The sequence below is a fragment of the Falco cherrug genome, chromosome 1, assembly GCF_023634085.1.
Source record: "Falco cherrug isolate bFalChe1 chromosome 1, bFalChe1.pri, whole genome shotgun sequence".
Classification (NCBI taxonomy): Eukaryota; Metazoa; Chordata; class Aves; order Falconiformes; family Falconidae; genus Falco; species Falco cherrug.
In genome coordinates, this window is record NC_073697.1 from 38,487,241 (window position 1) to 38,609,990 (window position 122,750).

Sequence of the window (122,750 nt, forward strand, 5' to 3'; positions counted from 1 at the left end):
GGGGGAGGGGGGGCACTGTTCGTGTGGCCACACTCGCCGCCCCCGCCAGTCCTGTGGCTCCTCCAGCACCATGGTGTGCCAGGCAAGCCACTGGCAGCCCCATAGCACCAGGAGAAATGCCAAAGCTCGTGCAAAAGGACAAAGCCTGGGGCCACTGGGTGACCCCTGGTTCCTTGCCTGGCTGTGGGGCTGCCCCCCGGGGTCACCTTTTCCCCCTGGGGTCACCACCAGCAGGAGACCCTCGGCTGCACCCGCCAGCTGTGGTGGGTGCTTAGGTGGGTGCTGGTGGTCTGCTCCTTATGGGGGGACTCTGGCCAGAGGGAAGGGAGCCCTGGGGCGGGGAGGGTGCTGGGCATGGTGGGGCTGCCCCAGTGGCTCTGAGCATCGAGGGGCAGCCTGGGAGCGGGGTCTGGAGCCAAGGGGACACTAGCAGTGACAGAGCAGGGGACTTCCCAGGTATCAGGCAGTGGCTCCCTAAGGAAAATGGGTGCCGGTGGGCAGGTGGGTGTGTGTCCCCACCACACGTGCCATATGCACGTCCCTGCCGTGTGGGCATGTCCCCACCTGCCCATGGCCACGTGTGAGTGTGGGACCCCCAAGGCAGCTCTGTGCCCAGGGCAGAGCCCCCCAAGCAGCTGTGCCAGCCAAGGAACCCACGGCTCGGGGGTGATGCTCATTCCCCTGGGGTCTGCAGGTGGCAGGGGCTGGGGTTCTGGGGGTCCCTGCCCACCTCCCTGTGCCAGTGTCCAGCAGGGGCAGAGCCCCTTGCCCACACTGCTCTGCCCAGGGTGCCTCTAGTAGGGGCAGACCGCTGGTTTGGGTGCCCTCTGCCCCCACCCCCCCCCAGCCTGAGCCCCCCAAGCCATCCGTGCTTCTGCACACAGCAATGTTTTCGGGGGGGGGTGGTGTTTGCCCCCAGGCCCACCCTGGGTTTGGGGCCGTGGGCTGTGCTGCCCCAGGACAGCACCTCTGAGGGGGGGGCGTCCCTACCCCTGGGCTGGGGGAGAGTTTGGGGTCCACCAGCACCCACAGTCTCAGCTGGGCTACGCTGGCCGTGGCGGGGGGTCTGGGCCCCCTGTTAGCCCTGTGGCAGCGCTGGTGTGGCTGTTCGCTCCCCTGGCATGCGTCGAGCTGCAAGGCCTCAGCTGCCTTCGAGGGGGTCCCTGCATGGGTGCTGCCCACCTGGGCAGAGTTGGGCGGTGGCAGTGGGGGGCATGGAGACTCCCCCCACTCCTACCTGGTCAGGGTGCTGGGGGGTGCGGGAGGGGTGGGACGAATATCAGGTGGCTCCCGGGGCGGGTGCTGGGGGGTTGGTGGGGACAGGGACCCAGCTGAGCTGCCCTGGGGCGGGGGGACACCCTGTTCTGAGGCAGCCGCAGCCCCCACCGCTGGGTGCACCCCACGGCGAAGGGCTGGGGATCCCAATACCCTGCCCCATGGGGCCATCCCGGCTCCCACCCAGTGAGGGCCGGGGGGGTCTGACCCCGGGTGAGGGGGGCAGCTTCCCGGGGGTCCCATGGGTCTGGCGTGGGATGGAGCACCACATCTGCCTTTCCGGGACTCCAGCAACGGGAACAATGTGGGGGGCCGAGTGGGGGCTGAGTGCTTCCAGCTGGGCTGGGCTGGGACCCTGAGCTGCCTGGGGTGCGGGGGGCAGGACCCCAGGGGGCCGTGGGGTGCAGGGTGAGTGCTGGGAGTGTGTGCATGGGGGTGAAGCCCCCCATCCCCTCTCCCTGGGGCTGTACCCACAACCCCCATGCACTCCTGCTGCTGTGGGGCTGGTGTCACCATCCCTGGGGTGTCCCCACGCGCCACCCCCTCCCTGCTGACAGACCCCCAAGCCAGTGCCCTTCTGCAAGGCCTTTTATTTCCATGTCAGAAAGCACCCCTGCTCCGAGGGACCCTGGCACCTCTGTCCTGTGCCACTGCCACGGGGGGACTGGGACTCCGGCAAGGGCACCCTGTCCCCAAGGGCAGGCGGGGGGCTGCCCCAAGACCCCTGCAGTCACCCCGGGCAGGGGCCAGGGCCACCAGGCGAGGACCCAGCACCGAGGGAGTGGGCACTGGTGGGGACACACGTGCTGACACTGAGCAGGGCACAGCAGCATCACCATCACTGCAGTGGCACAACACAAGGGGGGACACATGGGCCACCTGCACGGGTGGCATGCAGGCGCGGGGGAGTGGGGTTGGTTGTTTTTTTTTTCCCTTTTTCTTTATTTACAAAAGTCCCGGCTGCTCCCTCCCAGCTGGGAGGACAGGGAAAACCCTGGCAGGAGCTGGCAGTGCCAGGGCTGGGGGTCTCCTGCCCACCCTGCCAGAGCCCCTGCCCACTGGCTCGCCTGCTGCTAAAAAGAATAATAATAATTATTATTAATAATAATAGTGATAATAATGAGAAAAGAGCTGCAGTTGTGTCCTGGGGCAGCCAGCCCTGGCGGCTGATGGGGTCGGGAACCATGCTGTCCCCATGCTGGGTTCAGCTCGGGGGCCAGGGCAGCCCAGACCCCTGCCTGGGCGGCACCGAGGCCCTGATCCTGCACGGGGGTGCGGGGCACACGCAGAGATCCGGCCTCGGTCACCTGGGAGCTGCGAGTGGGCGGCTCCAGATGTGGAGCTGCACATCTGGGGAGAGAGCGCTGGCCATGGTGGTAAGAGAGCCGGGAAGCGTGGGGGGGGAAGCTGGGTCCCACCGGAGCATCCATTCCACCCCCAAGCATCCATCCTGCCCTGGAACATCCCTCCCACCCCCGAACATCCATGTTGTCCTGAAGCATTCATCCTGCCCCAGAGCATCCATCCCACCCCACAGCATCCATACCACCCTGGAGTATCCATCCTGTCCTGGAGCATCCATCCCACCTCTGAGCACCCACCCTGCCTTGGAGTATCCATCTCACCTCCAAGCACTCATCCTGCCTCGGAGCATCCATCCCACTTCCATGCATCTATCCCGCCCCAAAGCACCTCTTCTGCCCCAGAGCATCCATCCCTCCCACCTCGGAGCATCCTGCCCATGGCTGCCACTGCCCCACACTCCCACAGGTCACTCGGTGTCTTTCTGAGGCTAAACCCAGAGCGTTTGGGTTATTCCCGGGGCTCCCCCAAGGCCCCTCGGGGGGCTGCCTGCCGAGCCGAGCCGTGCCAAGCCATGCAGGTGCTGGTCCTGGCCAGGCTCACCCCCTTGCGAGTGGGCTGAGTTCCGTGGGGCCAGGCTGGGGTGGCCACAGGGCAGTGGGGTGGTGGGTCCCACAGCCCCGCGCGCCCCAATCCCCATGGAAGTGCCCAGGAGTGGGTCGGAGGAGCCGGCACTGCCACGCTGCATGGCCACTCTCAGTCCTGCTCCGTGTCGCGGCTCCAGCGCTGTCCCAGCTCATGTGGGTGGCACGAGGCGGCCGGGCACGGCTGCAAAGGAAGGTGAGGGGTGGGCACGCTGCAGTGGGGGACTCCTGCCCACCTTGGCTCTGCTCCCCTTGCCCGTCCCAACGGGATGGGGCGGTCCAGCGCATCCCAGGACCTACTGTGCTTAGGAATAGGCCAGTCCCTGGAGCGGCCGCGCGGGCGTGTGGAACTTGTCCGAGTCCTCGAAAGCGGGGTCTGAGCAGTGGGAGGGAGGCACAGAGAGGGGGTGAGCCGAGGCAGGGGAGCGGGGGGCTCAGGGCCGAGGGTGGCATGGTGCACCCACCCCCGTGGTGCAGCCCCAGCCGTGCCCCCGCTGCAGGGAGGGGGCACGGCATCAGGCAGGGGCGCAGGCAGGCGAGCACAGGCAGCTGGTAGGGAGGGGTCTGCTCGGGCAGGGTGCTGCTGGGAACCCCCTCCGTGGGGCAGGGGGCACCCCGTCACGGGCAGGGAGGGCAGCCCTGCCTGCACTGGTCTCACCTTGCAGGCTGCTGCTGCTGGTGCTGGCGCAGGCAGGTGGCGGGGAGGTCTGCGGCCGCACCACGGGGGCGAAGGCGCTTTTCTGTTTCACCGCTGAGATCATGTTGACGGGGGAGAAGGAGAAGACCCCGGTGGGGGTGGAGGCGTTGGTGCCTGACGGGAGGGTGATGGAGGAGGCGCCCAGCGGGGGGCTGGCGGGCATGACTGTGGGGAGAGACCCACTCAGGCTGGGCAGAGCTGGGTACGGGGCATCGTGCCCCATGCGGGATGTCGGCACATCCTGGGCAACACCACGTGGGACCCAGCTTGCAAGGGACATGGCCAGGGCCAGGGCTGTCCTTGGCTCAGCTGACTGTGTCCCCACTCCCCCTTGCCCTTGCTGCCAGTTTTGGCGACACCCCAGGGCTGCTGCATGGCTTTGGGACATGCCAGGGCTGGTGCACGGTGTTAGTGACACCAGAAGCTGATACACAGTGTTGGGGACACCCCAGGTGCACCTTTGGGACACCCCAGAGCTGGTGCATGGTGCTGGGGATGCCCTGAGGCTAGCACATGGCTTTGGGACATCCCAGGGCTGGTGGGTGGCATTGGGGACACCAGAAGCTGGTGCATGGTGTTGGTGACACCCTGGAGCTGGCACATGGTGTTGGGGACACCCTAGGGGCTGGCACATGGTTTTGAGGACACCAGAAGCTGGTGCATAGTGTTGGAAACACCCCAGGGCTGGTGCATGGTGTTGGGGACACCCCAGGGCTGGTGCATGGCATTGGGGACACCCTGGGGCACTGACTCACTGGCGTAGGGGGAGTTGGCGGTGGAGCCATTGAGGAAGCTGGGGGAGCCGGGCACCCCCAGGCCAGCCATGGTGCTGCCACCGTAGCCGTTGATGCCGGTGCCACCGCTGTAGCTGCTCTGCTGTGGTGTGGAGCTGGGCACGTAGCCCCGTGGCGAGACACTGCCCGTGTTTCGGGAGTAGCCTGGGGGCGAGAGGGGGCAAGAGGGGCCGGGGATGGCACGGGGCAGGCAGGGACCCCCTCCTGCTGCCCGGCGTGGCCCCCAGCCCACCTTGCTCGGTGCCCTGTGGTGAGTCACCGAGGTTGACAGCCAGCTGGCTGCCGAAGGAGTTCACCCCCATCATGCCGGCGGGGCCATGGGTGCCAGCCAGCGAGGACAGCTGGCCGGGGTTGCGGGGAACGCTGTAGAGCGCCTCAGCGATGTCTGCCGCTCGCTTCAGGATGATGTCCTGGGGGAATGGACATGGGGGTGGCATCACCCTGTGGCACACAGAGCCTGGGGTGACCCTAGGGCTGCACGGGGCAGAGATGGGGTGGGGGCGGCCAAGACCCCCCAGCTTGTGTCACCTCCCAGGGCACCTCAGGATACAGGATGGGCAGTGATGGGGCGAGGGGTCTGAGACCCCCCAGCTTGTGCGGCTGGCTAGGAAGGACGTGGGAACAAAGGCAGCTTTGGAGGCGCCAGCCCCGCAGCCTGACCCGGCAGCTCTCCTTCCTTGCAGGTGGGGGGCTCGGGGAGGGGGGCCCACAGAGCTGACTCAGCGCCTGAGGAATCCTGATGTGAAGCAGATGTGGGGCTGGGAGCCCAGGGCCGGCTCCTGTGTCCTCGGCTCCAGTGCTGTGGGCTCAGCGTGCACACCCCACTGAGCCGGCAGGGTGGGGGGCTGGGGGCTGGAGGGTGGGAAGAGCTGGGGGGGCTCGGCAGGCCGGGGGGCCGCGGTACCTGGTTGCTGTGTGGCATCCCATAGAGAGCTTCCACCAGGTCAGCCGCCCGCTTCAGCAAGACCTCCTGGGCAGGGAGCGGGACGGGGCTCGGGGGGGGCCGCACCCCCGCCCCAGCCCCCTCTGCCCATGGGGAACATGCAGACACCCTGCCCCACCATGTCCCCATGCCGCTGACACGTCCCCACACTGGCGACATGTCCCCACGCCAGCACCTCCCTGAGTTGCCATGCAATGCCCAAAGCCCCAGCCCAGCAGGGGACTGTTGTGCTTCCCCCAGCCCCCCCTGAGCTCCACATGTACCCCCCCTCCACCCCATGTACCCCCCAGCCATCCCGGCCCTGCACTCTGCCAGACGCTCGCACACAGCGGGAGCTGAGGGTGAGAGAGCCAGGCCAGCCCACCGGCTGCACCCAGCGCTGGGGGGCACCAGGGCTCTGTGCCCCCCTTCCTGTCCCTTGGGTACTGCCAGGGAAGACCCCTGAGTATGGGTGAGGTGGTGCCCAGCACCCACGGGTGATGGCAGGTCCCATGGGTGTCACTGGGTGCAGCAGAGAGCACCGCATGGCACCCCTGCCAAACCCCGGGGGGGTCCCTACCTTGGGCAGGCGCTCAGGGTCCCCGGGGTGGCGGGGTATGACCTTCTGCAGCCGCTGAAACCCGTAGTCGATGGTGGGCTCATTCAGTGCTGCCGAGAGAGAGGGGCTCAGCCACCCCAGCCCCCCTGCCCCACCCCACGGGGAAGCTGAGGCACAGACTGTGGGGCACAGGGCTGAGCTGTGGCATAGCAAGGGGGGCAACACCCCCTGCAGGGACACCTCAGCTGTCCCCTGCCTGTGCCAACAGCCCCTGGGCCCCTTCCTCTCCCACCCCCTGTCTGGCAGCTGCGGCCCCCAGCCCCACTGCTGGGGGTCCTAGGGGGGCAGGACGGTGCCAGAGTGGGGCAGGAGCCAGGGTGATGTGCAGCATGGAGCTGGTGTGAGGACAGACCTTCCGAGCTAGCAGCAACACGCTATGGCACATGGCCACCATGGCGGGACCGATTGTCCACTGCACTGGGCACACTGCCCCGCTCACCCCACACACGTGTGCATGGCCCCGCTCACCCCACACACGTGTGCATGGCCCCACTCACATCACACACGTGTGCATGGTCCTGCTCACACCACACACAGGCACACTGCCCTGCTCGCACCACACACACCTGTATGGCCCCACTCACATCACACACGTGTGCATGGCCCTGCTCACACCACACGTGTGTGCACAGCGCCCTGCACACATGTGCAGGGCCCCTGGGCTTGCTGCCTGGGGGTTTCAATAGCAGTCTGCAGTAACCCTCACCCCCTCACCCCAGTCCTACCCCCTCCCCTTGTGCCCTGCCCAGCCCTCACCCTAACACAGCGGCAGTGCCAACTGTGGGGGGTCCCTGGGCAGGGCAGTGGGCACAGAGATCCCCTGGGCACCCTCCTGGGGGCTCTGTGCCCCCTTCCCGGCAGTCTGCGCCCCCCTCACCGGTGTAGACGAAGCGTCCTGGGGCGCCCTTGCAGAACTGCTTGGACTTGTAGGAAAGCGTGACCTCCACCACGCCGGGGATGTGCCGCGGGGGGGTCTGCACCCGGATGGCGTGAGGTGTGATGAGCTGAGGGGTGAGACGGGGCTCAGCCCATGGCCGTGGCAGGGGGTCACGCCAGCTCCCCCCCCGCACCCCCGCAGCCCCCTACCTCACTCCACACCAGCATGGTGCCAAAGACGACCTGCAACCCATCAAAGAAGTTGTCGCCGATGACGATGACGGTGGCACCTCCAGTGGTCCAGCCCTCGCTGGGGCTGATGGCTTTGATGCAGGGGGTGGCTGCTTCGGGCAGGAGGGGAGAGACAGGGCAGCAGTGAGTGTGGGGGCACGCGCGGCGGGAGCGGGGGGCGCCGGGGTCGGGGCCGGGGGCGCGAGGCTGGGGGAGAGAAGGCAGAGAGGGAGAGCAGAGGCAGAGAGTGAGAATCAGGCAGTGGCGCGGGGCTGGGGGACAGACATGGGCAGTCACAGACACACGGACACACAGACGAAGGTGGGGATGGAGCAGGAGAGCACGTGCAGGGATAGACAGGGAGGATGGAGAGTGCATTGGCATGGGCAGCTGCCCGGGAGCATGCACAGGACAGATGGACAGACAGCAGACAGGGCAGACAGATGGACAGGACACATATGCACTGGACAGGGAGATACAGACGGACGTGGTAGATGCACGGACGGATGGAGCAGCGGATGGACAGAGAGCACCTGGGAGGCCAGGACAGTCTGCACATGTAGGACAGACGGAGGGACGAAGGGACAGACAGAAAACACATGTGCATGGCAGGTGGATGCAGAGGCCATGTGTGCGTGCTGGGCAGATGGACAGGTTGTCAATAAGGGGCCGGGTGCCCACCTCCAGGGCTGCCCGGGGTGCCCAGGGCAGAGAGGTGCCAGGGGAGCTGAAGCAGTGTGGGGCACAGCTGGGCACAAGCACGCCTCGCCTCTGGGGTCCCAGCAAGGGCATGCAGTCTCTGAGGCTGCCCTGGTGCCGTGGGGTATGCACAGCTGGGGGGTTACCCTGGCATCGTGGATGGCACGTGGCCATGGGGCTGCCCCAGCACTGTGGGGTGCACATGGCCGTGGGGCTGGCTCCGGCATAGCCGGGGCAGGGGATGTGGCAGTGGGAGCAGCACCCACTGGGATGGACAAGCATCTGCCCCTCCGTGCGGCTAAGACACGTGCCGGGGCATGGCACACGTGTGTGCATTAGCGTGTGCTCTGTGTGCACTCCAGGTGCCCGTCAGGGACTCACCTTCGGAGGGGTCGAGGCGCCGTGCCCGCCGCCCATGCTTGGAGTTGTTGTGGACAAACATGTTGTCTGACACGGCCAGGACGTGGCCATCCACGTTCACTGTCGTCGACACAACCACCTGCAGGACAGCCAGCTCAGGGCCACCGTGTCCCTGCGCCCCACGGCCACACTGGTGCCCAGTCCTGGGGCCACTGCAGAGGCCAGGGGTGGCATGCTTTTCCATGGGGACCCTGTGGGGTCCTACCCCCTGCCATGGGGGTGTCACCCCACACTGGGGTCCTCAACCTCTGCTCATCTCTTGTGCCCCCCTGCACCCCTGAGCATCCCAGGGCTGTCATGGGTGCCCTCTGGACCCCCGTGCCTTGGTGGTGACACGTGTGCATATCTGCACCTGCATGGCTGTGCACGCCTGTGAGCACATGGGTGTGCATACATGTGCACGTGCCAAGGGGCATGTGTGCATCTGCACATGCATGCGTGTGCAGAAGCACTTGTGTGTACGTGTGCACACACAGGTGTGCATACCCCCGTGTGCACGCATGCGTGTGCCCCCAGAGCTGTGCAGTGCTGCAGGGTCCCAGCCCCGGCCCTGGCACTCCCATGGCATCAGCACCAGCCCGTCACCATGCCACTGGCCTGGGGGACCCCGGACCCAGGGGACATCCCAGCCCATCCTCTGAGGCTCCCCCCCGCGCACCCCGCTTCCCCCCCCCCCCCCCCCCCCGCCTCCAGCGTGGACTTGGCTGCTCTCCCGGAGCTGCTTGGCGCTATGCAAATTGGATAGGTCGTTAATCATGTAAAAATGTCACAATTATCATATCTTTACGAGAGGCCCTAATGAAGGCGCCCGTGCTGGGTGGGGGACGGGCCGGACCCCCCCCTCTGCTCTGCTCCCGAACTTCCAGATGCTGTGGGGAGAGCTGGGCTGCGGGCAGGGGCCGTGGGGAGTGTGCAGGGAGCCAGGGGAGCTGGGGGCTGCCGAGGGGGCCATGGGAGTTAGGGTTTGCGAAGAGATCGAGGGAAATTGGAGTTTGCCCGGGAGGATCTGCAAAGGGGGCGAGGGGAATCGGGGTTTGCAAAGGGGTTCAAGGAGAATTAGGGTTTGCAAAGGTAGGCAAGGGGAGCTGGGGATTTGCACAGGGGTACAAGCAGAATTAGGGTTTGCAAAGTGGTTGAGGGGAATTAGGGTTTGCAAGTTAGGGTTTGCACAGGGGGTAAAGGTGTTGGGGTTGGCAAATTAGGGCTTGCAAAGGGGTTCAAAGGGAATCAGCGTTTGCAAAGGGGTTGATGGGAACCGGGATTTGCAAGTTAGGCTTTGCAAAGGGGGCAAGGGGAACTGGGGTTTGCAAAGGGCTTCAAGGACAATTAGAGTTTGCAATTTAGGGTTTGCAAAGGGGTTCAAGGGGAATTAGGGTTTGCAAAGGGAGGCAAGGGAAACTGGGGTTCACAGGTTAGGGTTTGCAAAGAACTGGTTGAGGAGTATTTGGGTTTGCAAAGGGGTTGAGGGGAATTACAGGCTCAATTCCCCCCTAATTCCCCTTGACCCCTTCAGGAAAACATGAGGTCTCCAACACTGTTCCCTCCTGCAGTCCCAGTGCGTGGGGCAGGGTTTGGAGGGAGATGGTGTGTGCTCACCTGGAAGCGCCGCATATCCCGGGGGTTCCCCGCATTCTTCAGGCAGTTTTGGTTGCATTTGAGGAAAAACTTGAGGAAAAACCTGGGATGGAAGGAAAGAACCCAGTGGTTGGTGCCAGCAAACTGGGGGGTGGTCCCAGAGACCCTGCAATCTCCCCCCCCCCCCCCCATCCCTTCCTGGTGCTGGAGCAAAGCTGGGGTGAGTGTCCCCACTGTCCTGGTGTCCCCAGATGGAGGTAGCACTATGTGTGTCCCACCATACACTGGAGACAAGCGTGGGTGCTCCCTGTCATGCACAGCGTCCTGTGCACCCCACCATGACTGGCACATGTGCACAGCTGAAAAGACACACCACGTCTGCACCCAGGTTTGCACGCTGCCGTGCGCACACGTGTGCACTGCACAGCTGCAGGGACCCCAGGACAATCTGTGGGACCCCCCTCAATGTGCAGGGTGCTGCCTCTCCCTGCCCATGGGGGTCTGGTAGGTGCCAGGCTGCTTCCCTGGTGGAAGACGGATGGGCAGGAGGGTGAGCTGCTCCCACCACGTCCCGGCCTGATGAAATATTCAGGCTGCTTGTCCACGGCCCTGTAATCAGCCTCGGCCCCTCAATAATTAATGGGCAGCAGCAGCAGCGGCAGCAGCAGCGGCAGCACTCACGCTAGGGGCTGGGACCAGAGGAGAGCACGTGGGGACCACGGTGCACATGCGTGGGGATCATGGTGCACATGCGTGGGGACCACGGTGCACACTCCTGGGAGCACAGATACATGGGTGGGAGCATGGATCCAGGCCTGGGGCACGGCCAGATGTGCTCCCCAGGACGCCCACTCTGGGGTCCCCCTGTGCACACCAGTGTGTGCACCAGCACTCTCACCCCATGTGCTGTTGGGCACCAAGCTGAGAGAACCATCGCCCCTGCCCCTAGTTGTGGGCCACCCCATGGTGCATGGCCAAAGACATGCACAGCCATGGGCACCTTGTGTGGCCACACACGGGCACACTCACCCTGCACACGCTCGTGTGGTAAGTCGCTGAGCTGTGCCAGGGCATCTCACCGTGCCCAGCTATGGCCCTGTGCCAGCTCACCGCACTGTCCCAGCTCGCTGCACCGCACCAGGGCACTGTGCCACGCATGGCCGCTGCGCCGTGCCAGGTCACTGTGCTGTGCCAGGCCACTGTGTCCCTCTGTACCATCTCCCTCCTTTGGCCCGGCATGGGGCAGCCTATCTCCTGGCCTCCTCACCGAAGTGCCTGGGCTCTGCCCTGCCCACACAGGTGGCACTGTGGCAGGGCCTGGGCACTTCATGGCCACTGTGCCATCCTGCCCCATCCCAGTGTCCATCCTGCCCCATCCCACTGTGCCACCCTGCCCTATCCCATCTCAGCAGCCTGTCCCCGCATCTCTCTGAGGATCTGACCCTGGCACCTTATCCTGACATCACTCCACAGCACCTTGCCACAGACCCCTGCCACCGGCCCCTCCAGCCACCCCCTCAAGAGCTGCAGTGGAGCTGGGGAGGGGGACAGAAGGGTGGGGAGGGGATGCAGGTGCCCAGTGGGAAGGTTCCCATGGCCCTGTTAGCTGCTGGTGGAGGCTGGAGGGGAGGACGGGACCTCCAGAGATGATGAGGCACCTGGGGACGTGGGCACCCCTGGGCTCCCTGGGATGCAGGCACAGGGATGGGAGCAGTGGGCACAGTCCCCCTGGCCCCACATCCCTCCAATCCCATCCCTGGGGAGCATGAGTGAGGGTCACACAGCACCCGAGGCCATTGGGGTCTCTCTCATGGGATTCTGGGCACTCTGGGGGACCCCTGAACAGAGAGGGCACCCCAGAGTGTGCCCCACCAGGGGTCCTGCCCTCAGTCAGTGCCAGGGCACATGGAGAGGGGCTCCCACACTGGTGCTGCTGAGATGCTGCCCATGGGGGACGGTTTTCGCGGGCAAGGGCAGGAAGAGGGGGACCCCCCCGTGTCCCCCCATCACCCATCACCTGGCAGGTGGTAATCAGGGGAAGGAAGGAGCTGAAAAACGGCAGGAAAACACTGCCCCCCCACCAGGAAATTGACAGGGGAGGCATGGGGCTGGGGGGTGACCCCCCCCAGCCCCCCCCACCCCCCGGCCCTGGCTCTGCACTGCTGAGGGGGGGATAATCCTGAACCCCAGGTCGGCCCCGTCCCCCCCCGAGCAGCAGCCGCACATATGGGCCCGGGAGTTAAAAATACAGGCACTGTGCATGCATTAGCATCCCTAATGCACAGCGCTCCCCATTTAATATGCAAATTCCCGGCGCTGCTGCCGAACACCTTCTGTTCCGAGCGCATAAATTTGAATTTGCAATTAGAATAATCTTGTATAATTAATGAAAAGCGTCAATTTTAGCTCCTAAGTAATTTGATTAACATGTTGATAGGGCACTTATCTGGCTCTCTAAACCAGTGGGGCTGGGCGTCGGGCTGGGGCGCGGGGCTGGGGGGGCTGGGGGGAGTGGGCGGCAGGCTGGGGACCCACCTGGCCCCGGGTGACCCCCGGGGGCCCTGGGGACGGAGGAGGATGCGGGGGCACTGGGAAAGCCGCCCCCCCCGGGGCTTCCCTCAGCACAGAAGAGGGAAGGGGATGCCACCAGCCCAGGGATGTCACTTCCTTGAGGCACAGCCCCGAGGGGTCCTTGGGGAGAAGGGGGCTGGGGGGACCTTGGGGGACACTGACCCTGGGGAGGCGGGTGGGATCCTGCTGGGATCGGCCCCAGCCTTCAGCACAGGGGGGTCACAGGGCACCCCGGGACCCCCTGCGCACTCCAAAAGCACCAGCATGGGTGCAGCACCCAGGTCACCTGCAGGACAAGGTGGCTGAGGGGATGGGGGTCAGAAGGACACCGTTACTGGGAGGTTTGTCTTGGCTGGGCAACAGCAGCTGCATCCCGTGGCCGTGCTGCAGTTCCAGGGGCCATGATCCCCACAGCTGGCCAGAGCACAGCTGGCCGTGGGTGGTGGGGGTGGCACAGCTGGCTGCCGCTGGCAGGGCAGAGGGAGCCCAGAGGTCGGGGACCTGCTGCAGGGGGCTGATATCATGCTGGGGGGCCGGGAGCAGGGCCTGTTCCACCCCTTGTCCCCAGGGACCCAGCACCCTCCAGCACCCCGGGGACTGGGTGCAGGGAGAAGCTGCCCACAGGGAACGCCCTGGGACCAAGGGACCCCACTTGCAGGCAGGGTGAGGTGAGGGGGGGGCACAGTCCCCATCCTCCCTGCTTACCCCCACCACAGCCCCAGTGACAAGATGACAGAGCCCTGCAGGGCAAGCCAGAGTCCCTAAACCCCTCAGCACCCCTGGGCTTTGCTTGGTGTCACCAGAGAGGTGCCAGCCTGCCAGGAGATGCATGGGGACAGAGGGATGAGGACACAACACGCTGGCTGGAGGGACAGAGGGACAGACAGGTGGCTGCAGACAGACAGACGGATGGACAGACGGACAGACGGATGCCCACCCTAGTGCCAGGAGGATGCGGTGACCGTGCACACACCAGTGAGCGCCGTCTGTGCCAGGCTGGCCTCTCTGATTGCCCTCTGCCCTGGTCCGGTGGCTCGTCCTGCCAGGGAGGATGGCAGCATCCCTCCCCGCGGGCACACGCCTAAGGACACTGTGCAGCACTGGGGGGTCCCTGCTGCACGTGGCCCTGGCAGCGGGGCTGCCACGCGTGTTCCCTGCCACTCGCCCGAGCGGCTGGATGCCGTCTGATTTATTTATTTTGTTTGATGCACGTCGGAAGTGCCGCGCTGACGGCAAACGGCGCTTTCCCCATCTGTCACGGCTGGCTGTCACCGCGGCACAGCCGCCAGCCACCGCAGCGAGCCAGACCGGGGGGCACCGTGCGCCCTCCTGGCCTCCACATGCGGCTCCCCCAGCTCATTAGAGCTAATGAGGCAGTGCTCACACCCGGTCCCCAGCCCTGGGGACTCCCTGTGCCAGATCCCGGGGGGTCCCCCTGCTGCTGCCCCCCTCCCTCCATCCCAGTGAGGTGCAGGGGGGTCCCACGCCCAGGCCCCCGGTACCTGTCGATGATGACGGGGTCGGAGGGGGTCTCGTTGCGGTTCCCGCAGCTCTTCTTGTCGCAGCAGCGGCTGGGCATGGCCAGGGAGAGGAGCTGGTGTGAGGGGAGCTGGGGGGGCCAGGGCCAGCCCCACACATCCCAGCCCCCAGGGGAAAATCTACCAGAGCCCCACTTCCCACCCTTGGACCCCCCACCATTGCCTAGCTGCGAAGCAGGAGAGTCCTGCTCCACGGTGGGATGGGGTGGGAGGCAGAGGGGCCCAGGGGGATGGGCTGGGGTAGGGGGACGCCAGGTCAGGGACACTGGCTGTGGGGTGCCAGGGCGTGAGGGGCCCATGGCAGAGAGGGCATCCCTGGGGTACCCCTCTTACCCACCCCACTGTGGGGCTGGGCTCCGATCTGGGGCTCTGTGGGGCTCAGGGTACACCCCAGCCCCGGGAAACACTCTGTGAGCCATAGGGGGCTCTGAACCGGGGGTCACCCAGCCCCACACCATCCCTGGGGGCTCCACATCACCCACAGGGGACACGGCCAGACTGGGCTCATGCCACCACCAGCCCCCGAACACGGCAGTGCCAGCCCTGGGGAGCGCAGCGGGTAGGGCGGCCTCGGCCCTGGCATCGTTAGCACGGCTCCTGGAGATCAATTAGCCGCGCTGGCACGGAGCACTAATTTGCACAAACACCGAGCGCGAGGGTGGTAAACAAGAGCGGCGCTAATGGGGCACGGGGGACCCCGCGCTGGCAGCAGGCAGCTGGGGCTCCCCCAGTCCTGCACCCCTGGTGCTGCTGGCCCCCCACGGGATCCCCGCCGGCCCCCACCTACCTGCACATGATCTCATGGGTGAGGAGGACCCGGCACATCTCTGGGTTCTTGTCCTGCCCCTCGTAGATGATGGCCTGCGGTGGGGAGAGAGCGCGCAGGGGGGGGGTGCCACCGCCTGTCTGTCCCCGGCCACGGCTCCAGCCTGTCCCTGACCCATGGACCTTCCCTGGGTGGGCCCAGCAGGCTGGGGGACTCCTTGGGCAGCCGGCGGGGGAGAGGGGCTGAGCCAGCCACGCGCCTCTGAGGAGTCATGGGGGCGGCTGTGCACACGCGTGTGCCTGTGCACGGGTGTGTGCAGAGCTGTGCATGCCCACGCTGCGCACAGCTGCACGTGCCAGGGCACGGACACGTGTTTGTGCACGGGGCAGGGGGGTGTGCAAGCACAGGTGTGTCCGCTCTGCCCACTGGGTGTGCACACACAGCTGCGTGGCCTTACACACACACGCCTGGCTTGCACACACGTGTGCAGCAGTGCCTACTGTGCACACACAGAAGCAGGCCCACCTGGCATGCACACAAGTGCACACGCGTGTGCAGGCGGCCCCGGGGGCTCGGCGGCCGATGGGGTCAGGGGCTGTGGTGCCAGGGGTGTCAGCCTGGCCAAGCCACCAGCCCCACGCCGTTACCTGCTTGGACATGGAGTCAATGAGGCGCACGTAGAGGTCCTGCTCAGTCCGGAGCCCTGCAGCGAGAGGGGAGGGGTCAGCCCTGCCTGCGCCCCCCAGGCCCCCCGGCCCCGGCACCCACCGTTGCTGTACAGCAGCTGGAGGCGGTAGTGGATCCCGTTGTTGGTTTTCTCGCCGTTCTGCTCCTGGGGGGGAGGATGGTTGGATGGGAGGGGGGGACATGATGGTGCCCCCTTGGTGCAGCCCTCTGGCAGGCCCAGCCCCAGGCTGTGCAGCTGCTCTGGCAACTTCCCACATGTGCAATGAGTTTGGGAGAGGTCTCAGCCTCTGCAGCACAGGCTCCCGTGCCCCTCCAGGAGCAAGGAATGGCTCAGTGGAGTGACCCCATCCCCGCCACAACCCCATCCCCATGAAAACCCAGGGCTCTCACCCGTTCCTTCTCCACAAAGTCGATGAAGGAGGTGCGCTCGATCTCCACGGGCTGGCCCTGCCGGTCATACATGGCCAGGACAAAGTGGAAGAAGTTGGATTTCCGCAGGTTGGAGGGGGGCTGCTTCTCAAAGTGGGCTCGGGCCAGGCCCACCCCGCTGCCGGCAGGATGAGGAGGGGTGTGTGAGCATGGGGTGGCTGCTGGGACCGCCAACACCCCCTCTCTGGGACCCCCAACTCCCCCTCCCCAGGGCCACCCCATGGCCAGGGGACAGACTCAGTGGGAGCTGCCAAACTCCCCTGTGGCGGGCAGCAATGCTCCTTGGGGTGCTGTGGATGGGGCGACACACAGAGTGGGACACATCAGCAGCATTCCAGGGGACAGCCAGCAGCTTTTCAGCCCCCAGCTCTGCCTAAGCCCGGGGCAGCCACTGGGGACAGGAGGGGACATCCCCGAGCCCTCTTCACCCCGGTGTGTGTCCTGCTGCCAACTCGCAAACCCACCACCTGGGCTGGCCCACGGCACCGGCTGCTCGGAAGGCCACTGCTGCTGCCCCTGCACGGAGCCCCAGAGTGACAGAACGGTGACAGCACGGGGGAGGGTGGCAGAGCCATCCCCAGGGACCACGGCTCCAGCACCGACCAGTCCTCATCCCGGCCACCTCATCCCCAGCCGGGCATGTGGTCCCTGTCCCCAGCGGTGTCCCTGCCGGTGCTGCGGCAGCCAGCGCGGCGGCGGCAGTGTGGGGGGCCGCGGGAACAGACCAGCCCCAGTGCGGCAGCCAGCGGGGCAAGGGGGCCAAGATCAACACGCGGATGCGAAACGTTCCCCCCTTTCCTGATTAAAAACATATCGGGTGACAAGGGAGGCAGGAGGGTGGGTTTGGCTCCCCCCACGCTGACCTCGGGGGGCTTAAGCTACCGGGGCCAGTTCCCACACTGCGCTGGGGACAGCCCCTGCACCCCACAGGGACCCCAAGCATGGGGCAGAACCCCACAGACCTCATGCCCCACCCCCGCAGTGTGGGGCAGGAGCCCTCAGCCCCCCAGATGCTACCATGCCCTGTGGACCCCAGTGGTGTGGGGGCAGTGAGGACCTGGGCAGGGGTCAGCACCAGGGTGCACATAAGGGACACACACATATGTGCAAGAACAGACCCTACTGCCCCCACACCCCAGCACTGCTCCTGGGAGCCCACCCAGGGGCACAGTTTGGGGGGTGATGGGCTGGGGGCTGGGTGTAACACCCCTATGCCAGCCCAAGGGTCCCTCTGCCACCAGCCCTGCCCACTGAGGGACACAACTGTCACCTGATGGGTGGCTTGGGAATGGTGCAGGTTGGGTGGAGGTGTCACATCCAGACCCCTGCCTGCAGCAGCCTGTTGGGGGGCCATCAAGGAGAGCAGCCCTGGGGTGCGGGGACACAGTGCAGGGTGGCTGCAGACATGGCACAGAGAGGTGGGGGCACCTCTCTGCCTGCAGCTGGAGGATGGAGCAGATCACCGAGCACTGCCCCTGCAGGACCCCCTGCTTACAACCCACTGGGGTGGCTGCCCCAGCGATGGGGGTCCCTCTCTTCTGCATGTCAAAGCCCCCCCCACACTCCTTGCTTCTCCCAACACTGCTCCCATGGGCCCACCCTTGCACCCAGCTGCGTGGGGACATGGGGACATAGGGACACAGGGACATCTCCCAGGGTCCCACACAAGCCATAGCCACCAATATCTCCTCCAAAGATGAGAAGAAAACAGGGTTCAGCCCTTTTGCCACAACCTGCCCCTTCACTGGTCCCAGCAGCACCCCAGAGTCTGGGCAGAGCCAGCACAGGGTGGGGAGGGGACCCCACGCACCCCCATCTCCCTTAATGATGCTCCTTGGACTTCAGTTATGCCCAGACATCCCCCTCTGACCCAGCCCTGACCCAGCTGTGGGCACCAGCCAAGGCCAAGTGCGAAGCTCAGACCCTGAAAACCGTGGGGACACCTCTCAGGGGACACTTCTCTGGGGACACTTCGTCATGCTGGAGGAAGAAGCTTGTTAAGGTGATCACAGGGGAGCCAAAACATCCCCAGTCAGCAAATGCTGGGGCACGCTTACCTGGCACATGGCTACTGTGTGCATGGCCAACACATGTGTCCGGGCACATGTGTACAGACGTGTGCACACGCGTGTCCCCAGGCACTGCTCTGCTAATGGCTGTGCTGGCTGTTGCTTGTCCCCCACCCGCAGTGCCAACAGCTTTGCTCTGAGGGTCCATCCCCACGGTGAGGTGCTGACCCCACTGGGACCCCACAGTCTCACCGGGTCCCCATCCCAGTGTGCCCAGCAGGCACACCGCTCAGCTCCCCGAGGGATGGGGACCCCCAGTGCCATGGCCACCCCACCGTCCCCTGGCCCTGCCGCGCTGGCGCCCGGCCGTGGGGCTGCCAGCTGATGGGAAGGTGCTGCGGGCAGGGCAGGGCAGCTGCAGCAAGCCAGCACCCGCCCGCGCCCCCCATTCCCCTCCGCCCCCCCAAAGCTTCGGCCCTAAAGTGCTGGGGGGAGGCGATGGAGCTGTCAGCCCGGCCGGGTAATGGCTGCATCTCCGCTCCCAGCGCTGCCGAGACCCCAGCGCTCCGAGAGCCGAGCCCGGCTGCCATTAATTATTAAAGGCAATCAGAGCATTTCCTAGCAGAGGAGCCCAGCGAACGTCTCTTACAGTAAAGCAGCATCTTCCCTTGGCGGAGCCGCCAGGCACCCGGGGCACCGTGCAATTACGCAGCCACGGCTCCCCGGGTGGCTCTGCCAAACGTGGGGGGGTGGGGGGAGCGCCGGACCCCACCCAGGAAGTTGAGACCCTGCGTGGGCACTCTGCCTTGCCCCGGGACCCCGGCCCCCCTTCCCTCCCTGGGGCACACCTGAGCAGCCCCTCTGCCCGCAGGGGCTGCAGTTATGGGTGCCAGCATCGTCCGGGGACTCTGCGGTGGCCGCAGGGTCCCACTAGGGGGTCTTTGCAGGGTGGTGGTATGACACCCCCTCAGCCAGGAGTCTGAGAGGGGTGCAGGATGTGCGATGGAGGCAGCCTGGGTCTGAGGGTGACAAGCACCCACAAGCATGTCCACACATGTGTCACAGCCAGAACGCATGGCACACACCCAGCTGCTGGACACCACGGCAGGATGGGGGGGACAGGGGGGCCTGGAGGACACCACAGGCTGCAAGGGCAGCCGGCTTGGCAGAGGCGGGGGGGCAGGGGCTCTGTGACCCCCATCCTCACAGGCTGGGCACATGGCACACAGGGCCCCATCGGCACACAGAGACACACAGGCAGCCACGACCCTGCCACCGGGCAGCATCGCTGCTCGAGCCACCGTGGTGGTCCCAGCCCCGTGCACATCCCCCCTGTTCCCCCGCACTGCCAGAGCTGGGGGTGGGTGGGAGGGGGCTGGATTGCACCCCCCTTTCTTGCGGCACCTGGGCACAGGGAAGTTTCTGGGTGTGCAGCAGCAACGCCAGCACCTCCCTGCACCCCGGCTTGGACACAGCAGCCCCCTGCACCAGCACATCCCCCCCCAGCTCCCTTGGGCCGGGTGGGACCCTTACTCCAGCCAGTCCCCGGGGGCTCCAGGCTGGGCTGCAGCGGTGGCTGTCCCCCTGGCGGTGCCTACGCTGGGCTGGGGCTGGGGTGTCTCTGCCGGGGTTGGGGGGGATCGCTGCCAGTTTTCAAGCATCCCAGAGTATCTGCAAACATGGCAGGTTTGTGGGGGACGCCGGGGAGCCCCAAGGGCTTCAGCCGCTGGGTGCAGCCTCCAGCACAGCCACAGTCCCCTGTGGAGAGCCGGCAGTGGAGCCAGTGCCACAGCTGGGGACCCCAAGCTTGGGGACAGTGCACACAGCCAGGCGATCTCATCCACAGAGTGGGTCTGTGCTGGAGGTGCTGGGGACGTCCCACTCTGCCGGGGCCCCGTGCAGAGGGAAGACGCCCCCCCAGACTCCCAAACCTGCTGTCCCCAGCTGGGCAGCAGGTGTGGGGCACCTCAGGGTGGCAGTGCGCTGGCTGGCCCGGGGCCCCTCACTCCTCCGTGCCGTGGGGCACATCCTGTCATCCCTGGAGAAAGCTGCAGCACGCTCCCACTCCCCGAAGTCCCAAGTGCACACAGCGGGGACAGCAGGAGCTGGGGTGCTGGGGACAGGGGTGACGGTGTCCCCCAGCTGCATTGGGACCCCTTTGGGCACAGGGTGGGAGCAGCAAGGGACTGGGGTGCACAGAGCCCCCCAGGGAGGGCAGGAGATGGGGTGCACACAGCCCCGAGCCCCTGGCGAGGGCAAGGGATGGGGCCAGCCAGGGCACGGGAGGGCACTGGGCTGTGGCAAGCCCGGTGATGTTGGCTGCCTGAGCGGCAGCAGCAGTTGCTCATCCCAGCCGATGCCACCAGCCCTGCCTGGGAGGCACGGATGGCACCACTGCCAGCCCTGCCCTCACCCACTGTGGCTTGTCTCAGCAGAGCCAGGGCTCAGGACGCAGGTCCCGGCACCGGTGGATGTACGGCACAGTGCGGCATGGCACAGCACGAGCCCCTCGCAGCTCCAGCAGTGGCTCCTGCCCTGCTGCCAGCACCCACTGGTGTTCCCAGCCCAGGGCAACAGACCGGGCATGCACAGGGTGCCAGGATGCCCCAGGGACCGGGGGTGCTGATGCCCACAGGGGTGTGGGATAGCCAGGGTACAAGGGGCAGGGGCTACCCAGAGGCCCAAGGAGCCTGGGGCATATGGGGTGCTTGAAGTACTCAGTGGGCACAAGGCACCTGGGATGCCCCAGAGGTCCAGGCTTCCCAGGGATCCCAGGGTGCTGAGGGTGTGGGGTGCCCGTGGTCCCCAGTGTGCCCAGGGCATGCAGGGCACCAGAATGCCCATTGTGCCCAGGATGCCCACAGCACCTGGGATGCTCAGAGCACCCGGGATGCCTGCAGAGTCTGTGGTACCTGGGATGTTTGTGGTGCCCGGGATGCTCATGGTGCTCAGGATGCCTGCGGTGCCCAGGATGCCCATGGTGCCCGGGATGCCCACAGCACCTGGGATGCCCACAGTGCTTGGGATGCCTGCGGAGCCTGGGATGCTCGTGGTGACTGGCATGCCCACAGAACTTGGGATGCCTGTGGAGCCCGGGATGCCTGCAGTGCCCGGGATGCCTGCAGCATCCCTGGATGCTCTCAGAGCCCAAGACGCTTGCAGAATCCAGCATACCCACAGCACCCGAGATGCCCACTGCACCCAGGATGCCTATGGAGCCCAGGACACTGCTGGAGCCTGGAACGCCCATGGAGCCCAGGATGCCCGCAGTGCCCGGGACACCCATGGAGCCTGGGACATTGCTGGAACCTGGGATGCCATGGAGCCCGGGATGCCCGCAGTGCCAGGGATGCCCGCGAAGCCCCTTACCTCTGCGCTGCCGTGCTGGCGTCCAGGATGCCGGTACCCTGCAGCCAGCGGACGGAGGGCAGCCCGGCGGTCAGCGGCTCTTCCTTCATGGGCAGCCCCCCCCGGGGCAGAGCCTCCTGCACGGAGAACATGGCAGGGGCTCAGCGGCCGCCCCCAACTTTCCTGCCCCGGGCCCGGCAGCGGAGCTCAGCGCCGGGCAGGTGCCGGGGGCCGCCGTCCCGGCCGCCGGGGAAGCGGCATCTGCAGCGGGCGGCCAGGAGGGAGCGGGGGGAGGCTCGGAGGGAGGCTCGGGGGGGCGGGAGGCGGAGGCAGGCGGAGGCAGGGCCGGAGAAGTTGGAGATGGAGGCGACCAGCAGCCAAGTGCGGGGACCGGGAGGGGAAGGGGCGGGGGGCGGCGGGGGGGGGGGAGGGATGAGGAAGGCAGGGGAGGGGTGGAGGGAGGGATGGAGGAAGGCTTAGAGGAGCGGAGGGAGGGATGGGGAAGGCAAAGGAGGAGTGGAAGGAGGGATGGAGGGAGGCAAAGGAGGGGTGGAGGGAGGGATGGAGGGAGGCAGAGGAGGGGTGGAGGGAGGGATGGAGGGAGGCTTAGAGGGCTGGAGGGAGGGATGGATGGAGGGAGGGAGGGAGGCTGAGAGGACTGGAGGGAGGGATGGGTAAGGCAAAGGAGGAGTGGAAGGAGGGATGGAGGGAGGCAAAGCAGGGGTGGAGGGAGGGAGGCAGAGGAGGGGTGAAGGGAGGGATGGAGGGAGGCTGAGAGGAGGAGTGGAACGAAGGAGCGGGGAGGAGGCCGGAGAGGGGCGCGGGAGGGGGCAAGCGCGGCCCGGGCTGGGGCGGGGGCTCGTTACCGGGCGGGCGGCGGCGGGCGCGGCGCGGGGCGGCGGCGGCGGCGGCGGCGGCGGCGGCGGCGGCGGCAGCGGCAGCGGCAGCAGCAGCAGGAGCGGGCGGCCGGGGGGGCCGGGGGGGCGGCAGGGGGCCGGGGGGGCCGCCTCCCCTTCGCCTCCCCGCGCCCCGGCCCCGCCGCCCCGCCGCGGCCACCAGCACCATCAGCACCAGCACCCGCCGCCGCGGCCCCGCCGCCCCGCCGGCCCGGGCCATGCCGCCGCCGCCTCCCCGGGGAGGCAGGGCCGGAGCCGCCGGGGGAGGCGGGGGCCGCGGCCGGGCAGGCTGACATCATTCCGGGGAGGAGCGGTCCCTCCCCGCGCCGGCGGAGGGGCTCGGCGGCCAGCGCCGCGCCGGGGACCGGAGGGGGCACCGGGCAGCCCAGGGGCAGCCGGGGCGGGATGGACCGGGGAGCCTCCCGAGGCGCCCGGGGACAGCACCGTGCCTCCCCCCGCGAGAGACCCCGGGCAGGCCCTGGGGGTAGCCCGGAGGGGACCCTGCCGCGTCCCCCGAGGGACTCCGGGGGGAATCCCAGACAGCCCCTGCGGGGCTCTGGGGACAAGCCAGCGGGACCCCAATGCACCCCCGGGGTGTCCCGAGAGACCCCAGAAGCAGCCTGGAGGGGACCTCACTGAGTCGCCGGAGGGACCCTGGGGAGACCCCAGACGGGCCCCAGGGACGCCCTGGGAACACCCCAGATGGGCTCTGGGGGGCAAGCCAACGGGACCCCAATGTACGCCCTTGGGATGCCCTGAGAATCCCCAGAGGTAGCCTTGAGGGGACCTTGCTGCATCCCCCGAGGGACACTGGGGAGATCCCAAACAGCCCCTGCTGGACTCTGGGGACAAGCCAGTGGGACCCCAATGCACCCCCCGGGATGCTCTGAGAGACCCTCACCTGCACCTCACAAACCTACCGTGACCCAGCGGGCAGACCCTTGTGCCCCCTCTGTGCCCTGTGTGACTCCATCTGGGTCCCCCACACCCCTGGGGTCCCCTACACTGACCCTTGGTCACTGACCCTACAATGAGCCCCTTGGTGTGACCCCAAGAAGCTACCAAGCACCCCAAAACCCACACTGTGACTAACCATGACCCTTGAGATGCCCCACATGGGACCCCTGCACTCTGGAGACATCCCAGGGTGAACCCCATGCCCCTCAGCATACCCGAGGTGACCCCCAAAACCACCCCCAGTGCCCCACTTAAACCTGACTGACCCTCTCTGGGGCACAGCCAGCAGGGTCTCAGCCCCCCATGTCACTCTGCCCACAGCAGGCCCACAGCAAAGGGGGCCCGTCCCTGTCCCCTGCCTGCTGTGCAGTCCCACCAGGCAGTGTATGGGCAGGGTGGGGGCAGGGTGCAAGGCAGGGAGGGGGGTGCCAGCCCTTCACAGCTGCCTCCAGCCCCTGCATCGCCACTGGCCTGGGGACCGGGAGCCAGCCGGCAGGTACCCCAGCGTGGAGGCATCCATCCCAGCCCTTCCTGGGGCTTCCCCAACACCCAGCGGGGTGGGCTGGCAGCCCCAGGGGGGTGCGTGTTGCCCGGGAACCCTCGTCCCTGGGGAAGGGCCCCGAGGGAGGCTGAGGAGTCAAGGCTTTGCTGGGCAGCCAGCATTGCCAGCCTGGGGGGAGGCGAGGGGGTCCCGGGGCAGCAGAGGCCTCTAGCAGCTGAAGGGGCTGGGAATCCCAAACCCCAAGTGGCTCTGGCTCTCCCTTGCGGGGGGGGGGGGGGGGGGGCCAAGGGTGGCCCTAGGGGACCCCGCACAGCCCCTCACCGGGGGCAGCATCTCGCACACTGCACCCTCGCTCACATGCAGCCTGGCCCCAACATGCTGCAGCCAGCCCCCCCCCGTGGGGTTGGCAGCAGGGGCTGAGCCCACCCGGCACCCTGAGGAGACTCCCAAGGGCTGGTGGGGCCACGATGGCTCCCATAGAAACTGTGTGTCCCTTTATCTATGCCCCCACCCAGCCTGGTGTCCATCCATCCACGCCCTGTCCATCCCAGTGTCCATCTGTCCCTGCCCTGTCCATCCAGCCATGACCACCTCCATCCTAGCATCTATCTGTCCACATCCCTGCCCATCCCAGTGTCTGTCCCTGCCTTGTCCACCCCAGTGTCCATCTAACCATCCCTGTCCATGCCGGTGTCCATCCATCCGTGCCCCCATCCAGCCCGGATACCCCAGGGATGGACAGCACCGAAGGGACCCCAGCTGCCGCTGCGGGCGGGGCGGGAGGCAGCGGGGGACCTGCTCCCTGCCCCCCATCTCCCATTTCCAGGCAGCGCCGTGCCGTGCCGTGCCGTGCCGTGCTCTGCCCGGGCGGCGCGGGGCCCCGTGGGGAGCCGAGCTCCCTGCCGCGGCTCCGGTAACGCACCCTAATGCAGGCAGCGGGGGCCCGCCAGCGCCGCGGGGGACCCCCCGCTCTCGGCTGGGGAGGGGGGGGGGGCTGTTCGGGACACCAGCCTCCTGTGGGACCGAGCGGTGGGATGCGTGCTGCTGCACCCACCGCCCGGGGGCACCCGCAGGGCAGGGGGGCGCTGGGGAGGTGGCCGGGGGTGGCAGGGGGCGCTGGAGGCGGTGGCGGGGGTCTCGCCCGCCCCGCGATGGGCTTTACGGCCGGGCTCCCCCCTCCCTCCGGCTAATGGGCTGCGGCCCCGCGGGACCCACCGCCCTCAGGGTAAGTGCGGGCGGGGCCGAGCTGGAAGGGGGCCCTTTACTGCCTCCCCAGGGACCCCCCGCCCTGGGACGCCCCCGGCCCCTGTGGGCGGCGCCGGTGCTGCCGGGCGGGCTCCCCCCGCAGCGGGGAGCTGACCCCTGCGCAGCCGGGACCCTGCCCCCAGCCCCCCTCCTGTGGGGCCGGGGCTAAGTGGGGCAGGATGGAGACCCCGGGTGGGGCTGGAGCGCGGCCCCCCCATCCCCTCCTGGCACAGGGAAAGGGGGTTCGGCAGCAGAGCAGGGAAAGGCAACCCACGCCGTCCTGTGCCAGACCCACACCGAGCCCATGGCACCCTGTGCCAGACCCACATCGAGCCCAGACCATCCCCTGACCCACACCGAACCCACGCCATCCTGTGAGACCCATGCCAAGCCCACACCATCCTGTGCCAGCCCCACATCGAGTCCACGCCATCCCCTGCCAGCCCCACACTGAGCCCATGCCATCCCGTGCCAGCCCCACACTGAACCTACGCCATCCTGTGAGAACCCACGCCAAGCCCACACCATCCTGTGCCAGATCCACACCACCCACTGCCAGCCCCATGCCAGCCCACGCCACCCCCTGCCAGCCCCACACCATCCCGTGCCAGCCCCATGCTGAGCTCCTGCCACCCCCATGCTCAGCCTGTGCCACCCTGTGCCACCCCCATGCTGAGCCCACAGCAGCCTGTGCCAGACCCGTGCCAAGCCCATGCCATCCCCATGCCAAGCTCCTGCTAGAGCCACACTGAGACCACGCCACCCTGTGCCAGCCCCATGCCATCCTGCACCAGACCCATGCCATGCCCCTGCTATCCCACACCAGACCCACACCATCCCATGCAAGATCCACACCAAGCCCAGGCCATCCCCCCCCCTCAGGACCACCCCAACCCCCCCAAGCCGCCCCCCACCCACGCCAAAACACCCAGCACATGCCACCCATGCCATCTAGTGGGGTCAGGCCAGAAGGCAGCCGCGCACCCCCTCGTGCACCCAGGGGGTGCCCACCCTTCCCACGCCGCAGCAGAGCCCTGTGCCCCCCCAGGGACACGCCGAGCATGGGGCACCGTCCTGGCATGGGGGGGGCGAGGTGAGGAGCCCCGGCCCTCGGGTGCAGCCGCATCAGCTCCGGCTTTATTGCAAAAAGAGTCCGTGGGGACGCGGGGACGCAGACACTCGGGGATGCTGGTGCCACGCAGGGTCCTGGCCCCGCTCGCTGCTGGCACGGCCCCTGCAGAGGGACCCTGGCACGGGGGGCGGCAGTCTGCGGTGCTAGGAGGGGCGGTGGCCACTGTGGGTGTCCCTGCTGTCTCCTGCGCCGAGCTTGGGGCTGACAAAAGGGTCCAGGCTGGTGGGTGGGGGCGACAGGTGCTGCGTGTCCTGGACACTGGGAGGAGGGTCCCCACGGGGCTGCAGGACGGCACCCATTTCTCGATCCCATGGGGCAGAGGTGTCAGGGTGGTGGGGGCTGTGGTCCTCAGCCGCATTGTTCTGGGTCGCCTTGCTGTCCCCCTGGCCAGTGACCACACTGTCCCCACTGAGCAGCCCATCCTGCTGGGGCCGAGCCAGGGCTGGGCTCGTGGCAGCTCCTCTGTCCTCTGGCACCTCGTCCCCGCCAGACGGTGCTGGCCGAGCCGCCCTCCCAGTGCTGGGATCCTCCTCGGCAGCCACTGGCGTGACTTGCTGGTGGCACATGGGGCACGTGTCCTGCACGTAAAGCCACTTGCGGAGGCAGGCAGCGTGGAAGAAGTGATTGCAGGGAGTGACGACGGCCACCTGCATGTCCTGTAGGCAGGGAAAGGATGTCACCCGGTGGGTGGGGGACTCCCGCGGCTGCCCAGAGCAGGGGTGCTGGTGTGGGGAGGGGGCTCACCTGGAAGCAGATGGCACAGACATCGTTGTGGTCCTGCAGCTGCCCACCTGTGGCCCGGGGCAGGGAGTTGATCTTCTTGGCAGCCTCGCGGCGCAGCAGAAAGCTCCTCCAGCCCGACTGAGCGCGCAGCCAGACGTTGAAGTAGGAGTGGATGATGATGACGGAGGCGCCCATCCAGCTCCACTCCCCGAAGAGGGACTCCCAGGTGCCGTAGCCCACCACACAGACGGCCACCAGGAACTCCAGCACTCGGCTCACTGCATTCACACAGTAGATGATCTCGTCCATCCGCTCCAGCGGCGTGTCCTGGAGCAGCTCCACCATGAAAAGGGCGTAGATGAAGAGGGTGCCCATCACCTGGCAGGCAGCAGGATGGTGCCTTGTTGACCGGGTAGCAGACCGTGGCACCCTCACCCAGTGTTCCCAGCTGGGGCTGGAGGAGGGTGACTGGGGCAGCAGGTTGTGGGCATGGGATGTGCGGGGACACCCACTCCAGGGGGACCAGCGAGACCCCAGGCAGGGGGAGCGGGAGCTGCCATACCTGCAGAGAGGTAAGCATGCAGCTGGAGACCAGGATCAGCAGCCAGAAATCCAGGTGGAAGAAGTGGGCAATCTTGTAGGCCATGAAGCAAGGGAAAACCAGCAAGAAGAGGCACATGCTGACGCCGCGGAAATGCTTCCAGGGGCTCCTAGGGGAGGCACAGCTCAGCAGGGCTGTGCCCATCCTGGGAGCAGCGCCCACCCCCCAGGACCCCTCCTCCTCCAGCACTGATTCTGCCCAAAACCAGGCAGCGAGGACCTGAGGCGGCAGGAGCACAAGGAGGACACGGGACCCAGTCTGGCTCTCCCCTGACGCATGGGCAGGAGGACCCCTGCCGCTCCTCCCTGCTGCCCCCCAGCATGGGGGGCTGGATCCTGATGCTCTGCCTCCCCCTCCCGGTACCTGTTGCGGGAAGCCCCCAGCGCCAGCACAATGGGATCAGCTATCTCGATCATGGACTGCAGCGTGGAGGTCACCACGATGAAGAGGATGATGCTGAGGAGGAAGGTCCGCTGGAGGATCTGCAGGTCGAGCAGCCCTGTCTGCAGCGCCAGCAGCAGCAGCGTCACACCCTCCGTCACACCCCTGCCAGGAGCGGGGTGTGAGGCCGGCAGCCACAGGCACGTGCCACCACGTGTGCCATGCCCTGGTCACCCCTCTGGGATGCACCCTGTCCCCCAATCCCCCACGACACACCCCATCCCCCCCGCCCCGTGCTGGGCTGGGAGGAGGGCTGCCTGCCCGTGACCCCCGCCTGCCCCTGCCCCCTGCCGCGGGCTCACCTGTGCATGACGTTGCCGTTCTGGAAGGCACCGAAGCCCAGCAGGTAAAACTTGCAGAGGTTGAGGACACCCAGGGCGAGGTAGGAGACGGTGAAGGTGAGGCCGATGAGGGAGTACGGTGTGCCACAGCACTCGGCCGCGCTGCCGGGCAGCCCGCAGTGAGTGCGGGGGCTGGCAGGGGCCAGGCAGCACAAACCGGAGCCCCAGCCCCTCCTCATCCTCCTCCCACAGCTGTGCCAGAGAAAGGCTGAGCTCCCCCAGCTCCTACCTGCCGCTTGTCCCTACCTGCTGAGGAGGAGGAAGAGGAGGCCCTGCTGCGCCAGGGGACTGCTGGAGGAGGCAAGGAAGGAGGAGAGCTGGAGGAAGAACAGCACCAGCCAGAAGACGAGGAAGAGGAGCGGGATGGCCAGCTGGCTCCAGAGGGACATCCCCAGTGCGACCAGCCGGTACACCTCCACCGCCTGTGGGACCAGGGCGTTCAGCAGGGCTCCCCCACATCCCACCCCATGCCTGGGGGCAAGGGGGGTGCGGGGGGCCCAGCCGTGCAAGCGGGCAGCCCTCCAGCCAATGCCGCATCAAGCTGGGCTCAGCATAGGATCCCCCAGCCTGCAGCCCCCTGTCCTGCAGCCCCCATCCCGCAGCCCCCTACCCTGCAATCCCCTGGCCTGCAGCCCCCTGGCCCTGCAGCCCCCTAACCTGCAACACCCTACACTGCAGCCCCCCATCCCACAGCCCGCCATCCCACAGTCCCCCTGCCTGGCAGCCCCCTGTTCTGCAGCCCCCTGCCCCGCAGCCCCCTACTCACACTCACCTGTGCAATTTCCCGGCAGGCAGCAGCAGCCAGCTGGAAGGGGACAAGGATGTGGGAGCCGAGGATGTAGAGCACCTCCATGGCGGTGAGGGTGGCGGCGAAGGTGTTGAGGACAGGCAGGACGTGGAGGGGGAGGCCGCAGAGGCGAGCCAGCACGGGCAGCAGCGGGGCACCGAACAGCCAGGGCTGCCGGCTCCGCATCAGCAGGGAGCAGAGGGCGCACAGGCAGAGCTGGCCTGCGGGGGGGACGGGGGCGCCTGGGCACGCGGCGGGAGATGGGACCCCCGTGCCCCCTCCCTGCCCGCACTGGGCACAGCCGCCTCTCACCGGCAGCCGGGCACCGGCCGGGAAGCTCAGCCCTGCCCCCCGGCAAACCCTGCGGCTGCCCTCACCCTGGCACAAGCGGCACCCCGAGACCACCCAGCCCCTTCCCCCGCAAGTCCCGGGGCAGCGGGGGCAGATAAACCCCCTCAGCACTCGCCACCCCTCTGCTCTGTGCCCAGCGACGCGGGTGACCCAGCCGAGCCGTGCCATCGCCACCCAGCACACTGTCCTGCAGGCGATGGCTCCGGCAGCTGGGTGGGCACCGGAGACCCCCACCCTGCCCAGTGCCACCCCCCGTCCCCTGGCAGGGTACATCGTGAGGGGGCTGGGACCCCCCCAGCTCACTTGCAAGGGTGGTGGCGAAGGAGCTGAGCGCCACGGGGTCACTGTACACGGCGCCCTGGAAGCCGTACTCCAGCTCCTGGCGGACGAAGTCCCTGCAGGGAGAGAGGCTCAGCCCTGGTGCCCCCCCCGTGCCCCGGCCCGGCCCCCTCAGCACCCCGGGCTCACCTGGCCACCGTGTGCCCCACGCCGAGCAGCAGCCCGGTGAGGAGGTGGAGATAGAGCTTCACCAGGGACCGCACCGGCAGCACCAGCACCACGACACACAGCAGGTGGCCTGCGGAGGGGGGACAGGGGGTGAGATGGCCCTGCCAAGCCCCCCGCCAGTTAGGCAGCCCTCGTCAGTGACACGGCTGTCACCGCGCTCAGCGCTGGGGCCACATGGGTGAGGTGGGGCACCGGGCCCACAGCTGTCCCCCCCCACCGCCAAGGGACGCACGGTGCTGGGGACGTGGGGGCCCCCCAGCTCTGGGGACAGCGTTACACTGGGTAGGGGTCAGCAGGGGACCCCCAGCGTGGGCGGCCCTCAGGGTGTCCCCTCATGTCCTCAGCATGGCCGTCCCTTGGGGTGTCCCCTGCATGTCCCAGCCTGGCCAAGCCCTGGGGTGTCGCTTTGTGCCTCCAGTCTGTCCATCACCTGCGTGTCCTTTCATGTCCCCAACCTGCCAATCCCTGGGGTGTCCCCACCATGTCCCCAACCTGCCCATCCCTCGGCGTGTCCCCACCATGTTCTCAACCTGTCTGTTGCTGGGGTGCCCTCACCATGTCCCCAACCACCCTTCCCTGGGGTGCCCCACCGTGTCCCCAAACTCCCATCCCTTGGGATGTCCCTAACCTATCCGTCCCTTAGGGTGTCCCCACCCTGCCCACCTCTTAAGGTGTCCCCTGGAGTCCCCAGCCTGCCCATCCCTGCGGTGTCCTTTGTGTCCCCAACCTGCTCACCCGTCAGATGTCCCCTGGTGTCCCCACCCTGCCCATCTCTTAGGGTGTCTGCACCCAGCCCACCCTTGGATGTCCCACCATGTCACCAACCTACTCGCCCTGGGGTGTCCCCAGCTGTCCGCCCCCCACCCACCCTTGGGATATCCCCACCATGTCCATCTGTCCCCCTCCCCCATCCATCCATCCCTTAGGGTGTCCCCCGTGCCGCCCTGCTGCCCACCCCAGAGTGTCCCCTGTGTCGCCCCCTGCCCACTGCTGGGATGTCCCCACCATGTCCCACTCCTGTCCATCCCTTAGGGCGTCCCCTGTGTCCCCTCCTGCCCACCCCTTAGGGTGTCCCCAACCTGTCCATCCCTTAGGGTGTCCCCTGTATACCCTCCCGCCCATCCCGAGGTGTCCCCCGTGTCATCCCCTGCCCACTGTTGGAATGTCCCCAGCATATTCCCATCCTGCCCGTCCCTTAGGGTGTCCCCGGCCTGTCCGTTCCCTGGGATGTCCCCACCATGTCCCCCTCCTGCCCATTCCTTGGGGTGTCCCCACCCTGCCCATCCCTTGGGGTGTCCCCCAGCTGCCCACCCCGGGGTGTCCCCTGTGTCGCCCCCTGCCCACCGCTGGGATGCCCCCACCACGTCCCCCTCCTGCCCACCCTTGGGGTGTCCCCCCGCCGTGTCCCCCCGCAGCCCTCACCCAGGCAGTGCGCGGCGCGGAGCGCGGGGGCCCGGAGGAGCTGGGGGTCCCCGCGGCGGGGCCGCAGCAGCTCGCCTATGGCGGCCGCGTCCCAGCGGTACAGCAGGTCCAGCAGCGCCAGCCCCGGCACCCGCAGCGCCACGTTGGCCACCGCCTCCAGCCGCGCCATGGCCCGCGGGGCACGGGGGCACCGGGGGGACCCCCCCCGGCGCTGCCTCCCCCGGCCCGGCAGGGGGCGCCCGCCCCGCGCCCAGCAGCGGCCTGCCCGCCCGGCCGCCTCCCGCCGGGGCGGGCCGCGGGCCCCGCTCCCGCTCCCGCTCCCGCCGCCGCTCCGGTCCCTCCGCCACTTTCGCTTTCTCCCGCCCCGCCCCTACGCCCAGCGTGTAGCGCAGAGGCTTTGCGCCAGAGAGCTGCGCTGACGCTGCCCCCGCCATCTTAGAAGACGGCGCGGCGCTCCTTCCTGCCCTATGCCCTCCGCCATCTTGGGTAAGGGCGATGCGCCGGCGGCGGGGAGCTCGCCGTGGCTCTCCGCGGTGACGTCCCGCCCGCCGCCCCGCCCGGCCCCGCCCGGCCCCGCCTCAGCCATCTTGGGTGCGGGCAGGCCCTGAGGGCAGGCTCCGGCCGCCATTTTGATAGGGGAATGGGAGGGGCTGCGGGAGCCTGCGGGAGGCTGGGGTCCCCTGCCCCCAGGGGTCAGCTGGGGCCCTCGGGGGTTGCCCGGGGCCCTCGGGGGTTGCCCGAGACCCCCTGGGATCAGCTGGGTTCCTCTGGGGTCACCCGGGATCAGCTGGGGCTCTCTGGGGTGAGATGCGCTCCTTTGGGGTCGGCTGAGGTAATCTGGCCTCAGGCGGGGTCCTCTGGGGTCGGGGGAGGTCACCTGAGGGGGCTGGGGCCCTTTGGGATCGGCTGGAGGTCAGCGGGAGCTGGGGGGACCCCTGGGAATATCTGGGGTCCTGGGGGTCAGCCGGGGCTGGGGGGACCCGACGGCATCAGCTGGGGTCAGCGGGTGCCCTTGGGGACGGGGTTGCTGCGGGGTCCCCGTGAGCCCCTGCCCCGCTCCCATCCCTCCAGGGCCTCAGGGGCACAGAGGGACAAACTGGAGTGCCGTGGCGAGTCCCGTCACTTGTCACGTGGTGGGGGTCGTGGCCAGTCTGGCATGGCCCCCCGGGGACAGCTTGGGGCCAGGACTGTCAAACCAGGGGGAACAGACCCTCCTCTGGCTTTGGGGTGCACTGGAGGGTTGGGGGCAGCACAGCCCCACTGCCAGGGGCACCCTGGCCGTCCCCGGGGGACTGACCCCCAGGCCCAGGCCTGAGCAGTGGCATGTGGCTGGGGGGGGTGGGCAGGTGTCCTCGGCTGTCCCCATCCACAAGGGGGCCTGGAGACCCCAGACTGCTACAGGGAGACCCCTGAGACCCCGGGCTGCTTTTGCACATAGGTGCCCTGTGGCTGGGGGTGTGTGTGGTGGGGTGCTATGGGTGCTTTGAAAGCTCAGGGCTGATCTTTAAGAAAGAAGGTGGGAGCTGAAAGCACATGGAGGTCCCGGTGTGGAGCTGCTGTGGCCTAGGGACACCCCAGGCCTGTCCTGCCGTGGTCCTTTCTGGGTGCCCCCTCCCCAGTGCTGCTGCGGGAGTCTGGTGTCCCAGGGAATTGCTCAGCTCCTTGAGTCAGATTGGGACAGGGATGGTCAAAGCTCCAGCAGAGATGTGTCCCCCCAGGTGCGAGGGTGCATGGGCCCGGGGGTACGTCTGCTTTGCCAGGGGGGAAATCCTGTGAACCCCGCAGGCTGCAGCCTGTCCCCCCCAGCTCTTTTATTGGCACGTTGCCCATGGGTGAAGCTGATTTTCCTCCCGCTGTACCAGGCAGCAGAGCTGTGTGCCCCCCTTCTGGGGCTCTCCTCCTCCCGCTTCAGCACAGGGTGATTTGAGGTGCAACACCCAGTTTGGCCCAGTCTGCCACTTCCCTGCCAGGTCGGGCCAAGCCTTTTCTAGCTTATTACAGGCAGCAGCTGCACTCACCCTGCTCTGGGTTCATCTCTTCCTGCTCCTTCCTTTTCTCCCTGGGGAAAAGGATGGGACTGGGACAAACCTTGCCAGCAGCAGGACCCCCAGCCCTGCTTCCTGCTGGGATCCCACCTCAAACTTGTCCAGTTTCTGCTAGGTTTGGCTTTACCCCAGGCGGGGGTGAAGTGAGCCAGTGGGGGCATGGGCTTCTCCGTGCAGTGTGTGCCCCCGGGGGCCTGAGCAAGAAGTCAGACCTTGGAGTCAGGCCGCTCCCTGGTGCTCGCAGTCAGTACCCCTGGCTGCAGCTCCACAGGGCTTTATCAGCCACCCTCTTCTCGTTACCCCCACTGGAGAGCAGCCAGGACCCCCTACTCCAGGAGCTCCGCACCATGCGATGCCCCATGTCCCCAGACCCCCATAATCTGGAAAACCCGCACCCTGGGATCCCCAAGCATGGGACTCGGGACCCCATGTCCCAGGGTCCCCCCCAGCTGGAACCCTCACCCCAGAACCCCAGCACCATCTGACCCCCTCATGCCCCCGGGGGACTCCCTGTCCTGGGCCCAGCTGCAGTGGGCTGAAAGGGGACACATGTCCTGCTCCCGAGGCATTTCCTTGGTGCCTGTGGCCAGCGTGCGGGTGGCATCCCCTGTGCTGAGCCAGGGTGCTCGTGGCGGTGCTTGGGGGGGGCAGCTGGCTGAGAAGCTGCCAAGGAAGATGGCAAAGGAGGAGAAGCAGCTCCAGGCAGCCCCGGCCCAGCCCAGAGCTCCAGGCAGGAGCATCCCTGCTCAGAGATTGCCCGCCTCCCCCCCCCCCCGCCCCCCCTTGCAACAACCGGCCGCATTGGCCCTGACGCCCACCGTCCCCAGTGCCCAGGGCTGCACCCAGCCAGGTCAGAGCACCCATGCTGCTTCAGCACCCACCCCACACCACGTGGTCCTCCTGCTGGGGGGGGGGGGGTCAGGGTCCCTTGGGTGGGAGGGTGCTGCTGTTTGGCTTTGGCCTCGGGTAATGGGGTGAGACACCCACCCTCGGGTGAGTGGATTGCACTAGGTTGGATTAGATTAGCTCAGAACCAGAGACACACCCAGGTGAAGGAGGGAGGGATGGACAGACAGGTGGATGGATGAGGGATGGAGGAACGGATGTGTAGAGGGATGCAGGGATGGATGGATAGAGGGATGGAGGGATGGCTGGAGGGGCGGGTGGGCAGCTGGCTGAGTGCAGGGGGGCTGTTTGTTGCAGGTGATCTCGGCAGGGCCCCAAGACAAGGTTTGCTCCTCCAGCTCCTCGTCAGAAAGCGGGCTGCATTGGGACTGGCTAGGCCAGAGGGGGGTGCAGGGAAGGTTTGGGCAAACCCCACATGCAGAGAGGCACGGGGTGATGGGTGTCCCTTGTGTGGCAGCTCTGCTGTTTGGGGATGGCATGCAGACACCATCCTGTTTTGAAGGAATTTTTCACTGGCTGGCATTATTTGTTCAGTTTCATGGCTTGGCTTGGCTCTGCAGCCTGCAGTGAGGGCTCCTGCCTGCTGCTGCGAAGCTGATCTTGAATCACTTGGGGGTTTTCTGCTCCCCAACAGGAGACAGACGCTTGCCCGGACAGGAGCTGTGCTCAGTCTGGGAAGAGCCCTGGGGAATCGCGTGCTGACAGGAGCCATCGCTGGCTGTAACTCCTGTGTGTCTGCCAGCAGAGCCGGGATATTTGGTGGGGATGTGCATGGAGCTGTTCCTGCTGGCCTCATCCTCTTCCTGACCGTGGAATGCCATGACTCTGCTAGGGACCTTGGGGGAGAGGCTGCCCCTCGGCTATCAGCCAGTGGCTGCTCCCCGCCTTCATCCTTGCCTGGAGCTGTCTGCTGCTGTTACTGATGGATGTGGGATGGGGACATGGGGCCAGGGGCCAGCACAATGCTCCCCGGCAGGGGCTGTACCTCCCCTGCCCACCCCTGATGTTATCATATAACGTTGTGGTGCTGTCATGATAACATCGCTTGATGTTACCATGGGACCTCTCTCCACTGTTTTTCAGTGATTTCCGGAGTCTGGAGAGGTCCTGGTCGGCTGGAAGCTGGCAAATGCTGTCCCAGTTTTCAAGAAGGGTAAGAGGGAAGACCCTGATCATTGCAGCCTGTCAGGGTCACTTCAGTGCCTGGTAAAACGATGGAGAAGGTTATTCTGAGCGTGATTGAAAACCACTTGAGAGACAATGCAGTCATTAGTCATAGCCGGCATGGGTTCACAAGGGGAAGGTCCTGCTTAACCAACTTAATTTCCTTTTACGACAAGATCACCCATCTAGTTGAGCAAGGGAAGCCAGCAGATGTGGGGTTTGGGGAATTTTAGCAAAGCTTTTGGCACTGTCTCTCACAGTATCCTTCTGGACAAGATGTCCAGCACACAGCTAGGCAGATCCATCGTACCTTGGGCGAGCGATTGGCTGATGCGTTGGGCTCGACAGGGACACGGGACACGGCAGGCTGGCACCCAGTCATCAGTGGGGTTCTGCAGGGCTCCATTTTAGCACCAGTGCTCTTAATGTTTTTATAAATGATCCAGATACAAGAATAGAATATATATTAAGTAAGTTTGCTGGTGATACTAAACTAAGAGGAGCTGTGGGCTCCCTTGAGGGTAAAGAGGCCTTGCAGAGAGCTGGGCAATCACCAACTGTACAAAATTTATCATAGAATCACAGCACGGTTTGGGTTGGAAGGGACCTTAAAGCCCATCTAGTCCCAACCCCCTGCCATGGGCAGGGACACCTCCCACCAGCCCAGGTTGCTCCAAGCCCCGTCCAGCCTGGCCTGGGACACTGCCAGGGATGGGGCATCCACAGCTTCTATCAAGAGCAAGTGTTGGATCCTCCACCTGAGATGGGGTCATCCTGGTTATACATACAAACTGGTGCACAAGAGGCTGGAGAGCAGCCCCGCGGAACGGGATCTGGGGGTTTGGGTTGGTGGCAAGTTGAGCACGAGTCAACAGTGTGCCCTGGAGCCAAAGGGCCAGCCGTGTCCTGGGGTGCACCAAGCACAGCATAGTGAGCCCAGTGAGGGAGGTGACTGCTCCGCACTACTCTGCACTGGTGTGGCCTCACCTTGAGCCCTGTGTGCAGTTTTGGGCACCCCAATAGAAGAAGGACATCAAACTATTAGAACTGAACAGGCTTCTCAGGGAAATGGTCACAACATTCAAGAAGCATCTGGATGATGCTCTTAGTCAGATGGGTTAGTTTTAGGTAGTCAAAGAATTGTAGAAAATCTCAAGTTGGAAGGGACCCATCAGGATCATTGAGTTCAACTCCCTGCTCCTTACCCTGCTCCTCGCAGTGAGGTGGACTCAGTGGTCTTGATGGGTTAACTATGATTCACCACTTGTGCAACCTGCAGACGAGCCAGCTTCCTTCCTCCTCCCTGGCTGTTTCTTGGAACTGCAGAATCACAGCATGGTCGGGGTTGGAAGGGACCTCTGGAGACCATCTAGCCCAACCTCCTGCTGAAGCATGTTCTCCTAGAGCTGGCTGCACAGAGTTGTGCCTCCAGAGAAGGAGACTCAACCTCTCTGGACAGCCTCTTCCAGCCTTCTGTCACTTGCACCCTCAGCCACTTCTCCAGCATCATCCAGCCTTTTGGTGACAGGCATCGGGGAATGTCAGCCCCAGCTCACCCCTTTTCACAACACTGCAGGCCAAACCCTGACCACATCCTCTCATCTCTCAAGGTCCCGCTGGCTCTGAGTGGGCGAGTGCCTCTGTCCAATGCCATGCACAGATTTGGTGGTGCTGTATCCCTGAAAAACTTCATAAAAATGTAGGTAGGAAACAAAAGACTGAAGGCATTGTAGTCCGTGTCCACAGGATGTAGGAATGACGCAGTTGTGTTGATTGATAGAAAAGCAAAGTGCAGCCCAATAAATTAGTTATTATTATGCCAATATGTAGGACCATAGAATATCTTGAGTTAGAAGGAACGCATCAGGATCATCGATTCCAACTCCCCGCTCCTTGCAGAACTGCCTAAAACTAAACTACATGACTAAGAGCATCATCCTTGAACTTGATGGGCTTGGTGCCGTGACCACTCCCCTGCGGAGCCTATTCCAGTGACCGACCGCGCTCTCAGTGCAGAATCTTTTCCTAATGTCAAAGCTAAGACTGGAAGCCCAACCAGAGCTGCAGCACCGGGTTGAGCAGAGAAGGATGCTGACAGTGTCTACAAAATGCTGAGGAATACCGGAGAGGCTGCAGGTCTCTTCCAGGGCACAAAATACAGTTGCAGTACCAGGAGAATTCAGTCAGTCCCCCAGAGACTTGCAACTGCAAAACCAGGTTCAATGAAGAAATGATGCTCAAGGTCTCACACAGGACCTTTCCCTGCACCATGTCCTCAGCCACGCCGGGAGATGAGGCTGTCCATGAGTCCTGCTCTGCCAGTCCCAGACAATGAGCCTTGGCACAAGCAGGAGGAAACCCGGCATTGCCGGGGCTGGGGGGTCCAGGCTCTGCAGAGCCCCTTGACCATGCTCAGCCCTGCTGCTCCTCTCCCCTTGGGCTGGCCACATAGATGCGACTGGAGATAACCACTAAAATACAGCTCTGCTGCAGAGCCCACCATGCAGCCAAACCCAAAAGTCTTCCAAATGCAAAAGCCACACACAAAAAGTCCATTACATGGACACCTTAAGAAAAGGGTTTTCAATGGGAAAAATACGTGTTAAAAGGAAGTTAAATGGAGCAGTGAAAAGGGGAGGGCTTGCAGGTGAGGCGGAGAACTTGGAGCAGTGTGTGTGTGGCTGCAGGGACCCTCGCTGCCCCAGTGCACCTGGGGCTGCCTCCAGTTCGGTGCTGGCAGCCAGCTCCAGTAACTCAGCTGGAGCTCAGAGCGGGACAGGGATGGCACTGTCACTGCAGCTGGTGGTGGCTGAGCCAGGGGGCCCATGCCCTGGGGCGGGGAGTGGGGAAGGGGAAGAGCAGGGGAGGAGGACAATGAAGGTCTGCCCACCATGGGGCCACCACGCAGCCCCAGGGCCTGCCCTGTGCCCGAGGGGTGCAGGGTGGGCTGTGGGGAAATGTGCCCCCGGGGTTTTTGGCAATTCCTCCATCTGCCAGGAAACTGCTGTTTCTGCACATTTGAAGCTATTTCCAGTATCTGCATCAACCACAACGGTGGTTTGAGCCAACATGGGGAAAAAACCAAACCCAAAAGCCAGAAGTCCTGAAATACCACATCGGTGCTTCCAGAGCAGAGCACAGGCAGCCTGGGGGAAGGTACAGTGCCGGTGCTGGTGAGCTCTGTGCCACCGCTGACAGTGCTGGTGTCTTGCCACTGCACCTGGGGCTGGTGTGGGGTGACCCCAAGCAAACCATGTGGCAGCAGGCACAGACCCCCACTCTGAGGTTCAGCGCCAGTGGGGACCTCCAGCCCACACGGTGCCCGTTGCAGCCCCCAGCACAGTATGGGCACATGCAGCTTCCCCCGGTGCCAGATGGCAGCCCCCACGCCTGACCCGTCACAGATCCTGCTGGGATAGATCCATCCTCGTGCCCTCGGCGTGGCTTCCCGGCTGGGCAGAGCACTGCCCTGCTCAGCACCTGTGTAATGGTGCTGGTGGTGGTGATGATAACAGCCACCCTTCTCCTCGCTGCTAACAGTGCACTGCCAGCCCTGGGTGAAGCCCGCCTGCCCTCCCAGCAGATAAGGAGGGCGAGGGCTGGGGAGCTGGCTCCCTGCTGGGGTTCGGGGGTGCCCCACCATTTCTGTGTCTGAGGCTGCGAAACAAATTGCGTTTGAGATGCGCTTTGGGACAAAACCTCAGAGGCAGGGTCAGGGTCAGGGCCAGGGCCAGGGCCAGGCCATGGGGTAGGGGTCAGGGAGGCCCCAGTCCAGGGCTGGGACATGGCCGTGTGCCCTGCGTGTGTCCACTTGGGGCTGGGGGACACATGTGACGCCCTGGCTGGTGGCAGGAACTGGCGCCCACAAGCTGCTGTGGTGCCCAGCTGCTGGGTTCCCTTTCCTGGCGCTTTGGGCTGCCCTTGCCGGCTTGTGCCAAGGAAGGAGGCGGCTTATGCAAGGAAGCAGCTCCCTGTTCCGGGGATGGCTGCAGCGGGGCCAGACCTGTACGAGACCCTGCAGATCCGCTACCCACCCAGCCCTGCTCGAGGCAAGCCCAGTCCCACTGGGATGCTCTGGGCAGGAGCAGGCAGCTGGCTGAGCTGCCTCGGTTCCTCCGCAGCAGTGCTGGGGTCCCCCGGTGTGGCTCAGCCCCGGCTCGGGGCATCTCCTGCTTTGCTCCTGCAGCACCGGCGCCTGGGTCCCCTCCTGCTGCATCCCGCTGGATGCTGGGCACCATCCTGGCCATGGGCATGGCGGTGGTCCTGGCGCTGGGGGCTGCCCTGGCAGCCCTCATTTCCCTGTCTAAGTGCTGCCAGGGAGGTCCCGGGGAGCCTGGCTGGGGCCGGGAGCCGGCAGGAGCCTGCGGGCAGCCCGGGCACGGTGCTGCATGCTGACCCGCTGCCCTGCCCTTCCCAGATGTGCAGGGCCAGGCAGAACTGCGGGAAGCATGGGCACAGCTGGTGGCAGCCAGGGCCTCTCTGCTGCCTGACCCCAGTGGTGAGTGGGACCCTGGGCTGCCCCCAGTACCCCAAACCCTGCCCCTGTCCCCTGCTCATCCCCATCCCCAGCCTCTGCCTGCAGCCCCTGTCCTCCTCTCCTGTTCCCAGCCCCTACCTGCAGCCCCTGTCCCTTATCCCCTGCCCTCATCCTCATCCCCTGTCCCCAGCCCCTGCCCACAGCCCCTGTCCCCATCCTCATCCCTTGCCTGCAGTCCCCATCCCCTGTCCCCAGCCCCTGCCTGCAGCCCCCGTCCCCAGTCCCCAGCCCCTGTCCCTAGCCCCTGCCCGGGGTGTCAGGCAGCCCACAGACGGCTCCTCTCCCTGACCCCATGGCGGGTCTTGAAAGCCCCAGCGAGAGCCCGGCAGCAGCGCAAAGGCAGCAGGAGCAGCTCGGTAATGTCACTGGGGGGGATGGGGGGGGGACACCCATCCCTGGGCCACCCCAACCCGGGTGGCTGGCTCCATGGCTGCTACCTGCTTGCCAGGACGGTGGCTGCAGGGGCTGTCCCTGGGCTGGAAGTACCACCGGGGCAAGATCTACTTCTCGGTGGAGTGGAAGCCCTGGGAGGAGGCGGAGGTCCCCTCCTGCCCATGTAACCCCTGCCCGCGTCCCCTCCTGCCCATGTAACCCCTGCCCGCGTCCCCTCCTGCTCGCGTCCCTCTCCTGCCCATGTACCTTCTTGCCCGTGTGCCCCCTGCCCACACACCTCCTGCTTGTGCCACTCCTGTCCGCGCTCACGCCATGTCCCGCAGGACTACCTGGCACGGGAGGCGAGGGGAGGATCCTACTGGATTGGGCTGGTGGCCACAGGCCCCGGAGGCTCCTGGCGCTGGGTGGACAGGGCTGCCTACTCGCAGGCCCAGAGGTGAGCGGGGCTTGGGGCGGGGGAGTATGGCACCCCCAGCACCCCACACTGCCCTGCCTCGGCAGTTTCTGGGCACCGGGGCAGCCAGACAGGACGGACTATGGGCCATGGGGCCAGGAGAGCTGCGCCCAGATCCACCCCGTGGGCAACGGCCTCTGGAATGACCATAACTGCAACTTCACCTTCCCCTGGATCTGCAAGAAGGGACCTGAGTGTGACCTGACGCCGGCCACACTGCCAGCCCCACACCCCACGCCCCCGTGCCAGATGAGCCCCCCGGGGACCCCCTCTCCCCCCTGGGGCAGGGCAGCTCCCAGGCAAGCCCCCATGCCGTGCCGCCGCTGCCACCAGTGCTCCGGACCCTGGCACCATCCTGTGGCACTGAGAGCCCTTTGCTCAGCTCTGATTAAACTGCCCCTGCTGCACCTCCTCTGGCTGCCTCTCGCCCTCCCCGCCGAGGGGGCGTTGACTCCACGGCCCCCACAGACCCCTGGCACACGGTGAAGCCCCCCCCACAAGGCCCTCTGCCCGGCCCAGCCCACTTTGGGGACCTTTGCTGGCATCAACCACGGTGCCACAGCTCACATCATGGGGGTCCCACAAGTGCCGCAGGAGGGACAGACCCAGCTCCTCACCCTGTGAGCATGGTGGGAGGGGGTGGTGGGACCCCCCCTGTGCCTGCTGCTCCCACCGGTGTGCCTGGCTGCATCCCACTCAGCATCACGGCCAGAGACGTGCCGTGGCTGCAGCCTGGTGTCACCGGTGCCTGGTACTGCTCCCCAGGCGCTTCAGCTTCACCGGTGTGGTTATGGACAGAAGGAGTTTGGGGTCCTCTCCCCCCGGCAGCCCCTCCGCAGGGCCAGGCAGCACCCACCCCATCCCTGGCACCCCAGCAGTGGCAGGAGAGCTGGGCACACCGGCTCCTGGCTCCCCAGCTCTGCCAGCACCCAGAAACTGCCAGGGCAGGACCCTGCTGTGCCCTGCACACAGGTGCTGGCTCCTGCCACCTCCCAAGGTGTCACACATGTCCCCTGGCCCCCAGCAGCATTGTCTGGTGACAACCAACTCCCTGATGCCACGTCCTGCCTTGCCGCCTGTTCATTTAACCCCCCACCCCGGTGACCCTGATGCACCAGGGGCGGTTGTACCCTGCCAGCTGCCCTGTCCCCCCACAAGGTCCCTCCTGTCGCCTCATCTCTGCCATTCCGACCCACAGCAGAGAGGACCCACACTCTGCCCCCCACCCCCCACAGCACTCAGCTGGAGAAACCCCACTCCGGGGTCCCTGGTGCGGACGGGACAGAGGAACCCAGCGCCCATCCGTCTTGCAGGCTGGCAGGCAAGAGTTTTGGAGAAACCGGGGAGAACCATCTTTTTTTTTTTTGACATCCACTTGCAGCCCCGTGGAGCCGCTGTCCTGCGCACACGAAGCCATCTCAGCTCCAGGGAGATTTTTATGGGGATAGCTATTCGCACTCCCCAGCCCTCCCACGATGGCAGTAGGATAAATGGGTTTAAAACCTGCTCTTTGCTGGCTCGTTGCTCTTTATTCCCCAGCTGCTTTTCCCACGTCCATCCCACTGGGGCTTGGTGACCATCTCAGATCCGTCCCTTGTCTCTCCTCCCCGAAATACTGGGGGGTGCTGGGGTGGGGATGTCGATTGTAGCTCAACGGGGTGTTTTGATGCCCATCTCCCGGTCCATCGCTTGGAGGAAACGTTCATTGAGGAAAAGCATCTGTCCGTGGGGCAGGAGGTGATCCAGGAGGATGTCAGTGGTCTCTGGTCGGAGCAGGACATCAGCACCGGGGCCAAGCAGGCGCAAGGAGGTGAGCAGGCGGGGGGCCAGGCGGTGCAGGGTGATTTCGGCCAACGATAAATTCTCTTGGGGGTCACAAACCAAGGCGAAGGCCAGGGCTAACACCGACAGCCAGGCTACTGTCACCCTTTCAGGGAAGGGGTCTCCGGGGGGCAGCTGGAAAAGCCCTCCCGGGGCACCTTGTAGCGATATCGGCTCGTCGGGGAGCTGGGGGGAGGATGGGCATCCCGAGGATGACTGAAGCAGCTGGCACTGGGAGGCCACTTGCCTGGGAGAGAGGGGGGGGCACTGGTGTTAAGACCCCGCCAACCAGTGACAGGGTGACTCCCTCTTAACTGGGGGGACAGGGCTTGGCAGGACTCCTGGGGCTGTGGGACCATGGCCCCAGCGGTACCACTGAGCCCTGTCCCCCCAGAAGTTGGCTCTGGGGGGTCCCACTGAGCCCAAAGACACCCAGAAAGGGGGGGTGTCATACCCCTGGGGGTCCTGCAAAGCCCAGAAGCTCCCTTCCTCAAAAGAAGGGGTATCATGGCCATACGGGTCCACAGGGAGAGAGAGAGAGTGACTCGGACCTGGGGGTCCCACTGAGCTTGGGACTGCTAAAGCTGGGGTATCATGGCCCTGGGGTCTGGGATGGAGGGGGCTCATGGTCCCGGGGGTCCCACCCAGCCCAGCACCCCCAGGACAGAGATCCCATGGTGGGGAGGGGTCCCAGCCCCGGTGGTCCTGCCCAGCCCAGGATGGGGGTCCCACGGGGGATGGATCCCAGCCCTGGGGGTCCCACCGAGCCCAGCACCCCCAGGATAGGGGTCCCATGGAGGGGGGTCCCAGCCCTGGGGGTCCCAATGAGCCCAGTACCCCCAGGACAGGGGTTCCAGTCCCAGAGGTCCTACCGCGCCCAGCACCTCCAGGGCAGAGATCCCGCGGCGGGGGGGTCGCTATGGCGAGGAGATCCCAGCCCCGAGGGTCCAACCCAGCTCAGGAAGGGGTTCCCATAGTGGGGGGGGTCCCATGGCGGAGGGGTCCCCAGTACCTGGCCACAGCCAGCAGCTGCTCTTTGCGGCGAAGGCGCTCCCGTGGCGGCCCCGCGGGGGTCCCGGAGGGGGTCCCGAAGACTCGCGCGTACAGCACGCGGCAGGGGGCGGGGCCCGGGGAGGAGGCGCCCCCCGGCCCGCCCAGCGCCAGCAGCACGAACGCCCGCACCATGGCAAGGCGCCGCGACCCCAGCCCGCCGCCCGCCACGGGGGCGGAGTCAGCCCGACCTCCGCCGCTTGCCATTGGTCGGCGAGTGTTCCAGGGGCCTGCTCCGATTGGCGCAGCGCGCCGGAATGGTGGATGCGGAAGACAGCAGAGGCGACGATTGGCGGGGACCGGGAAGGGGCGGGAAGATTGGAGACCACCCACTGTACGTGACAGCGCCGGGTCGTGATTCGTCGAGGCTGCGCGGCCGGAAAGCTGATTGGCGGATAGGGGCTGGCGGGCGGGTCAGGGGGAGAAGGAAGTGCGGCCTGAGGGGTGACAGGGCCGGGGAAGCAGGACAGGGCCCCCCGGAGGGGGACAGCGCCTGGGGGAACACAGGATCGCCCGGAAGAGCGGCAGGACCAAGACAGGATCCCCCTGGACGTGTGTGGCAGCCAGGGTAGGGGTGCCCCCACCCCAGGCAGCACCACCCAGTTGTGCGACCCCCCGGGTCACCCCCACACCCCCTCCCGCCCCATGCACGGCCCTGGGGGTAGAGCTGCGCCCCCAGGCTGCCCCACGCCAGCCCCAGCGCAGGGAGCTGCTGGCATCACCCGGGGGCGGGGCCATGCAAGAGTAGGGGTCCCCATCAGGGCCCAGGCCACCCCACCTTACGGGGACACCGTTAAACACATCATTTGTCCCTGCCCCAGCTGCCAGCCCTGCAGGGAAGCCCCCAGCCCAGCCCTCCACCTGCAAACCCCTCCCTCCCCCAGGGCCCCGGGCAGGGGTGCATGGCAGGCAGGTATAGGCCCCCCCCACACACATGCCCCTTCACTTTGTGGCAGTCACAGAGCTGAGGACACAGGTTACTTCTGGCTCCCGAAGGATTTATTAGCCAGGAGTATGAAAAACACTCAACACAACATAAAACTTTAACAAGACAAACAGGTGCAGCACGATGGTGGCAGCCCCCAGCCAAGGAAACATCTCCCTCCCCTCCAGCTCACCCTGCTTTGGCAGGCAAGTGCTTGACCCTATGGGACCCTGCCCAGCTCCAGAGTGGGGGGACAACCCTCCATCCCCCAAAGTTCACCACAGCTGGCTTAAAAAAAAACAAACTACTTTAAATAAGGGGGGGAGGGGAAGGGAAACAAATCCCAGCCACCACCAAATAAACCCCCCAACCAAACCCAGGCTGATGCAGTCTGTGACTATTACAACAAGGGGTGCACCTCCTGCAGCACCTGCTTGCCTCTACCCCAAGCAGAGAAGGGCACCCACCAGCTGCAAATGAGGTTTAAGTGCTTTTCTGGAACAGTTCTGGTTAAGCCCCTGAGGGTGGGGGTGGGAAATCCTTCCCAGCTCCATACCCCCTCCCCAGGGATCAGGGAGGGATATGCTGCAGCCCCGTGGCTTTCCCAGAGCTGGCACAGGCTCCCCGCAGCTCCGGGTGCAAGAGGAAGGGCTGGGGGGCTGCCCCACAGCATGCCAGCCTACTGCCAGGGAGGCAAGAGCTGGGGAGGCAGCTTGCACCCACCACAGCTCTGCACACCCTCCCCAGAGCAAGCCTGAACCTGGCAGTGACTTACAGCCTGGATGGAGCAGCCCCAGGCACCCCCACTACAGCCCCCACTTAAGGTAAAACCTAACCCCATTTTTTACCCTCTTTAGGGTAAAAAAAAAAAAAAAAAAAAAGTAAAACCACAACCATACCCCACCCCGCCACTACTGAGGCACCCTGTGGAGGAGGGCTGGGGGTGGCCAGGTTTTGAGCTAGGGGATGTTGCCCAATGGCAGCCCCTGGGGAAGGTGTGGGGCTGTAGATGCCCCCCAGGGCAGGTGGGGGACTGGGGGAGGTCCATCAGAAGTTCTTGAGTCTACTGTAGAGCTCCCGCTTGCTGCGCTCGCCTGCCCAAGTGCGGCTCTTCAGGCGGAACTTGCACAGATCCTCCTTGAAGTCCTTGTGGTGCATGGGGCGGTAGTCCTGCGGCTCGCAGTGTGTCTGGGCACCCACGGCCCCATCAGCACCCACCATGCAGCCCCCCCCAGGCCCCCCCCCCACCCCTCCGGAGGGTCCCATCATTAGGGAGGATGCTGAGCCAGACCCCTCCTTCCCCCCCAGGGCAGGGTTTGGGGAAGGGGATGTTTTCCCACCCCCCAAGCCCTTGTCCATCTGCCAGGGACCCCCTTCCCAGACTTAGGGGGCAAAGGTGGAGGGGCTCACCTGGTACTGGGGGAAGAACTCCCGGTACCCTCCCTTCAAGACATAGAGCTCAGGGTAGTGGAGGTGGGGGTACTCATTACAGGCTCGGTCCTTCTCCCTGACAAACCGGCACCTGCAGGAGGGGAAGGTGCTGTAAGGACTATCACCAAGCCAGGATCTGGCCATGCTGGGGGGTCTGGCAAATCCCAGCGTCCCCCCCAAACTGCCCCCACTCACATCCTGGGCCCCCTCTCAGAGGAGAACTCGCAGTGGAAGATGACGATCACCCTCTTGCTGGCATCAAAGGGCACAATGGGCTTCTTCAGCAGGAACTCCTCCACATCCTGCTCCATCGGCAGGTTGATGGCTCCCTGGGAAGGGAGACTAGGCACCTTCATCCCTCCCTCCCTCTAGTTTCATCCAGGGGGGGCCTCACAGTATGCTTCCCCCAGCCACCAGCATCACCCCATCTACTGACCCACCATCACCCTTCCTCCTCCCAGTGGGGGCCCAGCACCTTTGAGGAGGGTGCTCAACCCCTCCAAAGGTGCTGAGCCCTCCCCCCAGAGAGGGTGCTCAACCCCCTGGGAGGGGGCTCAGTCCCTCCTGCAGTTTGATGGGTTTGAGGGTCCCCCAGCCCAGCCCCAAGGGGTGCAGCAGCGGTTCTGACCTTGATGTGGCCTCCTTCGTACTCATAGGGGTACCTGCAGTCCACGATCACGCAGCTCTCAATGAGGCTGCTGAACTGCCCCGTCAGCACCGCCACCATCTGTGGGGGCAGCCCGTCAGCAAGTTGGGGGGCCACGGGGGGGCAGGCAGGCAGCCCCACAGCAGGGTTTGGGGGGAAGGCTGCTGCTCCCTTACCATTTCAGGGGAAATGTACTTCAGGTCCTGGTGCTTCCCCTCCACCGTCTGGAGGAGATAAGCCTGGAAGAGAAAGGGGGTGTGCTGGGTCAGGATCCATTGCCAGGGAGTACGCCCAGGGCTGTCACTCACACCCCCAGCTCAGAAGACCCCTGCCCGCCTTGCAGGGGTGTGTATATGTGTGTGTGCGCGCAGTCTGCCCAGGAAAGATGCAGCAGCTGCACAGTGCTGGCACTGGAGGAGCAGCAGTCGGGCTCTTGGGGTGCACTATGGGGGCTGCAGGCTGGGAAGTCACAGCCCCAAGCCCCCTTGCCCCCAGCTCAGTCTGGGCCCTTGCAGCGGCGCAGCAGACAGTCCTGTTTCAGGGGAAGGGGGGCAGCATCCCCACAGCCTTACCTTGGAGAAGTCCCCAATGAGCTCCTGGTGGTCGTTGGCCAGCAGGTTCTCGATCTCCTCCTGGCAGAAGGACTTAGAACGCAGCAGCCGTGCCTTCTGTAGGGACACAAACCAGAGGCACCCGCTGTCGGTGAGGGCTCCAGCAGAGCCACGGCATGGGGCGGTCCCTCCACAGACAGGCTGAACCACAGCGAGGACACCTCAATCCAAGGTTTCCTCATCACCCACCGGCTCTGCCGCCTCCTCGCCAGGGGTACCGGCCACACTCCTCCGCCGCTTGGCCTTCACGGGGGTGTCCCTGTCCTGGGGCCGGTCTATCCGCTTCAGGATGGGCCTGATGACGCTGCTGGGCATCGAGGGCGAGCGGAAGAGCTGCCGGCACTTGCTGCGCTTTGTGCGACACTGTGTGGGAAGAGAGCCCATGTTGCTGCCTGGGGGTCTGCATCCCTGCCCCCCAGCTCCCCTCAGCACCGTGAGGGCAGCACACGGGGACAAGGGTCCCACACCACCCAGGATGAGCCCACAGCCCCTGAGCTAGTGCTGCTCACCAACCAGCCTCTTCACAAGGGACCCTCGGCCCCAGACCCCACCTTGGAGATGCTGGGGGGGAGCCTAGGGCTCCATCCACCCCACCCACGGCTGCCACCTACCAGCTCTGTCTCCTCCTTCCTCACCAGTGGTGCGGTCAGCAGGTTCTCCATCCCCTGTGGCACATCAGCGTTGCTCTGCCAGGGCAGCAGCCAGGAGGGCCACGGGGGAGAGACAGAGGGCAGTGTGAAGGGGACGAGTACTCCCTGCAGGCACTTCCCACCCTCCTGGGCAGGGATGGACCCCATGGCCAGGGTCCACCCAACTCCACTGGTGGAGGAGCCTGCCCTACCTTCATCTCCTCATCATCCAGGATCTCCATGAAGCCATCATCTTCCTCCTCAGACATGGAGGAGGTCAAGGAGCACCGGCGCAGTATGATGGGGCTCTCTCCTTTGGGGACATTCTCCTTCTCTGGGGTGTCAAACTGGGGAGGACACGGTCCATGGCTCAGCAGTGGGGCCAGCCCCACTTGAATCCAGGCTGTGACACCCCAGCCCCTTGAGCACCCACATCCATAGGGTCACCAGGGCAAAACACAGATTGGAGCAGCAGGTCCCAGCTCAGCAGCCCCAACCGCCCCAGTGCCCCCTGGAGCCCCCCATCCCCTCTCACCAGCAGGCTGGGTGCGGAGCCGGGTCTCTGGGCGAAGGAGTCCCTGCCCGCAGCCCCATCACTGGCAGGAAGCTGGCTGCGCTGACCCGGCCTCTGTGGCTTCTTAAAGACAAACCCTTCCTACGGTGGGGGGCACAGCATTAGCACCCCTCTGCCTCTTTCCTGCCCCCTCCCCGGCCTTGCTGCCTCCCCCTTACCTTGTCCTCAGGCTCCCTCCGGCCCCCGTCCTCGCTGGCCCTGCGGCTGTTGAACTCCCGGGAGTGGGAGATGTTCCTCAGGACCGGGCTGGACCCCTGGAGCTGTGTCTGTGGGGCAGGCAGGGGGGTGAGAGGTGCTGTACGGCCCCTGCTCTCTCCAGCGCCAGCCCCCTCCTCCTCCCAGCTCAGCCAGGGGGGCTGCAGGAACCGGCACTCCCCCTGCTCAGCCCTGCAGAGCCCCAGGGACTCACCGGCAAGGAGCTGATCCTCTGGATAAAGAACTTGTTGCTGCAAGAAACGGAAAGAAAAGGATCAAATGAGAGAAGGTGCTCTGGACTGGCAGCATCCCCCCCACCACCACCCCTGTCATGGGCTGGCACAGCCCCGTCTGTCCCCCGGGTCCCCACAGTGGCATGTTGACCTCCCCAGAAACAGCCTTCCAAAGGGCTCCGGGGATAAAACTCCTCCAGGCACCAAGAAACACCGATGGCCTGATCCAGACCCTGGGAAGGGCATGGGGACAGCCTGGCTTTTGGGGCTGGGGGCATGGGGACAGCCAGGGCACAGGGACAGCCAGGCTTTGGGGGCTGGGGGCATGGGGACAGAGATCCTTCACGTACTCTTTGAGAGCTCTCCTGCACTCCAGCACTGCTTTCTCGAAGCTGTAGGTAGAGAGGGCAGAGAGGGGGATGGCACCCTGTGCCACAGCACCAGCAGCCCCAGCCCTTACAGTGCCCCCACCCCACACAGGGGCCAGTAGCACCCAGGGGGTGGGGTGAGGGGGACAAGCAGCCAAACCACCAGGGCTTTCAGCCACACAAAGAGTTAAAATCCCATCTGGACACCGCTGGGCTCGGGCTGGGGGACCCCAGTGCCGGGTTTTGGGGGGAGCAGCATGCCAGGGTGGTCCGGGCACTCCGCTGACCTCGCTCCACACCCAGACAAAGCCGGCGGCAGCGGCGCCGCTCTCCACCTGTATGTAAATACGCCCGCGGCGGGGATGCTGGGGGATGCTGGCGATGCTGTCGGTGCTGGCCGGCAGCCATATGGGACCGGCACTTTGCTGAGCACACCCAGCCCACGGCGGCCCCGGCGTCACCATCTGCCCCCGGTTACTCATTCACCCGCACATCTGCCGACCACACTCCACCAACGGCCGGGGGGCAGCACATGGGGGGGGGGGGGGGGCGGGGGGCAGGCAGAGCCCCTTGCCCCTGCACAGGGCAGCACTGCTTATGGCTCAGCCCTGCACACCTCCAGCCCACACAGCAGCACCCCAGCGGGGTGCTCAGCACTCTTGTCCCACTGCATGGCGAGGCAGCCGGCACAGCTTGGAGCAGGATCCGGCCCGGCCATGGCGAGGCAGCACTATGCGGGTTCCTGCTGCAGCTGTGCAGAGCAGCAGCACAGACAGCCCCGGGGCGGGGTGGTCCCCCACCCCCCCGAAGTAGATTTGGGGTGATGTGGGGGGGGCAGAGCCCCCCAGCAAGGCTGGGGCAGGATGGGAGCAGGCGCTGCAGCAGCCACACAGGACAAGAGAGGGACACGGCATGGGGGGCACTCACGCTTCCTCCAGCGCCGTGGGGTCCTCCTCCCCGGGGGAGTCCAGCCCCACTCCTGCGGGAACAAGGGGCAGGGGTAGCACGAGGGGGGGGGGGTGATGCCCTGCCCCAGGGCCCCTCCGGCACCGCACCAGCGCCCACAGCGGGCCCCGTTGCAGGATGCAGCCTGGCAGAGGACACCTCCCCCCCCGCCCCCCCCCCATCCCAGCTGTGCTTCCCCAGGACTCCAGCCAGCACTGGGGAGGGGGCCACCCACTGTGTGCGCATGGGGGCCCTCAGCCAGCCCCCCCCCCCCCCCCCCCCCCCCAGCGCAGCACCGGGAGTGGCACCGACCCTGGGAGCACCCATCCTGGCCAGGATGTCCCACACCACCCTGAGCAGGGACCCCGCTGGGGTGGTCCATGGCTGAGCCCTGGGAGAGCGGGGCTGGGGGCTCTTTGCCCGTGGCCTCCCCAGGAAGGAGCCGCAGTCGGAAGCACCGGGGAGGAAGTCCCAGTTTGAAGCAGGCGCGGGCTCAGCGCCCGGCAGGACTGACTCACGGGGGTGGGGCCTCGCACACGCACCCCAAGAAGCCCCCCACCTCAAACCCCCTCCCTACCTCCCCAGCCACTCGGCCAGGTCCCCTTCCCACATGCAGGGACCCCTTACCCACACACCCACCACGCCATCGCCAGATCCCCCCTCCCCAAACCACAGCTCCCCCCACAAGGCCCAAAACTCAGCGCGGGGGGGTCGGGGGGGCTGCAGCAGCACCCACCACTCACCCGCGTCCATGGCCTCGGAGGAGACGGAGTCCCGGGAGGGGGCCGAGGCTACCCCATGCTTCGGGGTGTCCCAGGGGCTGCGAGCAAGGCAGGGGGGTCAGCCCGGGCGAGGGGGGGTCAGCCCCCGGGGATCCCCGGAGTGCCCCGAGGGGGGGGGGGGGGGGTGTTCAGCCCATGGGGAACCCCGGGGTGCCCCAAGGAGGGGGGGGGTGGGGCGCGTTCAGCCCATGGGGGGGTTCTGAGTGCCCCGGGGAGGGGTGTGTGTGATCAGCCCATGGGGACCCCCGGGGTGCCCCGGGAGTCTGTGCTCAGCCCGCCAGAGGGGTGTCAGCCCGTGGGGACCCCCGGGAGGGTGCAGAAGTAGCTGCGGAAGTTAAGAGGCCCCCCAACACCATCTCCCCAGCTGCCCTCCCAGGCCCCGCTCACCTGCCCAGCCCCGCCAGATTGCCCATGTCCCGGGCCAGCGTGGTGACCGGGGACGTGACCGGGGACGGGGACGTGCCCGCCAGTCCCCGGCGCCCGGGGCCGCCCCGCGCCGCCATGCCCGGCAACCCAATTAGCGATCAATTAACGCGGAGGTTCGGCCGCCGGTTCCGACGGGGGGGAAGGGGGGGAGGGGAAGGGGGGCGGGTAAGGGGGGCCGCCGGTGCCCGGGAAAGGGGCACGACGGTTCCGGAGCCGCTGCCGCGGCCGGTAGGAGGGCGGGCACGCGCCTACGGCCGCCCCTATTTATATTCGAAAAATAACAGGGAGCGGCGCGGCGGCAGCCAATGGGCGGGCGGGGCGGGGCCTCGGCGCGGCGGGGGGGCGGGCGGGGGATAAATGAGGAGTGGGGGTATGGGGGGGGGCACATGAGGGGTGCGGGGCTGGGGGGGGCACGTGGGGGCTTACATGGAGAGTGCGTGGCTGGGGGAGAGACGGCTGGGGAGGACAAGACTGGGGGAGCATGGAGGGCAAGTGGCTCGGGGGGGGCCATGGCTGGGGGTGACATGTAGGGGTACATGGCTGGAGGGGACATGGTTGGGGGGTCGCATGGAGGGCACATGGCCTGGGGGGGCACGCGGCTGGCACATGGCCGGGGGCTGCCCGGCAGGGCGCAGAGCTGGGTGAGCGGTGGGTGTGCAAGGGTAGGCACAGGTGGGTGGCTGGGAGCAACGGTGTGGCCCTGGGGGGTCCCGGTGTTTGGCCACGGGCCCTTCCTGGCTCCCCCACCAGCCCTGTGCCAGTTGCCAGGCTGGGGCGGGGGGGGGTGGGGCGCGGTGCTGGGGGAGTGCTGGGCTCAGCCCCAGTATGATCTGGGCTCAGACTGGGGTCTAGCTGGGACGGGGGCCACACTGCCCACCCCTCTGCCCTGGGGTCCCCGGCTGGTGCCCCCCCTGCTCCTCCTGCCTGTGCCAAAGCCACGTGCCACGGTGCTGCTCACTGCCCTGTCCGCCCAGCCCAGTGTGCCCCCTCCCCCAGTGTCCCCCCAGACTGGTGTCCCTCCACCCTGGTGTCCCCCACCCCGGCACAGACCTCTGTCTGTCTGCCTGGGGAGGGGTTCTCCAGCCCAGCTGGGGGGTTTCAGATGGAAAGCCCGGCGGGAATGCGTGGGGGGGCTGCGGCCTGGGTGGCCATCCTGGCCGGTCACCCATTGTCCCCAGCCCCATTCTTCCCTTTCAGAAGAGAAAAGAAAAGGGGGTGGGGGGGTAGCCAGGGTGGAAACCCCCTCCCCAGCCGAGGCAGGGGCAGATGCGGGGGCCCCACCGTCTCCCATGACACCCCCATAGTGGCCAGATCCTGCTCCCCCAGAACCTGTACAAGGCATGGGGGTCCCACATCCCCTCCCTCAGCGATGCCAGGCACATCCCAGCACATTCCAGTGCAGTGGGGCTGGGGGGTTGGTGCTGCCATGGGCTGGGGGACCCCGGGGTCCCGGGCCCCCCAGCACTTCTGGGTGGCTGTGGGATGTCCTCCCTGGCCACTGAGGGCTTTAATTACTTCCAGCCACACGAGGCTGGGCTGGGGGCCATGGGTCACGGCTCAGGACAGCTTTGGTGGCTGCCCCGAGCCCGCACTGGGGGCCTTGGGCAGGGAAGGGGGGGGGGGGGGGCTCTCCAGCCAGCCCAGCTGCAGCTCACAGGGCTCTGCAAGCAGCTGCACTGATAGAGAAGGGGCCACGTGCTTAGGTCTCCCCCCTGCCCCCAGACAGGGAGTTTTGAGGAGCAGGGCTGCAAACAGGAGAAGGAAATGGGGGTCTCCTGTGGGGGAGGGGGGAGGGAAGAGGTGTGGGATGCAGGGGTGGGCCCCCAAAGCCCCCTGCCCGCCCAGGGTGCGGCTGCTTGCCCCGATGCTGGAGCTCAGGGATGGAGCTGGGTACGGGGTGGGGGGGCTTCGGGGGCTGATGGAGGCTGGCTCGCTTTAATGGCTGCACAGCGAGACCTGCCATAAAGATTACTCTAATTAACAAGGACGAAGTGGGGGGCTGTTCACAGCAGCAGGGCTGGGGCAGGGGGGGTGGTCCCCCCATAGCATCCCACCCCATCAGGTGGCTGCGGGTGTCCCGCTGCCTCCCCAAGCCACTCACCCAGCCTGGGCTGCCCCAGTGTGGGACCCCCACCTCGGGGACAAGCTCCCCCTGCTTCAGCAAATAATCCCACAGCATCCCCTTTCCCCACTGGTTCCCCTCCTGGCCTGGCAGTTCTGGGCAGGGATGTGCACCAGCAATGCCGATGTTTTCCCTGAGAGCTTTCACCTGGCCACAGAAAACCTGTTTTCTGCCCCAAAAGGCTTACACAGCAAGGGATGCCCACCCAGCTGGGGGTTTTCCACATTCTTTATGGCTGGTTATTTGCAGGGGGGGCTGCACTGCAGGGAGGTACCAGTGTCTGGCATCCTGGGGTTGTGGGGTCCCATGTGGCAGCCTGTGGGGCCTGTGGGCAGCACACGTACCGTACCGATGTGGCTGGTGTCACCAAAGGCATGGTGAAGGCACCAAATCTGGCTTGGAAACATGGTGGCTCTGGGTGGGGATTGTGGGGACACAATGGCGCAGGTGGCAAGTGGGGGGTCACCCACCTCCCAGGCCATGGGGCGTGCGGGGGTCTGGGACACCCTAGCACCAAAATACAGGATTTGATTGATTTTTTAAAATTCCGTATGTTGGCGAGTGGAAGGAAAACAGGAGGAGGATGGTGGCAGCGGGATGCTGCGGCGCTGGCAGCAGTGGTGGCATGGGACATGGACCCGCCGACACAGCCAGGACCCACAGGCGTGGCAGAAGCTCTGGGTGAGACAGCAGTGTTGGGAACTGCGACCAGAGGGTCCTGGAACAAAACCTCCCCACCCCAAAGCATCCTTGGCAGTGATGGGGAGGAAGCTGGCGGGGGGGTGGGGTGGGGGGGTGGGCAAAGAGGCGTCTCCGTTTTCCCCTTCCTGTTTTGCTGCTTTCTACTTCACACACCCAAAGGAGGCTGTGGCTGCGGGTACAGTGGCTGCTGCAATGAACCCTGCTCTGCCACGGAGAGGAGGTTTCTAGTTCAACACCTTGAATTTAGTTCTGGTTTGGCCAAAAATAAACTTTTTCAGGCTACTTTTATTTACAGCAAGAAGCAAACCAGGAGTGAAACCCCACCGGCCCCCTCTTTTGCAGCTGCTGTGGCCAGAAGAGGGCCAGGGTGGGGAAACTGAGGCACAGATGCTGCTGGTGGCAGAGCTGGAGCTCCTGGGTCTGGGCCCTGCTGTAGTAAGGGAGCAGGCTGCAGCGGCAGATAAACTGGCCCATCAGCAGGAGCTGTCCCCACACCGTCCCCGTCCCACCTCACTGGAGACTAAGCCACAGACAGAGCTTATCAGTGTCCCCAGTGTCTCACCCACCCCTGGTATCACTGCCTGCAGCGCTGTAATCTGCCTGTTCCTGTCTGTGTGCCAGGGCGGCACAGCTGCCCCACAGGGTGCCCAAGCTGTGGCACTGGTCCTGGCTTGGTTTGTGCCGCACTTGCAGCCAGCTCCTCTGCTCAGCTTCGCCAGGTGGGCACCCATGGCATGGCCACCAGGGAGGGAGCCAGGCTCATGGGCTACTGCTGGGGTGACCGTGGTGCCATGGTCCTGGGGAGTCCTCACTGACTGCCCACAAAGATGGTGGTTCTGCTGGTGCCCTGTGCCACAGAAGGATGGCTGTGCTGATGTGTCTGAGGGACGTGTCTCTCCTGGCTAAGGCATCCATCCCAGGGAAGCATCCACTCCATCTAAGTGTCCATCCTCCCCGTGGCATCCATCCCCACTGTCGCTGTCCTCTACGGTGTCTTGTCCCCATAGTGGTGTCCATTGCCATCGTGCTGGCTGTCCCCAGCACGGCCCCCGTGCCCCCCGGAGGGGAGGGCAGGAGTGGTGCTCAGGCTCGGGTCCCACGGCCATGAGCAGCCCCTCCCGCTGATCTTCAGTCCCCAGTACCGGGAGCCAGAGCTGCTGCCATGTTGGGGTCCTTCTGTCTTGGGACCCTCCTCCCTGTACCTTCCCAGAGCAGGGACCCCACCTTGCTCAGCATCCTCCTTGCTGGTGGGTGACAGGCACCCCTCCAGCCTGCCCCACTGCTTGTGGCCCCCGTGGCCTTGGTCCCCCTTGAGCATGCCCCCTTGCTCAGGACCCCCTTGCTGCGGCCTCGGTCCCACAGAGCCTCCCCCCTCACTGGGTGGTCCTGGCCCCCCATTGCTCCAGAGTCTGTCTTGGACTGGCCCTGCACCCGCTGGGTCTGAGCCCCCCAGTTCCCCATTTTCCGGGACCCCATCCCCCCTCCGCCTCGCTGTGAGCCCCGCAGGTCGCCGTCCGCCAGGACCCCCGGAACAGCGCTTGCTGTAACTCCCGCGAGCGCCGTTGCCAGGCGACGGCCGCGCTATCCCAGCATGCACCGCGCTCGTTGCCAGGCGACGGCCGCGCGCTCCCAGCATGCCTCGCTGGCCGTTGCCATGGCGGCGGGACGCCGCATGGCGGGCAGCGGGGTGGCGGAGGAGCTGAGGGCGCTGTACCGCTGGCTGGACGCCGTGCCGCTCTCCCGGCCGCGCAGGAACATCGCCCGAGACTTCAGTGACGGCGGTAGGACGGGGGTCCCGGTGGGACGGGCCCGGGGGCGGGACGGGCCCGGCCATGGGCCTAGGTCGGGGCAGCTGGTGGGCCTTGCAGGCCGTGGGGTGGGGGCCCTGGGATGCCCGCCGCCCCCAGCCCCTCTCCTCCTCTCCTCCCGCAGTGCTGGCAGCCGAGGTGGTGAAGTTCTTCTTCCCCACCATGGTGCAGCTGCACAGCTACGTGCCCGCCAGCTCCACGCCACAGAAGCTCGCCAACTGGGGCCACCTCAACAGGTATTGGGGCAGACAGCCCCCCGGTTCCCCTCTACTGGGAGCACTGTGCTGCCCCACAGAGTGTCCCTGTTTGTCCTGGCTGGGGACCAGGCCATCTGGGAGCTGGCTGAGGGTGCTTCAGGAAAGGGGGTGCCTGCCTCTCCACCCTCCTTAGTGCTCATTTGACACCTCTTTTAGGAAGGTGCTGAGTAAGCTGAATTTCTCCATCCCAGATGATGTGATCCGGCAGGTTGTGCAGTGCCGGCCCGGCATGGTGGAGCAGGTGCTGCTCCTGCTGCGGCAGAAGATGGAGGAGAAGCAGAAGCAGAGCAAGGTAGAGTCTGGCCCAGGCCAGGTCAGCAGGGCCTGGGGGAAGAGACGTGCCTGGCATGCCATGTCCTGCTGGTGCGTCCCGTGCATCTCAGACTGGAGGGTGCTAAGAGCGAGTAGCCATCCCAGAGAGATCAGTGTCCTTATGGCAGGGGGGCTGGGCTCAGCCCCAGACCACCTTATGGGTGTCATTATCACCTTGCACACTTCCATCTCCCCATCACAAGGATCCTGCTACCACCTCCCTGTCTGCAGCTCCATGGGGAAGTGCAGTGGGGTGTTCAGAGGCAGGGAAACCCCTCGTGTGAGCAGAGCCAGGGTAGGAGCACCCCACCAGGAGTGATGCAGGTGGCAGGGGTGGCTTCACTCAGTGGCTGCAAGATGGCAGCTGTGTAGCATCCTGGGGAGCACTGTGGCCCCACTCACTCTGCAGCCTTGACTTGGCCCAGGCAGCCCAGGAGGAGCACTGTGAGCTGGGAGAGAGAGAATACTGTCTCCATCACCTTCGTTCGCCACCACCCATCACCTGGCCCTCCTTGTTGGTGTGAGGCCCCTGAAGAGGAGCAGGGAGGTTGCTGGGGGGGCTTCAGCAGCATGTGCTGAGTGGGACGGAACAGGAAGCAGCTGCTGCCTCCTCTCCTGCCCTGGGCAAACCCTCAGCCTGTGACTGTCCTGGTCCTTGTGGTGTGAGAGGAGGATAAATAACTGTGCAGGGCTGAGGCAGGCTGGGCTGTCTCTGCTGTGATGTCACGCTCAGTTCAGAGGAGGAATTCATTATGCGAAGGGCTGTGGCCATGAAGCCCGAAGAAATTCAGGCAGATGGATCCCAGCCCTGCCTTCAGGCTGTAACCCTGGTACCTCAGCCATGTTGCGAAATCCCTGCGCTCAACCGGCCTCTCCTGCTGCTGTGGGAGCAAACCTCCCACCCCGATGCTCCACAGGGCCTTGAGCCCCAGCACCACTCTGAGAGGGATGGCATGGGCAACCAAACAGGCTGGGGTACCCTGTTCCCCTTCTCCTGACGCTGGGGCCTGGCCAGGTCCCTTCCCTGCACAGGGGCTGTTTGTGGGCTCACCAATAGGGTGACCCACAGCTCATGGCCAGGTGTGATGGGTGTTTTACTGCCTCTCCACACAGGAGCTGGGTGTACAGGCGGCGCTGGAAGAGGTCAGCTACCTGGAGACGGGTATGGCCAGTGTGTGGCACGTTGAGAAGGACAGTCCCATCCTGGCTGTGCTATGGGCTCCCTGGGTCCAAACCCCAAACCGTGACCTTTCTGGTGCCTGGGGGTGGCCACACACAGCCCTGCCTTGTGCTGGGGCACCCAGATAATGAGCCTGGCTGGCCCTGAGGGGATAAGAGATGCTACTGGAAGGGGGTGTCCCTGTGGCTGGGTCGGGGGCAGAGCTGTTTGGGCAGATCATGCACTGACTGCTGTGTTTTGCAGGCTACACAAAGGCAAAGAGCAGTGTGGGAGGGGGCTACGCACAGGAGTCTCCCAGGGCTGCTGGGTAAGGGCTGCTGATGCAGTGCAAGGCCACTGCAAGTGTCTGTTGGATGCTGGTGATGTGTCCCTCCTGGATGGGAGTCCCTGGGGGGGTCAGGGGAGCCCTGTGCTGCAGAGGCAGTGGTGTGTGGAGCAGGACACGGAGGATCTGGTTGTGTGTGTGAGCCCTGTGGTCTGTACAACTCTGTGGGCCAGCAGCGATGCTGCAGGAAGGATCAGATATTGTCCTGGCATTTCCTTTTCCTGGTCCAGGGTGAAGAAAAGCCACCACGGCTGTGCCCAACCTGCTCCAGGGGATGCTGCTCTCTGCCTGCAGCTAACAGAGAGGGAGCAGGCCCTGCTCCTGGCACAGGAAACCATCCAGGTGAGCCCACCTTCTGTCAACCCAGCCAAGCGCTGTCCCTGTAGCAGCACCAAAGTGGGGACAGGCTCCCTTTGCCTCCCCAACTGTCCTGCCATGGTGGTCTAGACAGCAGCCCAAACAGGTGTTTGTTCAGTGCTGTCAACCTCTGGGGTGGCTCCTGTCTCTGTACTGGCTCTGGTGGCACCCTTAGGTGTGGGCCAGCATGGCGGTGGCTTTGCTGTGGGCCAGCTGGCCAGTGTCTGGCTTGGGTTGCTCATTTGGCTGCTCCAGGGCAGTGCTGGGCAGTGTGCTGGGCTTAAAGGACAAAAGTCTGGTCAAACCAGGTAGTGATAGCTCAGCATAGCCCAGAGACGTGGTTCAGTCCCTGCAGCCCTTGTCTCCTTCCACAGCAGAAGGTGTTTTGCTGGCATTTATTGGGTAAAAAACCCTTTTAAAGGCTGTGCCTGCAGATCTCCCACCAGGGTTGTTGTGGTTTAACCCCAGCCGGCAACTATGTACCATGCAGTTGTTTGCTCACTCCCCACCTGCCCTGACCCCAGAGGGATGGGGAGGAGAATCAGGAAAAAGATAAAACTCGAGGGTTGACATAAGAACCATTTAATAATTGAAATAAAATTATTATTATTATTATTAATGATGAAAAGGCAGTAGAAGGGGAGAGAAATAAAATCCAGAGGGAAGGAGGGAAAAACCACCAAGTGATGCGCAATACAGTTGCTCACCACCCGCTGACCAATGCCCAGCTGGTCCTTGAGCAGTGATCTGCAGCCCCTGGCCAACTCCCCCCAGTTTATATACTGGGCATGACTCTATATGGCATGGAATACCCTACTTGGGCCAGTTTGGGCCAGCTGTCCTGGCTGTGTCCCCTCCCAATTTCTTGTGTCCCCCCCAGCCCTCTTGCTGGCAGGGCCTGAGAAACTGAAAAGTCTTTGCTTTAGTATCAACATTACTTAGCAACAACCAAAACCATCAGCATGTTATCAACATTGTTCTCATGCCAAATACAAAACACAGTACTGCACCAGCTACTAAGAAGAAAGTTAACTTTTTCCCAGCTGAAACCAGGACAGGGGTTAAGAGTTTTCTCTTTCAGTTCTTCCCGCCTGGCCATGCCCTCAATCTCTGTGGCACACACCCAGTCAGTCACATCAATCCCCGATTCCCAAATGTTCCCAATCCTCATCCTTTCTGGTCAGTCTTCCAGCCCGCTGTAACAAGGGTGATGCAGGATGGGCATCACAGCTGTACAGACCCCCCTGCACATGGCTGGCTGTGGCCATCCCAGGGCTGCAGACCAGGCTCCGGGCATCCCTTATTCGACCCTGGGCAGTGGGTGATTTTTGAAACAAAGCTTCATTCAGTGCTGAGCCAGGGCAGTGGCTCTGTCTGGCCTAAAACTGGGGCTTTTCTGCTGGAAAACATTGCCTAAGATGTAAAATTTTGAAAGAGAGGAAGGAATGCTGTGGGACGTCTTGGATGGGAAGAGTTGGGGAGCTGGGACTCCCAGGCCACGTTTTTGGGAGGTGTTAGCTTGATGTGGGTTGTGGGAGCTGGAATAGGGACCCCAAATCTGGCACTGATGCTCACCTGCCTTGATTTGCCTGCAGTAAAAGCTGGCTGGTGCTGCTCAGTCACTGCATCAGCTGCATCAGCCTGGCCCTGAGTCCCCCCTGTGTCCCCTGTCCTTGCTGCTGGCTGTCAGCCAGGCCCCAGCTCCCTGCAGAGCCTGTCTGGGGTGGATGGATGTGCCTCCTGCCCCCCAAAACCAGGCTGAGGGGGTGCTGGTGTCTCTGCTCAGATCCTGCAGCTGAAGGTGGGGAGGCTGGAGCAGCTGCTGCGCCTCAAGAATGTGCGGATCGACGACCTTAGCCGGCGTCTGCAGGAAGCCCAATGCCAGCAGCGGTGAGCGGACCCTCGCCCAACCAGCAGCCCTTCTCCCTGGGCTGCCCCCCACCCCGCCTCACCTGTGGGACCTCCTGCTGAGCTGGAAGAGTCATCCCAGTGCCTGCCAGTTGCCCCAGTTCTCAGGGCGGACTCTCAAGGACAAAAGCCAAAGGTGGCAAACACAGATGCAGAAGCAGGGACCCCGTGCCCACTTCGGGGGACCTCCAGTGCCCACCGGCAGGCGGCACAGCAGTGGCATCGATATGGCATGGGCTCTGCTCAGCCCTCCCAGCTGGTGTCTGCCAACGGCAGCAGTCCTTCCTTCCTTCCTTCCTTCCTTCCTTCCTTTGCCTTGCACATTGGTAATTAAAAAGCTGGGTCATCGCTCAGAGACTTCCCCGTGAGGCTGAGTCGCTGCGGGGGTCCCACCTGCCCCAGCCTGGGGGCGTTTATTTCCCAGCTGGTCCAGCATCGGAGGGTGGTCGGCAGCATGGGGACATGGCTCGGCTGCCTGGGCCGGGGAGACGTGCGATGATGGAGGCTGGGATGTAATCCCTTACCCAAAGCTGTTTGTTTTTGTAATCTCTGAGAAAATCCCTGCCTGCTCACGGGCTGGCTGGGCAGCAGCCCTTGGTCTCAAATGGGTGCTGACTGTGTGGGCAGCCCAGCTATGGGGGTGTGCGTGTGTGTGTGTGTGTCTCTGGCAGTACCCCCAGCTCCTCTGCTCGCCCCCAGGGCTCCCCTGAGGATGTCCCCAGCAGTGGGGAGATGCCTGGGGGTGGCATCACCTTCACTGCACCAGAGTTACCTGCAGCCTTTTAGGTTAAAAAATAGTTGATTTTTCCAACGCGTGAGTGCAGCATGTCCCATCAGAGGGGTGCCCCAGGCTCTGTGTGTCCCTCCCCATGGGGCTGAGCCGTGCGCAGTATCACACGTGCCAGAGGCGAAGACGCAGCTGGGGCTCCAGCAGCTCCCTGGGAATGAAGCCCCGCCATTTTAAGCGTTCTGGCATCTGGAGACCACAGTTGAGGCCAGGGCTTCTCACCCTGCAGCATGCAGGCCAGGGCTGAGCAAGCCCTGACCCCTCTCAGACCCTGTGGGGCCAGCTCTTGTCCACACAGGGGGGCTGCTGCCTCCCCCCACATCGTTCCCAGGCTGGTGGACGTGCTCTTTGGAAGGGAACCGGCAGCATTTCCCCAGCAGGGACATGTCCCAGCTGCTTTTCCCACCCTCAATGCCCCTGACAGCCAGCTGCCTCTGTCCCTGCCGGTGCCTCGCTGCTCCCGCAGTGAGATGTGGCCCTTCCTTGTGCTCTGTCCCACCGGAGAGAAGGGACACACAGGCTCAGATGGGGACAGCTACAGCCTGGGAGCTCAGCTGGGCCAGGCGTGAGGGGTGCTGGCTCTCTGACTCCTCAGGGTTTTCTGCAGGAGATGGGATGGGATGGGGTGAGCCAGCCCTGCCCAGCTGCCGTGGCTGGCTCCCAGCTTGGTACCCGACCACCCTCCAGCCTCTCCTACGGCTCCGGGATGTGCCGAGCAGGGACAGGGACAGCACTGGCACAGCAGCCGCTCTGCATCGATCCTTTCCTGTAGTCAGCTGGTGGCTTCGGTTCGGTCACCAGAGCCACTGGGGGCTACTCTTGCTCCCTGAGACCCCACAGCTTCCCCATGGCTGCTCCATGATGGGCCAGGGGTTAGGGTTAGGCTTTTTATTTTTTTTTTTTGAAATAACCTAAAAATATTTTTTTTGTCACTGGGGGTCTCCCACTGTTTCCCCCACTTTCCCGTGATGGGTCTCTTGCCCAAACAGGGGGGCCGCTTCTCATGCCAATACCTTTTTTTTCCAGTTTGCACAAAGTAGGGGGCTAGGCGGTAACCCGTCAAAACCAGCTCCCCTTGGAGCACATGGCAAAACATTTATACGCTTTGAACAACTGTTCACAATTATGTTCAGTCACAATTAATTCTCATTAGCTCTTATGAGCCTTGTCTCCGTTTAAAGGGACAGTGCACGGTGTTCTTTTATTTCACCTCCCCTGTTCTGTGGGGAGGGGGCTTTGTGAGTAGGGGGCTCTCTCTGCTCCAGGGTGGATCTTCTAGTGTGCTAATTAGGGTACTTCTCACATAGTTCAAGTAATTTTCTGGTTAGTTGCATTAACCATTTGGTTCTCCTTGAGCTTATTTTTTTACGTGTTCATGGGGTCTATCCCTTCTCCCAAGGCCGTGTTTTGTTAGCCGTACGTAACATCCTCTGTTTTTCAAGTTCTTTTCTTGTTTTTCATTACAGATATTTATGTATTTTGTCTAAATTTCAAGTTAGGTAACAGACTGGCCTTCTAATCAACCACCTATCTGCGAGCCGGTCGACTACACCGAGGCTTGGCCAGCCTCGGAGACGGGGGTCCGAGCAGCAAAAAAACCTAAACACTCCCTCCCCCCCACCAAATTGTCAGGTTGCCATGACAACCGCTTCCCCGGGGATGGGGGCCGCGGCCCCCCCTCTCCGCCGCGCTGCGCACACCGCCGCCCACACGTGGCGCCCCACAGCCGTGCGCGCCCGCCCTCTATTGGTTACCCCAGCTGTCTAACACGCCCCCTAGCGACAGTCCCGCCCCTTAGAGACGGCCCTGTCCCGCGGGGCCGCTGGGGAAGCAGTGGCGCCGCAGCTGATGGGCGTGCCGGGGAGGCGTGACCGCCTGGCGGGAGGGCAAATGGGAACGGCGGAGTGTGTGTCTGGGCCAATGGGAAGGAGGAGGCGTGTCCCGGTAGTGGGAAGCGGGGAGCGGGGAGCGTGGAGGAGCGCAGGTCGCACTGGCCGCGGGTGAGTGAGAGGGGATGGGGGCAGCCGGGGTGGGGAGCCCCCCGCAGGTCGCCCCCCACCCTATCCCCCCCGACCCCGGGCCGGCGGGGCCCCCCTTCGCATTGCCCTCCTCCGGCATAACCGCGCCGGGGGGGTCCCCGCTCTCCCGGTCCGGGTGGGTTGCGGCAGGACGCTCGCCCGGGGCCGGTCACTGGCCCGTTGCGCAGAGGGGGGGACACCGAGGCCGGGGGCTCATCCCCGCGTCCCCTTTTACGGCACGGAGGCTGAGCCGGCGCGCGGGGGGGGGGGGGACGACACCCGCACCCACGCGTGACGGGGACCGGTGCCACGCGGGTGATGGCGGCGGCAGATCGGGGCCAGCCGGCGCGCCTCGGGCGGGGAGTGGCGCGTCACCGCCGCCTGCCCGGGGTGCCGGGGGGGGGGTGGGGGTGTCCGAGCGCTGGGGACCCCGTGCCCGGGGTGCCGGGGGGCGGGTCTGAGCGCTGGGGACCCCGTGTCCGGGGTGCCAGGGAGCCTGTGGGACACCAGCTACCCCGGAGCTGCAGGCGAGGGGAGGGGTCCTTGACCACCCTCCCCCCGCCCAGGGCACAGGGAGCCTGTGTGCCCCGTGTTTGCCCCAGGTGCCATGCCCACCCTGGTCCCCGAGCCCCATGCCACCAGCCCCATGCTTTGCCCCTGCTTGGGAGCTGCTTGTCCCGTGCCCCCCCTCACCGCCCAGGGAGCTGTGTCCCATCCTGGGGTCCCCTCTCACCCCACGCTGCCCGTGGATGCGTTTTGGTGTCGGTGCATCTCTTGAGGCATCCCAAATACTGGGCTATTCTCTCCCAGCTCTTCTCCAGGCTGGATCATTTGGTCTTTGGGCAGCAGCGCCATGGGGGCTGTGGTGAGGGTCTGCTGGCTCCCCTGACCGCTTGAGAGGCTCCCTGCTCTTTCAGCTCTGCTTTTATTTAATCTTATTTTCACCCAAGACTGATGCTGTCAATGCTTTTTCCATAAATTTCCCTGTACTCGGCAGGCTGGGCTGCTGACGGAACCGTTTCGATTACCTGCCTCTTACTGCTGGGTTTCCGGGGTCGCTGGCGGTGGAACGGGGGTGCCTGGCACTGTTACCAGCCCGTGGGTCGGTTCCTGCGGGGCAGTGGGGCTGGCTGAGCCCCAGGGTAGGGGTTTGAGCCTCAGCTACCAGCAAGGGGTTCTTTGGGGTATCAGATCCTGAACCGTGGGGGCTGTGAGCCGCAGCCTGGCTCTGGTGGTTCCCTCTGCCTTGGTGCAGGGGCAGACCTGACCCTGGGGCTGGGGGGGCTGGAAGGGGCCCCTGCCGTGGTCTTGCAGAGCTACCGGGGGAGCACAGCCCTGGGGGAGGCAGTGCCAGCTGGGCTGGAGAGAGTGGCTGCTCCCATGGGAGCTGTGCTGGCAGGCTGGGGGAAAGGGGTTTGGGGGGTTCTGGGTTTGGGGTCTGCACTGCTGCTGCCAGCTTGTAGAGGCTTCTCCAGCTCGGGGGTCGGTGTGGCAGCTGCTGGACGGAGCCTTTGAGAAGGTGGTGGTAGGGAGTGGGGAAACTGAGGCACGGGGTGTGCTCTGCTCTCTGTTGATGGCTGGGAGATGCGATGGGCATGTCCTGGCTGCTGCGCCGGGGCTGGGAATCCTGCCTTTCCTGGGCAGGGGCTGGCTGCATCCCCAGGAGCTGGGGCTGGTCGGGTCACGCCACGGGCTCGTGGTGGAGCGGGCAGAGGCACTGCTGGTGCTGCCCTGTGCCCGTCACGCCGCAGGGCTGGGCACAGGCACCACTGTGCTGCCCGACGCCCCTGAGCTGCAGACGGGCTCCTCCCTGGCAGCTCCGTGCCGGCGCTCGGTCGGAGTCGCGGCCGTGCGGTGCCATCCTGTCCGTGGAGCTCGGCTGGCCTTGGCACCCGGCTGGGGAGAGCGGCCGCCCTCCTCGGCTCTGCCTGCCCCTGCCTAACCCTGCCTGTTCCCTGCCCAGCGCCGGTGCTCGGGAGCGGCAGCAGCCCCGCAGGATGGCCGTCTGCCCATGCCTTTGAAGTTTCGCACAAGGACGACCGCTGCAGGGACACATGGCTACAGCTAGCAAGGGTGAGTCCTCGGCATCCCCCCCCCCGCACCTGCCTGCTCCTCGCCCCCTCCCGGGCTTCCTGCCTTGGTGTGGGGCTGGTGTCCAAGTTGGATGCTCGCTCCTTCCCGGCGAAGCCGCTCTGCCCGCGGCCCTGCTGAGGGGTCCCTCTGCCCGCAGCTGGGGATGTCAGAGCTGCCCCCCCTGTGCCCAGGGAGCAGCCGAGCAGGGCAGAGCCTGTGGGGAACCGGGGGGATGTTCCCTCTGTTTTCCCACTGCAAGTTGTGAGTGAGCACATACTGAGGGGGCTTGTGGTGGGGTGGGGGGGCTCCAGTGAGGTGCTGCTGGCATCGCTCCGCCACAGACCCCCTCTCCGGTAATTGGCACAAGTTCCGCACCCCAGGCAAGGTTGCTGTGGGAGGTGGTGGGTGCCAGGTGTTCCTGGGGTGCTTCCAGCCTTTCCTGGATCCTGGCTGCTGCCCCAAAAGGCTCTGGCTGGGCTTGGGGAGCTGGGTGCTTTGTCTGTGCTGGGAGGGGACCCCGAAAGGCTGCTGGCACGAGGTGCCCTGTGGCAGCAGGGCCCGGCTCTCTGCTGTGCAGAGACAAAGACCGAAGAAGCTCTTTGTGCTGCTGCTGGGTGTGATTTCATCTGCCTTTGTGTGCCTGGTCGCGGCTCCGGCCTCTGCGGCTCCTTCCCCACTGCCGGTAAGTGGGGCTGTGGGATGGCTCCATCCCGGGGGCTTTCCTCCTGCTGGTGGTGGAGCTTGCTCCAGCTTGCCGGCAGGATGAGGGCCGGGTGAACAGTCTGTTGGGGGTGATGCCAAGGGACAGGCAGGTTGCCTGTTCTGGGCTGTCTTGTTCCTGGCAGTGTGGGGGAGAGGGGCTGGTGGTCCCGGCAGCAGGAGCAGTGTGCTGGGAAAGCCTGACACCACCACCACCCCCTCCCCCCGCCCCGTGCTTCCCTGCTCCCAGCCCTGCCTCCCCAGGGATACTGCGGGGGGACGATGTGATGTGGTGACTCTGAAGGTTGCATCTGCTGCCAGGGCTTGTGATTTGTTGTTGATACATGCGAGGCAGGCATCCCCGGCTCTGGCAGGTGTGGGTTGGACCCCCAGACCTGTCCCCATGGGTGCCCGGGGAGCGTGGCACCAGCCTGGCTGCCAGCACGCTGACCATGAGTCTGGCAGGTTTTGGTGATCCTCCTGCCATGACTGCAGTGGGACTTGAGATAAAACACGCCAGGTCTGGGTGATTTTTTGCCCAGTCTCTGCCTACACCCCTGCCCATGCCTCCCCTCGCTGCCGGGTGTGTGCAGGGCACACAATTGCATTTCGTCCCTAATAAGATTTCCATCCTGGCTGACTTGGGACATGTCCTGCATGGGTGGGTGCTCCCACCCCATGCGCCCTGGGCTTCAGAGGTGCCACTGTCACCTGTCTAGCCTCTGCTCAGGGCCCCTGGGGGTGTCCCCTCCTGCCAGGGTGAGGACAACCCCTGTCATTCCCTCCTGAGTCGGGACAGGGGCACAGCACAGTGCAGCCTCTCAAGGTCACCGGGATGTATGCCAGCAGGTGACCCTGTTCCTGGGACAGCTGGTTCCCGGGACAGCTGCCCGTGGTGCCTGGCTGCCACCTTCGCCTTCCTCTGACCTCACTGCCTCCAGAGGGTCTTCAGGCACGCCGTGCCGGGGGGCTAGCTGAGTGCCACGGGTGGCCGGGTACCCTCTGGAGACACTTGCCTGGCTTCGTAAGCTCTGTGCTGGACATCGGCTGTACTGCCTCCAAGCACCATGTGACAAAGACACATATTTGGGATTTTCCCTCCTAGTCTCCTGGCAGACATGGGGGCTTGACTCCTCTGAACCTGGTGCTGGCACTGGGATTCCTGATGGCAACGGCGGGCCGGGACCTCACCTGTCACCACAACTTCTGGCTGGTGTGTGGGATCCGAGCAGGTCCTGGGCTCGTGCTGCCCTGTGGCACCTGTAAGGGCTCTGCGGGGCAGAGGGTGGCCATGCCCTGTCACGGGGACCAGGTGCTGCCTGTGTGTCAGTGGAGAGGGTCCCATCAGTGTCCCCTTTACCACCACAGCCACGTGCAGCTGCGTCGCTCTGCGAGCGGTCGAGTCTCTTGTTTTTCCCCTGCATGCGGGGAAGGGATTTCTGCCGAGCTGTTCCGGCTGAACAATGCTGAGTTATTAAATCTCCGGCGTTTCCAGCCTGCTGAGGCACAAAGAGCCTTTTCTTTAAGGAGGCGGCAATCTGCTCCCAGCCGCTGCCAGATGGATGCAATCGGCGGCCGGACTGGGGGGGTTTCTTAGGGTGTACCGTGGAGGAAGAGGAGAGGCTGTTTTTTCTTGGAAGCTCCCAGAAAGCCTGTTGCAAAGGTGCAAGTGGAAAGGTCCGTGGCGTTTGTGCCTCTGTGTGGGCTCCTTCTGGCCCTGGGGACCTCAGTGTCCCCAAGCAGATGTCTGTCCTTGCAGGGCCGTCGCATTTTTCTGGTTTCCCTGGAGCACTGTGGGGTTTGCTCAGCAGCATGCTGGCCAGTTTTGCAGCCCTGGCGAGCTCTGCCTAGCGCTCTGGGATGTACAGGAGCCCTTGCCTGGGGAAGCTGTCCTTGTCCCACCCATGTCCTCTTCCCTGCATAGCCCGTGTCTCCGCTCATCCCATTCCTCTGCACCGAGGATATCACAGGAGTGAGGAAATGCCACTGAGCCCAGGGGACAGGTGGGACCCTCGCAGCCTCTGGACATCGGCTGGTGGCAGGTCCATGCACTCCCCCCTGCTTGGAGGGCAAGCTCTCTGTGGTCACTGGTCACTGGTGTCCGTGTGCCCTCTCTCCAGCCTGTGGCATTGGGTGTTTCTGAAATGAGGACAGAGGAGGGAGCTGGGGAATGATGCTCCAGCCTCGGTCCATCTGTGAGGGGGGCATGGACCTGGGAACATGGAGCTGGGGACAGAGGGGGTGCTTCCCAGGTGGGCAGGGAGTGACACTCGGGCTCTGTCCTCTCCTCCTCACGCAGGCAGCAAGGCCAAGGGAGGGGGCGTACGCTTCACCCCCAGCCAGCCCGCTGAGGGGGCCCACGGGCATGTGCACTTCGATGAGAAGCTCCATGATTCAGCAGTGATGGTGACACAGGAGAAGGACGGCAGCTTCCTTGTCAAGGTGGGAGCTGGGACCTGTGGGACAAGGGGGGGTACCGGTGCCACCCTGGCCTGTCCCCGCCCCTGGCAGCGGTGCTGGGTCTGTCCTGGCGACCCTGTGGGGTAGGTGGACCCCGGTGCTGCCTGTCGTAGCCCCCTGAGCTGTGGGGCTTCTGCTGCCTGCAGCAATACCTGCTTCGGGGAGGTTTTCATTGCCACCCCTCTGGACATTGCTCCATCTCTGTTCCAGTTCTCAGATCTGGGGGTGTTTCTGGCCCCCCTAACCCCGTGATGTACTTAAGAGGGCCTGGGAGCGGCTGTGATGCTCCTGAGGGTGCAGGTATGAGTGTGGGTGCTTTGCTCTGGGTTCAGCCAATTAGCACCCAATTCTTGCAGCTGCATCCAGCCTCTGCCGGCAGTGGGGGCAGGCTGGGGGCTGTCTGGGGGGGGGGGCTGGCCCGTGTTGCCATTGCAGTCATCTGGGCAGTGTTTGTGGGGCTGTCAGGGCAGATTTGATGGCCTGGGGCGGGACGTGGGTCCCCTTTGGAAATCAGGGTCTGGTGGGATCACAAGCAGCAGAGCCCGTTCTTGGCGGGTTGGGCTGGGGAAGCTGCTGGCCCTGCTGTGCCCTGGGGCACGGGGGATGCGGCACTGTCCCCTCTGCCCCTGTGTTGGGGGGACAGGGCTGAGCTGGGCCTCACCCTGTGTGCCAGTGGAGCCATGGCTTCTGCTCAGTCCCCTCCAGCCACGTGCCTGTGGCTGTGGGAGGGTGTTAGCATGGGTTCAGGTTTGATGGTGGCTCCCAACCCCATGGCTGGGGGACAGTGATGGCAGCGGGGACAGCAAGTCATCTGTAATGGCACCTCGTATTTCATCCTGGCAGGTTTGCAAACCCGAGCATGCGCTGCCTGCCCCGTCCCACAGCTCCTCACCCCACGCAGCAAGGCTGAGTGGCAGGAGTGGAGGCTTCAGTGCCGAGGTGCTGTGGGCTTTGGTGGCAGTGGGGTCTGCCTGTGAGATGAGCACCTTGGCAGTGACTTGGAGGTGCAGGTCGCTGGTCCTCTGCCCGGAGCAGCTTTATTGTTGCTCCACCTGGCGTGCAGCTGGCCTCTCCATCCCAGTCTCTCCTTTGGAGACCCTTTCCTCCCAAGAAACAACCCCCTTGGAGAGCATCGGGGTTGCTCCGGCGCTGTGTGCAGCACAGCAATCTGAAACTGCCTTTCAGCTCTGAGTCAGTTATTTGTATCAGGTGGATGATGGGTTATCGCCCTAAAAATGGCAGTGAATTGCTTAGCAATTGCTGATCTGTGGGTGGTTGTTATTATTTTTTCCACCCGTGCTGTGCAGCGTGCCGCAGGCATCCCGGCACTGCACGTGCCTCCCTGGGGAAGGGGGGCTGCCCTCAGTGCTGGTGGCAGAGTGGGACCAGCCTGGCACTGGCAGCCACCCTCACTGAGCCCAGCACACTGGGGCTGCGTGGGTCTGTGGGTTTATTCATGCGGTCCTTCCTTCTGGACAGGTTTGAGGTGCACCCTGCACCCCACAGCACTGCCTGTGTGCCTGCCCTCTGTCTCGGAGCCAGGAGGAGACCCTCATCCTCTCCCCTGGGGAGAAAAAGCTCATTAGGGCTGGTCACCAAACATCTTCCCGTGGCCTTAAAATCCCCAGAGCTGCACGTTGTCGTTTCCGTTGGTTTCCACGTTGCAGTGATGCCTCAGAGCTGCTTGTGGCCAGGAATGTGCCAGCATATGGCGTGCATTCTTTTATCTGTGTGTGTATAGCTAGATACGTGTTTGGGCATGTTGTACATGTATTTATGTGGTGGTGGAGGTGCACCCTGGGGCAGGCTGTCAGGTGTGGGGTTGTGCCCCAGACAGGGCTTGCACGTTGCTGGTGGGGTTTGTGGCAGTCACTGGGTCTCCCAGCTGGGACAGATCCTGGCTGTGCCCTGGGCTCTGCCCCAAGGAGGGTTTGCAGGCATGTCTGGAGCTTGGCAGCTTTCTCTGCTCCCTTCCCAAAATGGCTTTTTCTGAGTGGGATGGAGATGAACCTCTTTCTGGAGGTGGCCGGCTCTGAAAGGGCTCTGGCTTTCATCGTGGCAGTGGATAAATGACATTTGAAGGCGTGCTCTTGGAAACATCTTGGCTTTTAGAGACCAGAAACAGCAGCTGAACGCATTTGGTTTACACTGGGAAAATTGGTCTCTGCTCCCGTGACACTGATGGGTGGTTTTTCCCAGAGCTTTGCCTGGAACTGGTTATTTTTGCTTTGTGCAGCCAAAATAGAACTGTTTGTTATGGTTTTGGCAATTATTTACTGCCCCCCACCTTCCTGTGGGCTCTGGGTGCTCGATGCCTAGTGGGTCCCTGTCCCTGGGGTGGGATGGGGGTGGGTGGGTGGGTGGGATTAGCTGTGACGATGGCAGCATGGGACCACCTCCTGTGTGGTTCAGTGCTTGCCTGAGGCATGGCCTGACCCTCGCTGTGTCCCCTGCTTGCAGGTGGGATTCCTGAAGATCCTCCACAAGTACGAGATCACATTCCTCCTGCCCCCATTGCAGAGGCTGGGGAAGGACATCTGTGCCATTCCCCTCCCCAACCTCAACCTCCGAGTCATCAGCATCACCCCTCTGCCAGAAGGTAAGGTCCTCCTCTTTGTCACCCCGCTCTGTCCCCCCAGCGGCTGTTGTGCCGGTCCCGGATCCTGCCCTTGCTTTGCTGCAGCTGGCGAGGGGGGCACTGCCTGGACTGGGGGGGCTGCCATACCCAGACGTACCCCCGAGTGCCCCTGGGGGTGGCAGGGGTGCCTGGCCCATGCCAGGGCCCCTTGGGGAGCATGGACCAAGTGCTCCTGTGCGGTGGGAGGCAGCTGGCGGCCCCCGGGTGCAGTGGGGTTGAGCCCTTGCCAGGTTGGGGGATGGTTCCTCTTCCTCGGGGAGCCGGGAGCCCCCGGGAGCTCCTGGGGATGGGTTTTATTGCCGGGGTGTTTCCTGCCTTATGGGAACTCAGTGGGTGAGTGTCCTCCAAAGCACTTCCCAAACCCCAAGCCTCGTCCTTCGGCTGAGCATAGAGAGGGGTGACAGGCCGATTGGGCTGTCCCTGACCCACGGGGCTTTGTGGACAAGTCCTGCTGCAGCTGCTAGTGATGAGGGTGGCATTTGGTCCTGGTGCTGCCCGGGATGCCTGTACCTTTGCTTGGGCCACATCCTGGTGCCCATTCCTGCAGCACTGTGTTAGAGCTTTACTCCATGGAGAAGGAATCTGTGTTTCCACTGCACCTCCCGTGAGACGCCCGACCTCGACCCGCATGCTTGAAGAGCGGCTTTTGTGGCATTTTAATCCAGGAACCTGCTGAACAGAGTCCAGACGTGCTGGTATTTTTAGCACTTGCTCTGTCTGCTCTTTGCCTGCGCAGAGGGTCTGCCTAAAGAAGAGGCTGGAGCTGAGGCGGGGTCACCTCTCCGTCTGTCTCCAGGCTTCTTGCTAATTCTGTTGTTGTAGAGGAAAGGAGAGTAATGCCCTGAGATGTAAGCCCGTGGTGTGGGTCTGTGCAGAGGTGATCCTGGGCTTGGGTTGGTGCTGTGTCTGTGGCAGCTCAGCCCCATCTGAGCCTGTGCTGGGGGCCGGGTATGTGGCAGCCCCCCAGGATCACGGCTGTGGGGCTGGGGTCCTGCTGGCTGCTCTGCACCCTCCTTTCCTCCTGTCCCTTTCCTGGCTCCTCCAGCCCTTGGTCCTGCTTGGATCATCCCATACTCGCTGGCAGTGCCAGTTTGGACACAGCCGGCCCCCGGCCCCATGGCTGCTCTTCTGTCCCCTGCAGACTCCGTCTCACCGTAACTTACCATCTACAACTGGGAGGTTAAATGCTCTTTTATCCCAAATATGCATCAATCGGGTGCTGTTTCTTGTGGGTTCAGATCAGTCTGGGAGGCAGGAGGTGAAGAGCAGCTGTGAGTTTGTGGAGCAGAGCCCACAGCCCAGTCGGGATGGGGACAAGTACAGGGTTTGCTCCAAGAGGTGCCAGGCTCATGCACCAGTCTGGCACTGCTCTGGGGTCAGTTTGCCACCGGCACGTCTGTGGGAGAAGGGAGCAGGGCTGTGGTGGTGGCCCTGGCGCAGCAGTTAGGACAGCCAAGCATCACTCTGGGTTCAGTGGCAGCCATCTCGGGGACATGGGATCAGTTCTGAGGACACAGCGGGCTGCAAAGCACCTTGGGCCACCTCAGCTGGTCCTATGCCAGCAGCTCCAGCTGACAAGCAGCTGTGGATGCTCCTTCCCGCATCCCTGTCCCCTCTGGCTCTTGGGGCTGCAACTTACCACCTCCCGGCAGCCGAGGGTCTGGTTGCTGGCAGGGATGGGCTGTGGCTCTGCCTGCGCTGCTGCTGGCCCCGGCCCAGCAAAGCACTTAAGCTTTGTTTGCTTGAAGCTCCTCACCTTGGGCTGGCGTGCCTGGCTTGGGCTCCGGGCCAGGGCTCCCGAGGCTTTGGGGAAAAGAGCCCTTTGGGGACCCAGAGCCGCTCCGGTGGGATGCCGAGGAGCCCAGTGCCTCACAGTAAATCTGGCAGAGACAAAGCAGCCTCAGGTGAGCATGGGCTGGAGATGTCAGCTCCCAGCGCTCGGGAGGTTTTGTCAGTTTCTCCCTCCTGCTGGCTGAGCTGCCTCTGAGCAGAGAAAGTGCTTCCCTGCCCCGAGCTGCCCTCGGGCTCCCCACTGGCCTCTCTTCAGGCGCCGGAGCCCTGTGCGGGTGGGGACTTGGAGGAGCAGATGGGGAACATTTGTCGTGGCCATAAGTGGTTTGCTCTGCCCTGTCCCGCTGCGCTCCCCGTGCATGCCTGGTGTTTCTGAGCCGTGGGCTGAGCTCATGGAGCAGACTGTTGCATGTGCTTGGGAGCCTGGATGATGCTCAGTGCATTTTTATTTCTTTTTTTGTGCTGTTGCAGCATCCCACCGTGCCAGCCATGTCAGGGTGCTCCCTGCGAGCTGTGCGGGGCTGCCTGGCCGCGTGCTCACTTGTTTCCCCCATGCCAGGGTTTGGTTAACACCTTTCTGCAGCTTTATTAATTTTCTACATTTCCTTTATTTTTTACATTGTGCTTTTACTTTTTCCCAGATTAAAAGCAACTGCCTCCTTTGGCCCTGCCAGCTGTCCCTGAGCTGGGGGGGTGCGGGGCCAGGGCCAGCCTTCACCCCATCCGAGCTGGGGGCTGCAAGGGCTGTTTCTGTGTTCCCACTGCTCTGCGAGGCGAGGCACTTTTGGCATGGGAAATCACCCTGGCTAGGGCACTGCAGGCAGGGCAGGGTGCAGGCAGCACAGTTTGCTGTGTTCGGGGGGTCTGGTGTGCTGGAGCTGGAGGATCCTGGCTGGATGGGATGTGGGACACCCCCGGCTGTGACTGGATGTGCAGCGCAGCTGTATGCCAGTGTCCTGCTCTGCTGCTCCTTCCCTGTGGGGCTCTGCAAAGCCCCTGTGGCCTAGGGCAGGGTGACAGGCAGGTCTCAGACGTGCCATCAGCTCAGGGTGCTGGGGATGCTCAGCACCCTTATGGTAGTCCCCTCAGCCCAGCCCTGGAAAGAGCAGTGTCCCCTGACACCTCGCCTGCATCTCTGGCGGCCACAGTTCAGCATCCTTGTCTCTGTCTCCCGGGTGGGGAAACTGAGGCAGCTGGTGGGGAGGGAGCTCAGCAGGGTTTGTGCCATGTTGCTCAGCACCTCGGTGGTGGGGATGGTACTAAATCTGCCATGCCCCAGGCTCTGCTGCCTTTGGGTGCCTGCGGTGAGGAGGGACTCCTGGAGTGGGGCAGGAAAGGTGTGGGCAGGTGGATCCCAGCTCCCAGGGTGTCTCTGTCCCCAGGCTACAGTGTGAAGTGCGAGTACACGGCGCACAAGGAAGGGGTCTTGAAGGAGGAGATGGTCCTGGCCAGCGAGGCTGGCGAAGGTGCCTGCATCAAGGTCGTGGTCCAAGCCCGTGTGATGGGTAAGGATCTGCCAGCAGCGGTGCAAGGGTCTTGCCCGGTTCCTTGGGTTTCAGAGCAGCGATTCCTCCCTGGCGCAGCTGGTAATGGAGACCTGCTGCTTTCTGCTGTGCCTGGGGAGCCAGGGATGCTCCCTGCATCCCCCAGACCCTGCTCCATCCCCCCTCCTTCCCTAGACGCTGCTCCATGCCCCCTCCTTCCCCAGCCCATCTCCCTCCAGTTCTCCCAGTTGAGCTGTTGCAGACGTTCCCCACCTGGTGGGCACTCCTAAGAAATTGTCTAAACCGGACAACTTTCACCCTGGAAATCCCCAGACCAGGGGATGAGGCCGTGGGGCCTCCCTCGTGAAGGGGTGCACGGAGTGGGGCTGCAGTGGATGGTTTGGGGGCACCCCTTGCACCCCCCCATCCTCACCCCAAGCCCAGCCAGAGGCCTGGGGCCAAGCCCACTGCCCCCCCGCCGCCCCCCCCCTCCCCCCTCCAGCCATGGCTGCTTGGCAGGCAGCACAGTAGTCTTTAATTTAAAATTATTTTTTTTCCCCCTCCCTCACCTTGCTGCTTAATTTGGGTTAGTTAATTAGAGCAGCGTTCTGTAGCTTGGCGACTGCCTTCACGGGCTTCATCTGCACTGTCCCTGAGCTGGCATGGCTGGCGGGTACCCCCCACCCCCTCCCCCTGCACCCGGCTATCTCCCTGCGTCCCACCCCCTGTCCCAGCCCCAGTGCACGGGGGGCTGAGCACCATCCCCATGCAGCACCCTGAGGGCAGTGAGTACAGCAGTGACCTGGGGACAGGGTGCAGTATCCCTGCGTCTCCCATCCCCGTGGGTGCTGGCATCCCTTGTACAGGGACTGCGGGAGGGAGGACAGGCACCTGTGAGCCTGAAAACTCCCCAAAAGTGCCCTCAAAAAGGTGAAGCAAGCCTGCCAGGTCAGCCTGAGGCCATATGTGGCTGTCCCCTGGCTCTGTCCCCATCCCCACCATCCCCTCCTGTCCCACAGATCGGCACCACGGCACGCCGATGCTCCTGGATGGGGTGCGCTGCATCGGTGCGGAGCTGGAGTACGACTCGGAGCAGAGCGATTGGCATGGCTTTGACTAGCCCCCCCGCCCCCTGGCTCGCTGCCACCTGCGTGGTTCCTAAGGACGAAGGTCAAATTTTAAAAAAAGAACAGAAAAAACCCCCACCAACCAACCCCAACCCCCCCAACCCTACCAACGTAGGTCCTGGGGGCTGTGGCTCCATGGACACCGTGGAGCTGGGGGCAAGCTGCTGCCTCCCCAGCTGTGGCCGCCCACTTTCCCTGCTGCAGGTCCGGGGGTCCCCGAAGTGCAGGATGGGCTCCCCAAATGTTGGAGCATCTCTTGCTGGAGCTTTGGTGAGGGATCCCACTTGCTGCCTCCAGCTGCTCTTGCTGCTTTCCCCTCACTTTTACCCCCAAGCTCCCCAGGAGAGGGGATGTTTGGGGGTGGCGGAGCCCCAGCTGACCCCCCCGGGGTGAAATTTTGCCTCCTGGGGTGTGGAGCTGAGCTGGGCCAGGGCAGGAGCTGGCAGTGGAAACTGATGTCCCTGTGGCAGAGCCCGTCCATGTCCTCATGTTGCAGCCATTGACTTGGTCTCCTTCCATTTTGGTGTTTTTTTTTTCCCCAGTAAGACCCATGGTACAAGGACCAGGAGAAGTGGCTCAGTTTCAAAAGCAACAGGAGGCTTTATGTGCCTATATATATATAAAAATATATATAGATATAGTTATATACACATCTGTGTGTATGTGTGGGTTTTTTTAAGTACAAAAATCTATAGAGGTAAGTAATAAATTTCAGCAGAGAAGGGGCTGAAGCTCCGTTTGCCTCCATTAAACCCCCCAGGAGCACTGGAACTGGTGGCTGCAACCAGATTAAAACCTGCAGAGGAGAGTGGGAGGACAGGGGACACCCCCAGGGCTGGCATGGGGGGCAGGTGGTCACATACATTTGTTTGTACACCCCAGAACTGCAAGGGGCTGCATGAGCCCATCCCCGCGGCAGCGGGTGGGCATGGATAACCCCCAGTGGCCCTGAAAAGGGCGAGGGGCTTCGTGCTTCGTGCTGCAAATGGCCCTGGCCCCTGTTAAGGGGGGGCTGGGAGGGGGTGAGTGAGTCATCCCCCCCCTTGTGCCACTGTCCCAGCCCTCGCTGGGCTGCACTGACCACGTCAAGCTCTACGGCTCGTGGGATGGCAGCTGCAAGGGTGACGTGCAACATATATATATAAAAAATAGAAATGTGGGATTATGGAAAGTGTGTGCGTGGGTATTCTCAGGGGATCGGGGGGTGGTGGTGGCCCTGAACCGTGCTTGGGGGGCAGCCTGACCCCCTAGCCCTGGCTTGGCTGGGCACTGCACCTCCTGCCTTGCTTGACTGTGCTGGGGCTGCAGTCACCCTTTCTGGCAGGGGGACCCCTCCATTTCCATGGGAGGCGCGGGCCCGGGGCAGCACTGCCTGGGTGTCCCGTGCGAAGGGGGGGCTGCAAGGGGGCAGGGGGGGCTGCTGGCTGCTCAGCTGGAGCTGTGAGCTGGTGGTTCCTGCTGCCCGGCTCCGTGCAGCCATGGGGGGGCTGGAGCCCAGTGTGGGTGCTGATGGGGGGCCGTGGCGGGTGGCAGGCTCCCAGCGTCCCCGTCCCTCCCCGCACTGCCCTGCGGTGAGGCGAGGGGGCTCAGTTGGAGAGGAAATCAATGGTGGCTCGGACCGTCTTGGAGGTGCGGATGTCCATGGCAGTGACCTTGATCTCCGTGTCCCCAAATTGCATGCTGGCACGGATTTCACGGCGGCCGTGGGCCAGGCTGCCAGCATCACCCAGTGCCTCCAGCTCCAGGCTGATTGTGCCGCATTTACGTACACCGGGGTCGGTGATGTAGACCACGTCATCGGTGGCACAGCAGTAGATGTTGATGATGGTTTTGCGCTGGCCCAGCCGGGCTGGGCAGTAGCTGCGCTGGACCACTTCCCCCAGCGCCACAGACTGGTCAACAGAGACGAACTTCTCAAAGATGTCGGTGCACCAGTTCTTGCCCTCCTTCACCAACAGCTTCTCCCGAGGGTGCTTCCCCTCCACAAACTTGTTGAGCACCCCGACGCCGTAGGTCAGGGGGGAGCGGCGGACGCGGACGATGGTGGGGTCGAGGCCGAAGAGCACGGCCCCTTTGAGGATGGTCAGCCCCACATCTTGGGGGATGATGACGCGGCAGGTAGGGCCGAAGGCCACCTGGATGGCGTGCTGCAGCATGGCCGACTCCGCGAAGCCTCCCACCAGGAAGAGGAACTTGATGCCTTGGACCTCCGGTTTCTTCAGGAGGTCATCTGTGGAGGGAAGGGGGGCATTGGATGGGAACTGGGCACAGCTGGGAGTGCCACTGCAGGGTCCCAGGGCCAGGGGACTCCTCTCTTGCAGGGGGAAGGGGCTCTGGTGATGGGGCTGCTGCCACCCGCAGGACCTACCAATGTGTTTGATGATCTGGTTGATGGTGGGCTGGAAGAGCTCGCTCATGGCCTCTGAGGACATCCGCAGCATCCCTTGGGATGACCACTTCACAAAGTTGACACTGGGGAGGGAGAGAGGGTCCAGGGATGCCCCTCACCAAAGGCTCCCCCCTGGGGATGCCCCAGCCCAGCAGACCCCAGAGCAGAGCACCCCACCTACCCTTGTCTTCTCCCCCTGCCCCAGTTTAGGTCCCTCCAGGGCCATGTGCTCCCCAGGGGTCCCCAGTCCCTCTTATTCCCCCCAGCCAGGGTCTCACTTGCTCTTCTTGAGAGCTGTCTCCACGTTCTGGCCCCGGTGCTTGCGGTAGAAGTCAATGAAGGAGAAGGGCAGGGAGATGTTGAGGGGGCTGGCGCGGGATGGGGCTGCCGCCCGCTTGCGGGCTTCAAAGGCGATGGTTAAGTCCACCCAGGCGGCGGGACGCTTGGCCTTGAAGGTGGCGATGAAATCCTCCCCAAAAATGTGGCACAGCAGCTTCTCGAAGGCCAGGTCCACCCCCACGGCCCCGTAGGGACCCCCTGGGCAGCAGTGGGGAGGGGGCTAGGTCAGGCAGCATCCCCATGGCACACACATTTCCCAGGTCCCCCATTACCATGTCCCCAGACACCCCTCCCAGCATCACCCAGCAAAGCCTGGGGTACTTTCTGTGCAAAACTGCAGCCCCCAGCCCCACTGTGGCTCTTCTGCAGGGGGATCAGGGGGAGTGGGGCAACACAGAGGGGAGCCCCTTCACCCAGGGCTGGGCCAGGGAACAGGGACAAGTCCTGCACTGGCAGGGGGGGCACGGAAATGTGCCTCTGGAGCAGGGAGAGGGCAGACAGTGTGGCTGCGGGTACAGTGGTCCCTTGGACAAAGGGGACCCTGTTGGGTGTCCCTGGGTGATGCTTGGGGGCGCTCAGTGCCCCCCCCCCCATGTCATGGCTCTGCTTTCCAGCCCTGTGCCCAGCTCTGTGGGGAAGCCTGGGCTTGTGGCCATCACCTACAAGCCACTATTTGTCTGGGGGTACACAACCACCATGGGCCAAAATCTCACACTTGGGATGGGCTGAGGCTGGGGGCTTCACATGCGCCCCCCCGGCAGGGTGGGAAGCCCATGGGCAGGGGCCAGGACACATCTCACAGCCCAGAACAGGGCACAGCCCTGTCACCCAGTGCCTTCCTGGTGTGCCCAGGTGGCACAGGGTACTGCGACCCACAGCACATGGGGACACCGGTGGGTGTCATATCCCCACACCACGATGCCCTGGGCCTCAGCCCCAGCTCCTGCCCCACCTGCAGCCACACCTGTACCCCCCGTCCCACCCTGCACACCCACCCTCTCCCACCCACGTCCCTGTCCAGTTGGCACCCCTGCTGCCCCAGTCCCTCCTCAGCCCAACACCCCTGTTCCACTGTCCTCCCTCCCAGCCCAGCACCCCATCCCACTTGAACACCTGTCCCACCAGACACCCCCCAGCCCCTGTGTCCCTCTGCCCCCTCCCAGCCCAGCACGCCTGTACCCCACTGCCCCCCTAGCCCAGCACCCGTGTCCCCCTGTCGTCCCCCCCAGCCCAGCACCCCTGTGCCCTATTGCCCCCCCCCTCCCAGCACCCCTGTCCCGGTTGAGCCCCCCCAGCCCAGCCGCTGGTCCATCTGGCCCCCGCCAGCCCAACACCCTTGTCCCATCTGACCCCCGATAGCGCAGCCCCCGCCCCTGTCCTGCTCCCCGCCGACACCAGGTGGTGCCACAGCCCCGGCCACCATCCTGCAGGGGACAGAGCGGGACCCCAGCCCAGGAGAGGTGGCTGCGGGAGGGACCCGAGGTGGGGTCTGGGGGCTGTAGCCCACCTGAGGCTTTGTACAGCTCCTTCAGTGTTCCCTGCGGCTTCTCGATCTGGTGGACGGTGAGGTCCACCGTGCCACCACCGCAGTCCGCTACGATGTACCGGTCACCTGCGGGCACGGACAGCAGCCGAGTCGGGGTCCTGGGTCCCGTCCCGCCCCACTGCGGGGTCTCCCCCAGGCCCCCAGCCCCACGGCGGGGCTGACCCCCAGGATGCCCATCCCATGGGCTCGGAGCAGCCACTGGCTCACGGCCCCTGGGCTGCACTTCTCCCCAGGGGGAAACATAATAAATAAATGTGGCTTTAACCAAAATATGTGGGGTTTGGGTGGGTTTTTTTCCCCCACCTGAAAAACAGCTGAAGCCGTTTGTGAGTGCAGGAGGGGGATGTCATGGTGTTTGCTTGGAATGAGCCCAGTGATGGAATGGTGGCAGGCAGACCCTGCCCTCACCGGCATCATCATGGGGTTCAAGACCAAGTGACAGCGTGAAGCTGTGTCACCCCCACGGCCAGACTCTTCCCTGGTACTGGGGCCACCTGGGGGGCTCTGCCATGGAGGGAACATCCAGCCCCCCATCCCCTTGCCCAGGGGGGCCCAGGGGCCAGGCAGCACTGGTGCAGGCTCCTGCTTGTCCCCCCCCTCCAAGTGAATCCTCCCCGGTGGGCTGGGGTCTGTGGTGGGGGCACTGCCCGTCCCCCCTCCTACCTGCCTGCATTTCTGACCAGAGCTCCCCCACTCCCGACTCCACCAGGAAGGTGCGGCTGTGCCGGGACCGCCGGAGCTGCTCTCGGGCTGAGGAACAGAGTGGAGGGGCCAGTGTCAGGCTGGGGGTACCGAGGGCCAGGAGCATCCCTGGGAGCCCCCCAGACAGGTGGGGAATGCTGGCAAAGATGCTGCTGGGGATGCACTGGGAGCACTGGTTGCCCTCTCCCCTCCAACCAGGACACCCGACATGGTCCCAGCTGCTCCAGTCATCCCGCAGCTCTGCCCGGGATCCCATGGGATCCCACCTCCCCACACCCAGCCTGCAGCGCCCTGGGCCCACAGGTGCCCCTGGGTGATGCCACCTCTTCCCATCTTCTCCCCAGCCCAGTCTGGGTTTCCTCTGCTCCCCCGGTCCCCGGAACACCAGAGCAGCCTGGAGGGGCAGGGAGCTGTTTGGAGAAGGTGGGGTTATCCTGGGCTACTTTCAGCGCTCTGAGATGGACATAGCACACTCATTTCATTAACCTCCACCCTGGGATGCAGATCAAACCCCTCCGTAAATGTGGATGCGACCTCGGCTCTTGAGCCAAACACAAGACGAGGGCTGTGGCTATCAGCAAGTCCCAGTGTCAGGGCTGGGTCCCGGCAGGGCAAACTGGCTCTGTCCCAGTGAACCCCCAGGCTCCCATGAGTGGAGGGAGCATCCCCCGAGGCAGCTCAGCGGAGGGTGGCAGCCGGCCCCGGGGCTGTGGGAAGATCCTCTCGCTGTGCCGGGGTTATGACATCGGCCGGGGAGGCTGGCGTGGGATGGGGGAGCAGAGGGCTCGGCTGTCTGGAGGGGCCGGGCGGGGGGAGAGGAGAGAGGCAAGGGGCCGGGGTGGTCGAGGCCAAGCGGAGCTGCTGGGAGGAATCCAGAGTAGCTCCGGCTGAGCCAGCAGAAACTGCTCCGGCTGGAAACGTGGCGGGAGGAAAGGGGAGAGGCAGCCTGGGGACCCAGGGCGGTGGGGGTGGGGGGCAGGGGCAGGCTGGGCAGATGAAATGGTCTGAGACCACGGGGGACGCAGGGCTTGGGTGCTTCTTGGGACAGCAGCCATTGCCTGCCCTGGCTGTGCGGGCTTGGGGGGGGGCGGGGACAGCGAAGGGGGGCAAAGCGGGAAGCAGGGCTCCCCGGGGCTGCCAGAGCATGAGGATCAGCCACAGCCTCCCACTCACGCCCTTGGCATGGTGCTGCACTCATCCCTGCCTCAGTTTCCCCATCACTTAGTGATGCTGTGGGCTGAGGGTCCTCATGGTGGGGGAACCAGCCCTTCCCTGTTGGGGGGCGCAGGATTGCTGTGCTCACTTTATACGGCTGTGGGGCACTCGCCGAGGACTCGCCCTGGTGCACACCGGTGCTGCATGGGAACCCAAACGGCTTTTGTGAGAATTAGCCTTGCTTGCTAAATTACCAGAGAAGGTAATTATAGTTATAGGGAAAGGGAAAGTTATAGGGAAGGGGGTGGGAAACTGGAAAAGAGCCAGGAGTGGAGGAGGACAGGGCAAGAGTCAGCCCCCTGGTGAGGGGCTGGGGGGGGGGGGCGAGGTGCCTGTGCCACACCCAAGAGGGGAGCATAGGGAGGTCTCTGGGACCCCACTGCTGCAGCCCAGGCTGAGTCATGCCCCAGGGCTGCCCCAAGACCCTTCCCCAGCCACAGCTGCTGATGGACCCTCAAAAACTGGTATGTGGGGCCAGACCCCTGCCTGTTCCATCTCCTGCAATTCCAGCCCCCAGCCCTGCATGGACCCTCTGCCAGTGCCCGTCTGGCAGCACCTGCCCTGCAGCCGCTCACCCTGCCGAAAGCTGGAGTCGATGGAGTGGTCTGGCGCCAGCCCGTTAGCCGGGGGCTTGCAGCTCAGGTCGATCAGCTGGTGGAGGCGAAGTTTCCTGCAATAAATGGAAGCGGCTTCGGGCTCCAGCGCAATCAGCAGCTGCTCTGGGTTCTCCGGGGACACCAAACCAGCCTGCACGGAGGACAGGGACATCAGGGCAGAGAAGGTGATGGTGCTCCAGGGCATCCCTGCAGGGCTGCCCCACAGCCAGAGTCCCGCTTTTGTTCCTTAGGCTACCAGGACATCATGGAATGGTTTGGGTTGGAAGGGACTTTAAAGCCCATCCAGTTCCAACCCCATGCCACTGGCAGGGACACCTGCCACTAGACCAGGTTGCTCTGAGCCCCGTCCAGCCTGGCCTTGAATGCTGCATAGAATAGTTGAAGTTGGAAAAGACTTTTAAGATCATCAAGACCAACCATTAACCCAGCTCTGCCAAGCCCACCACTAACCATGTCCCTAAGCAGCACAGCTACATGTTTTTTAAACACTTCCAGGGATTGGGCATCCACAGCTTCTCTGGGCAACCTGTCCCAGTACCTTACCACCCTCATGGGAAAGAATTTCTTCCTAATATCCAATCTAAATCTCCCCTCCTTCAGCTTAAAGCCATTCCCCCTCCTCCCATTGCTACACGCCCTTGTGAAAAGCCCCTCCAGCTTTCTTGCAGCCCCTTTAGGTACTGGGAAGTGCTCTGAGGTTTCCCCACAGCCTTCCCTTCTCCAGGCTGAACCCCCCCAACTCTCCCATCCTGTCCCCACAGCAGAGCTGCTCCAGCCTCTGACCATCCCCGTGGTCCCCTCTGGCTCCACAAGACATGGACATGCTAGAGACCCTTCATCAGGCAGGTAGCACCCACAGGAGGAGGGAAGCTTGGAAAGCACAGCCTCCTGTACAGGTCAGCATGCGGAACAGCCCCCGCTGGGGTTCCCTCACCTTGTAGGCCGCCTCCCGCATGAACTGCTTGGCCGGCTGCTTCCAGATGGCAGGCACGGTGATCACCCAGCGGATGGCATCTCTCTCGGGCAGGGACGGACACTGGTCCTTCAGCTCCTGCCAGGCAAGAAGAAGCAGGTGACCCTCCCCAGCTGGAGCATCAGGGCTTCGGTGAAGGGTGAGGAAGACACACATGAAGAGGACAACATGCATGCCTTGTACTTGGTTTGGAGAGGGAGAGGAGGGCTGTGCTCGTGTGGTGCTGCAGGGAGACCCCAGGTGCCCTACCTGCACAGCGTGCTGCTTGAAGAAGCGGAGCGCGTGGGCAAACACCTCCAGTGCTTGCATCTTCTTCCCATTGACAGCTTCTAGTTCGGTTTTCATGGTGAGGTCCTGCCGGGAAGAGCAGTAACAGCAAACATATCATGCAGGGTGATGGGATGTGACCGGCATCCCACCCAGGCTCCAGCGGCGAGCCTCAGGCAGGGTGCTCATCTCCTCTGTGCTGAATGGGCACTTGAAGCGTGGCTCTGCAACCACATCCATCTGCCCCAAAGCAGCTCGGACACAGGGAACCAAAAATTCATCCCCCTGCAAAGGGCTGTAATGTTGCTACGTGCAAAGTGTGTGCAAAGTGTGTGCAAAGCAAACAGGAATGTGCTCGGTTGGGATGCAGGAAATCAGAGGTTCTGCTTGCAGCCCCTCTCCAGCCCTCCCAAATTTCTGCTTGCCCTGGTGAACCCCTCTCTTTGCTTTCTGCAAAGTGGGATAAGTCCCCAGGGCCAGCTCAGCTCCATCCTGCCCGTCCAGGGTCTCCCCTGGGGAGGTTGGGATGGGAGCAGAGACATACGCTGGTGCTGTGAATCTTCATCTTAAACTTCTCAAAGTAGAGCCAGTCACGGGCTTCCTCGGGGTCCAGGTCATGGTAGTAGTCCCTGGCAGTGTAGCCAAAGCTGTGGAAGATGCCCTCCGGTGTCAGCAGGAGGCTGGTGGGGGTCTTCTGGTTGGCCACCCCGGGGTCCCCTCCTTCCCATTTCCTGCAAACAGGAGCCAGCAGCAGCACATGAACATCAAGGCCAGAGAACAGGTCCTGCCCAGTTTCATTTATGTGTATGAGCACAACCTCAAGCACCTTGAAGAGGGACAAAGAAGGGAGTGAAGCCCCTGGGAAGGCCATGCAGGAAGGTGGCTTTGCTCCCTGTGCAACCTCTGCACCCACACAGCTTGTTACAACAGAGCGCTAACGAAGAGGTGCTCCCGCTCCATCGTCCTGCTCGGTGCAAGACCTACTTCTTGGGCTCCTTCCACCCACCACCGTCCAGGCAGCATCCCTCACCTGCGGTGGTGTGGGTGTTCATCGCCCAGCCCACCTCCATCCCTGCACCCAGCGAGCCAGCACCCAGCCGCCTTGGGGAAAAAGTCCTGTAACAGCCCTGGGGCCTCTGGCTGCTCCTCACCTCATCATGTGGATGGCCTCGGGGTCGCTGGAGAAGCTGAAGGCGTAGCCACTGGATGTGGTGCCGAAGTCAATGGCCACCACCACAGCGAAGGAAGCAGTTTTCTGGGAGCGAGCCTCGCTCCTCTGAAATGCAAAGGCAGCCATTAGGGATGGGCTCAGTCCTGGGGGTGAGCATCCAGAAAACGGGTAAAAAAAAGCCCCATGGAGGGGTTAAATTTTCCTGGATCACACCCACAAGCTCTGTAGTACACAGTGATGCCATGGTTGCTGCTGCAACGATGCTGGCTGACAACATGAGGCAATTCCTGCTTTTACACAGCTCCAAAACACTGGGAAAAAGGGCTGCTGCGGCAGTTCTCCAAGGCTCCGCGGGACATGGGATCCGGGCAGCCCCGGAGAGGGATGGGTGCTAGCAGCCTCTGCCCACGAGGGCTGTCTAGGGTGGCAGGGGGATCCCTGTGGTTTCCCGGCTTGGGGTGGTCCTGAGCCCTCCACACTCAAAACCTGATAAATTTTAGCTGAGATTCCCTCAAAACCTTCCCTGCTCCCCATGTCAGTGCAAGGGATCTTGTCTCAGGCGTCCCCATGGGTCACCCAACTGAAAACCTTCCTGACCCAGGTGCCTCATGTGGATCCCACTGCTCCCCTACAAGCTGGTGCTTTTTGGTCCTGCCTTTGGGCCCCCATCCCTTGCCCCTGGCCAGTCCCTGTGACAGCAGGCAGAGGTGGCAGCGAGTGGCAGTGCCAAACGAGCCACGATGATGCAGCGAGCCCTGTACCCCTGTCACTGCTGTCCCCTGCTGCAGCCTCCCAGGTGCGTGGGGCAGACAGGGAAAGCTAAAAGCCCTCATTAACTTTTAATGTATCCAGATTTGATAAATGCAGACATTAAACAGCTGCAGAAAAAGCTGGTGATTAGCATGGCTGAAGTGGCTGTCTCAGAAATGTGCATGTTCAGGGAGCTACAAGGACAACGAGTGCCGAGGAGGAACCAGCTCTGGCACACTCCCTGCCTGCTGCCTCCCACGCCTGGTGGCCCCCAGGTGTGCGGGGAGGAACTAGCTGAGGCCAGCAGCTTTACAAAGAGTTAAATTACTTTTTTCCCCCTCTGGCTCCACTCCTGCCAACCTCCTGCACTGGAAAAACAGCCCTCATCCCATAAATCCCACAGATAAAGGGGAGGATTTGTGCCCTAGCTATAAACTGACCCATCCTTCAGCTGATATTGGGGTGTGTGGTAGGGACGGCAACGCAACTGGGAGAGGAGGTGCTGGGGGTCGGGGCTACTAGCCAGGGAAGGATCGGGGGGCAACACCAGGGAGACAGACCCCAGGAGCCCCCAGTACTGCCTTACCGGTGACTGGGAGGGTGTCAGCGGGGCGATGCTGCAGCTGTCATGAGGTGTCCCTGGGGAGCCGGGGGGGGATGGCGTAGGGCACTGCTCACTGTTGGCACCTGGGGACACAGCAGGGTGAGGCTAGGATGTGAATGGGCCCTGGGCCTTTCTGAAGACCCTTCCCCAAAGTGAGGGTAACACACAACATCCCAATGAAGATGCAGCTAGTATGGATACAGGCTTGGGAACAGAGGGATCAGAGCTGCTGCTAGTGGGCTCTGCACAAAGCAGTTCTGTGTTTGGAGGGCTTCTTACAATTTTTAAACCGTGTGTAAGGAGGTGTCTAATCAGCACTGATTGAATTAGCAAAGGAGGAACCTTTGAAGGTGTCACACGGAGGTGCAGGAACTGGTTGCACCTGGTGTTAGCACTGGTGAGCTCACCGGCACCCCTCCCTCAGGGTATGGGGCTTACCCTGTCTCCCAGTGGGGACAGTGGCCAGAAAAGAGCTGCAGGACTGAGGGACCTTCTCCTGTGGATCTGGGGGCCGTCAGCTCTTGCTCAGTCAGGAGATGGGTCAGGGTGAGCTGGTTGTGGTGTTTCAGGGAGGGGTTCAGCTTGCTGGGGTGGGCAGGCTTTAGTAATGAGACACGGGCTCCATGTCTGCTCCATCACCAGAGAGGAACTGGTATGTGGAGGAAGAATTGTCATCTCCTGAAGCTGGTGTTTAAAATAAGTCAGGTGACCTGCAAGCCCAGTTTCCCCCTGTTGATGCCAGAGACTCCCTGGTGGGGGGGGGACTGCAGATGGAGACACCCCCCCTGCAGATAAGCCAACCCAGGTGGGATGGATCCTGCCTTGCATGGGCCAGAGAAGTGGAAGTGCAGTGGTTTTTGACCAGCAAAGGAGCAGATGGGTCTAATTCCTTGCAGCTCATGACAGAAGAGTCAGGACTGAAAGCCCACGACATGTTTGCAGCAGAAAGGGATGCGGTGGCTCGCCAGAGCTGCCTATTTTTAAATCAAGACAGCCATCATCACATAAATACACACCAATTCAGCTTGGCAACAGCTGGCAGGGGTGACTGTGAAGGATGCCAGAGGCTGCTCCAGGCATGTATCCAGAGGAAATACGGGGAAAACTTGGGAAAGAGACGTTGGTGAGCTACTGCGGCAGAGCAAGTGTCTGCAGTGTGAGGCCACGGAGACCCAGCTCCCCAGCCCTCAGTGAGGGGAGGTGTGCCAGGCTCGGCCACGCTGCAGAACAACTCACTTTGGTGGAGACCCATGTGTGCTGTGATAGCTCTGAGCCATAGAGCTTTGGCCTGTGTGGGAAGCTCAGGGAGGCTCGTGCTGCCTTGTGCTGCACAGACACGCGTGGGGACAGGCACCGTGGCATGGTGGCTGCACAGTGGCCCTCCTTTTCCTCCTCCTCGAGACCCCAGCCAGCTGTGTCTCCTCGGGTGACCCTTCGGCAGCAGAAGCCTTGTCCTGGGGTTCCCCACTAATCCTGGCGTGTCAGCCCAGGCTGGGGCCGCAGCAGAAGCCCTGGTGGGATGCCTGGCCCCCAGCCCAGCCAGCACCAGGATGCCCATGGTGTGAGGCTGCAGCTGCCTGCGCTCCTCTCGCCACATGGCTCCAATTAGCAGAGGGGATTAATCATCTGCCCTGTGAAAGCACGAGCCGATGGACGGGCTCCAGCTGTTGGCAGGGGGCAGCCAGGAAGGGGCTGGTGCAGCTGATGGAGCGGGGCCACCTTTCCCAAGGGGCTTGGCTGGCCCCGGCTCTGACAGACGTATGGTCATGCTGGGAATGGGATGTGAGGTCCAGGAGGTGACACTGGGGATGTGGAGGGACCGTCTGCCCCACAGGTTCTGCTGAGACCCTTGCTTTGGGCTTGCCTCCCCAGACAGGCAGCTCCATGCCAGGACCCTGCCAGGATCTGGACCACAGGCACAAGGACAAACAGCACCCACTCCTAGGTGGATGCCGGAGAGGTCTGGGGCCGGAGGAGGCTCCTTGGTCTTTCTTTAAGCATAAAACTCATAAAACTCCAGCTCTCTGTTGCCAGAGGGTGCTGGCAGCTAGTCTGCGTCCAGGGAATCCAGCCCAGCTCCCACTGCAATCAGGATACCCAAGAGGCAGCTCCCTAAATCCCTCTGGCACCTCAGGAGCCACAAAGACTGCAGCGGGGGTGCTCTGGGTCCCCCCCAGAAGCAGCAGCTGTGGGAGTGGGGTTCCTGGCTGACCTCCACTGCTTTATCTCCTTGGCTGGCCAAGACCTGCCGGCACATCACTCACCATGGACACAGTGCCGTGGTGCTGTGGCATCAGGGGCAGTGCTTTGCACCCCAGGAGCTGTGCCAGGGGCTTGGCTGCTCCCCGCCACGCTGCAGCTCCAGTCCCTTCACACCTGCTCTGTAAGTGCCTTTCACTGTATCCCATGTCTGTGCCATGAATATTTGATCCCCAACAAACAGGAAGGTCCCTCTGGACATCTCCGCATGCTGGCAGAGCTCCGCAGTGCAGGGAGGCCAGTGTCCCCCTGTCATGGGGGGAAAGCATCACCCAGGCAAGCTGGCAGCTCTGCCAGGCTTTGAGCCTGGGGCTCCAGGTTCCATGTATGTGAAGCATCTTTCCTGCAGAGCCAGAGCCAGAGCTGGCACCTGCCAACATATAGAAGTGGACTCCCGGGGTGCTGGGGGGACCCTGCAGGTGCTTAATTCTTGCGCTCGCCTCTTTGGCTTGGGCTGCTCCCTGGCTTGTGTTCACAGCGTCAGGTTTCCTCGCCACAGCTGGTTCTGGTTACCCCAGCGCAGGAGCAGCCGCGTGGGGGGCTCCTCCATGCAGATGGGAGGACGATTGTGGAGGGAATGGATGGGTGGGGGGAGCGGTGGGGGGATGCCTGGGTGTGTGGGGAGGCGAAGGGAGAGGGGCCCCGAGTGTCACGCTCACAGAGAGCTCGTGTCTGTTGGTGAGGGGGTTAGGGGTGGCAGGGGACCCCCCACCCTCTGCCATCCTTGCAGGGCCCCCTCCCTGGGGAGCAGCCTTACCCATCCGGAGACTCTGCATCCCGGGCTCCAGGAGCATCGCCATGGTGGCCTCGCCTTCCCGGCTGCAAGAGAAGTAGGAGGGACGATGGGACAAGTGTCCGTGTGCCCAGAGGTGCTGGCTGTCCCCTTGGCAGCACAGTGCACAGTGTGCCATGACCTGGGGTGTCCACAGGGTCCCCTTGCCCCCCTGAGCATTACTGGGTGAGTCCCCAGACTGGCTCAAGCCACTCCAGGAAGACCCAGCAGGGACAGGACTGGCTATGACCCTGCAACCCCCAGGACCCCAAAGGAGCTGCAGGTAGGAGACCCCAAAGCCTGGGGGTTCAGCTTGCGGGAGGGTAGAGGGCTGTGGCAGGGGCCTGTCCCGGTTCAGCACACGCCCAATTGGCACTGGCCAGATTCTGGCCCAGCCAGATGTGCATGATACAGATGTGTGCAAAATGCCGCTCCACCAGCGTGAGGTCCATGCTGCAGGTTTTTAGGTTCGGTCAGAGAAAGAAAGTGAGGCCAGGCGAACCTTTAAAATTATTCTCTTCATTGAAGCAGGTGCTGCCCAGGGCCAGGTTCCCTGCAGCACCGTGGCTCCCTGGCAGAAGCAGGATGGACCAAGAGCATCCCTGCTTGTCCTAGGGGCTGTGACCCAGCACTGACCAGCACCAAAACTGCTTCCCTGGCTAATAACCCGGCTCCTGGCTCTCTGCCTGGTGCGAGAGCATCCCATCACCTTCAAGGCTGCCTGCCCCGCACCAGCCGCTTTCATCTTGCAGAGCTGCGGGCTCAGGACAAGGCTTAGCTCACCGGGGAGAGGCTTGATCCGGGCCAATCCCACCCACGTGCTGCTGGACCCGTGGCCAGATCCTGCTCTCAGCAGCCTCCTGAGAAAAAGCCTTGTGCTAAAAATGGCAGGTGGCGAGCCTTTCCTCAGAGCCAGAGGGGCTTCTGCTCTGACCACCCCGATGGAGGAGGCAGTGAGGGGCTGGGGCCGCTGTGGGATGCAGGCTGTAGGTTGAACCGCAGTGGGGAATGTGGGTGCTGGTAGTACTGGGATGGCACGGAGTGGGTATCTGGCAGGCTGAGGCTGTCAGAAGGGCTTCTCCACCAAAACTGGGCTTTCTGTGAGGTTGTGAGATGTCCTGCAAGGGTGTGCTCAGGGGATTGCCTCCCCAATGCTGGGAATTTGTGTTGCCTCAGCAGAAATTCTGCCCAGGGCTTAGTTCACGTTTTTGGTGTCCCCCAGCTGCAGGTTGGACACCCCTCATGCTGCTGTGGGGCCATGCACGGGGTGGCCCCAGGTCTGTCACCCCAGAGCCCAGCCTGATGGGTGCTGTGCAGGGATGTCCTCCGTGTCCCTGTCCCTGGGGTCTGAGCTCCCGGGGAATGGTCCCCACATGCCCCTGATACACGGAGCAGTCAGCCTGAGCAGGAGGGAGAAGTGAGACCTCAGGCTCTGGTGACACAACGGCTTCGTTCCCTGCCATGGGGTGGTCTGGGCAGCTGGTCCGGAACCTGTGCAGACCCTCAGACTCTGGGTGGCTGGAATCCTCCATCTCAGCAAACAAAACTGACCACAGGTCTCTCCGGGGGGTGGGGTGGTGTTGGCTGACAGCTGCCTTTGTCCCCAGGCCACCAAGCCTCTGCCTGGGGTCCTGGCGAGGAAGGTGAGTGGGCTCAGCCCACCCTGGCAGCTGGTGGCAGCTCACCCAGGGGCCGAGGTGCCCTCCAGCCCCCGAGGGGTTTCCTCCAGCTGTGCCTCTCCTGCAGTGCTGGAGACCTGGCCTCTGCACGCCGTGCCGGCCAGGAGCTGGCCAGGCTTTGGGGCTCCCAGCCCACCCGGGGGGGGGACATGAGTGGATCCCCCTTCCCATGCATGTACATGTGAATGGGGCAGCCGTGCAGAGCCCTTGTGTCCTCCAGCACCGTCCCCATGCAGACCCCACTACCTGCACCCTCAGCCCCTCCCAGGGACATGGGCTGAAGTCCCCTGGGCCTTGGGGGGCTCTGCCATGCTGCCAGGGTGAGGGTCCCAGCAGCTGCCACCGCTCGCTCTGGCACCTTGTGCAGCAGCAGTGTTTTTTGAGGACTTTCCACCATTTCCGTCTCTGCAGGGGCTCACAGAAACGGGGAAAGGAAACAAGTTCAGGGCAGCCGAGCCAGGCAGGGCACCGGCACCTCGGCACGGGCTTGCTGAGCGTGGCACGGGGACACTGGCTTAGCCAGGCATGGTGTCCCCATGGCCCAGGCTGGCCCAGCCGGGTGGGGTTGGGGCAGCTGTGGGGCTGGGCTCCAGATGTGTGGGCAGCAGGAGGAGGTGTGCGTCCCCACAAGCCTCTTGTGACGGGATTGAGCTTGTCTGTGGGGCTGGGGAGCCCCCGAACCCTCCGGGCAAAGCTGTCGGCTATCCAGGGGTGTCCTCCCCTCTCCGCTGCCATTGCTTGGCTGTGGCTGGGATGCAGGAACTGGCAGGACGTCCCTGGCACGGCTGGGGACTTGCAGCCCCTGCACAGCACTGGCATGTTGTGACACTATCCCTGGGGCTTGTGGTGGTATCCCAGTGGTCACAGCGGTAATGCCCCCACGCTGGGCAGGGCCCACAACAGCTCTGGAAGGGCTCAAGGCAGCAATCCCCACTCCCACCCGTGCCTGTAGCACGCATTCTCACTGGGAAGAGGCCACTGGAGTCCTGACCCCTCACCAGTACCCCCAAACTGGGGGGAGACCCCCATATCCCGGCTGGTGGGGGCAGTGACACCCTCGCCCTGGCTGAGCCATGAATGCCAGGTCTCCTCTGTCCCCGGGCAGGCCTCTGCTGGTACCAGCTCCCACCAAGTCCCACAGCCACTTACCTTGGGGGGGACGGCACAGGCTGGGGACCCCTTGGTCCAGCCACCCCCTTCTGGCTCCAGCTGTGCCAGCTGGGGCGCTGGCTCCTGCCGCTGTGGCGATGCCCTCCTGCCCGTGGCTGCCGGTGATGCCCGGTGGCTCTGCGCCCCCCTGTCCGTGCTGCCGGCCCTGCCACGCAGCCCCCCGCTCTCCAGCTTCCTCTGGCTTCCCCCAGCGCCTTCCTCCCACTCCCACTCCCGGCCGGCGCCCAGCCCAGCCAGCGCCTCAAATTGCATTTCCAGCTGCAGATGTGGGAGCGGGAGGAGGAGGAGGCAGGGCCAGCACAGCCGGGAATGAAAACTAAACTCACCGCAGCCTCCCCGAGCCAGCAGACCATGGGCTGCCAAGAGGGGATGGACACCCGCAGGGGACAGGGCTCCCAAAACAGCCAGGGACAGGGATGCTGGGGGGAGAGGGGAGAGACACCAACAATCCTCCACCTCTGCCGGCTCTATTACCCCACTCATTTGTCTTTTTTCTGTCCAAAGGCACATTTTGCTCCCAGTTTTGGTCACTCTCTTCATCCTGGCTGACACATCAGGCATAGCCTCATGGCTCTCCACCCCCATCTTTGCTCACCACTCTCTGCCCATCTGTCCGTCCTGCCCATTTGTCCATCTACCCAGACATCCAGCCACCTCCTGACTTCAGAGCCCCGTTTCTCCCAGCCCCGCAGCCCCCTGAGCCCTGTGGCTCTCCAGACGGGGCTCCTGACTTGGGCTGTGCCAGGGAAGCAGTGCCAGGGTGTCCCGAGAGCAGAGGGCAGGCGAGGGCTCTGTCCTGTGGCTTCCAAAGGTCTCTGTGCCAAGGAGAAACCATCCGTGGAGGATTCAGAAGCGCAGGCAGATCATTGAGATCACTGAGGTCGTTGGGATCGTTGACATCATTGGGATCATTTGGGTTATTGGGACCATGGAGATCATTGAGATCCTTGGGATCACTGGGATTGTTGAGATCATGAAGATTATTCAGATCACTGGGATCATGCATCAAGCTCAAGAAGCCCCTGACCTGGGGGGGGGGGGGTGGTCACCCTGGAGGGGTGGTCTTATTTAAAACTTGCAAAGGTGTATCAAATCAAGGTCTATAAAATTAACACGGTACGTGTAAATTGGATCCCAAAGGGATTATCTGGCAGGTCCTACCCTGTGGTGGGAATCGGAGGCTCAGTGCTGCTGGAGTGGCACCAGGGAAGCCTTAGTACTGTTGCTGGGACAGCCCCCGGGGGCATGAAGCTGCGGGGTCCCAGGTGGGGGGGCAGGGCCTTGGGCAGAGCTGGATGTGATGGAAGGATGGGCATGGAAAGTCTGGCAGCTGGGAGTGGGCATCGGCTGGGGACATGGTGGCCTGGAGCAGGATATGCCAGATGGTTGGCGGGGGCACCACTGCAGCAGCACCATCCTGTGCCAGCACCGGCCCTGCTGTGGGGCTGCCCAAGCATCGAAGAGGGCAGGAGTGTGAATGCTGAAGCAGCAGCGAGGAACTTGGCTCTCTGCACAGAGCTCAGGTCCCTCCTAGGGCTTGGGTCCCTGCAGTGGAGGCAAAGATGCCTTTGCTCTTCTCCCTGGGCTGGGCAGCCCAGACACCCCTGTGATGGGCACTGCGGGGTGAGCGCAGCCTGAGGGCCATGCTCCACGCTTGCCTCCCACCGCCATCCCCTGGGAGGGTGTCAGCGGGCTCCTATAGACCTGGAAGAGGACTGGGGTGCCCGTGCCACACTGGTCGCCTGTCCATCCACCCCGGCACACACATCTATCCATCTCCCGACTGCCAAACCTGTGCATCCCTCCTGCCCGCACATGCACATTTATCTGCCCATTTTGCTGCCCTCCTCCTCTTGCTGTAGCAGTGCCTGAGTCACCAATCCCAGTTTGTGAACTGGGAAGAGCCAAGACAGTGCCTGGGTGCGTGCTGGGCTAGGAGGCGGGTGACTGCTCCTGCAGGCAGATGGGGCAGGAGCCTGGCAAAGGGCAGCATTGGGACTAGTGGCCATGGGCTCCTGAGCAGGTTGTGCATGCACACATATGTTCATGGGCATGTAATGCATGCACACGCACATGCATGTGCATGTACATGCATGCACATGCTGCATCCTGCTTCCTGTGCCAGCTGGACAGAAAAAGCCACTTTCCAGGGCATGCAGGGCAGCACAGGTGCCCAGTCATACTGGGGCTGCACGGGGGCTGCACTGGGGCTGTACTGGGGCTCCACCAGGGATGTACTGAGGCTGCACCGGGACTGTACTGGGGCTGCACCATGGCTGTACTGGCGCTGCACTGGGGCTGCACTGGAGTCAAGGTGACAGGCTGGGTGGCAGGAGCGGGGAGGTCTCGGTGTCCCCCCAGAGCCATCCCCTGCATAGCTGCCCCAGAGCAGGGGAAACTTCTGGAGGGAGGGGAGGAGGAGGGGAAGAGAGGGGTGGAGGGGGCTACGCCTGTGTTTTCTTCCCTGGCACCTCGTCAAGGGATGAGGTAGCGCTTTCCGGTAATTGAGGCAAGGCCCATGGAAATGCCTCGGTGAGGCAGGAAACCCGGGAGGAGAGCAAAGAACCGGAGCTGGGAAGTGAGCACCGGAGCCTGGCCGGCACACCAAGCCTGGGTTCTGCCAGGGGGCAAAACAAACCCGGGGCCAGGCCGGGCTGGTGTCTCCCATGCTGGCACCCCGTGCTGCTCCCGGGGCCGGCATCGGTGCTGTCTCCCCCGCAGCCACTGGCCAGGCATGGGCAGCCTGTCCCTTTCTGCCCAGTTTGTTCCTCCAAAGGCAGGCAGCATCTCCTGGGGAGAGCAAAGCAGGGAGCTGGTCCTTCCTGTGCCAGGACGGGCAATCTTCATCACTATCATCATCATCATCACCTGCCATCACCAGGTGTGACTATGAGGGATGGAAAGGCAGGTGGCATGGCCGGCGCAAACGAGTCCGAAGGAAGGTGCCACAACCAGACCAAGGTCTTCACAACCTTGATGCCAAGGGGTTCTCATGGGCAAGGGGGTGCTGGCGCCTGCAGCCCCCCTCTCTCACTGTGCCGGCACACCAGGAGCAGGGAGGGAGCACGCCCAGCCTGGGAAGGGCCAGCTCGCTTCCTTCTCATAGCATAGCCCCTGCAGCTGGCGGGAAGGGCTCTGGCCAAGGCCAAGGGCACAGCAGCCAGCAGGCAGGCGGGGGGGGGGACCGGCCAGTTTATGAATGTTCCCATTGTCGGCCATCCCACCCGTCCCCGCTGCTCCTTGAAGAGCTGCCACCCCCTTGGCATCTGCTGGGTCCCCCTGAGCACCTGCCCTGGCCAGTGTCCCCCTGTGCCCCATCCCACCATGCTCAACTGCTGTGCCGAGGTGGCCCAGTGCTGCGCTGGGGTGGCTTTTTGGGTTGGCAGTCCCCTCTCAGGCTTCCCATGGAAGCCACGGGGCAATGGAAAGCACCAGAGCGCGGGGGCCAGCTGCAGTTGTTTCGCACGTGGCTTGGGCCAGGCTGTCTGCAAACCGCCCGTGCCTCAGTTTCCCCACAGTTCCCATGCTGCAGGTGTTGGGGGGGGCTGTTCTGGGCAAAGGATGCTGAGCCCCGCAAAGCTGCCTGTGCTGCCCCCCAAGTGCACACACACCCTGCGGGCTGTATGGGTGCTGAGCGGAGCTTGGGGTGCTCATGGGGACAAGCTGGCCTGTGGGTTCAGCATTTTGCTAGGTGAGCAGCCAGCCTCATCCAGCTGGTACCCCCCTGGCCATGACCCCTCCTGGCTGTGATCCACCTGGTCCAGCCATGACCCCAAAGCCATGATCCATCTGGTTCGTCTGCGACCCTCCAGCCGTGACCCACCTGGTCTGGCCATCACTCCCTGGCTGTGACTTCCCCCAGCCATGATCCACCTGGCCCCCCAGCACAGGGCTGATGCTGGGAGAGGGGCAGCCCCACACACACATATGTGCTCTTGCACACACACACATGCTCTTGCACACACATTTGCACACACACAGAGTGAACCACAGCCATGTGCAGACCTGTGCAACCACCCTTTCCTGCCAAACATGCCCTGCTCATGCACATGCATGCACATCCGCACACATGTGTGCACACGCCCCAGCCCCTGACTTCCCCAGGAAACTGCAGCAGCGCACAGCACCTTCGCCGGTCTCACTGGACCTTTCATCTCCCCGGGCCTGAGGCCACGCCATCTTCCTTCCCAGCCTCTCCCCTTCCCCTGCCCGGCTCCAGCCGCTGGCACAGCAGAGGACAAATGCTCAGTGGGGCCCCTTGTCCCAGCCCAGGGGTCTCTACTGCCATGGAGGAGGATGAGGATGCACAGGGGGACAGTGCTGGGGCCAGCTGATGTGGGGCTGCCGTTTTACATGTGGTGGTGCGTTACACCCGCACGCTGCCTGTCCCGACCCTGAACCCTCGCCGGCTGGGCATCTGGAAAGCATTAGCCAGCCAGGATGGTGCATTAGCCGCTAACGAGGGGAGGACGTGAGTGTTGCTGTGGGCGCCAAGGCTCCCGCCACCACTCAGCGAATATTTCCTGAACTGGGTCAGCTGGAGTTCTCCAGGAAAGGAAAATAAACCTGGCAAGAGGGCCCAAACAGGGGGCATGGGGATGGGGAGACCTCTGCATCATCCCAGCCAGGGGGATCAGGACTCCTATGTTCGTCCCAGTGCCCAGCTGCACCCTTGTCTCTGCCTCCATCACTTTCTAGTGACAGTGCCCATCAAGGTGGCCTTAATTTGCTGGTAAAGCCATCATGGGTGGTGTTTATGCTGCCCATCCACTGGCCTCTGTGCTGGATCCCCAGGGACCCCCACCTGAGATCGTCCTTCCTCCATGGCCAATGGCCTCAGACACGCGGGGATGAAGGAGCCAGGATGGCTGCCAGAAAGGGGGGCTGCCGTTTCCCTGGGATTTTTGCCACCCCTTGGGGCTCTGGGGGCTTAAACCCAGAAAAATCCCATCACACAGTTGTGTGCTTAGAGGAACCATTTCTCCCTTCTTGTATCCAAGACCTGCACAGAGCCCTGCTGCAGCATGACCCTGCCACAGCATCACCCCACCACCGCTGATCTGCCCAGCCCTGGCCTCTCCCTGGAGCACTGTGCTCCACATGGGAGCACCATGGGTGCTGCTGTGGGTGGTCACCTGCCTCTCCCACCCTCTGCATGGGTACAGCCGGGGCAGCCCGAGGGCAGCGCGCACTCAGGGCTCCCTTTTGGCAGCGCTGCTGGGTGAGGCCAGAGGGATTTGGGCTGCTCTGAATTCCCCCAGGATCTTACACCCAGATGCCTGGGACCCAGGCAGGGGGGAGAAGCCCCTGCAGAGCTGCTTCCCACCAGCATCCTCAGCCACTGGCTGGCCCCAGCCATTCCCCAGGAAGGGAAATGGAGGATTTGAAAGGAAAATGGATCTTTCCAGCCTCCCATGTCCCGGGGACCCCATGATCCTTCCCTGCTTAGTAGAGACGGTAGCGTGGTGTGAAGGAGGGGGCTCCTGTGAGCCTCCAGCTACAGCTCCAAGACTGATGTTTCAGATCCTGATAACCGTGAGCGATGCAAAAAGGATGAGCAAAATGCAAAACGATGTAGCAAAGTGACTGCAGCCAGGGAGCTGAGCAGCGTAGGAAGGATCTTTAGCCTCTTCCCTGCAATCTCGGCCGCCGTTAGTAATGCGATGCAGGCAAGAGCCGTGTCGGGGACATTGTCTTGACAGCAGCCGTCCCTGAGCACTTTTAAACACGTCCTTTGCTTTGGGCTCAGCATCCCACCCCGTGCGCAGTGGGAGGGATGGCTGGGAGTGGGTTGGAAGTGTCTCATACCCCCACAGCAGCCGAGCCTGGCCCCACCGGTTCTGCTTCAGGTGCTGGGGTTGGAGGGGGCTTTGGGGGGAGGGAAGGTGCCTGGATGAGGCTTCCCTGTCCCCCAGGCAGTGTCACCCTGGGGTGTCCTGGGTCGGCCCTGGCTTCTCTGGGGATGGGTGTTATCAGGGTGAGGGCACACTTCATGGGAAAACCATGTCGTGGGAGGATGCCTTAAAAATTTCCCGTGAAGCTGCTTTCTCTTAGCTCCCCCTTCACACTTTCGGATTTTCAAGCCGATGTTTTACTGCTAGCAGTTTTGGCAGAAACTGTTCTTTCCCTGCCAGAAAACTGAAGAGAAACCCCAAATAAGAGTATTTCCATCCAAAGCTGCTGCTGCTGTTCTTCATAAAGCCTCTCATGAATGGGAAAGCCATTTCTCACCCCACGACGCTCTCTGGGCAGGCACCACTCCATCCCTCAGCCGCCAGCACCACCAGCAGTAGGATCTCTGGTGCCAAGGGGCTCACCCCGCAAAGCTCAAGTGGCTCTTGGGGGTCCAGGTGGGCAGTGAGGGGACGGGAGGGAGGGACGCTGCCACAGCCCTGGGGAAGGTGAGTCCAGTTTGCTCCCTGGCGTGCAGTGGGAGGGCTGGCTTGTTGTGGGATGGCTCCTGAAAAGTGATGGCTAACGCTAAGACAAAGAGCCAAATGTGTTTTTCTTCTTAAACAGGGGTGTAATGTAGGATGAGGTGTGCAGGGGCTTGTAAGGAGGGAGAGCTGTGGCTCCATCCATCAGGGATTGCTCCCTGCTCCAGAAGAGGAGGGCAGCAGCAGAGCAGATGCTCCCTCCATCATTTCTCACCCTTCCCAGCTGCTGCCTGCTCGCTGCCCCCTCCCCAGCCCTGTGTCCCAGCACTGTCTGTCCCCCGCCGCGTTACAGCCCTTCAGGAGTGCAGCGACTCCGGCGCTGACAGTGAGCAGGGCTCCTCGTCCACAGAAAGCTTTTAGCCTGGGACACGGGGGCTGCAGGCGCATTAGCACAGCAGTCCCCCCTGCTGTGCCAGGGGCAGACGAGGCTTCAGTTCACAGCAGCAAACACCCCCGGCTCTGCCACCAGGAAAATGCCTTCAGCCCATCCCAGCATCACTGCAGATGGGAGCGAGGGGGTCATTTTGTTCATGCCAGGGGTGCCAGGCATCCCTGGGGTGTGAGAAAGCAGCCCCAGCCTGTGGGAATGGCTGACTGTGGCTGGAGGAGCTGGGGACCGAGAGTTTGATCCTTTGTCCTCATGGCTGGCTCTGCCCAGTGCTGGTCTCGGTGTCTTTTGCGGAGCTGCTAGCAAAAAACATGGAGCCAGCCTGGCCCCGTGCCCACGAAGGTAAAAGCAACCCCAAGATCCTGGCTGGGGTGAGATGAGGGTGGCTGGGCACCTCCATGGCTTTGCACTGTCCTGGGGGATGCTCAAACATCCACCTGTTCTCACCTCACCTCATCTCATCAGGCTCGAGCATCCCTCAGGGCCTGGGGGATGCCTGGGTGGTTGGGAAGAGGGAGGTGAGGTGAGAGTGGAACCGGACCTTGGCTGCCCACCATGGGAGGCTGCAGCAGCGTTGGCACAGTCTGCTGTCCTCCCTGGGGAGCTGACAGCCCCCAGGAGCATTCCCGGGGTCTTGAAAGGCAGCTCTGCCTCCGCAGAGGAGCTCCACAACCTGCCCTCAGCTGCCACAAAGGGGTGCTGGGGGGTGGGGGGGTCCTCTCCCTGTCCCCAGCCCTGTGTGCACATGCATGCACAGACCCCGCAGCATGAGGGGTCTCTGGGCTAGTTGGGGGGACCCCGTCATGCCAGAGCTGGGGAAGGGTGGAAGTGTGGATGCATTTCCTATGCACACAGCCAGCACCCCCCGGGTCCCATCCAGCCTCCCTGAGCTTGGAGGAGCCAGGTCCTGCCCATGGGTACACAGCAAAGCCACAGCTGACCCCAGACATCAGGGCAGAAAGCTCCCAAGCCCCGCTGTGCACAGCATGGGATCCCCTGGGGTATTTAGAAGCTCCTCAAATGCTGCTGGGCAGCCTGGGGCTGGCAGGAACCAGCGTATCCCTGGGAGCATGGCTGGGCCAGGATGCCCTCAGAGCAGCCGGCTGCCTGCAGGACAGTGCCACCAAGCCGGTCTCTGCCTGTGCCACACGTGTTGTTGGTCAGGATGGAGCATCACCTAGAATCAGGATGGGGCTGTCACAGCTTCAGGTCTGGGGTCTTTGGTCCTTCAAGGAGAGGGGGGCACAGAGGCGCTGCATTCAGGAAAATCATTAGAATCATGGAAGGGTTTGGGTTGGAAGGGACCTTAAAGCCCATCCAGTTCCAGCCCCTGCCACAGGCAGGGACACTTTCCACCAGACCAGGTTGCTCCAAGCCCTGTCCAACCTGGCCTTGGACACTGCCAGGGGTGGTGAAAAGCAAACCCTCAGGTTTAGTCTGAGCTGGGCTTAGGGTCTGGCCTTTTCAGGACCCACTAGGGTGGGCTGCAGCAGCAGCTGGGGTGGGAGTGATGCCGCAGGTAACCTGCAGTCCCCAGGCTGTCCTTCACCTGGCCTTGGGTCTCCGGCCACTGGTGGCTCATTGTGCTGGCACAGTGTGGGCTGGCAGCAGCGGGGAAGAGCATGGCTGCAGGCGCAGCTCCCTGGGCAGTGCAGCACGAGCATTGCCACGTCATATCACATTACATTGTACTTTATTGCTCATTGTGTTGCAGGAATAATTTAAGTCGCTTTTCTCATCTGGGACTGCAGAAAACCCTGTCTCGCTCTTGAACTAATGAAGCGTCTGGGATCAGTGACTCAAAATGCTTAAAACACTTCAGTCCAGCATTTCTTAAATTTAAAAGTCAGATTTGTGCATTTGAAATTGATTTTTCACTTGAAAGCGTACTTTGCTTCTACATATGTGAATGTTAAAATCTCCTGGAGATGCTGAATCTGACCCAAAACATTTCCTTCTAGTCAAGTAACAGCTCAGCCTGAAACTTCTGCTCTCACAAGCACAGAAACCAGCAGCACCTCCAGGACCATCCCAACCCAGGGCTTTTTATTTCAGCTGGATGCTTGTGCACACCCGGACTTAGCAGCGGCTAGCCGGCTGGGCGATGCCCTGCCCGCAGGCATGAGCAAAAGTTTCACTCTGTGGCACAGCCACAGCCCTGCAGCATCCCCGACAGGTCCCTCCTGCCTGGCCTGTGCTGCTCCTCTGGCTGCTGCCCCCCTAGTTGCTGCCCCCTGCCTCTGCCCGAGCCCCATGGCCCCTCGGCCCCAGCTCTGCGCCCCCCCAGCAGCCCCCATGCCATGCCATGCCATGCCAACCCATTCCCTCCCATCCCATCTCATCCCACCTTGTCCCACCCCATGCCAGCCTATGCCAGCCCAGGGGCCCCTAAACCCCCTGGTGAGGAATCAGTACCCTACTGTGTTCCCTCCTCTCTTCTGGCACTCCTGGGGTGAGGAAAAACCCCAGACATTGGGGGCACACACCAATGTGGCTGGGGCAGCCCCTGGGACAGGCTGCCACACCAGGGACCCCCTCACCAGCTCACAGCCCCTTCCACTGCAGTCACCCCTGGCCCCCCCAGCTCTGCAGAGCCCAGCCAGCGGACAGAGCTGGGGGGCTGTGTGGGCTCACCAGGGGCCTCACACCTACCCCACTGCCAAAGAAAATATTTACCCGGCGCTGAAATGAGCTGGGCTGTGTTCCCAGGGCTGGGTGACCCTTGGTGGCCCCTCCAGTGCTGGGGACTGGGGGCGGAGGGGGGGGGCGCACAGCGGGATGCCGGCTCTTGCTCAAGCCTGAACTGTTTCCATGGGACTGTAGGGGAAGAGTTAAATACCTGTCAGCCCCTCCTTGGCATGCCTCAGTAAATTCTGGCTAGTGGGACCTGTATGTGCCTGGCGCTGGGGGGGGCCTGGGTGCTGCTGGGTGCAATGTGGGGGGGGCTGGGAGAGGTGCGGGGGGTGTGCCCAGACCACCACACAGCAGGTCCCCAATATCCATCTGCCTCTGAGCAGTGGGGACTGGGTCCTGGGGCTGTCCCATTGCCCCCAAGGCAGCCCCTCTCCCTTCGGCCTGGCGGCCAGCCGGGACCCCCCGGCCGGGACAGTCCCCCCTCCCGAAGAAAAATAGTCGCTGTTGACTCAGGTGCCAGCGCTGAGCGCGGCGGCGCTGGGGCTTGGCCGCGGTTTTATAGCCTGTCCCCAGCGGAACGGCTGTTTGTTTTATTTGTCCTTTTCTTACAGCCTTTCACCCCAGGAGGGTCGGGGCGAGGCTCTGGGAGGGCCGCAGGGAGATCTGGCCCCGGCCTCCGTCACTGCCTCCTCTCCCGCTTCTTCCCTCTCCCAGCAGCATCCCACTGCCACAAATCCAAACCAGACCAATTTCGCAGGGGGGAAGCAGGGCTTTGCCCCCCATTCCCGCTGCGGAGCTGGCTTTGGGGTGCCCTCAGCCAGCGGGGACTGCGGTGGGAGAGGGTGTCCCTGGGGTGGGATGGCTGATTTATGCTCAGTCTTCCCATGGGTGTTTTCCCTCCTCTCCCTCCCGAGAGCCCACACCTCACATTCTTGGGATGCCCCCAGGCAGCCCCTTATCACTCTGGTATGCCGGCCAGCCCACATTCCTTCGGGCAAGGAGCGAGCTGCCTCCCACATCTCCTCCTGGTCCTGGCTCCTGCCCCTCCACCAGCGCAGCTGGACACGCGCGGGGCTCAGAGCCACGCCAGCAGGCGTCACGGGTGGGGGGCAACCCACGGGGCAAGGCGGGGAGAGCTTTGCCCCCAGGACGATGATGCTTGCCCCCCAGTTGCAGCGACGGCCACCCCTCCCTCCCCGAGAGCAGGGCATGAGCTTTGTTGGCACATTGCACACTTTCACTGATTTCCCTGATTTTCTTCATTTGCTTCTGCTTCCCCTGAAGGTTCCCTTTTGCAGATGGCCACCACCCCGGGGGAACATGTCTTGGGACCTGGAAAGAGGAACCGGATGGGGCTCTGCCCCTGGATGCTGCCCACACGGAGGCTGGGGGCAGAGGGCCATGGAGCAGGCAGCCTCTTCGTGCCTGGCACCCTGTGAGCAGCTGATCCAGCCGGGACAGTGAGCTCCGCTGCTGCCCGCCCCACCGCTTTGAGGAAGCTCGTGGGTCCCTGCAGCTTGGCTGGCCGGGGGCAGGCAGGGTGCAAGCTGCGGGCGGGTGGGGATGCTGAGCAGGCATGGGAACTAATGCCTCACTTCAAACATGTCTGCCGGGCTCCTGAGCTTCTGCAGGGCTTGGGGAGCTGGGGCAAGGTGGACTGTTGGCCTTGAGGACATGTCCAGAGGGTGGGACGAGGTTTTGTGGCTGATCGGGAGATGGGTGCAGGTTTCCAATGGCTCTTTGAAAGGGACTCGACATAACCCATCGTCTTGGGAACCAGCAAGCCTGGACTGGGTCTGTGCACCATGCTGGAGGAGAGCTCCCTGGCTTTGCTTGCAAGCCTGACCTGACTCCACCCTTCCCAAGACCCCTGATGGAGAAACACCCTCCATCCTGGCAGGAGCAGGCTCTGCTTGGGCAGGGCTTGCCATCTTATGGAGCTGGGCTGGCTGCTCTAGCCTGGACCTTGCATCTTCTGGATCATGTTGCTGCACACCATGGGGGTGTGTTTGCACCAGGGATGCAGAGCAAAGGGTCACATCCAGGCCCTACAGCACCCAAACCTCGAGTGGAGATGGCAGCACCCAGCACTGTGCTATGTGAGGGCATCTGCTCTGGCAAAAGCAATGTGAAGGACCGAAAGGGAAGTGGAGGCTCAGGAAGCTGATGCAGAACAAGGGCTGAAGCTGGGTAGAGATGCCTCAGGCTTTTCTGCCTCAGGGCCAGATGGCCACTCTGGCTCTTTGCAGAAGCCCTGGCATCAGCCAGCCTGAGACCAGATGCCATATGGCCACACTTGCCTAAGTCAGGGTTTCCTCACTCAGTGCTGTGTCAGGAAACAGCTCGGTAGCTTCCCAAACCAAGGGGTCAATGCATGTGGCCCCCACACCATCTGCAGATTCGGCACAGCCTCCCTGTGCCAGCATCCAGCTCCCTGCTCACCAGTGGGGTCTGGGACCAGTTTTCCAGCAGTGCTGCTTGGCGGCAGTTGGCACAGCCTGAGGGGCTCGCTGAGGCTGGAGGGAGCTGCCCCTCCTGCCCTGCTGGCTCAGCACCCAAGCCAGCTGAGTCAAGCCTGGCACGGCACGGAGTGGCTGCAGGGGGATGGTGGGGCACTGCACAAGCAGCATGAGGTCCTGGAGGGCAGTTTCCCACACTCCCAGTCCCCTTGCACAAGGTCGAGCATTGACCCTGAGCCATCACATCTGGGTGCCAGCCTTACCCAGTGCTCAGGCTGCTCTTGCCGGGGCCCTTCGGTGCAGGCGCCTGCGGCAGAGGCTGGATCTGGGTCCTGCCCCAAACCAGCAAGGCTCAGCCCAGCCCCTGCCTGGAGGTCACGCTGTAGTGCCGGCCTCAGGGCAGCCATGCTGCTGGGGTCATTTGCTCCTGCTTGCTGCTCGTGCAGGTTCCCCTTAGCCCCTCAGCAGTCCTCTCCTGAGAACCCAAGGGGATGGTGCCCCAGCCTCAGTGCAAACCCCTTGGGCTTGGTCCAGCAGCTGCAGCCTCTGCATCCCTGTGTGTCTTGCTGCAGCATTGATGCTGAGCTGGGGTCCCTCTGGCAGAGTTCTCGCCTCGCTTTGGGCACTCTGCAGTGAAAACCCACAAATTAACAGCAAGAATCAAGTCTCTGAGTGACACGTTGCCCAGGGAGGACTTGGGCAGGTGGCACGTTGGCTGCAGCCGCATCTCTGTCCCTGCAGTCATCTCCACCACCAGCATAGGCTCTCCCTGTTGCAGGCTCAGCAGCCCTGATCGGGGGATCCTGGCAGGCCCCTAAACCTAGACACCCACTGGGCACACTGGGTGGGTGCCCCTGGGGCTGGGGTATCACCCTGCTCTGGGGCTTTGGCACAGCACAGGGCCAAGGATGCCCCAAGGGACTCTGGGGCCAGGAAGGTGATGCTGCTCAGGCTGCAGTAGTGCAAAGAAATGCAGCCTCCCAATGTCCCTCAGCCTGGGACGCTGCAAAAACCTCCTGTGGGGACTGCCACAGCCCCTGCCCCAAAACCAGCCCCAAATTAGTAAAAGGCAAGAAATAGCTGATGATGTCAGCCACTTCCCAAAAGCAGCAGCAGGGACAAACCCCTGAACGGGGAAGTGATGCCGTTTTGGGCTACTCACCCCCCGCACCAAATAAATAGCAGCCCCTGAGCAGCGAGGGGCAGGAGCCATTCCCCATGCCACGGCTCAGGACCCTGCACCGCCAGCGGCACTGGCACTCCCAGGTAACACCACCGCTCACCGGGGAGGTGCCAGGATGGGGACACCCGGGGCAGAGCCTGGCCCTGGTGTTCACCCCATGGGGCTGGGGCAAGGCACCTGCATGATGCTGTGCAAGGGTGGCATGGGCTGCTCCCAGGCACCTCGCTGTGGGGCGGAGATGAAGAGAGCCAGTGGCGAGAGCATCTCTGTGGGGTTGAGCTTCATCTGTCTTCTGCTGGGGCTGGGGAAGTTGCCCAGATATCTCAAGGCCTTGGGTCCAGGCTTGGGGCTGGGTTTGGAGCCAGGGACATACCTGACCTGCACCCCTTGGCAGGGGCTTGGTGCAAGGCCCCGGGCAGCAGAGGTTGGCAAAGCTGTGACTGCCAGCGCTGCCCTCCCCAGGTCCCATGGGCAGAGGGACAGGACAGGCGGCAGGGAGGTGGGCTCCCCAGCCCCGAGGAGTGGGTGGGAGCACAGGCACAGGGGGCTCATATCCACCCCTTGTCCTGGGGGCACGCTGCCCGAGCGTCCCATGGTCCCCATCTCTGTTGCTGTCTCTGCACTGGGGCATGGTGGAGGCTGAAGGGACCAACACCAGAAGTTTCCCCTCTTTGGGCTCAGCCTTGCTTGCCACATTCCTGTGTCAACAAACAATTTTTACCAAAGTTTGAATTTAGGGAGCTCCCTTGCAATTGCTGGCATGCACAGGAGCCCTCACAGGGATTTCTCTGGCTGTCCCACAGCTGAGCATGGCTGTGGGTGCAGAGGAGACCATTACAAGGGCAGTTGCCTCTTCCCCCTTTTTTCCAATGCCCGAAATCTAAATATTCCTGCCTACTTGGCGCTGGATGATAACACACAACACCTTCTGCTCTGGTGCGTGCGATGTGGTTGCGCAGACCACCACCGCATTCTGCACATGCACACACACTCAGAGCCTATTACAAATGCTTTTTGTCAAGAAATCTTCATAAAAATTTAATTTTTTTTTTGAGTGAACAAGCAGCAGTGCCCAGCACTGGCTGCTGTGTTCCCCAGCCGCAGCCCAGGGTGGTGGGGTGGTGGGGAGTTGGGGTCCCTATCCTGCACCAAAGGTTGAGAAACTGAAACTGGGAGAAGTGTGGCAGAAGAAACAAAACTTGGTGTCGGCACGAGCAGGGCACTGGGGAACAGACCCAGGCGCTGAGCCAGCACTTCCTTCCTCCTTCGCCCCGAGCCCGGTGGCCCCCACCGATCCCATTGCTATTTCTATTCCCCCACCCTGGGCAGCCGTCCAGCCCCGCGGTGCCGGGGGGACCAGGGCTGTAGTAACCCCCACACGCACGGTCACCCAGGGGCCATTTCATTTGCTGCTTGGTGCTTCGGTTTGGCCAGAAAAAATCCCAGGCAAAACTAAAGGTCTCACGAGTGCTTTGGAGTCTGAAATACCTCCCTAAACCAAATCAGCAGCAAGCAAATTCAAAGCATATGCTGGGGGAAAAGGTGTTAGCAAAGTCGCAAATCATTGAAGGAGGAAAAGGTTGGCTCAGGGAGTAAAGAGCTGCCTTGTTCAGTATGGAAAGATTGCTAAGATGTTTGATAAAGATATAAATTTAAATCAAATAATTCACTTCCCTAAGAAAGAAAAAAAAATCTGGTTTATCACAGAATAGCTTTTTTAAATTTAAGTATAATTAAGTCATTTTTCTTCAGTCTAGAGCTGCAAAAAACTATATAATCCTATTAAAAATAGATAAATCCCAGTTAAAACTGTCCCACCTGAATGTACAACAGCCCAGCGGGGAGGGGAGGGCACGGGCTGTGCCAGGCTGGGGCCATGGCTGTGCTCCCCCTCACCACAGCTGGTCTTACTGAAACAAAACCTGCGGAGTCTAAAAACCTGTGTTTTTGCACCAGTCCCACCTGCAGGGCCGGACCCTCAGCCCTCTGCAGCCAGTCGTCTGGTTGCTCCCACGGGGAACTGGCACCGTGGTGTCCCCAGCATTTCAGCAGCCGGGATGCTGTGTGCGGCGGAGCTGTGACATGAGGACAGCTTTAACACAAGCCCGCCTGTGTCCCTCTGTCCCCCAACCCCATGGCTGTACCCCCTGCCCGATGCTCAGACCCTCCAGAGCCTGGCTGGCAGTCATGAGTCCATCATTGGGATTTCTGGCTTAATGGAGATTTCCCCAAGGGTCCTTCCTTGGAAGTTTCTCTCCTATTAATTCCAGGTGCTTTCCTTTGCCTTTGCCTTCATTTTTATTTTCAGCCCAGACTCCCATACCCGGCATTTGCATGACCCCATCCCATGCCACATGCACATTTTCCGTGTCAATATTATTCTTCATTTGCTCCCTGCCTCACACGGATGCAGCAAGCACAGGAATAAGCTCCATAAACCTTGTCACCTCACTGATAAACCCGGACTAGCTCCTTAACTCCCACGGGAGTTCAGGGAGTTGAGGGGACCCTCATGTCCCTCTGGTCCCTGGCCCCACTGGTCACCACTGCACACCAGAGTGTTACCACTGTTGCTGCAAGCAGGATTTATCAATAATGTAGATCAATAACATGTTGATGAACAATGTGTTTCAAGACCTCTGGCCACCTCTTCTTGTTGTCAGAGTCCCCTCTGCCAAACGCCGACCTCGGAGACTGGCCACCTCCCACCCTCACGGTGTGAGCCTGCCTTGCCTCTGTTCCCCAGGACGCCCAGCAGTGCCCGGGGGGCTGCCATGGGCCTGCCCCAGTGGCTCATCCTCCTGGCCAGCTTCATCCCACCAGGTATGGTGTCATCGAGAGATCTGCTGCCTCCCACCCTGCCGGCACAGTCTGGTTCCCCACAGGGGCTGGTGGCTTGGCTCTGCACCAGGATACGGGGGAGCTGAAGTGCTGATGCCCTGGCCCTGCCAGCAGCCCTGCCCAATGCTCAAGGGATGGGCAGGACAAGCTCTGGGCACCCCGAGGCTGGTCCTGGCTTTCCCATGGGCCGTGGCACAGCAGATGCTCTGGAGAGATTTGCTGGCATGTGCCGCATTGTGCCATGCTCCCATGCTACTCCTCCTGACGGGCAGGCACGTGGTACCCATGGACACCATGGATGGGGCCGGGGTCCAGGATGGGGTGGGCATGGGGTGGCGGGGAACAGCCAGGGCATGAGAAGAAGGACAAGGAGCTGGGGTGTGTTTAAGAAAATAAGCTTTTGGAGGGCAATTTTTCCTTTTTTGCTAATTATTTTGGCCTTTGCTTTTCTAATCCAGCTGGTTCCTTGCACTGCCCAAAAGCATCACCCAGCTTTTCCTTGTCTCCACCTTGAAATTTTCTCCTGGGGGGTTTTATCTCACACTCCTATTCTCCTCTCCCACCTGCCTGCTCAGGCAGCCCGGGCAATGCAACGTGGCCCAGTGGGTCCCAGGAGGGGCACAGGGGGGCTGCAGACGGCAGCAGGCCCCTGCCCGGCTGGCACCCTGACCCTCTTTTTCCCTCTGCCTCCTTCCAACACAGCCCTTGGCTCATGGGGGGTCACCTACCCCACGTCCCTGCAGGGCATCAGGGGCTCCTGTGTGGTGATCCCCTGCACCCTGAGCTACCCTGATGACATGGCAGCTGACGACGGCATCGTGGCCATCTGGTACAAGGATTATGATAACCAAAAGACGTTGGTGTACCACTCGGCAGCCCAGGAGGTGGATGCTGGCTTCAGGGACCGTGCCCAGCTCCTGGGGGACCCCGCTGCTCGCAACTGCACCCTGCTGCTGCGGAGACTGACGCTGGAGGACCATGGGCCCTACAGATTCCGCTTTGAGATCGTCAACGGTGACCGGTGGTCAGCGGAGAGGGATGTGATGCTGAGTGTTTTGGGTGGGTATAGTGGTGAGACACCTCCCCTCTGCCAGCTCCCTGCCTGCCTGTCCTCACACTGACATCCCACCCTCTGCTCTCTATCCCTCTGCTCTCCATCTCCAGATGACCTTGATCGCCCAAGCATTGCTGCCAGTGAGGAGCAAACCGAGGGGCAAACATCCACCTTGCAGTGCTCCACACCCTACTTCTGCCCACTGAGCGACACTGCCCTGCGCTGGGAGGGCTACGACCCCCAGGTCTCGGTGGTGTCTGGCTGGGTCCAGCTGGACACGAACGGGGTCAGCCACCACCTGACTCTCACCACCTCCTTCTCCTGGAAGGACCACTCCAAAAAGCTGCTCTGCGAAGTTTCTTATGGCTCCAAGAAGGCAACCAGTGAGGTCGTCCTGCGGGTGAGACGTACGTGGGGTGGCTCTGCACAGGGGCTGGCTGAGTGCAGTACGGGGATGGGGGCACCTCTGCCACGGCCACACCACCCAGGTCCTCCTCCTGCCACCCACCGTGCCTCCTCCCTTGCCTCCTTCCCGGGGCTCCTTGCAAAAGGCCAGAGGAGAGTTTCGTCCTGCTTCTCCCTCCCTTTCCTGTTCCCCCACAGCTCTCCATGGCTGGAGCTGGTGATCAGTCCTGTAAGCACTGCTGAAGTGCCAGCTTCCAGCTCCATGGCACACCCTGGTGCCACAGCTGTGCCCACACCACTTCACTGCTGGTGGGCAGCTCTGCCCCCCTTTCCATCTCCCCTTTTCCCCACACCAGACCCTCACATATAAGCAGCAGGATGCGTTACAGCAGCATCCCATGGGTCCTGCCCAGCCTCACCATGCCCGTCTGTCCTCCCTGCAGATGCCCCTAAGGACACCCAGGTGTCAGTCAGCCCCTCCACGCAGAACATCCGTGTGGGCGACACGGTGTCCCTCACATGCGAGGTGAGCAGCAGCTACCCCCATGTCTCGGCATACCACTGGTACAAGGACAGAGTGGCTGTGGGCAGCGAGCAGATCCTGACCCTTCGAGGGGTTCGCCGCGAGGACTACGGACAGTACCACTGTGAAACCAAGAACGACGTTGGGGCTGGCGCAGCACCTGCCGTGGTGCTCTACATCTTCTGTAAGTGCCAGGGGAACTTGCCAGAGGCTGGGGCATTGCTGGAGGGGGAGCGGGGCCGTGGCACTGGGAGCAAGTTTACCCGGCGAGTCTGGACTGGTGTGGGCAGGGGCTGGTACCAGCTGGAGGTCCAGGAGCTGGGGATGGAGGGGTGTGGTGCCTCCCTCATGCCATGCCTGCATTCTTTATCCCTCATGGCACAGGGCTTTGGCGAGCCCCAAAAACAGGGCAGGGAGGGATTTCCAGCAAGCCCAGAGAGCAGAGCCAGCTGTGAGGCTTCACTGCTGCTGCTGGTCAGAGCTCGTGGGGATTCAGAATCAAGGTGGTCTGCAGGGAGGGGGGACCAGGGTCCTCCACCAGACACTGTGGTAGAGATGAGCCCCAGGAGTCTGCCCGTGTCAGAGTCCCACAGGGAGCATCTCCCCCCGGCTGGGCTGCTCCCCCCAGAGCCCACCCTGAAAGGTGAGCCATGCTGCAGCACCCACCATGAGTTTTGCCCCTGGTGCTTTGCATTAAGTCTGGAATTTGAGCCCCAGCTGGCAAGGTGCTGGTGGCAGGGGACAAACCCAAACGCCTCCTGCCTCAATTGTCATCCCTGGGGGGCAGAGGGGCTCCTGCCTGTCCCCAGACTCTGCCCTGGGCGGAGTGAGGTGGGGGGCTGCTCTCCTGCTGCCAAGACCCCCCCTGAATGCGCTCCCATCTCCATCAGCCGCAGAGATCTCGGTGAGCCCAGCAGCTGAGGTGCAGGAGGGGACACCCACCACCTTGTCCTGCGACGTCCCTGGCAGGGAGGGCCAGGACCTCAACTACACCTGGTACAAGAACAGCGCTTGGCTCAAGGAGGGCATGGCGCACACCCTGCTCTTCCACCACGTGGCCGCCAGCGATGCCGGCTATTACTCCTGCAAGGTGACCAATGATCGGGGCAGCGACACGTCCCAGGCCGTCAGTCTGAGCGTGACATGTGAGTGCCCACGGACTCCTAGATGGGTCCCAGCCAGGTGAGGGTCCCTTTGTGCCAGGGGCCGTGCAAACCCCTGCGTTTAAACAAAGGCTCTGCTCCAAACGCCTTGAGTCCTGCTGAAAAGGAGGTTTCAGACCTCCTGGGTAGAAGTTGCTATAAATGCAACAATTTTTGGTTGTGAGCTGCATTTGAAGGTACCATTAAGCGGTGTTTGCTGCAGCAGGGACCCATCTGCTCATCGCAGCATCTCCCACGCCTCCACTAATCTGTTACACACCAGAAACTGCTGGGAGGTTACTAACCGAGGAGCCAGCTATGATAATAACAGCTCAGAAGCTTTTGCAAGTCAGGGGGAAAATAAAATAGCCTTGGGTTTGGCTTTGACATTTCTGTGAGTAAATATGACCCGCTTATGTAAGGGGGAAAGCAGCTCAGAGGGGCAGCAGCGCGGGTCGGGGCTGGACGTGCCCCACGTGCAGGTAGTGGCCGCAGCACTGGCACCTCCTGATCTGCAGCATCCTCTCCCCTCTCGCAGACCCCCCCCGGACCCCCACCATCATGCTCTTCCAGGAGACCCAGGGTGGCAGGCTGGCCATCGTCCGCTGCACTGTGGACAGCCACCCCCCAGCCACCATAGCCCTTTACCGCGATGGCACCTTGCTGGCAGCCAGTGGGTCACAGGCAGCCCCGCGCCAGCGGCTAGGTGTCACCACATCCCGCAACGCCCTGCGGCTGGAGATCCGGGGTACAGGACCCCAGGACAGCGGGGAGTACCGCTGCATGGCCAGCAACGCCTACGGCAACACCAGCGCCACCAAGCTCTTCGTCGCCCGCGGTGAGTCCCGGTGTGAGGGGACTGTCAAGCTCCCAGCCCTGGGTCTTGGGTGTCCATGAACCCCCAGGGTTGTTGGGGAGGTTTCTGCAGGGCTGGGGGGGGGATTCACAAAGCCCTGCGGGCTGGAGGGACCCCTGTGGCACACCGGCATCCTGGGGACAATGTGGTGGTGGTGGCCTCCACACAGCCCTTCCCCACCTTGGCGTGTTGAAGCTGCTCAAAGAGCTGGAGGTTCTCCCCAGTTTCGTTTTTCAAAATGCTGCAAAATTAGTAGCAAAGTTTGTCCAAGCTTTCTTCCCTGTGCCTGCAAGCCCCTGGCGGCACACAGCACCTGGGCATGCAGCGGGGACCAGCTCCTCCTGCTCCATCTCCGACACCTCTGCACTCTGTGGCTCCCTCAGCCATGGTTTGGGGTGACAGAGGCAGCAGGAGGAGCAAAAAGCCCCCCAAAACCCTGTCCAAGGGCAACCTCCTTTAGGATGTCAAAAGAAAGCAAAATGGACCTCAGGGTCCAATTTCAGAGAAAATAATCCCGAGTTTGGGTGCCACAGCAGTAAAGTTGGGGTCCATTTCAAGCTGGCCAAGATGCCTCCAGTCCAGCCGGTCACCGGCCAGTGGCAGAGGGGACCCAGCCTGTCCTGGGAGCAGTCATCCAGCTCTAAAAGGCCCCGCTTGTCTCTGCTGGTGGCAGAGTGCTGGGGGATCAGCTCGCCTGGAGACATCCCAGCTGATGTCCAGTGTCCCCAAGAGAACGTCACCCACCAAAGACGCAGCCACCGATGCCATGGGGTCCTATGAGGGAAGGGGCAGCTCAAGTCCTGCCTTGGAGGGAAGCTGAGCATGGGGCTTTGGGAGATGGAGCCAGGGGAAGGGCAAAGGTTTGCAGCAGAGGTTTCCCTCCTTCCTTGACATCCCTCTCCCAACTCTCCTTCAGCTATGGAGGTCCTGATCCAGCCCTCATCAGAGGTGTGGGAAGGGGCAGCCGTCACCCTGACCTGCCTGGGGGCTCGGGACGTGGCAGGGGAGACCCTCTACACCTGGTACAGGAACAGCAAGTGGCTTCGGGAGAGCTCAGCCCCGACACTGCACTTCCCTTCCATCCGCGGCGAGGATGCAGGTGCTTTCCAGTGCAGCGTCCACAGCAGCAACGGCAGCGACACGTCGGTGGCTGTCCCGCTCCGTGTACTCTGTAAGTGCTGCCAGGGGGGCTCCTGCTGCTAACACCCAGGCTCTGAGGGAGGTCCTGGGGTCTGGGTTGGGTAGCCCTGCTGGGAAGCCCCTCTGCTCTTCCCACCATGAGGTTTCCCCCATCACTGCCAAGCACAGCCAAGCAGCTCTTGGGCAGGAATGTGGAGAGGGTGGAAAATTCCCTTTTGCAGATAAATCTGTGAATTTGGGGGAGGAGATATTTGGAGAATCCTAAAATTCCCAGGAACCAAAGAGTTTTAAAATGTCCCATGAAATTAGATTCAATTGTTCAGAATGATAAATGATCCCTGTGAAAAATATATTCCGGTTGGACTTTGCCTTTCAAATACTTTCTGTGCTATAAAATAAAAATCTTCTCTGGTACCAAACCAGAAAAAACATAATTAGGAAGTTTCAGTCCTGACAAAATGGCCTTTTTCTGTAACCATGGTAGACATGTGGATCACACCTGGTCCCCAGGTGCCCAGATCACAGGGGTCTCTGCAGATCTGTCCAGGGTTGGACACTCAGACCCTGAGCTCAAGCCAGGTGACAGCAGAGGTGCCAACAGAGGTGCCTGGGACATGCAGGTCCCTTATAAGCTGGCAGATGTGGGACCCTGGGGTGTCAACCAGATGTGCCAACCAGGGCTGCTCGGGTGGCCCTGAAAAACAGCAATCCCTCAGATTCTTGGGGTTCTCCCAACCTCAGGGATCCATAATATTCTCACTAGAGGTTTTTGAACCCTGCAGTCCCACCAAGGCAACCAGCGATGAGCTCCTTCCTGGAGACCCAGAGTGGGCGCCTGGGCGTCATCCAGTGCACCGTTGAGAGTGACCCAGAGTCCAACCTGACCCTATGGAGAGGAGAAGAAGTGGTAGCCTGCACATGGGGCTGTCCCACAGCCCCCAACCCCAGGGTCCATGCCACCTTTTCCTACAACAGTCTGAAGGTGGAGATGCGGGAGGTGGTGCTGGAGGATGAGGGGACTTACGTGTGCTGGGCTGGGAACCTGCAGGGCAATGCCAGCGCAGCCATAGACTTCAGGGCTGAGAGTGAGTGTGGGGAAGGGGCGGTGGGCAGGGTACAGCCGGCCGCCACACACCCCCGCAGCGTCTGGGAAAAGCCTCGGAGAGGGGAGGGGGGAAGCGAATGCCAGGGAAGGAGGCAAGCTCAGGAGATCAAGGGTGATGGACAGAACGAGCAGAAAAAGGCCACGTGCCCGTGAAATCCAGGGTATCAAAACAGCTTCTGTCTCAACAGAGCTGCTGTGCGCAAGTCATGTGGTGCTCGAGTGAGCAGGGTTAAAGTGGGGGCTGCTATCAGAGGGTGCTGTGCCAGCCCCTCTGGCCCCTCCAGCCTCTCCTCGTGGGTTTGGTGGGCTCCTGGTGGGTCTGATGGGCTCCTGGTCGGTCTGGTGGGCTCCCCCGTGGCTGTAGTGAGGGTTCCAGCTCCTGGCAGGGATTCCATGCCTGTGTGTGACTGGGGATGCTGAGCAAAATCCCTGCTGAGGGAGTTCCCACGGGCTCCCTCCTGCTGGTACATCCCCCCTGGGCTGGTGAGGCCCTGGGTGGCTCATGCCCAGCTCCCACAGGGAGCTGATCCAGCTCAGAGTGCAGCAGGATTAGCCGGCATTTACCTTCTGGAATAGCTGCACAGTCACTCGCTAGCTGGCCAGCCCTGGGGTGGGTGTTCACCCCGGCACTGCCGAGGCAGTGCTGGTCATCCCAGCTGAGCTGATGCCTGTTTGCCCCCTGCCCCTGCCCGTAGCTGCCAACATTGCAGTGGCTCCATCCCCCCACGTGCTGGAAGGCCAGGCCGCCAACCTAACCTGTCAGCTGAGCAGCGGCTCCCTGGCTCAGCCCAACATCACCTGGTACCGAAATGAGCAGTGGCTTGCCGAGGGCCTGGCTACCTCCCTGGTGTTTCGGCAAGTGGCCAGCACAGATGCCGGTCTGTACCGCTGCAAAGCCACCACCGACGGCGGCAGCCGGAGCTCTCCCACCATCTCCCTGGATGTGCTGTGTACGTACAGGCTGCTGGAGGATGCTCAGTTTGTTGTCATATGGAATTTGTAGCTCATCTCCGTGCAAGCGTGCCCAGCTCTGTTCACACACATGGAGCTGTGCCCGGGCTCTGGGCAGAGCTGATTTAGGTGCACGTGTGGAACTTTGAGCACATGTATATGTCCTGGGGCTTCCTCCCGTGAGCATCCACACCCCTCTGCCATCACCTGCAGCGTGTTTACCTCCCTATTGTGCAAGTCTGCACTTAATGTGCGTGCAGGCTTGTGATCCTGCAGGTGTAATGCTTGCAGGGCCCTTCTTCCTTCCCCTTCCCCTTTCCCCTCCCCTTTCCCTTTCCCCTTCCCTTTCCCTTCCCCTTTCCCCTCCCCTTTCCCTTTCCCTTTCCCCTCCCCTTTCCCTTTCCCTTTCCCTTTCCCTTTCCCTTTCCCTTTCTCTTTCCCTTTCCCTTTCTCTTTCCCCTCCCATTTCTCTTCCCCTATACCTTCCCTTTCCCCTTCCCCTTCCCCTTCCCCTTCCCCTTCCCCTTCCCCTTCTCCTTCCCCTTCCCCTCTGGAAGGCGATGCAGCTCTCCCCCCACTCCTCAGGGGCCCCAAGCAGCTGCTGCTAACCAGGAGCTCTCGTATTGGTGAGCAATCGCTGCTCAGCCACCCGCCTCTGCCTGCACAGATGCCCCCCGGGACCCCCACCTGAGTGCCTTCCTGGAGACGCAGAGAGGCCACCTGGCCATCTTCCACTGCTCCGTGGCAAGCAACCCTCCCGCCTGGCTGGCCCTGCACCGTGGTGAGGAGCTGGTGGCCACCAGCACCGCGGGGAGCAGCCCACGAGTGGGCATCTTGGCAGCCCCCAACACCCTCCGGGTGGAGCTGCGGGAGGTGACACCAGCCGACGAAGGCAGCTACCGCTGCACCGCCACCAACGCGCATGGCACCGTGGCCCAACGCCTGTACTTCCACGTGCAGAGTGAGTGCCGCGTGCAGCACCATGTGCCAAGCGTCGCCAGTAGCGGGGGCAGCACTGAGGTGGCACCAAGCAGGGGGCCGGGAGGGCTCTGACATGAGATGTGACCTTTTCCGCCTGGTTCCTGCTGACGGGGTGAGCGCACACTCCCGAGCCGTCCTGTGGTGACAGCGGGGCAGGGAAATGTCACTGAGCATTGCAGGCTATGGACAGGCGCCACAGAACCGGCGAGTGATGGTGGCAGGGTGTGATGCATCCCCTGGATGCAGTGGGGACATCGCTTTGCGCTACCCCACGTCAGGCAGGAGCCAGCGCAGGGCACTGACCGGCACCTGCTGCTTGGTGATGCGGTGTATCGAGCTGCCCCCACCGCAGCTCAGTGGAGGTTAGGTGTCCCTGTCCCTGCTGGGGGGGGTCCCTGTGCAGGGGCTTGGGTGTGGTGAGCTGGGACCCGGTGGTCTGTCCCAAGGGTTGCGGGTGGGCATCGGCACCTAACCGGCACCCAGACCCTGGAGCGAGGCAGCACCCACGTTATCTGCCGGGGTGTGAGTATGTGATGTGTGTGTCAGTAACAGGAATCCTGAACGGAATCAATTTTTTGGGTTGGGATCTGGCTCTCAGACTGATTGATCCAAATGTGTCTCTGTGGAGGTGTCCACATGGGTTTTTCTGCTCCCAGGATCCCACCCAGGCTCCGGCTGCTACTTCAGAGGTGCCAGCTCACACACACACACACACACACACACCCAGCCACCTTTATTCAAACACCTCAGCCCTGGGTACCAGCAGTGATGGAGTTGGTGGGCGGGTGTCAGCTAATGGGGACGGGGAGCAACACATTTTCTTCAGCGCAGATATATAACACCAGGGCTGCACAGCTGCCCCGCTCAGAACAAGGACACCAAAACGTGCAGCGCTACGATGCGCGCTAGGGAAGCGAGGAGGGTTTTGCTTTGTCCCACACTGTGTCACGGCCACCCAGGGGCCGGCAGTGCCAAACCGCTGTGGTGCCCTCTGAGCTGCTCTTGGCATCTCTCCCTGCACCAGCTGCCCGAGTCCTCATCTCACCGTCAGCAGAGGCGCAGGAAGGAGACGACATCTCCCTGACGTGCCAGGTAGCGGGAGAGCCACCAGATGACACCATCTACACCTGGTACAGGAACAGTGAACGGCTCCAGGAGACCCCTGGCAACTTCCTTGCACTGCCCCACATCGCCAGCACGGCTGCCGGCTCCTACCACTGCCGAGCCCGCAGCCCCTCGGGGACCAGCATCTCCCCGGCTGTTGCCCTGCGCGTCTCCTGTGAGTGGGACCCTGCTGGGGATCGAGACAGGGGGAGTGGGGTGCTGAGGGTGGGATAGTGCTAGGGTGGGTGGGATGGTGCCAGGGTAGGATGGTGCTGAAGTAGGATAGTGCTGATGGCAGGGATGGGATGGTGCCAGGGTAGGATGGTGCTGGTGTGAGATGGTGCTAGTGTGGGATGGTGCCAGGGATGGGATGGTGCCAGGGATGGGGTGGTGCTGGGATGGAATGGCCAGGGTGGGATGGTGCCAGGGTGAGATGGTGCCAGGGATAGGATGGTGCCAGGATGGGATGGTGCCAGGGTGTGATGGTGCTGGTGTGAGATGGTGCTAGTGTGGGATGGTGCCAGGGATGGGATAGTGCCGGGCTGGGATGGTGCTGGGGGCAGGAAGCTGAGCAAGGCTGCTCAGCCACACTGAGCTATGGCTGGCACATAGCAGGTGCCTTGCACAGCCCTCACTGCTGTCCCTGTTCCCAAATGCTGCGTGTCCCATGCCCAGAAAGTGTTGAAAGTGGAAAGTTTATGGGGGTGTATCTCCTCCATAAACCCCTGGTCTGAATTAAAACCAGTCGAACGTGTCCCCTCTCAAGGTGAACTGTCTGATGAGGAGCGGTGTGGCTGCCTCACGTCTGGGCCACCCACCGCCTCGCATCAATAGAGGGAAATACACAACAGCAAATATTTCAGTTCTGTTAAAAAAACATGTTTCAATAGACCTGAAATTATCTAAATTTTAAAAGACTTCAGTTAGGAGAAATGTTGTCTGTCTGGGATGGAGGGGAAAATCCTGGAAAGAGGAAGTGTGGCTTATGCTTTTGGTGCAAGTGTGGGCTGCTGCTGCCCTGGTGCCAGCTGCAAGTTGCCAGGAGCCACGGCAAACATCTCAGGGTATCCAAGGGGCTGGGGCAAGGTGATGCCACCCAGGACCTGGGGGGGAAGGGAGGGGGGACCCCAGCCTTGGGGGGCTCTGGCTGCAGATGCGGGGTTTGCTCACCCTCTGTGTAATGTGTGGCCTGGGCAGATCCCCCGCGGGTGCCGGTGCTGACCTCCTTCCTGGAGACCCCCGAGGGGCAGCGGGGCGTGCTGCAGTGCACGGTGGACAGCAGCCCACAGGCAGAGCTGGCTCTCTTCAAGGACCAGGCACTGGTGGCCTCTACAGCACTGCCCCAGCGCACTGCCCTGCCACGGCTCAGCATCACCTTGGCCTTCAACAAGCTGCGGGTCAGCATCAGCCCCGTGCTGCTGGAGGATGAGGGGGAATACGTGTGCTCCGCCAGCAACAGCTATGGCAACGCCAGCACAACGGCGAACTTCACGGCAAGCAGTGAGTGCAGGGCTGGCGCTGCCTCGGGGACTGCGACGCGATCGAGCGGTGTGAGCAGTGACAGGCAGTGATGGAGCAGGGATATGGCAAAGAGGAGAAGGCAGGCTCTACTGGAGGATGCTCGTGGGAAAGGGAGGGCAGAGAGAAGCTGGAATAGAAGGGACAGCACAGGAGCAGAGAAGAAACGGAGGAAGATGTGTGTTTGTGGGAAGGGAGGGCTGTGCCAGGGGTGTTCCCGGTGAGCTGCATGCAGAGCCACAGACACGAAGGAATTGCAGCTCCTCTTGGAGGTGATGCAAAAGTGATGCTGGCTTTGCTGTATCCACTTGCTGATGCTGATCACACAGCTGGCATCACCCCAGGCTGTCCTGTGGCTGCCACGGGGGTGGGGTTAATAGGGATGGGGGCTGCAGCATCTTCATCGCTTCTCGTCTGGAATAATGGGAAAAGACCCCCAGCCAGAAGTCCTGGACAGGACCAGCTCTCCCACCACACAGCCCACCACCCTCCTGTCCTGTCGACCCTCCATCGTCTTCAGCCCACCTCGCTCAGCCCCAGCATCACCTGCTCCCCCTTCCACCGCAGCTGCCAGGCTCTGGATCTCCCCCTCCCCAGACGTGCAGGAAGGCAACGCCGTCAACCTGACCTGTGCGGTTGCGAGCAGTGGTGGGGAAGTGCTGAGCTACGCCTGGTACAAGAACCAGGTCTATTTCAGCAGCAGCTCGGCCCCAATCTTCGCCTTCCCCAGCGTCTCGGCCTCCGACGCTGCCTCCTACCACTGCACGGTGCGGACCCCAGCGCTGACCCGCAGCTCTGCACCCACCACCCTCAACGTCCTCTGTGAGTCCCCATGGACAGGGGGCTTCACGCAGCGGGGAGAGGTCCCTCACGCCCACCTGGGGCAGGGTCCCCGCCACGCCGCAGGGAGGTCCCTCGTGGGGTCACTGGCCCCTTGGCCAGTCCCTGTGGCTGGGAGCTCTGCTGGGCTGTGGGGCGGGTGGGAGGTAGCAAGGCCTGGCTTAGTTTGGGGGGGTGTCAATGAAAATTAGCCTTTGCCCCAGGTGATAACTCAGCCGAGCTCTACACCCCAGCCCTGTGTTAGACCCCTGGCAAGCAGACATGGCCAAGAGCCCCACATCATCTGCAGAAGATTTTGGTGAAGCTTCTCCAAGCGCCCCAAGTTTGTCCTTGTGCTTTGTACCAAACCGAAACAGAAAAATCTTTGGCTTTCAGGAAACGTTGCAGGATTATTTTTTTTTCTCCCTGATTTGGAAAATGAAAACCAGACTTTGTTTAAAAAAAGACGTGCAAAAAAAATGTAGTTGCAAGTCAGAATGTAAGATTTTTTCCCCCTTTTTATTAGAAAAAGACGGCTTTAACTTATAAAGCTGCTGTGAGGAGTGAGTGAGTGAGGAGCACTCCTGGAAATGACTTCCAGAGAGCCTGAGACCCTGGCAACAAATTCATTGCTTCTCTCCCTCCTCCTGATTTTGGATGGGGAATGCCGGATGCTAAAAATATCTTGGCATTATGGGCCCGAGCTGCACCCACAGCCATGCTGCCTTTGCACCAGCCTTGCTGATGAGGTTTGCCATGCACTGACGTGCAAAAAATATTTTTGATTGAGACTGGGATGCAAGTGGAGCACTGAGCTGGGCCGGGCCATGTGCTGTGCCATACTCCTACTCCCAGCCGGCATGGCTGGAGCTGCAGGTTGGAAATTAGCTCAGCAAATGAGTCTGTGCCATGCTTTGAGTGTCAGTTTGGTTCAAGGGGACCATGGATGCTGAGGAAGGAGGCAGTGCTGCCCAAGTAGGTCCCACATTGCTGGCAGCAGAGCATCACTGTGTCAGCTCACAGCCCAGCCAAGACCACGAAAGCAGCCAGTCCAACTTGAGCATCGCAGGCTGGGGATGCTCCAACTCGCTGAGATGCTGCTTATCCTACCGTCCACCTCTCTCCCACCCCACTTCCCTTCCCATAGACCCCCCCAGGAACCTGCAGATGAAGGCCTTCACGGAGAGTGGCAATGGGACAGCAGTCATCCTCCTCTGTGTGGTGGAGAGCAACCCCCTGTCCAAGATCACCCTGCTCAAGGAGGGGAAGCTGGTGGCCTCCAGCCCCCCCGTGGGAGGTGACCACCCCAGGCAGAGCAGCCACATCTCCCTGGCTCCCAACACACTGAGGCTGGAGCTCCGGGAGGCTTCTGCAGAGGATGAGGGAGAGTATGAGTGCCAGGCACGCAGCCCCCTCGGCAGCACCTATGTGTCTCTGCCCCTCCGTGTGCAGGGTGAGTCCATCTTCATGTGGGGTGAGGTGGGGTGGGGGGGTAGGCAGGGACGAGGGGGCTGGGGACCCCCTGAGCGGGTTGGTGTGGGCACTGAGAGGTACAACTGAAGTCAGTGGTGTCATGGGGAGTGATGCAGGGCTGGTGGAGGGGCAGGGAGGTTCTGCTACAGCTTGAGTGGTCACACATGCACGCACCCCGCTGGGCGGGGACAGTGGCTTCAGAGCTGGGAAAAGCTTTTCCCCAGCCACAGCCGAGGAAGGCAAACCCCTCGTGTCAGTAAAGGCCAGCTCCGCTCTCCTCTCCCCAGCCATCAGGGTGGTGGTGCGACCCTCTGCCGAGGTGCCCGAGGGGACCGATGTGATGCTGACATGCCGGGATGCAGGCACCCGCCCAGGCACCATCTACTCCTGGTACAAGAACGGGCGGTGGCTGGCGGAGGGGCTCGACGCCTCCCTCGCCCTCCACGCTGCCCGGCGCACGGATGCCGGTGCCTATGCCTGCCAAGTGGGGAGGGGGCTGCGTGGCCGCAGGGCCCCCCCCGCCGCCCTCAGGGTGCTGTGTGAGTGAGGAGGGGCTGCATGGGGACACACGCACGCATGCACACTGCGGGGCTCTGCCAGCAAAGGGGGCCCAGGGCAGCTCGGGAGGGATGCTGCGGTTGGAGGATGGTCTATGTCGCCACCTGGTGACATCCCGCGACAGGCCGGCTGGGCAGCTCAGCCCCTGGCCCCCGGGGTGGGGGGTCTAGGTGCTTCCAAACTTGGCATCACATGCCTTTCCCCCTGCCCCGCTTCAGCCAGCAGCAAAGCTGTCAGCCCCCGGCCCCCCCCGGGCTGGTCCCCTGCCAGCAGAGCTGCTTGGGGAGGGGGGGGGAAACGCTGTCCTTATCGCTGTAGATGCACCCCAGGAGCCATCCTTCATCTCCTTGGTGGACCCCCGGGGAGGGCGTCAGGCTGTCCTGCTCTGCACCGTCGACAGCTTCCCACCTTCCGACATCACCCTGTACCGGGGTCCCGGCCACGCGCCCCTGGCTTCCACCCACAGCCTGGCCGACCCACGCTTCACCGTCCAGGCAGCCCCCAACTCCCTGCGGATGGGCATGGCGGGGCTGGAGCTGCAGGACACAGGGCTCTACATCTGCTCGGCCAACAACAGCTATGGCACCGCGTCCTCGTCCCTGCTCCTGGATGTGGGAGGTGAAGGGAGCCCTGAGCCACAGCAAGACCCATGTGGGGGTCCTGGTGTGCCCTCCCGTGGGAGTGTCGCTTGTGGGGGGTGTCTGGGGATGGTGGTGTCCTGTGCAAACCCAGGAACCCCGTGATTCCTCCATCCTCCTCAGGAGTCACAGTCACAGTTGAGCCTTCGCCAGAAGTCCCCGAAGGCACCACAGCCACCATGACCTGCTCGGCCACCCCTTGGGTAGGTGAAGAGGCCAATTACACCTGGTACAAGAACAGCCGGTGGCTGCGGGAGGGACCGGACGGCTCCCTCGTACTCACCCACGTCTCCAGCGCCGACACCGGCACCTACCACTGCCGGGCAAGTGGGATGCGGGGCAGTGCCACCTCGGCCCCGCTCAGCCTCCGTGTGCTCTGTGAGTGTGCACGCTGGGTGCATCCAGCCCAGCATCACATGCGTCCTGTCTGCACAGTTCTGCTGTGACCAGGGCGCCTTCCTCCTCTTCTTCCTCCACTCCCTGCCCTGCTCCTCTCCCTTTGTACCCGGGAAAGAGAACATCGGGGTTTTACCTAGCAGTGGCTGCAGATCCCCCTCAAAAGTCAGATTTGGAACCAGCATGCTCCAGGCTGGGGAGG

At 63.1% G+C, this 122,750-nt stretch overlaps 9 protein-coding genes across 16 annotated transcripts in view; 4 read left to right on the forward strand and 5 right to left on the reverse strand.

Moving 5' to 3' along the window:
* Positions 1–1,848: 1,848 nt before the first annotated feature.
* Positions 1,849–22,563, reverse strand: LOC102046694 (EBF family member 4). 4 transcript variants are annotated; one of them, XM_055703064.1, is made up of 18 exons: positions 22,269–22,563; positions 21,424–21,539; positions 16,007–16,163; positions 15,698–15,761; positions 15,577–15,632; positions 14,951–15,024; positions 14,128–14,196; positions 10,076–10,157; positions 8,441–8,558; positions 7,340–7,473; positions 7,131–7,257; positions 6,215–6,303; positions 5,617–5,682; positions 4,945–5,122; positions 4,674–4,856; positions 3,880–4,083; positions 3,522–3,597; positions 1,849–3,405 (listed from the first exon to the last, which is right to left on the reverse strand). In XM_055703064.1, the coding sequence occupies exons 2-17, from the start codon at positions 21,510–21,512 to the stop codon at positions 3,527–3,529; spliced, it is 1,761 nt and encodes a 586-aa protein (XP_055559039.1). In that variant the 5' UTR covers positions 21,513–21,539; positions 22,269–22,563; the 3' UTR covers positions 1,849–3,405; positions 3,522–3,526. The 4 variants fall into 4 exon arrangements, with proteins under 4 accessions (XP_055559039.1, XP_055559026.1, XP_055559015.1 ...); XM_055703051.1 differs by lacking the exon at positions 22,269–22,563 and having other exon boundaries at positions 7,340–7,470; positions 21,424–21,697; XM_055703040.1 differs by lacking the exon at positions 22,269–22,563 and having other exon boundaries at positions 21,424–21,697.
* Positions 22,564–26,112: 3,549 nt separating this feature from the next.
* On the reverse strand, positions 26,113–31,785 carry LOC102053278 (RING finger protein 145-like). 3 transcript variants are annotated; one of them, XM_055703011.1, is made up of 10 exons: positions 31,308–31,784; positions 29,847–29,955; positions 29,682–29,773; positions 29,013–29,248; positions 28,487–28,662; positions 28,202–28,342; positions 27,822–27,914; positions 27,420–27,567; positions 26,879–27,235; positions 26,113–26,790 (listed from the first exon to the last, which is right to left on the reverse strand). In XM_055703011.1, the coding sequence occupies exons 1-10, from the start codon at positions 31,474–31,476 to the stop codon at positions 26,278–26,280; spliced, it is 2,034 nt and encodes a 677-aa protein (XP_055558986.1). In that variant the 5' UTR covers positions 31,477–31,784; the 3' UTR covers positions 26,113–26,277. The 3 variants fall into 3 exon arrangements, with proteins under 3 accessions (XP_055558986.1, XP_055558975.1, XP_055558997.1); XM_055703000.1 differs by having other exon boundaries at positions 27,822–28,004; positions 31,308–31,783; XM_055703022.1 differs by having other exon boundaries at positions 26,333–26,790; positions 26,879–27,257; positions 27,822–28,004; positions 31,308–31,785.
* A 151-nt stretch (positions 31,786–31,936) lies between these two features.
* On the forward strand, positions 31,937–42,313 carry CD207 (CD207 molecule). The gene is made up of 5 exons (XM_027799937.2): positions 31,937–32,109; positions 35,342–35,411; positions 39,840–39,920; positions 40,676–40,788; positions 40,854–42,313. Exons 2-5 carry the CDS (start codon positions 35,388–35,390, stop codon positions 41,290–41,292), a joined length of 657 nt encoding a protein of 218 aa, XP_027655738.1. The 5' UTR covers positions 31,937–32,109; positions 35,342–35,387; the 3' UTR covers positions 41,293–42,313.
* A 2-nt stretch (positions 42,314–42,315) lies between these two features.
* Positions 42,316–43,899, reverse strand: AP5S1 (adaptor related protein complex 5 subunit sigma 1). Its single transcript, XM_005435416.4, has 2 exons — positions 43,640–43,899; positions 42,316–42,874 (listed from the first exon to the last, which is right to left on the reverse strand). Exons 1-2 carry the CDS (start codon positions 43,882–43,884, stop codon positions 42,457–42,459), a joined length of 663 nt encoding a protein of 220 aa, XP_005435473.2. The 5' UTR covers positions 43,885–43,899; the 3' UTR covers positions 42,316–42,456.
* Positions 43,900–44,658: 759 nt separating this feature from the next.
* On the reverse strand, positions 44,659–51,671 carry CDC25B (cell division cycle 25B). The gene is made up of 16 exons (XM_055703085.1): positions 51,404–51,671; positions 50,978–51,054; positions 50,217–50,268; positions 49,272–49,313; positions 48,903–48,939; positions 48,652–48,759; positions 48,455–48,574; positions 48,132–48,266; positions 47,902–47,976; positions 47,480–47,653; positions 47,252–47,347; positions 46,856–46,918; positions 46,662–46,760; positions 46,229–46,362; positions 46,013–46,124; positions 44,659–45,790 (listed from the first exon to the last, which is right to left on the reverse strand). Exons 1-16 carry the CDS (start codon positions 51,517–51,519, stop codon positions 45,650–45,652), a joined length of 1,581 nt encoding a protein of 526 aa, XP_055559060.1. The 5' UTR covers positions 51,520–51,671; the 3' UTR covers positions 44,659–45,649.
* A 2,705-nt stretch (positions 51,672–54,376) lies between these two features.
* On the forward strand, positions 54,377–61,007 carry SPEF1 (sperm flagellar 1). Its single transcript, XM_014276872.3, has 7 exons — positions 54,377–56,047; positions 56,199–56,310; positions 56,488–56,623; positions 57,757–57,805; positions 58,067–58,130; positions 58,379–58,490; positions 60,292–61,007. The coding sequence occupies exons 1-7, from the start codon at positions 55,858–55,860 to the stop codon at positions 60,397–60,399; spliced, it is 771 nt and encodes a 256-aa protein (XP_014132347.2). The 5' UTR covers positions 54,377–55,857; the 3' UTR covers positions 60,400–61,007.
* A 2,108-nt stretch (positions 61,008–63,115) lies between these two features.
* ADISSP (adipose secreted signaling protein) lies at positions 63,116–76,136 on the forward strand. Its single transcript, XM_005435297.4, has 6 exons — positions 63,116–63,200; positions 65,182–65,291; positions 68,290–68,432; positions 70,911–71,049; positions 74,262–74,384; positions 75,383–76,136. Exons 2-6 carry the CDS (start codon positions 65,273–65,275, stop codon positions 75,481–75,483), a joined length of 525 nt encoding a protein of 174 aa, XP_005435354.1. The 5' UTR covers positions 63,116–63,200; positions 65,182–65,272; the 3' UTR covers positions 75,484–76,136.
* Positions 76,137–76,263: 127 nt separating this feature from the next.
* HSPA12B (heat shock protein family A (Hsp70) member 12B) lies at positions 76,264–92,254 on the reverse strand. The gene is made up of 13 exons (XM_005435298.3): positions 91,923–92,254; positions 89,080–89,141; positions 86,046–86,146; positions 84,690–84,814; positions 84,083–84,269; positions 83,521–83,625; positions 83,233–83,349; positions 82,257–82,428; positions 80,428–80,514; positions 79,726–79,830; positions 78,158–78,416; positions 77,859–77,962; positions 76,264–77,720 (listed from the first exon to the last, which is right to left on the reverse strand). The coding sequence occupies exons 2-13, from the start codon at positions 89,120–89,122 to the stop codon at positions 77,077–77,079; spliced, it is 2,049 nt and encodes a 682-aa protein (XP_005435355.1). The 5' UTR covers positions 89,123–89,141; positions 91,923–92,254; the 3' UTR covers positions 76,264–77,076.
* Positions 92,255–104,986: 12,732 nt separating this feature from the next.
* SIGLEC1 (sialic acid binding Ig like lectin 1) overlaps positions 104,987–122,750 on the forward strand; it is a 20,149-nt gene continuing 2,385 nt past the window's right edge. For all 3 annotated transcript variants that reach the window (XM_055698425.1, XM_055698416.1, XM_055698432.1), the window contains exons 1-18: positions 104,987–105,127; positions 107,708–107,867; positions 108,588–108,944; positions 109,050–109,346; positions 109,788–110,051; positions 110,758–111,012; positions 111,548–111,847; positions 112,782–113,036; positions 113,788–114,090; positions 114,806–115,060; positions 115,729–116,022; positions 117,067–117,321; positions 118,344–118,646; positions 119,232–119,486; positions 120,631–120,936; positions 121,244–121,495; positions 121,833–122,132; positions 122,276–122,530. In XM_055698425.1, coding sequence (XP_055554400.1) covers positions 105,080–105,127; positions 107,708–107,867; positions 108,588–108,944; positions 109,050–109,346; positions 109,788–110,051; positions 110,758–111,012; positions 111,548–111,847; positions 112,782–113,036; positions 113,788–114,090; positions 114,806–115,060; positions 115,729–116,022; positions 117,067–117,321; positions 118,344–118,646; positions 119,232–119,486; positions 120,631–120,936; positions 121,244–121,495; positions 121,833–122,132; positions 122,276–122,530 — 4,714 coding nt within the window. In that variant the 5' untranslated portion in view covers positions 104,987–105,079. The remainder of the gene's footprint in view (positions 105,128–107,707; positions 107,868–108,587; positions 108,945–109,049; positions 109,347–109,787; positions 110,052–110,757; positions 111,013–111,547; positions 111,848–112,781; positions 113,037–113,787; positions 114,091–114,805; positions 115,061–115,728; positions 116,023–117,066; positions 117,322–118,343; positions 118,647–119,231; positions 119,487–120,630; positions 120,937–121,243; positions 121,496–121,832; positions 122,133–122,275; positions 122,531–122,750) is intronic.

Coding starts and splice junctions, on each gene's coding strand:
- LOC102046694 (XM_055703040.1), bottom strand. CDS start 21,554: ATGTTCTCCGTGCAGGAGGCTCTGCCCCGGGGGGGGCTGCCCATGAAG. Junction 15,762..16,006: donor ACTTTGTGGAGAAGGAACGG/GTGAGAGCCCTG, acceptor CCTCCCCCCCAG/GAGCAGAACGGCGAGAAAAC. Junction 8,559..10,075: donor GGGATATGCGGCGCTTCCAG/GTGAGCACACAC, acceptor GCTGTCCTGCAG/GTGGTTGTGTCGACGACAGT.
- LOC102053278 (XM_055703000.1), bottom strand. CDS start 31,476: ATGGCGCGGCTGGAGGCGGTGGCCAACGTGGCGCTGCGGGTGCCGGGG. Junction 29,249..29,681: donor CTTCGCCACCACCCTTGCAA/GTGAGCTGGGGG, acceptor TCCCCCCCGCAG/GCCAGCTCTGCCTGTGCGCC. Junction 28,663..29,012: donor CCTGCCGGGAAATTGCACAG/GTGAGTGTGAGT, acceptor CTGGTCCCACAG/GCGGTGGAGGTGTACCGGCT.
- CD207 (XM_027799937.2), top strand. CDS start 35,388: ATGCTGTCCCAGTTTTCAAGAAGG. Junction 35,412..39,839: donor TGTCCCAGTTTTCAAGAAGG/GTAAGAGGGAAG, acceptor TGCCCTTCCCAG/ATGTGCAGGGCCAGGCAGAA. Junction 40,789..40,853: donor GCCTACTCGCAGGCCCAGAG/GTGAGCGGGGCT, acceptor CTGCCTCGGCAG/TTTCTGGGCACCGGGGCAGC.
- AP5S1 (XM_005435416.4), bottom strand. CDS start 43,884: ATGGCAAGCGGCGGAGGTCGGGCTGACTCCGCCCCCGTGGCGGGCGGC. Junction 42,875..43,639: donor CAGCTGCTGGCTGTGGCCAG/GTACTGGGGACC, acceptor CCTCTCTCCCAG/GCAAGTGGCCTCCCAGTGCC.
- CDC25B (XM_055703085.1), bottom strand. CDS start 51,519: ATGGCGGCGCGGGGCGGCCCCGGGCGCCGGGGACTGGCGGGCACGTCC. Junction 51,055..51,403: donor AATCTGGCGGGGCTGGGCAG/GTGAGCGGGGCC, acceptor CCTTGCTCGCAG/CCCCTGGGACACCCCGAAGC. Junction 48,940..49,271: donor TGCAGGAGAGCTCTCAAAGA/GTACGTGAAGGA, acceptor CGTTTCTTGCAG/CAACAAGTTCTTTATCCAGA.
- SPEF1 (XM_014276872.3), top strand. CDS start 55,858: ATGCACCGCGCTCGTTGCCAGGCGACGGCCGCGCGCTCCCAGCATGCC. Junction 56,624..57,756: donor AGAAGCAGAAGCAGAGCAAG/GTAGAGTCTGGC, acceptor CTCTCCACACAG/GAGCTGGGTGTACAGGCGGC. Junction 58,131..58,378: donor GAGTCTCCCAGGGCTGCTGG/GTAAGGGCTGCT, acceptor TTCCTGGTCCAG/GGTGAAGAAAAGCCACCACG.
- ADISSP (XM_005435297.4), top strand. Junction 68,433..70,910: donor ACGGCAGCTTCCTTGTCAAG/GTGGGAGCTGGG, acceptor CCCTGCTTGCAG/GTGGGATTCCTGAAGATCCT. Junction 71,050..74,261: donor CATCACCCCTCTGCCAGAAG/GTAAGGTCCTCC, acceptor CTCTGTCCCCAG/GCTACAGTGTGAAGTGCGAG.
- HSPA12B (XM_005435298.3), bottom strand. CDS start 89,122: ATGGCGATGCTCCTGGAGCCCGGGATGCAGAGTCTCCGGATGG. Junction 78,417..79,725: donor GGAGCTGTACAAAGCCTCAG/GTGGGCTACAGC, acceptor ACTGCTGCCCAG/GGGGTCCCTACGGGGCCGTG. Junction 77,963..78,157: donor ACAGCTCTCAAGAAGAGCAA/GTGAGACCCTGG, acceptor CTCCCTCCCCAG/TGTCAACTTTGTGAAGTGGT.